Below are 104,434 nucleotides of genomic sequence, written 5' to 3'. Positions count from 1 at the left end.
CACTGCCAGCTGGCCCATGCCCGTAGCACGGCCACACACCGTCACAGGGCCTGGCCAGCCCCCACGCTCAGCCAACAGGGACCCATTTTCCCCATCTTCCTGCCCCCATCGGCTATTCAGGGCTTTCCAGCAGGGCTTTGCCGCCCAGCAACAGCGGGAGCCACGCGTGCTCCTGGCACGCTTGGCTTATGACAGAGCCAGCCAGAGCCAGCTGGGCTCTTTCGTCGCCACTAAATTCATCCCTGAAGACCCCTCCTCGGTCCAGTCAGTTCCCACCACTGGGCGATGCTTCACTCCCACCCCCGTGTTCCCCTCCCCCGTCCACCCACCTCCTCCACCAGGACAGGACATTCCCACGTGGTCGCGAGTGCCCCGGGCAGGCTGGGAGAGGCCGCGTTCACATGGGACGGTAGCGTGGCCGGACCCCCTGAGGATGCTCCAGCGTGGCCGCCCCCGGCCCCCCACCGCTAGGGAAGAGCCCACGGGATTCAGCCTGGCCCCACAGGAGGACCTTGCTGCGCCCACCGCAAGCCAGACCCATGCACCGCAGCAGCAGCAGCTCCTCTCCCCAGCTGGGCCGGGTGCCGCAGGGCACGTGCCGGCAGGCCGAGAAGTGGTTTGGCAGGTCTGCGCACTGCTCACACCAAGAATGTTTTCTGGGGACTGCCGGGGTGGGGGAAGCAGATGGGGGGGGACTGAGATGGGCAGGGGCGAGGGAAAGGATGGGGAGCAAGCTGCAGGGAGATCCTCCATCTCTGCCCGCCAGTGCATGCCAGCCAGGGCAGAGCCATGACCTTTTTGTCTTGCTGCTTTCTAATTATGTTTTCCACTGGCTCTTTTGGGAGATATGATAAGTCTGGTAAAACCAAACATGGGATAAGCCCTCCCTATGGGGATCCCAGCAGGGTCTTGGCATCACCCCACACTCTCCCTGTCCTGGGACCACAGCATTTTTGGTGTGCCAAGAAGGAGGCTGCAGTGACCATGACAAGTGCCATGGCGTAAGTCCATGTGCCAGACCCAGGACGACGCTGCGAGCTTAGGCCATATCACTCCCTCCCCACCGACGACAGCCAGGAGCATACAGACGATGAACAGATCCCAGTTCCCTTGCTGGATCCAGACCTAGAGAAGCCCATGAAGCTTGGACACTAATTTATCGAGCTTCTGAGGCCACATAAAAAGCTTATTCCTGTGTGGCTGCACTAACTGAAATCAAAGATATTTCTGACCCTGCGTTTGTCCAGAGAATGTAGTCCCAAGACCTTGAAATCCCGCCCGGCGCAACGTCAACAGGATGCAACGCTCAGAGTTCATCGTACTGGAAAGCACAACTCGTGCTCAGGAGAAAAACGCTCGTTGTGAAAGAGTGACCCCAACCGTTGTGCTGGAAGGAAACCTCCTCTGCATCTCAGCCAGTGCGACGCCAGACGGCGAGAGCCAACATCTCCAGGGCAAAGCGTAAAACCACTGCGGGGAGACACAAGACAAGAACAAAAGTTATGGAGTATTGCAGGTGACGTAGCCCTGTGTCCTTCTCCAGCAGGAGTCTGCTGCAGGGCAGGGCTGAAGGAGACTGGTAAGGAGAAGAACCTGGTTTTGCATTAAAACATTTAAAAATATAGTCCAGCCCCCAAAATTTCAGGTGCTAGCAGGTGGGATTTAAATGCATCGATCTCGCCCTTTCCACCGACAGCAGCAGTGAGACATGCTGCTGTTCCTGCTGTCATCTTCTGGGACCAGGAGCCCTCCTGGTTCACGCTTGCCATCTGTGCCCCTACGAGGCCAAGGGAAGGTCACGCAGGAGTTAACACAAACCCCATAAAATGGAAGAAAATACAGTCACTAGTGGGAATGCAGGGGACAGAGGATCAAGGGTGGGACAAAAGACCAGGTAATGGACGTGGAGACCAGTGACACTGATAGAGGCTGCCTGGAGCTGGGGCTGGAGAAATACCGAGCAGACTGGAAGCGCTGCAAAATAATAAGTCCACCCAGCACCTGGAAATCCACCTCACGCCTACCGGGCACGGTCCCGCACGGAGGACACGCAGCTCACAACAAAGCTGGCCAGGGGCCCAGACATGGCGGAGCCTGACGGTGCGGCACGTGAGAGCGCACCGCCATCCCACGGCTACGCCCGCCCGTGGCTGACGGAGAGGTACAACCACAGCTTCGGGCCAGACAGTTACTATTTTTCCACCAACATCAAAAGAAATTCCTACAGAAAAACTCGGTCTGCATTTTGCCTTTGCTTCACTGCCCTGTGCTGTTCCCTCTAGCTTCCAAGCAATCCCACGCTCCTGTCCCAAATAAACCACCCTTACTGCATGCATCCAGCCCTGCTGTGAGAGAAGTGAGCTGGAAACGCACCGAGGAAAACAGCCAGGAGGCGGTGGCTGAGCTGAATATTCCCTAAAAAACCACAGTGCCATGGGGCAAAGCGTTCCCGACAAGGCTGTGCTCAGGGACAAGGACAGGGCACTGCTGTGCCCATGTTCCTGCGGCTCTTGGAGCAAGGCGACAGCCCCAGCAAGACCTGGGAGAGCTTTGGGGGATGTGGAACTCCAAAACATGGCATTTTTCAATCAATTGAAAGGAGAACTTCACAAAATAGTTTTTAAAATGCTTTTTAAAAATTCTGGCAGAGTCAAAAGTGGCACTTTAATATTTCGCGAGTATTTGGTGCTTAGTGCTCAGAAGAGAGTCCTCACTTAATAAAAAGGAGGAAAATATTAAAAGGCACATGAGAGACATTTCAGCTAGTCCATAAAAACCTGCCCCTTTGCCCGGTGTCACGCAGTGACCAATCCCAGCTCAGACGGGGTACGGCTGGTGGGTGCAACAGCGGAACAGGGCGAAGAGGGGTGCTGGGCACCCACGCTTTGGTGAGGGGCACGTGGGGTGCGATCCCAGGAACACGTGCACGGGACGCGTACATGCACGATGCTGGCCCATGAGGGGCTGCGTGCCTGCGTTGGTGGCGCGTGCACCCCGTGCACCCCAGCTCCTTGCGTCATTTCGCGCTTCCTCGCCCGGCGGAGCAGAGGCAGCACGCCGGGGTGCTGCTCTTGGCTCCTGCGGCGGTTCAGCCTCCTGTCCTCAGGCCGGTTCCCATGACCCGCTGCACTTCCTGCAGCTGGCGGAACGTGGTGGCGGAAGCGCTGCGATCCGGGTGGAAGGAGAGGCCAAGAGCTGGCCCCAGCCTGGGAACGGCCTCCACACAGTGTTCCCCAAAGCCATGACACGCGGGGTGGGAGCTGCTCACAGCCAGGAATTGGTCTGCCTGCTACCCAGCTGGCCTGCGGATGCCACAGGAGAGCAGGTCTCTGGAAATTTGGTCTCGGGTGATTTCTCCTTGATGTCCAGAGCAAGGCTGAGCCCCCAGAAGAGCTGTTATATGACATTTTGAAAAATGCCCAGGGCTGGCTCCAGCCCAAAACCACTTCCTCTTGCTCACGAAGGGCCAGCTGAAGGGGGCACTCTGGGAGGCCAGTGCCAGTGCTGCTGGTCTCGCAGCGGTTCCCACCCCTTCTCCCAGAGATGCGCAGGACGAGGCAGGGAGCAAGGATGCTTCCCTGCTCGGGCTCAGCCTTTGCACACCAGGCACCAGAGCTGCTAGTGGCATCTATCTTCGGTACGCTGCTGAACGCCCATCACACACACGGCGAGGCAGAGCTCTCCAAAAAACTGAAATCCAAAGGATCAGGGCACCAGCTGCCCTTTGAGAGGCTTCATGAGTCCCTTCCACAGGACAGCATGCGCTCCTACCAGCTCATGTTGTCTGCAGTGAGGCTGTTCTGCCACTTCCAATGAGCGTAGTAATACCTTTATCCATACCCTCAACCTGTGGGTGAGCTCTAGCATTACGTATATGCTCAGCTTTTGTTATTACATTTGGGAACATCCTCCATGCAGATAGCTCATGAAGCTTTTTATCAGCGTTTCAAAGGACTACAGATGACCTGCTCATGAATCCCTTACTCGGCTGTTCGATTGGCATTTCTCGAGTTCCTTCTTGCAAAACATTTAGACCTTCCCTGAGCTTGGGCTCGCTTGGCGGCTGGAACTGGAGCCCAAGGACTGCAGGCTGCCCCTGCACACAAAGCCACCAGCATCACAGCCCAGCCGTGCACCTGGTTCGGGTCTCCCAAAGGAGAGAAGTCTCTGGAAATATTTTTAGCTGTGGGCTCTTGAAGAAAAAGGCATTTGGTTTCTCAGGGATGCCTCTTGGTGGCCTGTGCCCCAGGATGAATCCAGCCAGAGTCACCTGCAACACAAAGGTGGTTCTGTCCCAAATCTCAAGAAAAGCTGTGCAGAGCCCAGGGAGGCCCTTTTCCTGTCTCCCCCTCGTTTCTTTCCTCTCTCCATTCTTCATGCAAAGCTGTGTTCAAATAACACTTCCCTGGAACAAGGACAACTGCAAAGTAATTGGTATGAAAAGGTCTGGCATCTGGACATGTTTCGAGCTGACAAACCCTCACCCCATTTTCCACTGCTATTATAACAAAGCTGGAAAACAATACGCAGCACACACCCCTGCAGCGAACCCACCAGGGAGAGCGCTCACACGAGACAGGGCAGGCACTGCCTGTCAGGCAGACGCAGGCAGGGGAGCCACGAACATCACTTCAGGCACCCACAAACACTCGCGGGGGCTCTGCCCACAAAATAAAAGCTCTTGAGATCCTCCTCTCCCACCTTGTGGGTGCACGAAACCTTCCCAGCTGTGTCCCCAGCTCCCACGCGGGAGTGCATCCCACCCGGCTTGCTACAGACATGTGGTGACAACCCCCAAAAGCGTCTGCAGTCGTTGTTGAAAGAAAAAACCCGAGCCATTCATCATCTATCTTAAAAGGAAATTGCATGAGAAACCCAGATTTTACTTCCTTTCTACTAGTTTTCTATCAGAGTTACAGGCGATCTAACTTTTGAGTTTTTGAGTATGAAGACAAAAGTATGAAGACTGGTCGAAAACAAGCTCACAGCATTTTTCTCATTCTTATCACAAACCGCCCTCCATCCGCTAAGTTGAACTTTCAACTCCTCCAGAATCAAAGACATTTCTCCCTCTCTGCGTGCCTAAGCATAGGGCACCCAAGTGATTTCTGAGGTTGATTCGAATAAAGAGTGTAATTTTGTAACAGTAAAGTAAATCACACCTAAAAAAAACAGAAAACAGCAACTTTGAAACAGTAGGCAAAGGTGTATTTGGCGGGTTTGAAACAGCCAATAGAAAGGAAAGGACTGCAAGTTTATATTGTATGAAGCATTTTAGCTATCCACCTTGTGAATAAATAATTGACCTGCATCATTTGAAAAAATTTCCATTAGACCACAAAGCACAAAATTCTAGGAGACAAGCACCTACATATACATACATTCATATCAAAACTATCCAGACAACAGTTTTAACAGTATTTGGAAAATATAAAGGAGCTCATCTCCAGAAAATCAGCAACTTGAGGGTTAGCAGCACCCTGGCTTGCAGTTAACACGCTGCGGCTGCAGAGAGGAGCCAGAAACCATGCTTCGGCTCCCCGGCCGTCAGCAAGGCAGGGAGCTTTGCAGAAAAATTTTCTTCCATCAGCTCTTTGCCTCCGTTCGCAAACAATCTAGAGGGCTAACACCTGGCCAGCCTCAGCAGGGAGCCCTCAGCAATTTCACTGAGCCTGCAAATTCCTGCGGGGCTGTGAAAACATGAGCTTTATGAATCCAACGGCACAGGAACGGAAACGGACCGAGCAGCAGCCTCACACGCGCAGAGAGCCACGAACGAGACGAACCCAAGCACGCAGGCTGGGGTTTTTGCAGGGAGCACATCCCCAAGCCCAGGCAGCGAAGTCCATGTTCACAGAAGTGACATGGGAAGAGAGGAATGACATTACCTTTTTACAGAGGATGGGACAGAGACAGGATCAGGTTCTAGAAATATCTGGATACCAGACCTCAACTGAAGCCTCTGAGTGATCCAGTGCACTAAAACAGGCCCAGACACATTATTATGGGGGTGTAGAATTGAGAAAAACAAAATTATTAAAGCAAATGGAGGAGGTGTTTTGCCTGGACAGGTCCTCGAGCTTCTCGGCTCCTTGTTTCTAACACCTTCGCCGCCAGCTGCAGAGGTGTCAGCAAACAGGCGCTCTGCAGCGTGGGCACATCCTCAGCCCTGAAGCACCTGCGCTGCCCTGTGGGGACGGACAGGCCAAGACATCTGGCGCCGCTGTGCAGCATCCCCGAAACCTGTCCCCAAACACCAACACACAGGTCCTGCTGGAGGATGGGACCAAAACCCGGGTGTCTGACCCGCGGGACCCACTCCTAGGCTCAGTCTGCTTAAATCTGTGCTGCTGACACGGTGGGAGAGCAAGGTTTACCGTGCTGCCAGTGTTACCTCACTGCGCACCTTCTGCTTAGGGAGTTTTGGGATGGCGCTTCACGGATTTCAGATCTGCAGGAACTCCAGATGTCCCTTCCGAGATTTCTTAATTTACGGTATAACCATAGATTAAGACAAATGATACAAAACAAGCTCTCCCAAGACATAGTTCTGACTTCTTGTTGTGTGACATTTCTAAGAAGCCTCGCTCAGCTACTGAGAAACACCATCAGCAGATCCAAGGCTTTAGTTTTTAGATTGTCCTTGCAATGGGCAGTCAGCTTGTGGTCTGAAAAACGCAACTGCAAGATCTTTTGGATCTTTGGCTGGACTAGCAGTGGGTTCCATCATCATCGCACCTTTTCACACCAACCCACCGCTCAGACATCCTTTTCTACAACCCCGTTTCCGTTCACAGGAACATATCCCAAACCACTACCACCACACAGGAAAGTAACATCGGCTTCTGAGCAAGCCCGTTGCACAGAGGTAGTACACAAGCCTGATTTTGACTAAGCTCAGTCAACTTGATTAGAAACACCTCCAGCTCCATTCATCTCGTCTTCACACAGCGTCTAAAAGGAGCCAAGACAAGCCACCCTGAAGGTAACTGTTTTTCTCCAGGGACAACAAGTGGAGTTGCCTGTTCCTAGTTCACATGCAGATGACTAAGAAGGTGAAACTGAGCCTGCCATGCCTGTATGAAATGAACAAGGGAGCAGAGATGTGCCAGAAAAGATGAGCTCATTGTAAAAATAATTGAAAGAGCTTTTACAAAAATCAATACAAAGACCGAGGTAGATTCAGACGTGCAACATGCCAGCAGGAAGACACCTCCTCACTCTCTGCGTGCTTTCCTGTGTGTTCTTTTTTACTAATTTGTCTTCAGATTTTCCTTTCTGTGTCTTGGTACCACCCACTAGACCCTGCACTGAGAGGCTTTGGCCACGTCCTGGAGCATGACCGACTCCCTGAGCAGCCAAGAAAAAGAACTTTGGCCACAGAGGAGCAGAGTTGCCACAGAGAAGAAGCTACGGGCAGGCTTCCTTCAGGGGAAACAGAAGCAGGGAAACACAGGAGCCTTTACTTTGGCCAAGAAAGAAGTGACCTCCCAAGACAACCGCTGCTGGGAGAGCGCTACTCCCACAGGTACATGTTGCTGCCAGCTCTCGGCTGACGCAGTCTCAAGCTGGGAGCCGCACGCCAGAACCTCGCACCTACATGTTCCCATCTCTGCTGTAGGCTTTGTACTTCACGGTTTACTTTTTCCATCACACCCCATTCCCAGGTTCTGTTATGCCAGGAGATCATGGGTGGATGGACGAGGGTTTTTTTCCAGTGTTTGCCGGTAAAACCCCTACTTATCTCTCCAGGGCAAACCCTCTTGACACTCTGTGCTTGGAGGAACAGCAGGTTTGTTAGGGACTCACTCTGGCATGTCTTCTGCAGTAGCATCTCACCCCATGCCCATCCCATCATCCCAGCAGAGCCCTCTCTAGCATCTCCAAAGGTGTTGGGGCCAGCCCAGAGCATCGCCCTGGAGCGCAGGGCTCGTCAGTGACACACAAGTCCCTGACAGACCCACCTCGTGGTGGGCCACCATGTCATATTGCCAGTTCTCATCCCACTGACACCATCCAGCTCCTCAACCCACTCCAACATGCCCCAGATTTGCACTGCATGGGAACACCTTCACTTGGTGCCGATGCACATCCCGCTGGCATGAAGAGGGACGATGCCTCTTCAGAGCACAGCAGAGGGAAGTCACCCCTCGCCGTGACTTCCACATTCTTTCTTCTGCCCATACACTGGTTCAAGGCCTTGGACGTGCCAGTTATCACCCAAGCTAAGCTTGACACTCAGCGAGCTCTGAAACAAGACATTCCTTGACCTGCTTTTCTCTCATCACTAATTCACACCTAGCAGATTTTCAACTCAGCTCATGCATGAACTCTGCGCTGGCACTGCTTAATGGCTAAATAACAAATTCTGACAAAGCCCATTAAAAAGAAAGCCACTGATGTCAGCAATGTGCCTTAAATCTGAGCCTCAGCTTCAGGCAGGTCTGCCAAGGAGTCAACTCATCCCGTCGGAAATATAAAGCACAGCAGAAAATCATATCAGCATGGCTTGGAAGGAGCCTCTTGTTTTTGTTAGAGATGTGAAGCAGACAGGCCACGCGGGTTAGTGACACTAACTAATTCAACAGTTTAAACAACTAAAATCCACCTCTGAGGTGGACACTGGTATGAAAACCTCAAGACACAATTCCAGCCGCACAGCCAGATGGACTGGCTTTAGGGGATTTATCCACAGCTCACCTAGAAACACTCCTGGTGCTGCTATGGCTGTAACACAATATAGACATGTCGGCACAGGAAGACGAAACTGCCAGCTGGGCTGAGAGGACCGAGGTACAAAAACAAAATTCCCTGTCAGTGTTCATTTTTATTTTTCCCCTAGCAAAACAAGATCCTCACATTAAAGAAAAGAAAAAAAAAGAGCAATCACAGAACGGGGGATGAAAAGGCAGCTGTCGAAAACATGATTACATTCCCGGACAGGCGTACAGCCCTAGAAAGTTCTGAATAACACATTTCTAAAGATGTTTTTTAATAACTACAGGGTATTAATTACATATAAAGCTACCAACCCTTTTCAAAACCTGTTTGGAAGTGTTTCCCACTAGCAACACCTTTCGAACACAGCCCGCAATGCAGCGACGCTGTAGGTACCGAGGAACTGTGTCTGGGGCTCTGGCTGGATGTGGTATCCACCACGCACCCCAACGCTGGCTGCACTTCGCTGCGATGGGGAGGGCTCAGCCAGGGGACAGACGTGTGGGGGAACGGGCACAGGGAAGGGCTACGGCCCTCCGCTTCCCTGCTACAACCACTTCTGCAACAGCGTCGTTTTCCTGATCTGAGCGGCTGCATCACCGCGAGGTCAGCACAAGACCCTATGACCACATTGCCATGGCGCTGGTCGAGCGGGTGAACTCACTTCTGGCCGTTTCTCACACAAAGGCAAAGACAGCACAGCCAGGACTGCAGCCAAGGCAGAGAATGGAGCAAATGTTTGAGAGACGGCCCGTCCCACAGGAACGCTGCTTTCCTCCATGGCCCTGAACATCTGGCCAGCATCTCTGCTGTCAGTCCCATGCGCAAGAAGGCTGTGACCCAGTGGTTGTCCTCCCGTCGTCCTGTCCTTGCCTGTCTCCATCTAGCGTCTTCCAAATTGGCATCAGGCGGCTCTGAGAGGCTGGGGCTACCTGTCGGCCCAGCCCCAGCCGGCCAGTGGTCACCAGCTCCAGGCGCAGATGAGCTCTGGGTCTCCATTCCCCAGCTGGGGGGAAATGTATCACTTCTCTCTGTCGTTCATCCTGATGGAAAGCATTGTTTAAGAGCTACGTAGTCCACAATTAATCCAAATAATTAATGAGAATAATTAAGGAGAGGCCCAACTAATGTTTGCAAGCCTCTAAAATAGAAAGGTTGCAGATGTCATCTGTTCTGCATCCAGAATTTGGGATAATCAACCCCAACACCCAGCGCGACAGACAGCAAACCAGTTCAGAGGTGCCCGTCCTACTACTGGCTGCAGCACAAAAAACCCCGTGCAAAAACGTGGCGCAAAAGCACTTCTCATTGCTGAAACACCGGTCAGGGCAATAAAACTGTTTCCAGGCCAGGAGAGGACACGGCAAAAATGGTTCTAGAGAGGAGCGACGCAGCGCTGGCAGAACTGGAGCATGGCAGACACAGCCAGTGCTCTGCTGGGCTGCCGCTCGGGTACCAGGCTAAAACCACATGTGGAGCTCTCGGAGCTGGGAAGCTGCCTGAAAAACAGATTTTCTCTGAGAAATAAAAATACAGGAGGGTGATCTTCAGCTGGGAGAAGGGTGGCAGCGCCTGGCAGAGCCTCACTGCTTATAGCGAGGGCAGCAAACAAGGGACAGAACGAAATGCCCTCCCGTGCACGGGAGAACGAATGCTTGGCAGGGCCTTGCAGAGCAGGGAAAGGGAAAGCCACAAGCGCTGCAGGCAGCGCTGCCAGGTGACGAGGGCCTAAGGAGAGGACAGGCAGGGTGTTCTCTCTGCCAGAACTGGAGTCCAAGCGGGGTGTTTCATCATTCTGTAAAATACCTTGCTGCCTGGGAGGCGTGTGGTGCCTCCTGGGTGCTTGTGGGGGGGCAGGGGGAGCGCGGAGCCGTGCCCACAGCCTGCCCAGAATATCCCACAGCAGCTCCCCATGCGGGGAACGGCCTTGCATGGCCAAGAAAGGCAAAGAAAGCACCCACCAGACTCCGCTGGCAGCAGCACCCCAACAAAGGTGACACTGCGACCCAGTCGTCACGCCCAGCTTCACACAGCATCTCTGTGCCACCCCAAAACTGCGGTGCAACAGCACTTCTCATTGCCGAAACCCCGGGCAGGGCAGTAACCATGAGCCCGTTTCTCTGAGCAGGATTATCGTTCTTCCTTCCTCTGCACGTGGGGGGCACCGAGGCACAGAGCAAGTGAGCAACACGACGGGTGCTCCCAGGGTTCAGTAACGAGACAGGGGATAACAGCAACACCCTCTTTGGCTTCAAGCCCCTTGGCTATCAGGACGTCTCTCAGCACGCACCACCCTCCCCAACAGGGACACGCAGGCAGAGACAACCAAACAGGGGCACCTTGGCAAAGCATTCGAGAGTCGCGAGCAGCTGCTGGAGACCTTGCACTTCGCAAACCTTCCTCGGCACAGATGGGGACACGGAGCAACAGGCAACAACAAAAAAAAAACCTTCCTGGGGGGATACAAAAATAATACTGAGTACATTCCAGCTTCCCCAACAACAATCGCCTGAGAAGCCGGCACTATGGGAAAGTCTCAGCTTGCTTTTCCTGGGCATTATAAATAGAATTACGGCTGCAAGCAGGGCTTTAAATGTGGAGGAAGGGGGAAGAGGCCATTTAATGGGCTCTGTTTGAACTTGGGCTCTGGCCGGCATCCAGCTCTCTACAGAACAGCTGGTCACTTCCTGCCGAGCGAAGGCCAGCATCGCCACGCTGAGAACCAGGAAGCCTCGGCCGTGGGCCGCCTCTCAGATCCCGGAGTTTGCGGGCTCACCGGGGGCATCGCGCCTTGCACTGCCATGCATGTCACTTGGGATCCTGCTCCACTCCCGCTTGGGGCCAGGCCTGTGTTCTCCCATGTGTTAAAATGCCAGCAGTTGGACATTGTGAGACTGAGCAAGAAGATGTGAGGCTTCCCCATGAGTCTGATTTGCAGGGCTCACAACCGAAGGGCCTCGAGAACTTCTCTTCCACTGAGCTGCTCAGTTTCTAAGCCCATGTGAAGGCTCAGTGTCCACCAAGCTCTGCGGGACTGAACCCCACAGCCTGCTCACACTGCTGGGTTCTCCAGCCTCGTCTTTGTCCAGGCGACTCTGCCACTGCCTGTCCCTTGTGGGTACGCTGCTCATCACAAACCCTGCAGAGCCTCGCCCTGGGCAGCCTGGCGTCCTGTTAACCGCTCCTCCTTACTCTAGCTCCCACTCACCCAGGTTATGAGCCCCCAGTTCCCCAGGCCACCTTCTAAGCACTAGCATCACGCTTTAAGCAGGACACATCAGAGCCAGTGGCTCGTTCTGTAGTGGTACCACCAGGGCCCAGCAGTTCATTACTGAGTCTCGCTGCTCCCTAGCCTCTTCTCCCACTGCTTCAACGGTAGCCAAAACACCTTCAGAAAGCCTTCAGCCTACGGGCTCTGACCTCTTCCACTGTAAGAAACAATGCAGACACACACCAGTATCCTGCCACAGCATCGCTGCCTCTCCTCTCTCCTCACAGCTGCAGGCCGTCCGCTCCCCGCCCCTGAACAGGCGCCTTTACCCCCAGCCCTCCGGCCTGGCGCTGCTCACGGCTGCCTCACAGCCTCCTCCCGGCCTCACAGGCCTCCCGCCTCACGGGTCCCAGCCTCCTCCTGGCCTCACAGCCTCCTCCTGAGGCACAGGCTCCCGCCTCACGGCCTCCCCCCGCCCCAAGGCTCCCGGCCCCGCGGGTGACACCTACATCCCCCCCACAGCCGCCCGCCCCCAACGGCCGCCGGACGCGCCCCGGGTGGGCGGGGCGGGCGGGAACGCCGCGCGCCGGCGCGCGGGGTGGGCGTGGCGCGGCCCGCGCCTTTGTTTGGGGCGGCGGTTTCCCAGGCTGCCCGGCGAGGGGCGGGGCCCGGCGGGCTCGCGGGGTCAGTCGGAGCGCGGCGGCGAGCGAGGGCGGCCGTGCAGAGCCTTGCGGAGCCAGCCCCAGCCCCAGCCGAGCCGGACCCGAGCCGAGGATGATAAACACCCAGGACAGGTGCGGGAGGGCGGGCGCCGCGCCGCGCCGCCCCGCCGGGCTCCCCCCCGCCCCGCCGGGCTCCCCCCCGCCCCGCCGGGCTCCCCCCCGCCCCGCCGGGCTCCCCCCCGCCCCGCCGGGCTCCCCCCCGCCCCGCCGGGCTCCCCCCCGCCCCGCCGGGCTCCCCCCCGCCCCGCCGGGCTCCCCCCCGCCCCGCCGGGCTCCCCCCCGCCCCGCCGGGCTCCCCCCCGCCCCGCCGGGCTCCCCCCCGCCGCGGTCTTCCCCTCAGAGCGGCGGCGGGCGGGCCTGGGGCGCGGGCGGGCGCCGAGGCGGGAGCGGGCCCTCGCCGTCCCCGAGGTGCCCCCGGGCGGGCGGCGGGGTGCGGGAAGGGGGCGCTTCCGCGGCAGCGGGGCTCCGGGCACCCTTCGGCTCGGGCGGTGCGTGGGTGCTTGTGTTTTCCCGGCTGGCCGGGTTATTTTCCGTGGCTGTCCCTTGCTTGGAGCCCGGAAGGCGTCGTTCCATGAGCCCCTGCGGCACCGCGCAGATGAGCACCCGGGGGACCGGCCTGGCTCCTGGGCCGCGTTGGGTGGGCCTGAGCTACGCCGCCTTCCCCACAGGGTCGTTTGCAAGTTGCCTCTCAAATCAGGTTCCTTAATACGTGACTTGCCATGGCTGGCAGCGTAGTATCTTATTATTATTATTATTATTATGTGCTGAGTGCAACTGTATCTTCAGAGCCTGTTTTGAAAAGGGGGGGAGTAAAGAAAACAAACGAAAAGACTTCGTTTCTGTAATGCCGAGGAAGCTGCGTGGATCCTTCTGTCAGACCCAAGTGTCCAGTGCAAATAAAAAAAAAAAAAAAACCAAGAAAATGTGCCGCTTTCTAGGCCCCAAGGTGCCGTTCGTTGTCGTGGACTGAAAGCAGCGCTGGCCTTGGGCTTCAGATGTGAGGGCTGTTGACAAGCAGCCGTGATGGGGTTCAAAAGTTGAGGAGCTGCCCTTTGCGCTTCCCAGGGACAGGGCACGGAGCTGAGATCGCTGGAAGCTTAGCGAGTTAAAATTATACCCGCTGGCTGACAGCATGCGATTGCTTCCAGCTCCCGTCTCAGGCAGGGCTTGCTCAAGAAGCTTTGGCTTGGGAAAGGCACTCAGTGATCTGAATGCATCGTAATCCAAACCGAACTGCGGGAAAGCAGCTTCTCGGAGGAGAAGGCAGGCTGGGAGGGAGCACAGGCTGAATCTTTAAGCTATAGGCAGGCCCCAGGGAGCAGATTTGGAGCAGGCCACTCGCACACGGATGCAGCGAGGGATAAGACTTTGTTGGGTGCTTGCATGTCCTTCTTCCCAGGGTCCTAAAGTGCATCTGGAGGAGGCAAACCCGCTTCTGCCTGATGGTGCTGCTCCTGGGACCTGGCTGGCTGCCACTGCAAAGTTTTTGGGAGAGGATAGCAGTGGTGTGGAGGTCTGGGCGAGGCGAAGCCCCAGCGCCGCAGGCAGGCTCGGCAGCTGAAGGGGTCTTGTGTTTTGACTTCTGCTTGTGCCAGAGGAAGCAAAACTGGGAAGTGTCTAGAACTGCTTTGCATGAAAACTACAGCCTCTCTTTTTATTTTTTTTTTTCCCACAACTACACTTCATTATCCAGCTTCTTGATGCCTTGGCCGCAAGTTGGAGCGAGCTATCAATAGTACATTGTTGACTGGGGGGTGAGGGAGGAGGGAAGGGAAGAACAAAGCTGCCAGCAGCTTTCTGGGGGTGGAGAGCTGCACAGCAAAGTGCTTTGTCATGTCTCTTGACATCCACTACTACTGAATACACACTGGTCCATTGATAGCCCCGGTCGTGCCGTGAGGAGGGACTGTATTAATGCGAAACGCCACTGAGCATGTGTGCGAAGGGGTCTGCCCCGAGACATCTTCGGTGCAACCACTTAATATCTTTTCCTCGTGTGTTTAGACAGCATTTTTTCTACGCAGTGTCTGCTGCAGGCCGTGGCACACGGGAATGCTGCTGAAGAGCTCAGTCTAGCAAACCTGGAGGAGGAGGAAGTATGTGGAGGGAGAATATTTGTGTGTTTCCTGTAGAAAGATTATTTTGGTATGAGATGGCAGGCCAAGTTATTCACAGATTCTGCCTGTGTCGTAACCATGTTGGCAAGTTAGTTTTTGGCATACAGACATGCCAGATTTCAGTAGCTTGTTCGCAGCCTGGTGTATGCTCCAGCATTCTGTGTGGGCAGTTCAGGTGATTCTGACAGTGCAGCTCAGTGCTTGGTCTTTGGACTCTTAAGCCTGTTCACCTGTGGAGAGGGATTAGAGTAGAAAAGCACTGTCTTGGGAGCAGCTTGAGTGAGAAGTGTTAGGACAGACAGTAAGTTGTTAATACACTTGCAGAGGCTGTCCCTTAGAGCTTCGTTCCTTGCTCCGTGTGTCCATCAAAAACTCCCAAATTCTCCTTTGTTTTGGTGGTGTTTACATAGCTTTGCACTGGTGTGTTTCATAATGGGAACACTGGGGAATGACTGGTTTCTCTGCATTGCTTTTGCAGGCTTTGTTAGAGGAATACCGCTGCTGTGCCGTGCCTCAGCAAAGAGCTTTTGTGGTACTGATAAAGGGAGCGGTGCTCCAGAAGTAAAATAATTTGCTTCCGTGAACTTCCTAAAAGCTAGGGCAGATATTGAAGCCTGCGTTCAAAGTGATCCTGAAAGACCGCATGTAGGACATCCAAACAAACTTAGAGGCTGCCAGGGGAACTTACTTTCTTGCTCCTAAAAGTAGATCTGTGGGGTGAACGTGTAGTTTTTAGCGTTTGGGTAAAGGATGCTTGTATGATGTTTTATTTGCGTGCGAAAATGTCGACTTGGACGTTGCAGAGCATGTTGAGTATGTGAAGAACCAGTCCTTTCACTCCTCCTGGTTTTGAAAATGTGAAACTTGAAGCCTCCTCCCTCTGTGTCCTGTTGATCTATTTGTAGATATTTGTCTATAGAAAATGTGTGCTCATCTGGTCATGCGTTTCCAGCCATCTGCTATTGGCAGTCTTCCAGGCGTCCCTTATTAGCATGAGGTTGCTCAGCACTCTCTGGGTTCTTGGCTGCAAAGCCCCTCCTCCATTGCTAACAAAACACCGCTGGCTTCTGATATGACTTGGGCAGTGAGTGTTTTTAATGTAGCTGTCCGGGCGCTAAAGCTGGAATTGCTGCCTCTGACGGGCTGTGGAGGAGCGGGGCTGTGAGTGGTTTGGGCTCATGAGAACCTGTAACATCCGAAATGTGATCCCTGCTAATGTAACCTGGTGTTCTCTCTCTTTTTCTTGCAGTAGTATTTTACCTTTGAGTAACTGTCCCCAGCTGCAGTGCTGCAGGCACATTGTTCCAGGGCCTCTGTGGTGCTCCTGATGCCCCTCACCCACTGTCGAAGATCCCCGGTGGGCGAGGGGGTAGCAGGGATCCTTCTATTTCAGCTCTGATCTATAAGGTGAGAAAGACCTGATGTCTAAATAATGACCTGTACCCGCGTTGCAACTGTGTTTGGTTCCTTTCGCAGTCTGATGGGAATAAATGCAACTAACTCCAAGGTAATAAGGAACAGTTAATTTTTCAGTGATCCTGTTGGCAGATCGCTAAGCTGCATGCAGCGCTCTGCTGCTTAAATATCACCTGCTGCTGAAGCAATGAGAAGCCTTTTCTCAAAGGTGTGCAGCAAATAATTCACTAGCCCCATTCCGAGAGGCCTGTCTCGGCTATTTTATACAGAGCCAGCACTATCAAAACGTGAAACAACTTCTTAAAAAGAGGAAGCAGAAAGGTGAAATGCAGAGAGGATGGTTGATAAGCTTCTTCCTGTGCCTTTGTCCAGAAGGTAACGCTGTCGGGGCCTGGGAGCTGCCTGAGCCGATGTACAGAGTCATTCCTGGCTTCACAAAACAGCGCGGTGGCCATCCACCTCAGAGGCGAATGTTTCTACAACACATGTGTAGGATGAGGTGAGGTCAGGAAGGCTTTGTGTCTGCAGACTTGCGTAGGAGCATGTGGATCTGCCTAGCTCTCATTTTTTGTCCCTCTTGATTTTGTAGTTTTCCTCCTCTCGAACAAGGAGACCAGGGTGTTCCTTGCTGTAGAGCAGCTGGCACTCGTGCAGCTGTGTGTGGGATTACAGTGGCACACATCTGTCTCTCTTCTGGGCCAGGGGCTGCTTTGCCACAAGCCAGGGAGCAAAGTGCTATCAGATGAGGTAGCTTAAATTTATGCTAAGCTTGCAAATTTGTCTGTTCAGTCAGGAGTGTTGTCATAGGTGTTAGACTTGTTTTTTAATTACCTCGTGGGAGGCACACAGACTTTGTATGACAAAGATACAGGCCCTTCTGGCTCACAGCTACCAGAGTCTCCTCTTGAAATTCGCGAGAGAATCACAGACCTCATGCCTGCTTTGAGAAGAGTTTTCTTTAATGCGGCCTTGGTGAATTTTTAGCATGTGCCTCACCCGCTTACCTTGTGAATAAATGCCAACCTCCGTAGCCTCTTAATAATAACGTGACATCAGCTTAATGCTATCAGGCTGAATTGTCACAGATGTTAGAAGGGTATGAAATCCAGAGAAGCGGCAGAGAGGTAGTGAAGAGCACAATGGGCTTCCTGTCAGATAAAGAAGATACATAAATAGCTTCAAGGGGGCTCAGGAAAAATAATGAATTCCCTCTGGGCAGGAGAGGATGAGAAATACAGGACCCTGCAATGTAAACTCCTGCAGGCCAGCTTTGCCGAGCCTTGCGTACACACCAGGCAAGGTCCAAAGGCAGAAAATGGGCTCAACGTGGAAGAGATGCTGGTGGAAAGAATGACCTTTGGAGGCTTTGAAGTGTTTGATTTCAGTATAGCCTCGAATTTACACAAAAGCTTTTGGCAGTGGCATGTAGGCAGGGGCTGCTGCCTGTGGGGACGTCATCTTGATAGCTGCATCCCAGAAATACGGGCATAATTCTTTCTGGGTTTACTGCTGAGAAAACCTGGCAGAATCTGTCAGAAAATCAGCCCTCTATGTAACGTAGCTCTTCCCAGAGCAGAGTGGGCTGTGTTGCCCAATGCTTTAAAGTCCAGCCACAGATGGGCATCACTGGGACTCTCTCTGCCCCTCTCAGCTGCCCGTTCAAGCTACCGGTGCTGTAGTTACAGCAGGCTGAGCTTTTCGGCGTGACCTGGAAAGGCATCTGGACCCAAAAGATTAAGTACTTTTTCCAGCTGTATCAGCTGTGCTAGTTCAAAGGTTGACTTTTCTGAATGAGCCTGCCTCCTTGGGAGCACGCAGCACAGGGCTTGTGTACACCACCACTATAAATTAAGCAGCTGGGCTCTCTATAGTTGCTGGTATTTTTGTGTTAAGAGACTTAATACTCAGCCCGTCATCACAGGAGCTTTACTTGAGCTGGGAATGCAGCAGCGATCGGCGCCGGTGCTGTGCAGCCAGGACAGGCTCTGGCTAGCAGACTGGGCAGGAGGCTGCCAGTGTCGCACATGCCAGCAGTGAGGCTGTGACATGGCCGAGTTTCTCGAGTTGCTTGGCTGTGGTAGATCGTAACATCCTTTCTTCTCACGCTGCCAGTGCGTAGGGGCCTCCTGCTGTCCTGCTCAGGACATCTGAGGAGCGTCGCTGGGTTGGAAAATCTTGTGCTCAGTGAATTGTAACCAAGTGGAAGCTGGTCCTTGTGGCTTTACTTCACTGAAATGGAGCCTAGGGCTGGATTGCTGGTGGCTTAGGCAGCTGTGTATAAAAGATAGCCTGGTGGGGTTTCTTTGCCCGCAATAGCGTGGCAGGGGGATTTTGCAGGGGTGAACTAAAACCAAACATTTGTTGCGTAAACAGGATTTTGCTTTGAGCAGCTTCCAAAGAATTCTGGGCTGCTGCTTCACAGGAACAGCTTCTCTCCCCAGCATCTCGCTGCCTCTCTTTTGATGCCTAGAAATAAAATATCAGCTGCCCAAGACAGGCTGTGTAAAGGTAATTCCCGCTGAACCAGGGGAATGAGTTCTGTTACTCCCTGTGGTTGTGCTGCCTTTGTTTAGTGGGCTGTCGCATTAGGAGGCTCTTCAGTGGAAAAACCTCGCTAGGTTTGGAGTGCAGGGTGTAACTTCTGGTGACGGAAAGGCTGAGCCAGAAGCCTTGGAAAGCTTTTCCCCTCCTACTGCAGGCTCCTGCCAGTCTTCCCGCACAAATGCATGCGTGTGCCTCCCCCTCTAATGTGTCAATCCCAGCCTGCTTTTCTTAACTTCCTCACCCAGTTTTTGTTTTCATGAAGTATATGAAAAGGAGCATCTGCGAGCTTTTCTTGAGAAGGATCTTTCTGCACAGTAACAACTGTAAAGTCACTGGCGAAGGATGTGCATATAATCCCCCTGGGTTTTTGTCGTTTGTTTGGGTTTTTTTAATACACCTCAGTGGTGCTGGTCTCCCATCTGACTCTTGCTGCTGGCTCTGCAGTGGCTTTATCTGCAGCAGTCTGACTTAACTTCAGCAGCTGTCAGTAGGTTTTTTTAGCTCACTTGACTTAAAACTAGTAAAACCCAGCAGCAGGCGCAGCCATGAAAACTGCTTTCAAACTTGATGAATAAACTTTATTTCCTGCAGGATATTTGTTCTGCTAAAATGTAAACTTGTTTTTCAGCTAAGCTTTGTGGGCTTTAAACAAATGGCAGCTTCCTCTGCTCTGGTCACCAAAGCCAGGCAGTTCTGGATTTGCATGCAGTGTTACTTTGACGCCAGTATTAACATACTCAATGGCTTCTTCCTTGTCACAACAGTCAAACCAAGAGGGATCTATTTTAATACACGTGGTAATAGGAATTGAAGCACTGGGACACAGGCTTGGGGAGCCTAGAGAGCTTCTCGGAGATGTTTTTGCTGAACCGCTGGTCTTTCAGTGATGCTTTTACCTTAATAGCTTAAGAAGATCTGCTTGAAAAGCAGCAATACTGAGGAGCCGTCCATCCTCTGACTGGCCACTGTTGGCTGCTGATGTGTTTGTGCTGCCCCATCTTGTAAATGCTCCTTTGCAGATCCAAACTGGATAGTTTTTGCTGTACTGGCTCTCTGTGTTACGGTCAGAGATGAGTATATCTCATTACAAAGCGTTTACTAAACCTTGTCTGGTCAGATGCTGTCTCTGCAGCGATGTCCCTGGTCTCGCTGTCAGTCCAGCTGATGGTCAGGGGATCAGAGCTCGTAATGAGCTGCTGAATTAATCGCCCTGTGAAAATAAAATGCCCAGAGACTGGATGATCACTCACCTAATGACCTGATGGAGTAAACCACCTCCCACCCCACCTGTTGGTGGTGTTGAGGAGAGGGGGACATGTGGCCTTCCCAGGCACTCCTGTGACTTGGGAACAGAGCAGACATGACTTGTATTATCTGGTTTATGTCTGCCCTTCAAAGCTGTGCAAGTGACTTTGTAAATGTGAGGGAACTGGGATGCATGAGCCTGTAACCAAGCAGGTGGGAACAGTTCAGCTTCTGCTGCAGCTGACAATATTAACTCGGGAACCTAATGAATTTCTTCATTGTTTCATTGGGGCTCTTTGTGGTGAAATGTGGAAATCATTATTGGGCAAGCCAGCTTCCCAGAAAAATTGTACGGAGAAGAAATGGAGTTTTAACCACAAAATTGTTTTCTAGGAACTGCTGAGGCGGTCTGCATGTTTGGCATTCTAGTTGGAGCAGTGCTGGAGAGGGACGTGTACATTTGTGGTCTCTGGAAAAGACCTCCTCGCAATCTTCAAATCTGTGTAGCTTCTGTATGTCTTGGGAGTCTCTCTGCACTATGGATTTTCCTCCCCTATACGAGGAGGCAAACCATTTGCCATACCAATTGGTTGTAAAATTGGAGGAAGCAATTTGTGGTCATCCCTTAAACAAAAAGACTGTGGGGATTGGGGAGACAAGGAAATTAGTCAGACCGCAGCAGCAGATGCTCTTCCAGCTTGTTGGTTCAAGTTGTGTTCTTTGAAGGGTAGTTCATGAACTGCCCTGCAAAGATGTGGCTGGAACCTGCGGTGAATGAATGGACTCTTGCTACCCAGAAATTTAGTGTAACGTAAGTATGCAGAACTGCATTCCCTTGAACAGGAAAACATGACTAGAAAATCACTCTGAGATCTGAGTGCTCTTCGTGGTGTGCCCTGAGCCAGTGAAAGGGGAAAAGTATAATGTTCGTATTAGTAAAACTGTAATACCATTTATTCTGCATTTGCTCTCCCTATTTGTGCTCCCCTGGCTATTTAATATGTGGGACTTTACATTTTTGTTCTTTATTCTTGTATTAGGTTAGAATAAAAGCGAGGCGTTACAGGTAGTTCAGAACAATAGCTCTTAACCCCTCAAATGCTCGTTTAGAGCACTGAGGCTTGGCCGTGAGGTTGCAGACGGCCGGGCGTACCTTTACGAGCTGTGGTGAGTCTTAGTGGTGGATTTTAGCGATAGGCTCTAACTCTGGACACGCACCGGTGTATAAAGGCTGGTCCTTTGTCAGAAGGGCGCTCCCATTGAAAACACAGTCCCTGTGCATGCTCATGTAGGCATGATCTCTTGCGTTTTTGGCCTACAATCTCATGGATGGTTTTCTCTAGCCCTATAAAGCATGTTTCATGGGCTCTGCTCCCTCCCCTGTGCAGGACGAGAAGATCACTGTTAACCAGGATGTCCCAGTGCATGAAGGGAAGCCTCATATTGTCCACTTCCAGTACAAGGTCACAGAGGTGAAGACCTCCTCCTGGGATGCAGTGCTCTCTAATCAGAGCCTCTTTGTGGAAATCCCTGACGGATTATTAGCTGATGGAAGCAAAGAAGGGTAAGTTCAGGGTCCCAGCGCTGCATCCGTGGCTCCCCAGGGAGCAGGGCTTTGCTTACATGGGTGATGCTGTGCGTGTGGGGAGAGGGGGCTGTATGTATGGCAGCTCCGTTCCTGGTTTGTGTGTCTGAAGTATGCCCTTACTCCCTTGTCTTCAGAGAACTGTTCTCCTGTTAGTCCTCCATATATATATATTCATTTTCCCCTGGTGATGATTTCAGATGGGTTACTGGGGTTTTTTTGAGTCCCTATGCTAATGAAAAATAAGCAATAAATGAGCAGAGTGATTCTTTGCATACTTTGGTATGGAGAAATCTACAAGCCTTTCTCTTTTTTTTTGTTTTTTCGTGCTGGCTACTTGGCAAGCTTATTTTGGCAGCCGTTTTCCCCTCTTTCATGGGGAAAAAATACTCCATTGTATTGATGTGCTCCTTCTCATCAGTAGGTGAATCTGCTCTCGGAGCACTGCCACGCAGGCGTTGGGCTCTGCCAGAATCTCCAATTTGTCTCTGTTGGCAGAATATGGTAGTGTTTTGTCCAGACAGCTCTGCTCTGGGAAGTTTGTGTAAACGCAGCTTCCAGAGCCGCTGCTTCCTGCCAAGTGCTTTGCCAGAGATCTCTGCTGGCGAGGAGCACTGTAGCGTAGATGTGGCTTCACTGGATTCCTCTGCGGTGTGCTGAGGTCCTCCCAAATCTCCAAGTGGGCTTCATCAGTAAATGACACAAGCTAATTAAGAAAAAAACCCCACCTCATTGGGCACCTTCAGTAAGTGCTGGTATTCGTGCTGTCTCACACTTGTCTCATTTGACTCCGAGTCCAGATAAACGTTTATGTAATTTCTTCAGATGGCCTGTAAATCTTTTAGCTGTTGAAGTGCCCGCTCTCTTGGGAGCAGGTTCTGCTGGGAGGGTATTTATACACCTGCGTCATCAGGACTTAAAGCGCGATTTTGTCAGATTAATTTTAGCTAGGTAAAACAGCCTGGTAGAGGCTATAATTAAAATAGTTCATTACCATATTAACAAAACCCTTGCAATTTAATCTCCCTTGCTGCACTCCAGTCTTGCTGACTGCTGTTTAATTAGATGTTGATTGAAGCCCTGTTTGTCACTGCTCTAGCAGCCTGCATCATAAGTGGTTGCAAGGCCAGCGGTGACATCGATGGCTCCGTTGTGCCGATCCCTGGGGCTCAGAGAGGGGTTAATGCAGCGCTGCTTCCAGCAAGAGGTGGCAGAAATAATTTAGCTGGAAAGCCAGGAAGCGTGGATTTGGGCTGTGTCAGCTGTGCCATCCAGCTGATGAGTTCAGGAGACAGCTTTGCCTGTGCACGTGCTCCTTCAGTGATGTTTTTCTCTTCTCTTCTGCCTGGCATGAGCTCTTCTCTTTTTTTTTTTTTTTTTTCCTTCTCTTGCACTTCCCATAAAGCGCAGAACTCACAGATCCCCCCGTGCGTGTTGCCAGCAGAGGGGATGTAGCCTGGCTCAGGAGGAGCTGCAATATTCGGCTTCCCACGTACGAAGGCTTCTGCACAAAACCCCTGGCTGGTGGGGATGGGTGCTGGCGCGCGCTGGCACGCCGATGCCAAGGACAGGGCCTCGTCGGGTGGCTTGGTGTGAGGATGGCTCTTAGTTCTGCAGGGCTGCAGAGCCAAGCAGGAAGCCTATTGTTTCAGCACCCATTGCTCACTGGAAGGGGTCTGTAAACACGGAATCCTTCTGCCTGAAAACATCCAAACAGTTGGAAACGCTCAGAGGCTTCCTCAGGACAGGACTTCCCATAGCTGATGTTCTTTTGTCTTCCTCCTCCTTGGCAGGTTATCAGCACTGTTGGAGTTTGCTGAAGAAAAAATGAAAGTAAACTACGTCTTTATTTGCTTCAGAAAAAGCAGAGAAGATAGAGGTGAGAACTTGCCCCTGCTGTCGCGTTTGCTCCCTAGATCTAGAATGGTGCTGCTGAAGCTGTACAAAATGTGGTCATCCCAAGGCAGGGCTCCACGGGACGCTTCCTATTGCTGTAATTGTTACATGCATGATTCTCGTGGCGTGCTTGCAGATCAGAAATAGTTTCTTTTGGAGGAAATAAGCCCTTTCTTGAGACTGTGGGAGCGGAAGGAGTGTTTTGGTTTCTCCAGCAGATATGCTTTGCTGTCCTGCTGTTAAAGTATCACTAGGACTGTCGTGCAGAAAGCTGCTTCTGAATTACTTGAAGTATTTTCTTGTCCAGAAATTGGTTAGTATTTCTCCTTTGGTAAGGAGTGTGATTTGGAAGGAGAAACCAGGGAGGAGTTGTTATATGGGTGTCCTGGTTTCAGCTGCGATAGATATATTAATATATTAAATGAACACTTCCAGCTTGTTGCTCTGATGTTCATCTGCTTTTTAAAGATGTCCTGGCACTTGTGCCCTTCCTCGCCTTACAGGTAATCCTGACCCTGGCTATAGACGCTTATGGCTTAAGGGGGCTGCATTAGATCTAAAGATAGACATGTTGGACAAGTGATTACAGCACGGAAGTTTGAGGAGATTTGTGGTGAGGTACCAAGCTATGGATGTGTCACTTTAAATCTTACTAGATGCAAGATAGTAACCTAGCAATTGCCATGGCAGGAGTAATTCAAACCTTAATTCTAATTTTACTCTGTTGCTTCACAAGCTGCACTGTCTTCTCTGAAACGAAGCGTGTTATTAGAGCTCAGCTGTGCTGAGCCCAGGAAGGTCTCGTTCCATGCTATGATGCCAAGAATAATTTTCAGATTAAGTTCTTGCTATAATGTCACCACCACTGCAGGCTGCATAGGTGACCTCCACAGTGGCTGGTTACAGGAGACATCTGATACTGGGGTTTGTTTATAAAAATGGGCAATGTGTTGCTCTTGGGCCTGGCTTACTTGTACGGGTTCTGGAGCGCTCCAGTTCCTGGGTGCTGGTCTATGCAGCTGAAGTTCAGTGCTGTCTTGCACATAGATAGGAGCTCCTCTGCATGACTGTTCAGTGGCTTCTTGAGGTCGATCATCAGAGGGTGCCCTAGAGATCAGATGCTGCACGGGGGTAACTTTCATGGGCCACGGGGAACTGATTGTTTTAGTAACAAGCGAGCGTGCATCCAGTCACCGTGTGACATAACCTTGTCTGATCGAGATGGGGTGTGGGGGGGCTTCTGGATTGACCCTGCTCTGAATCTCAGGGCGTAACCCTGGTGGCTTTCCTGGCAGACAGCACCGAGCTGTGCGGCGTTGAGTTTCCACTGAGCTCCTTGCAGAGACAGCACATTTCTGACTGGGCCCTGATAAGCAGACTCCTGTTTGCTGCTGTCTGACCCACTTTCGGGGCTCAAAGGGTGCTGGGACCCAGCTAAGTACAGAATAAACACTCTGATGTGCTGCGGGATGGCCACCTGCATCCTGGGAAGGCAGGTCTATGCAGCGGGTGCAGGTAGATGACCAACCATTGCCGTTCCTCGGAGGGGACGGAACAGACATAGGATAAACATGGAGGAACCTGCTCTGCTGCACAATTAAAACCCCCTTCACGCTTAGGAGCAGCTGTGATGGATGCAGAAAGAGATGAGGCCTCCGGGAGGGCTGTCACGCTAAAATGGCTCCTTTCTGCGCAGGAAGCTCTAGATGCGCTCACCGAGGGTGCTCGGTGCGCTTTGATACCCGTGGCTTCTAGGGTGACGCAGGTAAAGAGGATTATTTGTGGTGGTAACAGATTTCCTTCTCTTTGGTAGCTCCACTCCTGAAGACATTCAGCTTCTTGGGCTTTGAAATCGTGAGGCCTGATCACCCCTCTGTCCCGTCGCGGCCAGACGTGATGTTCATGGTGTACCCCCTGGATCGGAACTCTTCCTCTGATGAAGAATAGCTGCAGCAGGTGACTCCAGTGTGACCTGAAAATGCTGTTGAGGGGAGAGAGGGTTACATCTCCTTCCTTGAGGAAAGGGAAAACAAGTTTCTGTTGGACTGAAACTGCATTTCTCATTGTTAGATTGGCCTGTGTATCCTCAGAGTTGACTATCTCGTTGAAATGTGTTGCCTAGAGAACTATATATACACACATGTAATCACCAAATAGTAAATGGAAGATGTTTATGAACTGGCATAGGAGCTCTTTCCGTGCAGCTGTGTGGTGTTAGCCGGAGCCCAGGCCCTGCATGGGGGAGCACAGCGGTAGATGCAGTATCGACTCCTGGACTGCTGTGAACCCGCGTTGGTCCTCTCCCAGTCATGTGACGCGTGCTCATATGACAGACTACCTTCTTGTTTTTCACTCAGACTCTTAAGCAGACAGCATGTTGTGAGTGTTAGGCACAGGGAGGAGACGTGAGCAGTTTAACCTTTAACACTACATTAAACCCCCGTGCGTCTCCCCTTTGGGGTGACCGATGCTGTTTTAACTGGTCTAACCTCTTTTTTTTTTTTTTTTTTCTCCCCAACTTCTTGCTCTTCCAGCTTTTGTTTTAAGCAGTCTTAACTCTGTTCACTGTTACCACTGCACTGTCACAGCGTTCAATAAAAGGGGCATTTAGATGAACTTCACACAGCTGGGGCTACTTACTTGAAGGGAACAGAGAGCCTCTGGTGGGCCTCGGGTAGTGCTGCCATGGTTTCAGGGCGGCAAGCAAGTGTTTGGAGCAATGGGGGAGTATTTCCTTACCTGCCTGCGGTGTGATGGTTGTGATGGTCCAAAGAGCCCACAAAGCCTGCGCCTTCAGCCCCAGGACAGGCGCAGAGCAGGCCTGCAGCTGCACCTGTTCCTCTTCCTCCCCTTTCCAAAGAGATGATCTCACACAGTGGCTGTATTCAAACCAAAGGGGGTTGGCCGTGGAGGCAGGCGTGGGATGCCCACCCTGCCCTGGGGCTTTCCTGGGAGGGGGCTGTGATGCCAGCAGTAGCTCAGTGTCAGCCCTGCCCCTTCTCATGTGGGAGAATGAGGTTGTGCTCGTCTTGAGGTTGTGCTCGTCTTTGTGCTGGCTTTCTCTGGAGGCCACCAAGAAGGGTGTCTTTATAAGGTGGGCCCCGGAGGCGGGCTGTGAGCTCTCCTCCAGGCCTGGCTGCTTGCGTGTGGACTTGTCTTTGTGTGCTTTGTTGTGCTCTCGCCCTTCTGGGGAGGATTTTGTTAAAAGCTGAAGCCGAGCCATTCCATAAACATCATGGTCAGTGTTTTCTGTCTGGTGGAGAGAGGTGGGGCTGGGATACAAGTTTGTGTGAATAAATAATCTTAAAGTTTGTGTCTCTTTTTCCCTCCTTCCCCTCCAATGAAACGGAAGTGCTGGTGGCTCTGCTCCCTCTTCAATGGGGCATTAATCCTAAATCTGGTTTAAAATTAGAGGCTGGGCTGTGCTGCTGGGAGTATCTCTGCCCTGGCTTCTACCGTGGGGCCATCAGCCCCTCTAGTGCTGGCCACGGCTCTGCAACAGGCAGTGCCCCTCCTGTCCTCGCTCTAGGTCCAGTGTGGAGACAGAGGAGACCTTGCACATATTCCCTAGCTGAAAGAACACCAAATTCTTAGTTCTGGCGTTTGGAAGGCCAAGTTTTATCCCTTCTTGTAGCTGGAGGAGCTCCACTCTAGGGCTGTGCTGCCCCCCCCCCCCCATGGTGCTCCTCCACAGGTGCATCCCTGATGTGATGGGGTGGGAACCTCTTTGCTCCTTCCTTACTGATAAACTGCACAGTCCTGGTCACAGGAGCTGGGAGTGAAGGTGATCTCCTGAGCTTGTTAATGAGCTGCAGGTGTTAGGCTGTGTTTCTCTGACACGTACCAAATGCTGGCCTGCCCTGGCTCAAGCAAGTGTGGTCGAATGTAAAGGTTCTCAGACCACTGAGCGTCTTCAGAAATACCCTCTCAAAAGCCTACACCGTGCTTCTGACTTCTGTGGGTGCTGCACAGGTCACCTCCAGGGCCCAGCAGGGCTCCCTGGGGCAACGGAGAGGGGCTTGCCTGGTGCGGGGCAGGGCCCCGGCAGACCGCAGGGCAACTGCTCCTTGGTGGTGCTCAGGGAGTCAAGCCTGGGGAGTTCTGACCCCAACTGTCATGGCCGAGCTCGGCTGCAGAATCCCCAGGGTCTGCTTGAGCTCTCTCAGATGGGCCCCCCCCCCCCCCCCCCCCGCCCAAAGTCACTGGCCACGGCTTTTTGGGACAAAGGACCAGAAATCAGGGGAACAGGAAGAAAAAAGCCACCCTCACAGGTTTGTGATTGTCTCTTAAAAAGATTTATTCTCTCTCCTTGCCCAAATGTACAAAGGCAAGAAGAGTACAGTTTGTATATATATATATTTATATATATATATATAAAAAAACAAGGAACTTGGTAATAATGTACACTTTACAGAAGGGCAGAATCAGGAAGACTGAAATGAAACCCAACACAGCAACGCCAATGGAAATGAGCTATAAACACCAACGGTTTGACGCCCTGGCCGGTCGCTGCAGGGCCTGGTGGGCAGGGGGGGACCCCAGAGGCAGGGGAGCGGCACCGCCGTGGAGGGCTGGGGTGCCAGCCCCACAGGCGAGAACCAACCAGGAAAACCCAAAAAACATCAAACCTCAAACCTATTCTGCTTAAACTGTTGTTAAATCTTTTAACACCTAAACAGAGATTCAACTGGGACCCAACGGGCGAAGCCTGTGGCACCCCCCACCCCCCCCGACACCCCTCCGCCCTGGAGCTGCTGGTGGGCCGCGGCCGTGCCGGGAGCCGGGCTCTGCCGGACCGGCCGAGGCTGGAGGTAGGAGCAGCCCATGGGACGACGTGGGGCTGCCCCCATCACCTGTGCCCTCCGGTCCCCAGCCCGACGGCTGCGTGTGGCTCCCCGACAGGCATGGGGTGAGTCAAGACCCCATCCCCGAGGAGCGTGCTGGGCCGCGTGGCCCTGTCTCCTTGACAAGACAACGACGAGCGGAAGAAGAATGAGTGGAACAATGCGAGCAGGCTGGGGCCACCACGCTGCTGGCGCCCGGAGCAGGGCCGAGACCAGCGTGTGCCTCCTTTCCAACCGGGTAAAGTGGGACGGGGGGTTAACGGGGGAAAGAAAACAAAACCCAAACCAACAGCTTTCAAACAATTGCTTTTTACAGTATGTACAGAGCCTGGCGAGCAGAGCATCCCGGTACAGCGGCCCCTCGGCGCCAGGTGCGACACGGACACACACACACGACCGAGCCCGATGGCCCCCGCGCTCCCCCAGCCGGGCAGCAGGGACAAGAGCCCGAGCGGCCCGGCTGCTGCGGGGCCGAGGTAGAGCACCGGCCCACGAAGAGCCGCTCCGGGGCTGGGGGAGCAGAGGACCAGAAAGCCCCTGTCCTCGGGTGCGGGGAGCAGCTTCCCCCAGGGCCTGGCACCCCGAGCCCCGGCACAGCCCCGCTGCCTCCGGCAGAGCCCAAGCGTGCTTGCTCCTCGCTGGGCTCTGCCCCGCGGCCAGGGGAAGTCGCCTCAGAAGCAGAAGAAGGATGCGAAGGGGAGCCACAGCCCTCCCCCCCCCCACCACCAGCAGGACGTGGGGTTCGGGGAGCACTTGTCGGGGGTTGGGGGTGGGGGGTCAGAGGAAAGTCCAGGGGTTTGCAGAGTCACGGCTCAGAAACCAACTCGAAAGCCATGGACGCGAGCTTCGGGCAGGTCTGGGCCGTGCAAGGCACTGGGGAGGAGCCCCCAGCCCCGCTGAGGCTCAGCCACCCGGGGGGAGGCTGCTCCGCGGGAGCCAAGAGCAGCCCCGGCTCCCCGGCCCCACGCGCTGGCACAGGGCGGCTGGGGGCTGTGGGGTGCAGGCTCGGCCGTGGGACTGGGAGAGGGTGTACCTCGCGTCCCCGTGCCCCACGGCCGCTGCCAGCCAGGCTGACCCCCACCCCCCCAGCGCCCGCCTGGGCTCCACGCGAGCCAGCCCTTCCCTTCCTGAGATCGCGACTCCGCAGCGGGCTTGGCCCCACGTTTCGAGCCCCAGCGAGGCGCCGGCAGGACCCCTGCCCACCCCAGACCCTCGGCGCTAAGCCCCGGCATGAAGCAGCAGCTCGCAGAGACGCGGCGGGGTCCCAAGTCCATCGAGAAACCTCAGTGCTTCCGTTTCCTCTCCGTATGCACTGGGCGGGCGAGTCGCCTCCAGCCCGAGCGCCGGTGCCCAGTAGAATAAATATTTCCGCAGGTACCGGCTCGCCCCTCACCAAAGGGAAGGGTGTCGAGGGGGGGAGTCTGTGTGTGTGTCCGATGTGGGGGAGAAGAGAGTCTGCCTCGGATCGCGGCAGGAACGTCAAGCAGAACAATTAACACCATTCAACTGATGTCTAAAGGAGTCTCCAGCGCTTCCCCATGTGAGCCAGTCACATGTCTCGTGCAGCCCAGGCGTCCCGGCGCGTCACGTCCTGCCACGACCCAACACCAGGTCAGCTCCTGCCGCCGGCAGCCCCGCGAGCCCTGGGACGACGGGAAAAGCCCCCACCCCTCAGCCCGGCCCCCTCCGCCCCAGCCCGGCTGCCCACGGCGAGGCAGGGCGGCCATGCCAGCGTCGTGGGAGAAGAGCCTTACCGGTCTCACCTCCGGGGCGGTGGGTACAGGGAGGGCGCGGAGCCTTGCTGGCTGGCGACGATGGCTGTGGAGGAGAGACCTGCGGAGGAGACACGGCGTCAGGAGCCGGCAGCCCGGGACAGGCACCCAGCCGTGCCGCGGGAGCCGGGAAGCGCCGGATTTGGTCAAAGTGCAGCACAAGGGCTCACGCCGCCCAAAGGTGGTCACGGCTCCATCACAGAATCACAGAATCACGGAATGTTCGGGGTTGGAAGGGACCTCTGTGGGTCATCTAGTCCAACCCCCTGCCGAAGCAGGGTCACCCAGAACAGGCTGCACATCCTGGCTCCCCAACCCGTGCCCGTGGCCCCGACGCGGTGCCGGAGTGCGGTTCAGCACTCACCTGTTGCATAGGGCAGGTTGTACTGCGCCGGCAGCAGTGAGTACCCGAGGTGGTGGTGGTGGTGGTGTGTGGAGAGCAGGCGCTGGGACGGCGAGGTGCGGGGCCGGTCCGTGCTCCTCTCTCCCCCGCCAGCTCCTCCAACACTGCTACAGCTCCCGCCGCCTCCCACAACGCCGCAACCACTGCGGTCCCGCTCCTGAGCGGTCTTCTCACTTATCTGGAGAGGAGAAAGCAGACGCACACTGAGGGACGCTACGCGCTGCCCCAGGGCGCAGGGCTTCGGACCCACGCCGGGCACTGGAGGCTGCCCCGTCGCGACAATATTCCCCCTGCCTTTGCCTAAAGGCCGGCTCCCCACCACACTGCCGGGAGATGATGGGATGGCCAGCGACCAGCCCAAAAGCGGTGGGGAGGATGCAGGTTCTGTCGGAGGGCGGCTCTTTCCTCACTGTGTCAAAGCTCTGCTGAGGAGAAGCTCGTGACACCACAGTGTCGTAGGATGGAGACAGCCCCTGCCTCCCACCCACCAGCTCCAGGGCCAAAGACAAGTGACGCTGGGTTGCTTCAGGGCCTGGAGGAGCCCCGGTGCTTTGCTGGGCCAGCCCTGCCCACAGGTTTGGCTCATCCATCCCAAAGGGGTTGTGTTGTGGGTTACTCCACGCCCCCAGGTCTCCTACAGCAGCAGGAATGGCAACAACCCACAGCAGGCAGAGTTGCTCCAGGCTTGCTATCAGATGCAGGGACTGTCCCGAAGTTCATGCACGAAGCTGGACAAAGCCCGTGCCTCCCCGACCCTCACCGTGGGTGACTTGCTCTTGTAGTGGCTGGCGTGCTGCTGCAAGATGTCCAGGGCCTTGGACTCCGAGCTGGGTTTACAGCTCACGCTGGGGCTGGCTCGGGACTTGTCGCTGTCGTCGCTGCCGGACGCCTTGCTCCCGTACGGGGAGAAGGAGTAGCTGGAGGGTAGGTACGATCCTGGGGGGGAGGACATAGGACAGCGGTCAGGACAAGAGTCGTCTCGGGGCGGCACAGCAGGAGCACACAGCTCTGTACATGTGCCTCCAGGAGCGAGAGGACGTCCCACAGCCATTCCCTGCTCCAGGAGCAGGGGTGGCCTCGGAAGGGACGTCCCAGAGAAGACCCCAGCTCCCTACCTGGGTAATTCTGCATCATGACGGTGGGCATGGCCCGGTAGCTGGGGTGGCTGGGGTCGTACGACTGGCTGTAGGAGTAGCCGTGCATGTAAGGGATGTAGGACTGATGCTGCGTGAGGGGTGAAGACACGGGGACGTGGACGCTGGGTCTGGGGTCCTTCCCCACCATGCGAGCCTCCTCAGTGGGGGTCAGTTTGCACTCAGAGCTGGTGCTCTCCTTCCCGTCCTCCTTGGATGCGGCTTCTTTACTTCGGTTTCTTTCTTCCTTCAACTTTCGGTCCCTCTCCTCTTTCCACCGCTCGTCCTCCATCTTGATGTCCGAGTACTTCGCCGGGTACACATAGGTCCACATCCGGGGCTCAGCTTCCTGCAAGAACCAGCCAACCATCAGAGCAGCTGCCTCGTCCCAGCCCTACCTGCTCCAAAACCAGGCTGGATTTGAAGGAGACCAGTGAACCCAGTTCCCCTTCCCCAGGTTCGCCCCGGCCCATCTGCGGCCTCCCAGCCCCATCCTTTTGCTGGTCCCAAGGGAACCTCATGGAGTCCCATCACGAGCAGAGGACAACACGTGTTCACTGCTCTGATGGCCCTGGCAAACCCCTAATGCGAAGCCACGGTGAGGGGCTTCCTCCAAGAGAAAGCCCTCCGGCAGCGGGCGGGCATTACCTGTCTGTACCAGAGCACGGGGTCCACCTCTGCTTGCCGGCCACACTCGGACCCAGCCTTCGTCTCAGCAGTCTCCTTCCCAGGGTGGCTGGCCTCGCTCAGCTTCACCTTGAGCCCCTCGGTGACCTGGCTGCCAGACAGTTTGGATGAGTCCTCCAGCTTGGGGATGATGACGGATTTGGCCATGTCAGGACCTCCCTGCTCCTTGGCCTTGCTCAGCCCTGACTTCACGAGATCCGTGAGGCTCGGGGCCTTGGTGAGCGTTGGGGGCATGGGGGGCTTTTGCTTCCACTCCTCTTTGAGCGCTGCCTCCCTCTCCTTCAAGCCCAGCTCCGCTTTCTTCTCCAGCCCTCGCTGCTGCTGTTGCTCCAGGCTCTGCCGCTGCTTCTGCTGCTCCTCGTACTGCTGGCGGTAGGCAGGATTGGTGCTCAGCAGGTGAGCGTGGTAGCCCTGCTCGTTGTAGCCGTAGGGGGGGACGTAGGCGTACTGGTTGTAGTAGAGGGATTGCATGTACATGTTGGGACGCTGCTGGATGACTGAGGGCTGCTGGCTGGAGCTGCCGAGCTCTGCCTTCTTCTCCTCACAGCCCTCACTCTTCACCTTTACCTCCAGGTTCTCCTGCTCCTCATCTTTCTTCAGCTTCAAGGCCTGCGTCTCGGCCGCGGCCTGGCTGCCGGGGTTGAGGGGCCCCGGGCTTGCCTGAGGGTAGCCAGGGGAATAGTAGGTTTCAAAGCCTTGGTAATAGGGAGACTCCTTGCTCTGAGGTTGGGGGGGGAAAAGAGCTTTTTTGGCGCCTTCCTTGACCATCTGGTCTGGATCCTTCGCCTTCACGCTCTCCAGCTTGCCCTCTCCGTCCTCCCCAGCGTCAGAGATGTCTGAGTAGGCCGGGCTGTTGGTCTTTACCGAGCTCGCCTCTGCCCCATTCTGGGTGACAACATGCAATGGGGTCATGGGCTGGGCTGGGTTGGTGTTCTCCAGCCTGCTGGCACCACCAATGGAAGGGCTCGGGGCGTTGTCGGTGAAACTGTAGATTTTATCTGCCTCGGCCTTGATGCTAGCGAGCCGGCTCTGGTGGGGGTCAGACGAGCCGTTCAACAGCCCCTCGCCTTTCGTCCCCAGGTCACCGGATTCTCCCCGGAAAGGGCTCTTGCCTTCCTCCGCTCTGCAGGCTTTGCCGGGAGTCAAAGGGTTTTCTGCCTCCTTGGGCTCCTTCTTCTTCTTTTCCTTCTTCTTCTTCTCCTTGGAAGGGGTGAGGGCAGGGTTGACCGCAAAGGGCTCTCCCATCACTGTAGGCTTGGGCTGGATGGGTTTGAGCTGAGGGCTGTTGGGCATGGTCTGGACCACTGTGGTGGCAAGGCCCGTGGAGGAACCGGGGGTGGCTGTGGTGAGGGTGGCCGTCTGGAAGGTGTAAATCGGCTGCGGGGGGATGGCTGGCGCAATGGGTCTGGCGGACTTCAAGCTTTTGGAAGGGATCTTCTCCGGCTTAGCACCAGGTGCCTTCTTTGACTTGTCCTTATCAATGCACCGTTTCTCCAGCGAGTCAAAGCCGTCATTACTCGTCTCATCCGCCACCGAGGGACCATCCTCAGAGCCATCGTTGGACAGGGCACCTGGGTCGGTGTCTCCTTCCCCACCCACCTTCTTCTTGCAGGAGACCTTGGCACTGAACTTGCTGGACGGCGAGGGACTGTGGGGCTCTATCAAGCGCACCTTGGGGGTGGCTGAGCGAGCCGGGGAGAGCGAGCCTTTCTGGGAGACGGCAGCACCATTGCAGCTCCCAACATCTGCATGCAGGGAGGGCTCTTCGCCGTACTCGCTGTCCACATCCGCCTCTAGCTTGCTGTCATCATCTGTGTGCGCATGGGCCTGGTGGTACTTCAGCCCGTTGATGTGCTTGTACTTCTTGTTACAGTTTGGGTGGGGACAGTCAATGAGGATGGGAGAAGGGCAGTTTCGGTCGAGGACAGCCGGCTCTAGCTTGACCGTGGCAGGCGGCACAGCTGCCGAGCCCATCGAGTTCGTGCGGATGCGTTTGCTGCCCTTGGAGTCCTCAGAGCTGGAGTTCAGCTCCATGTCGGAGAGAGGTTTGCTCTTTCGCTTGGTGACAGACGAGGGACTGGCCTTCACGTCCTCTGTCGTGCTGCCAGGCGGCGTGCGGTGGTCCGAGGAGTTCTGGCTTCCCCGGCGCCCTTTGCTGTTGGCTCCCGCCCGGGTCTTGCTGCTGTTGCTGGTCCCTTTGCTGTCGGAGGCGGCGGCGGTCTCATTGACAGGCGTGTTGCTGTTGGGGCGCACGCGTTTGCCCCTGCCCCGGCCATTGCGCATCTCCAGGTCGCTGGTGGGGGAGTCGCAAAACCTGCAGGGAGAGGGACAAGGAGGTCTGAATGGAGAGACAGCTGTGCCGGGCTACACCATCCCCACCACACCATACAGTGGGGACGCCCTTCCGCCCCTTGCTGTCAGCCCCACAGGCTTGTCCCCAGCACCGCCCCAGCACCGAGGAATCAGCAGGAGAGGTCCATCAGCAAATCCTCGACCACCACCGGTCCCCAGGACGAGGGAGCCTGTAAGCAGGTGGACAAACCAGCTCAGCTGGCCAAGGAGGAGACACCAAGCCCCACGGGCAGCCCCGTGGGCACAGGGCAGAGTGTGCCGGGTGCCATGGGGGCCAAAAGAGGCTGGGCGAAAGGGGCTGAGAGACAGTGCTGCCAGAGCCCACTGTGTGCTTACCGGGGAGGTGCCCAGTCGTGCTGCGTGCAGTCGAGCAGTGTCCCCACGTATGTCTTGTTCCTCCAGGTGACGTTGACCACCAGCATACCTGTAAGGCGAGGGGACAGGGTCAGACGGGGCCAGGCGCGACCCCATGGTGTCTTGCCCTTCCCTGGGCATCGGGGCAAAGGGGGATCTACCCCTCGAGACAGCTCAGCTCGAGGGCTGAAGGAAGGTAGACAAGGGGTCTCGGGTTCTTGGGAGAGCTGAGACCCCAGGCTCTGGGCTGGAGGGGCACCAAGATGGGAACTGGAGACCCCAGGCTCATCCCCTCTCTCAGCGCAGCTATGGCCAGCGTCCAGCCACTCTCTCCTCCTTGAGCTGCTCAGCGCTCTTCCCTGTTTTCACAGGGATGCTAAAACCAGCGATCCCCAAAGAGCTGCAGGATTTGGGAAGGCCTGAAGATCCACGCTGGCTCCGCGTGCACTCAGGTAGGACAGGGAAGGCGATCTCTGGGGAGTCAGGGCTGGGAACCCCCCCCGGGGGAGACGCAGACTGCCCTGAGCAAGGCTGTGGACCCCAACACAGAGCTGCGGACCCCCCCAGCAGTGCTATGACCACCCCCGTACGTGGCTGTGAACCCCACAGCTCTCCGGAAAAGGCTGCTGTTCCCACTAGATGGCAAGCTGAGCCCAGCATCCCCACGCAGGCGACCACCGCCGGCAGGAAAACCCAACCTGGGAGGAACAACCCTCATCCTGCCGCTTCGCTTTGCTTCTGCACCCCCCCCAGCTCCGGGACACCCATCAGCCCTGTATCTCTGCCTGGAGAACCATCCTCGGGGCCGCATCTCCTCCCATCACGGAGCAAAGGCATCGAGCACTCAGAAAACCTGGTGGTTCCAGGTTTTTCATGCCCATTCAAGAAGAGAAGCAGCCCAGCTCACACCCACACTGCGGACGCAGACCCTCGGCGTCTCTTCCTGGAGGTGGGGGGTCTTCCGCAGCATCACTCAGTTTTGTGGCCATTTCCTCCCTGCCACGGAGCGCTCCAATTACCGCAGAACTAATCTGACCAGGAGCGGAGTCCGTTGCGCCGAGCACATTTATCTGAGCACGGTAAAACTCGGGAGATAGGAAACTCGTTTGCAAGGGTTGATAAGTGCGGCGAGATATACAGCCGTGCAGCCCCGGGAGATGGATGGAGCCAAGGGAGCCCAGAGCAGCTGTGCCTGAAGCACGGTTATAAATCTCAGCCCGTATGCCCCGCTGCGCCGTGCCAGCAGCCAGCTGCAGGCTTCAGGGGGTATAATATACAGAGCCGAGGCCCAACACGTGGGTCTCCTTCGGAAAGAGAAAGGAAATGCAGGTCTTCTCTTTTCCCTTCTCCTTCTGGAAAATATGTTGGGTACTCTGGTGGGAGAAGGTCGTGGGAAGACACGGTGCCTACAGCTGGCTCATCCCGGTGAGCCGGAGATGCTGGGTCCTGCCTTTGGAGCAAGGTGCTGGGGCCCTGCCTTAACGCGGATGCAGCCAGGACGTGACACCGGAAACAAGGTGGGGTAGAAACAAGTGGCAAAACCAACTGCTGGGAGCCCACAGCCCCAGCTGATCCCAGGCATCCCAAGGTGGGTGCACAGAGGGTGGTTTTCACCCTCCATGCCTCCTAACATGGCTTTTTGTGGCACGCAGGAGCCTGTCCCCCACCTCCTTAAAACCCAGGGAAGCTGCCGGCCACACGCTGCACCCCAGCCCAAGCCCACCGTCCCCAGCATGCTGTTGTGGGGTGCTCCCAGGAGCGGCGGAAGGACCAAGCGGTACCTGAGGGACCAACAGACCCGAACCAGACCCCATCCCGGGGACCAGCTCATCCTTCCCAGCCCCGGGGTTCAGAGGAGCAGCTCCCTCTGCCCTCCCCACCGTGCAGCCATTCAAGCCCTCTGTGAAGCCAGCACAGACCACGTGCTGCTGGAAGGTCGCTGCAGACAAGCCACCAGAGGCTCTTGCACATCCCAGGGCCAGTATGGTATTAGAAAGGACGTGCTGGCATTTTTTTTTTCCCTGCTGCCGTGATCACAGGAGAGAGATGAAAGACGAAGGGGCGAAGCGAGCCGGCGCACAGCTGTCCTTTTCCCTCCCCTGCCGGAGCATCACCCCTCCAACACACACCAGCCGATATTTAACCCACTGCAACCAATCACACCAAATCCCCTCCTAATCCTCCAACAATAACCCAGGACAATTTAAACCCCGGGGATGGATCCTAAGTGGCTTTTTTCACCCGCCACGTCCCCCTCCCACCGCAGGATGATGAGCAGGCACGGGCAGGGCAAGGGCGGGCAGCAAGGAGGCAATGCCCTCGCACTCCCCGAGGCTGGAGATGCTCAAAGAGCTGGCAGCGATGCTCCTGCAGAGGAGGAATCCCTCTCCAGCCCCACCTGGTTTCACGGGAAGGTGACACCTTGGATGCTCATGGGATGGACAAGGATAACACACCTCTCGGTTAGACCAGACTAAGTCTTTCCGGTGGATAATCCCTGCTGGGAGGCAGCTCTTCCATGTTAAAATGGAGGTGGTGGTGTCTGCTTGCACACCAGGGCTGTGGGCAGTAGGAGCCATCGCACCGGGGGGGGGAAAACGTGCCCTAGGTCCCCCCAAGCACCCTAGGGCATGTTTCCCCCCTTCGCAATGATGAAGTCCCTCAGCCCAACCAAGAACATCTCCAAACCCTGCTGATAAACCAGCACGCTGGCACCCACGGTAAGCAGGGATACTCTGCAACCCACGCGTGGCCAGTTCATCACATGTCTCAACGTCATCCAGCCATGCTGCTGCTGAGCTGTCTCCAGCCTCCAGCATCGTGGGGACTGCTAGGGTGCTAGGAGGAGCGTCCCCTGCCTTGCGGGGAGCAAAGAGACGCTGCCTTCGTTTTCCGCTAATTTTGGGGTGCAGGGGACTTCTGCAAGGCAATGGGACAAGAGCCAGTGACATTTTCCACCTCGAGATCACTTGCCTGCAGGTCCATGAACCAGTCCAGACCCAGGGTGTGTGCAGCCCCACATCCCATCTGCACTGGTGAGCAGGAGTCCATCCTGCATGGATCCTGCTCTGGTGCACCACCAAACCTCCAGCACCTGGAGGCGTTCAAGGCCTGTCTTCCATGAATTCCTCCTCCAGCTGCATCGCCTTTGGGATGCTCCTTCTTCCATGAATTTCTCCTCCAGTTACATCACCTTTGGGATGCTCTGGCTTTAGGATGCCCCTTCTTCAGCTCACTTCCCCTCCAGCTGCAGCACTTTTGGGATGCTCCAGCTTTGCCTTAAGCCCTGCTCGCGTGCAGGGAGCCTGGCCCGACCCACAGCGCCCAGTCTTTAGGACATAGCACCCAAAGCTGTTGCACGGCTGTCATGCAAGAGGTCCGCTGCTGCTGCCAGGAGAGCAGAGGACAGCACAGGGCAGGGGATGGCCGGCACAGGGCTCATTCAGCAATTACAGCCACTGGCAAAGCAGACTCAACTGGGGAAGTTAATTTAATTTATTGCCAATCAAATCGGCATAGGATAATGAGAAATAAAGACCAAATTGTAAAACACCTTTGCCCCACCTCTCCCTTCTTCCCAGGCTTGACTTCACTCCCAACTTCTCCACCTCCTCCTCCCAAGTGGCGCCGGGAGCACAGGGAATGGGGGTTGTGGTCAGTCCATCACATGCTGTCTCTGCTGCTCCTTCCTCCTTGCTCTCTTCCTCTGCTCCAGCATGGGAGACAGTCGTCCACCAACTGCCCCAGCATGGGTCCCTTCCACAGGGTGCAGTCCTTCAGGAACAGGCTGCTCCAGCGTGGGTCCCCCGCAGGGTCACAAGTCCTGCCAGCAAACCTGCTCCGGCGCAGGCTTCCTACGGCCGGGCATCCCCCTGCTCCGGCGTGGGGTCCTCCCTGGGCTGTGGGTGGGGATCTGCTCCACCGTGGACCTCCAGGGGCACAAGCCTGCCTCTCCATGGTCTGCTCCACTGGCTGCAGCAGTATCTCTGCTCCGCGCCAGGAGCACCTCCTCTTCTGCTTCTGCACTGACCTTGGCAGCTGCAGAGTTGTTTCTCTCGCATCTCACTCCTATCTCCGGCTGCTGCACAGCATTTTTTTACCCTTTCACAATTACGTTATCACAGAGGCGCTAACCCTTGCCGCTGACGCGCTTGGCCTCGGCCAGCAGCAGTTCCATCTGGGAGCTGGCTGGAGCTGGCTGTCATGGACACGGGGGAAGCTTCTGCCACCTTCTCACAAAGGCCACCCCTGCAGCCCCCCAGTATCAAAACCTTGCCACACAAACCCAATGCAGTCTCCCAGGCAGGGTCAGAGGGAGACAGGATCTTTCCATCAAACCATGCAGGGATGGATGCTCGGATGGTGGATTACTGTCACTGGCCCTCTAACACCCTGCTTTCCAAGGGACACGAGGGCTACACGAGGGGCCTTGGGTGCTGGAGAATGGAAAAAGCAGGAGGAAAACCTTCAGCGTGGGTCACACCAAGGGACAAGGAGCCAGCAAGGGTGTGTTTGTGGGTCCCGGTGACCGAAGTGACTGTGAGAAGTTGCACCACTTGTCACTGATTCCATGGAATGGGCATTTGGCTCACCAGGACCTGCTGAACACGCACGACACCCACTGCCACGCTCCTGCCCAAACCCTGCAATAAGCATCCACCTTTGGCAATAGCGATGATGTGACTATGAGCGAGGTCCCAACATCGTCCTGTGAGAGGGCGGCCCACCCCACTGTGACCCACACTGCCCAGCACATGCATCGGATTGGGGGCTGCAGCTCCCCCTCCATGGCCTGAAGCTCATCCGGAAGATGCCTCCAGGATTTTGGGACCTCGGTGCCTCTCAAAGCTTGGCAGGGGGGGCAGAGCACAGCCGCGGCACCAAGTCCCCAGGGCCACCTGCAAGCAGCCCAGACCTCCATCCTCATACTCCCGGGGAAGGGAGGCAGAGGAACTGAAACCAATTCAGCTCCCAGGAAAGCGTGGCGGAGCAGCTTGCAGCTCGAGAGCTTCCTTGTAAACAAGCCCTTTAATCCAGCACTCGGCAGCTACAGCGGGAGCCCCAGCTGGTATTACCTGGGGCAGCTACAGACATGCCTCAGGGAGACGGGCACCAGCAATAGTCCTGTCTGGAGCAGAATACTGCTCACCTGTTGATAAAACAGTCTCCCTACAAAGCCGACAGATGCTTCGAGAGCGATAAGCGGTGCATCAGCTCTCCTCTGGCTCCCCGCACTGTCAAGCCAGCAGATATTCGGCACGAAGCGGCGGCGCCGGGGGAGCACCAGGGAATGATGCACAACAAAGCTCTGCTTCTCTCCGCCGACACGAGCCAGCGGCCACCGCGCTCCGGGGGTTTGCAGCCTCCCCGTTTGCCGGTGAAATGGGAGGAGGGGGTGAGGCAGCAGCCCGGAGCACCAGCAACCCTCGCAGCGCCGGAGAGGAGATGCCCCGTCACCGAGCAGCACCGGGTGATGCTCCCACCCGGAGCCAGCTGCCAGATCGCTGATCTGAAGATAAGAGCAGTCACAGCTTTAGAAGGCTTCGGAGGAACGCGTTGAGCCTGCGTGTTGGCTCAGCAACCTTGCAGAGGATTTACAACCACTCGCTACTTTGGGAAATGCCATTAAAGCAAACGAGAAATCCATATTCCCTCTTCTCATCTTGCTGCATCAGCCTTAAAAACTCACCTCCTGTTTCTGGGTTCAAGTACACACTGCTATGGAGACCGGAGCAGGTATGTAAGGGATGGTGTAGCCCCCACTGAAGCCCCAAAGCCCAGCCATAAGGGATGCAATCTTGGCACATCGCCCTTTTAAAACATCCCCAGGAGCAAAGAGCAGCTGAAGGCACAACTGAAGGCCGAGGGTATCGGCGAGGCAGCACGTTCAACGTGCAAAGCCATCAAATTTGGGGTCAGGCTTCCTCACAGTTACAAGAAAACCTTCCAATCTTTGCCCTCGCCCTCCACCCCTTCCCCATCCTCTCCGAACCCAATGCATCTCTCTCTCTCCTGCTCTGAGTGAGGATGTGCCCACATTGGCATCGGTGCACCCCGAGGATGCGCACACACCACCATACCCCCAAGAGATGTTTGCAAAAGTGCAATCCAAAACCCCTGGAGCGCACAAAGCTTGGCCACGGATGCCGCTGCCACCCCAGCACGGAGCTGGAAGAAGGGACGCAGAGAGAGTCTGCAGCGGTGCTGTGGTGCCGCACTCCTCAGTGCTCGGAGGGTTTGCGTGTCAGACGCCGGCCTGGTTTGGCTGTAAACAGCACCAGTGTGGTGCCAGGACGCAGCCCGCGCACTGCGAGCACAGGCAAGGAGCTGATGTGCCCCAAGCCAGGTGCCACCAGCTCTGCCGAGGGGTGGGAGGAGGGAGGGACCTCCGAGGTCCTCCGAGGGAGGAGACCCAGCAGCTAACGAAGCAGTAAATGGAGCAATGCTCTCCTGTATAATTAGATGAGTTAATAGCTCTTGCAGATAGAAATCACACCTAACAGAATTAGGGGATCTGCCGAGACAGCTGCTCCCACCAAAGGCGTCTCAGTAAAACATGTTCCCTGCACAGGACGGGCTCAGCGAAGAGACGGCGTCACTGGGGCAACCACGGGAGAGCGCGCACGACCAGAGCCCACTGCTGGCAAGACCAGACCTCATCCTGACACCACCCCCGAGCAGTGGTGGAGCAGACAGACCACGAGCCTGGCACCAGATGTTTGGCAGTGGGAGCCCACCAGGATGCCTTTGGTGGCCATCATGGTCTCACAGCAGGTTTTCTAGAGGTGGGAGAGGATGAAACTGGTGCTCAAGGCAGGAGGGATGTCGTGGGACTCCTCAGAGCTTCATGCTCCCATCTCAGATGGGGCAGCCTCAGCTTGTCCTTCCAAGGTCACTCCAGCATTGGCTCTGGCTTTAGGAGCCCTTCTCCACGATTTCAAGGCCCCAGGGACAACCCAAAAGCTGTTTTCTACAAAAAGGGAGCTCTGGTTGAAGAGCCACGTTGCCTTCCTCTACCCAGCCCCACAGGAGATGAAGTTTTGCAACCCCCCCGAGCCCAAACATGCTTCTGCCAGCGTGTGCAGAGCAACGCAGATCCCCTCGTCTTGAGGCAGACGCCGTTAACATGCAGCTGGCAGAAGAGCAGCTCGCAAAAAAAGTCCACACCAGAGCAATTACCAACGGGAGTCTAGAGGGCACGTCTGACACAAATCCAACCTTCGAGGAGGCATCGCACCGCCGAGAAGAGATGCCCATCTCCCGAGAGGCCGGGATGTAAGTGGGAGTAACCGTAAATCTGTGCCTCCCCGTGCCAGTCGCTCCAGGGGATTCAGGGATGTCACCCCTGGGGAGAAAGTGGCGGCTGCAGTTGCGCTAGGAAGCTCCTCTCCACCAGCGGAGAGGATGCTTGATGCAAGCCAAGCACTGCGAGAAAAGACTTTCCGAACCAACCGCTTCGTCAAATCTCTTGTATTTAAGCACTGCTCTCCTTAACCTGGTGAGAGCAGGTGGGACCCGCACATCGGGATCCATCAGCCCTGCAGGGTAAGGATCCATCCCACTGCTCCTGCTACCCTGAGGTGCTCTCGAGCGGTCCAGCGAGGCTGCAGCATCACAAGGAGCAGAGGGTGAGATGGATCCCTCTGGGTGAGGGTGCTGAGGTCCCTCTGGAGATCTTGGGGATGGTCTGCAGGCACACCGGTGTGCTCACATGTGCTGAAAGCACCTTGTTTGGCTTTGTAGACATGCCCTTGCTGTAGCTTTCTCCCCTGCATCCTCTGGGCAAGGGAAGATGCTCACTGCATCCCTGCACATTTCACAAGCTCCAGCTTTGGACAGCCAGGTCCAGCATCTCCTCCAGCACTGCCCTTGACCCCCCCCATTAACAATGGGAAGGCAGAAGAGAGACGCCAGGTAGGAACTAGGGATGGTTTCACTCTGACTTTTCACTCAAGAATAAGAGATGCCGCTATGACAGGAGCCAACGTGCACAGGAGACCAGAAGCTACCAAAGGCAACAGCAGGGCTTGTCTTCTGCAGGGCTGGCCGTAAAAGTCATCGTTCCCGATGGTGGCAATGAAGCAGCAGCCAGCGGAGAAGGATCTTTGCGTGAGTTCATCGAATTACCACAGACTAAAAATAGCCAGGCTGTGGGAAATTGCAGGGCGCCTCCGAGGCACGCTCCGAAACGACGGCTGCGGAAGCGAGGGGTAATGCGGATGGACAGGCAGACGGGCCGCAGAGCTTCGCGGCGGGGTGAGGAGCAGGAGAAAAGAAAACACTCCCATCTCACCAGGATTTTGGGGGGAGGATGTTTTTGCGCTCTCTGCCTTGGAGATGCTCTGATTGTCCCTCCTGGCATGGCACCTTGGGCTCCTCTGCCCACCACCAGCCTCTCCTCGTGATTTCCACCCAAGAAAACACTCCCCTACAAGGTCCAAGCTCTCATCAGCTTTGCCACCGCCCGTAGGGGTCTCCAGCAGTCCTGGGACTTTCAGCGAACTCTGCAGCTCCGGGGCTTTTGGGTTGAGGGAAATCACACTAGAATGGCACACTGGTGGGGATGATGAGGTGGTGGGGGGCTCAGCATGCAGCCCCAGAGGTGGGGGGTGCCGACGCTCCTCTGCACTGCTGCACGTCCCAACACGCGGCCTGGTTGTGCCTCAGTTTCCCTAGCTGAAGGTATTGCATCTTGTAAAGCGATCAGGCTCTTTGCAGGCACGGAGCAAGCAGTGCCAGCGCGCTGGCAGCTCAGTAGAAGACCTCCTGCAGTTTTCCTCTGAGCAGATGCCCCAGCCCTGGGGTGTGCAGAGCCAGGCTCCTGAACACTCCTGCTTTGTGTTTCCTTGTCCCCTTCAGCAAGCCTAGCCTGAAGAAGGGGATCCTTGGGCCCGATATTATGACGTGTGGTGCCCTTCTGCCTTGGAGCAGCAGAAAAGACGCACTTACAGCTCCCAGCTGCCTCAATCCAGATGGATTTTCCCATACAGAACAGAGAGTGCAGCAGAAAAAGCAGAGGAGTGCAAGGTCCCCATCCCAAAGCTAGCACATCCCAGTCTCCTCCAGCATGGTCCATGGAATCTTCTCTCCCCAAATGGCTCAGGTCACAACTCTTTTCCCCAAAGGAACAATTTTAGTGGTCACCACCTCCACATCAGGGGCCATCGCAGCCCTCTGTCCTGTGCCAGCCACAGTTTCAAAACCAGGGAGAGAGGAAAGGCAAACTGGGCCCATCCCCATCTTCCCAAAGCATGGGGTAAGAATGGAACCTCCTGGTAGCAGCTCAGGGGATCACAGGTTCCAGTTCAGCTTCCATCAGAGATAACGAAGACAGCTGCAGTGAAGAGCAGCCAGGGGGTTAAGACCAACAGCTTCATTCCCTGCATGCAACGGCAATGGAAGAGCAGAAGCAGACGGCGAAAAGGAGCTCTTGGTTACCTGGCTGAGGTGAACCACGCTGCTCTTTCTCACCTCAGAGCTTCTGGGCTCTGTTTCTGCTTCCAGACCCCAGGTGAAGCCAGGCACAAATATGAGGAGCTCACCCTGAGCGTCCCGAAGGAGAAACCTCCAGCAACCCAACAAGGCGGAAGGAAGGGAGGGAAGGCCAGGTTCCGGTGCTCGCCATGGTCCACTGAGCCACCTATTCATCCCTGCGTTACTTGGCAGAGCCCCAGCAGCAATGAAAACCCATCAAAGGACCTGGGAAAGCAAACCAAGCTGTGCGCGGATGAGACAAGCTCCAGTGGAAAAAAAAAAAAGATTCGATTGGCTTGGCAAGAGAGACGAGAGCCTGATCTCCTGCCGAGTCAATTTTGAAAGCTCCGCTGGGGTTTTTTAATCCAGCAGGAGATTTCTACTGCCTCCCAGGGTTTGAGTGTTTTTGTGACAGACCTGCGGGTTGCCAAGCAGAAACGAAGTCAACTCCGTCGAGTTCCCGTACAGGCTGGCACGGCCTTTCCTCTGGCACCTCCAGAACAAGTCAGCTCTTGCAGAAAGGCAGAGAAATGGCAGCTTAAGATTTCTGCCTGCTGTCTGGGCAAAGGGATAACGCAACGTGTTGGGCTGACACATGTTTGGCCCGTTACTCCCTTTGCTGGACAGATTAAGGGCTGCTTCCACATAGGTCCTCTATCCTGACCACCCAGATGGTGGGGGGAAAGCCCACGAAAGGCCAACAAGCAACACAGCAGGGACGTGGGAAGGAAGGGCTTGCCGTAACTCCAAAATGACATTGTAGGAGAGCAAAATGCTCTCTGGTGACACTTACCATCCTCCGTCTCTTGCCAGACGATGCCCTCCAGGTTCACGCTGGTCCCAGGCTCACAGGGGCCCAGGCACTCGGGCTCGGTGGCCAGGGCCACGTCACAGGTGTTCACCCCCACCGAGCGGGTGCGTACCATGATCTGCTCGCAAGGCGACGAGATGTCGTTGTTGACGACGGGGACAAGAAGGTGCAAGGGCAACACCGCAGGCGTAGAGACTGGAGACTCCATCTGCAGGGAAAGAGAAACACACTGGTCACCGCTAGGAATATGGGAAGGAGAGCAAGTATCAACAGGCATCTGCATTCCTGGAGAACCTCAAGCCCAGGGCTGCCATCTTCTCAATGCCTGTGCCAGCAGGCAGTTCAAGTCCCACACCCCATCAGAGGACAAGGATCTCGCAGGTCTCTCCCATCCTGGCATGCCCGTACCCATGCAACCTTGAAGAGCCGGCACTTTACAGTCATATAGATCATACCCAAAAGTCCCTCCGCAGGAGGTATCTGCTCTCCTGCTTGAAAGAGTTTGTGCCAAGTCCCTTCCCTGTCGGCTTTTACCGGTGAGGATGCCTTTTGGCTATTGTTCAGATGTTAATGCAGTCAATGACCTGGACCTGATGGCTTATTAGAAGAAAAAAAATTACAGGCTTCTGCTCAACTGGCAGGACAGGACAAACAAGTAGCAGTCTGCCTTCAGCACCCAAGAAAACCAACATCCTCCTCCTCCCAAAACTACCCTGTGACCACCTGAAGACGCAGGCATTCAGATCACAGTCCTCTTCTCCGTGCAAGCATCCGCTCCAGAGCCTGCTCTGGCCAACAGCCGAGCCAACTGTGACAGCCATCGTACTTTCCTTGTGCATGGAAACCACTTCTCACGGCCAGAGCCGGGCTTGGAAAGCCACCAAGCCAACACGCCAAGCGAAACCATGGCCAAGTCACCCTGCCACTGACAAGCCAAGGTCCTTGGCCGCTCTGTCATGCTAGCAGATTACAGCAGTGTTAGGAGAAGGATGGCTGACGGGCTGATTTTGCTGCTGGTCAAGGGAAGGGTAGGGTGGAGACCTTCCTGTCCTTCAGGGTTCATCAGCCAAGCCAGCCACAGTCAGTCATCCCCTTGCCTTGGCTCGTGAGCATTTGCAGCAGTTTTGGGGCTAGCTGCTCACGCTCTGCTCAGATCTCCTCTCTTTATGGTTTATGAACTTGGTAAGATACTGAGCAACCTCAAAGAGAAGCAGTATGATTCCTCATACTGGTTTCCACCAGTCAAATCATCAGCGAGCGCTGACATGGGTTTTGGTTTCAAGCAGGGGACGATCGCTCTAGAGTATCCAGGACTACACCGAGAGATGTCCTCCTAAGCCTCTGCTGAGGAGAGATGATTACACCCATGGAGAAGCCTGCTGGTCACTAAGAGTGGGCATGACACCAGCCCATGACCACTTCCAACTTTGCTGTTGGCTCTCCTTGGCCAATGCTGCCGACAACCACCAAACAGTCAGACTCCCACCCTGAACTGGCATCCTGGTCCTGACCAGCCACCAAAACTATCCACTCCCTCTCTCGCTCATGCGCCTCCATCCTTTAAGCAAGATAAGTAACTCCAGCAGAAGCTTGCATGTCCAATCTCACCTGCCCCACCAATATGGTGCCCACAACCGGAGCATCCCACCTCCCCATCAGCTCGTGACCCCACAAAGCCTCTCCGCATCCTCAGTCACACAAACACCCTTTGCGAGCAGAGAAGGTGCAAGAGGCAAATCTCTAGGCAGAGAGGAGGACATTGCATCGGCCCAGCAGCTTCTGCCTGCTCCCACAGGGGTGGCTGCAGGCAGAGACATGAACGTGATCCCGCAGAGAACTCGGAGATCTTCTGGCTCTGTCAGGGGAAGCGGTTTTGTCTTCCATCAGGAAAACACAAAGCACCTTCTGCCTGTGTGCCCGCAGCCTTCTCCTTGTCCTATTGCATCCGTCCTCTCCCCGGACAGCTCGTCAGAGCACATCCACCCCACTGAGCGTTAAAAATGGCCTGGAGGTCTCGAGCAGCAGCGGCTGGACCACAAGGTCCCCTCCACCAGCAGCACAGCTCTCTTCCCCACGTATCACTTCCGACCTCCCATGGGCAGGACCAGTTCTCCCCGCAGAGCCCATCCCCAGCTTGCCACCGCCACACGCCTCCGAGGCTGCACCACAGCCAGTGCTCCAGTTGCATCCCGTCGGATTTGAGAAGGGTTTTTTTGGCATAAAACAACCCGTCAGGAGCCTGCCAGAGGGGAGGGCAGCACCCCCACAGACAAATCACACCCCCCCAGAATACAGCAACTCCATTCTGCGCATCTGGGCAGATCCAGAAAGATGCTTAAAGCAACCACGAGGCTCCTTCGACGGGGCGCAAGAAAGCAAACTACTGGTGACCGCCACGTTTGGCAAGCCAAATGCCAGTCCCACGTTTCGCAAGCCAAATGGTAAGCGGACAGCTGGAGAGGGACCGGCAGGGCTGCCCGATCCTGGCGGGCAGGAGCAGAACCCCGGGCGGTGATGGGGAGCGCTCGCCCCCAGCACCCCGGGAGCAGCAGCCGCGTGTGTGCGCTTCAGGGTTTGGAACCGTTCCGCTTCCTTCCACTTTGCAACGGAAACCACAACGCAGCACAGGAGCGTTTAATTACAGTTCCAGCTCTGCTAATTATCGCCCGGTCACATTCATAATCTGCATTACGCCACGGTGCATAATAAGCAGCTCGCTGAGATCTCTCTAATAAGTGAGGCAGCTTGATGGGATTTCATATTTCACCCTGCACTGGAACAAACAGAGCCTCGTTTAGCGGCTGTGGGGAGACGAGGCGGCTCTCCTGCGCCCTTGCCTGAAGCTCAAGAGCAAAATAAAAAGGCCCAGGGCGGCTCTCCAAGGGCGAGGGCAGGAACAGAGCCGCCTCGCCGGGGCACATCCAAAAAAAGCCAAAAGCTGTGCCGGTGGAAGACACAGACGGATCAACCCCTGAATTTCTCCCCCTCTGCGTGTGTCTTATCTCCCGGTGCCACAGCTTTCCATCCTCCCGCTTCACCGAGCAAGGTCAGAAGACTGACTCGCCGGGGGGAGCCGGGGGGGCTCTGCCGGCCGCTCTCACCATCGGCATGGCACGCACCCCACTCCCTCCGCCAGGCCAAGGGCGATGCTGGCATCAGGGCACGGGGCAGCACTCGTACCCTCGAGCAGGGGCTTTCGCATCTCCTCCGTCTAGCGATGATGGAGCAAGAGGACATCTCCCACTGCCCACAGCAAGCCCCGCATCCTCCTGCTTCCAGTTCCAATGCATGCCACCCCCCAGGCAAACCACTGAACGCTTCTGGGCCCGAGATCCCCTCTGCAGATGGAAAATGTACTTCTCCTTCCTTGCCGGGTAGGCTCTAAGGATTAAATGCCAGCAAGCGAAACGCAGCCGCTACGTGCTCGCTGCTGGAGGGAGCTGGTGTGTCTCCAGCAACCCCTCTGCAGGAGTTACGTGGGGTGAAGCCTCCCCGTACCAGCACTGGCTGTCCGCGTCTGTCCGCCGGTGCCTCCCCTAATGAAAGCCCTTTGTGTTTCTGGCGGAGGCTTTCCCATCACGAGGAGCGTGCTTTCACTACTGCCGAGGACAGAAGTGGAACGGAGCCAAGCCCAGGCAGCGGCCAGCACAAGCGCTGCTCGATGGGGGGAAAAAAAGCAAATCCACTGAGAACTCAGGGCGATGCTGACGGCTCCACATGATGCTGGTCCTGGTGAAAGGGCTCTGGCTGGGTAATTAAAACCTACTCCTCGTCCTAGCCCTTGCTTGAAGGTGGGACAGGATCGCACGTGCAGGGAAGGGAAGCGTGGCGGTGGGTGCCGGCACGCAGAGATGCACACAAAGCAGCTCCTGCCATCTTAGAGCTGTGCCAGCGTGGCTTCATTACCATCAGTCACTGTTAAGGGGACGTCACAGCTTCATGGCAGCCCTTAGCTAACAGGAGAAAGAGAATGAGGCACAACAAAAATAAAAACATACTGATTTTGATGCCAACCCCTAAACTACCCAGACCACCCACCAATATTTATGAGCATTTTGGGTTGCTCTCAATAATCAAAGGCAACCAGGCAAGAAAACTGCATTTTTGAGCAATGAAAGCCGTCGGGGAGACCAAAACCCCACAGAAGATTAACCAGAAGATACATTTGTGGTGCATCTACACCACCTGGTGTAGGGCACCTGCAGAGGTGCTCCCTCTTTGTCAGCGAGGACCTTGCAGTGGTCAGCGTGAGACCACAGATGCATCCGAGACAGTGCTAGGCTTCCAGTGTATTCCCACATTAACGAGCTACACTGCGCCATGGCCCATGTTTCTCATCTAGAAGGGTCCTTCAACTCCTGCAAACGCAGCCAGAAAATGAAAGCCAAGGGGGAGCCTCATCACTGGTCACAAATGCTTAGCTGCCATGTGCCAGGAGACAAAACATGGACCAAAACTTCTCCATCACAGGAGCACCGCTCGAGACTGCAGCCAACGCATCCCACATCACTGCATGGCTCAGCCCACCGTTTGGGAGCAAACACTCTGGTCCTGCTCAGCCACCACATCCTCAACAGTTTTGCTTTTTCAGAGTAGGACCTGGGAACATGAGCTTCCAACTCCTTGAAGAGAGATAACCAGGGAGCAGATCCATCCAGTTGATGAGCATCTTCGGTGGGCATCTCCAAACCTCAAAACCACAGCACCCAAGGTGCCTCTCCCCCACCACCGGTGACCTCAGCAAGGATTTCAAAGAGAAACCGAAGTCTTCTCCAACCTGAACCCCCAAAGCTGGGTATGGAGAGCCAGAAGACAAATTTCTTTGTTGGCACCCGTGCTCACCATGCCTACGATTCAGTCTTCAGTCTACTTGCAAGCATTGCTCAATAAGCTCCGGTCACATCCCCCAGCAACAACATCCTGGCACACTGGAGGCACAGAACCCCAGGCAGCGTGGAGGAGGCTCCAGAAGACCTCCTCCCCGAATAGCACAGATGTTAATGAACCCTGACTGTTTGCTGGACAGATTTTTCTGCACCTCAGCAAGACAGTAGCCAACAAGAGCTTCCAACAAAACCCTGCATGCAGGGAAATAATGGTGGCAGAAGTGCTAGGTCCAACGATAAGAGTCAGGAGTGTGGTCTGAGGCACCAGTCCCAACGCTGTTGCCTGTTGCTATTCCCTCTTGCTAGCTGGAGGTTGAGGTTGCTGACATCAAGATGTAAAAAAAGAAATCTGTTTTAGAATAAAGTTTCCCTTCCCTGGACAGATGCCAGCTTAAATAAATGAATCCAGTTATTTCTATGGACCGCAGGAACACGCTCAGGGAGGACACCGAGTTTCTTAGATGGCAAATCTGAGCCCACTGGACTTCAAGGCAGCTGGTCCAAGAAAAAAGGAGTATCGTCGTTTCCGACAGCCCCCTCTAGCAAGAAGCAGTAAATGCCACAGCGAGGAAGGATTTATGCTTCCACACGCCGCAGAGCAGAGCAAGCTCAGCATTGCACTCCCCAAATTCGCTCTGCAGAGAAGAAAAGCGAGCGTGGGACCTCATGGCCAGTGCCACCACCAGAAGTGCCAGGCAATCTGGATGGGAACTAAGGACTTTTAAGGAGCAGCGGTCCCCATTTCCCTCCTCGGATGATGTAGCTTGTCCTTGGGAGCTGGCAGGTAAAGCGAGCCCCAGGCTGCATGGCAGGCTGGAAGGAGATAGCAAGTTCACACCCAGATGGTCCGGACTGGTTCTGCCACCCAGGACTCTCACCATCTCCTCGAAACCACACCAGGGGAGGCCAGTTCCCATTGATGCTCCTTGGCAGCTTGTCCCCGGTGCTCCTCACCATCTGCTCTCACCCTTCCAGACACCCGCTTGAGATTTGCAGCATTTCCCAGTCACAAGGCCATTGACGGCACAGTGTGACAGGAAGGCTCTGCCTACTGAAGGTTGCTTGCGCATCCTCTCCCAGCCATGCCAAGCACCCGTGTCCCAGGTCCAAGGTCCAGCTGTCCCCTGCATGGAGGGACTTTGCCTCCACCCGTGCAAACCCCTTGCCTGGCCGGCAAGTCCCTGCAGAATGGCAGGAGAAGATGGTGGCCAAACGGCCAGCACGACGCGGCATGCCGGCTGGGGTCGGCAGGAACTTTTCAAACCCAGACTCATCCTTATCTGGGCATCCTGGGGAGGCAGCTGTGGAAATCTGCCCTGGCCGCACATGAGCACGTCACAAAAGCCAAAGCCTGGATGAGAACCTCTGCAGGAAGCTCATGGCCCTGCCGCCAGCACTGCTGAAAGCAGACCCAGCTGCGGTAACGGGTATAGCGGGGTGCAACAGCCCATTCGGGAAGGCTGCAGGTACAACCTGCCACCAAATCAGCCATGAGGGACTGAACCAAACGCTGCTCCCGGGTGATCCAGACAGTCGTATGCATATCAACCCCAGCCATACTGCTGGAGAAATTCAAATATTACCCAGCATGACCTCCAACGAGTCGCTTTCTCTCCCCGGGCCACCGCTCTCCGGCAGAGAGGGGAATAAAATCCATGCTTGAACACAACGAGTCTTATCTCAGCGCTTGCAGCGTTTCGAGATCAAGAGGAGGCAGACGCCGCAAAGGCACAGTCTTGCATATTACCACGTCTTCAATAAAGCCAGGAATAGTATTCAAGACAGACGTGCTGGCACCAAGTCACCTGCTCCAACCGCTTACAAGACTATCAGATCTGCTCTAGGAAGCGGGAAAAAAAAGCTGTCTCCGGTAGGAGAGAGGTAGCAAAGAGCAGCGATGAAAGGGGACAGTTGACGTGAGCGAGAGACATGGCAAAGCAGAAATCCAAGCTGGGATCTCTGTGCATCGGTTCCACCAGTTGACTGAGGACGTGTTGTTGGGGTCTCGGTTCACCTACTGCCAACAAGCGATGCCCCACAAAGTGGCTGCACCAGGCTCACCTGCTCTATTGAATTAAAACATGAAGTGGCTCAGTCGGTGGTGAAAAGGGGAAAGATCCCGTGTGGGTAAGTACTAGAGATGGGTCCAGGTCAAGGAAGACCAGAGATGGTTGGTAACATGGAGCACGACCATAGATGTCTGCAAGCATCCTTCGCATTGACCAACCCAGCCTTTCGTCCTTTCTTCAGCACTGCTGCTGCTGTGCAGAGGCTGCTCCTGGTCACCGGAGTCATCCTCTCCTCTGGCAGTGCTGTCCAAGCAGGAAAGCTCTGACAACAACAGCTGGCTTCCCACTGCAACCCAGATCTCACATTAAGCACCCCCCAAGCCATGCTCATCTTCCTGTCAACATGGCCAACATTGCTGATGCGTGGTTGGCTTCTTACATTGCTGCTCTAGCTCCAGAATCCCCTGCAACGCCAACACCACCCACGTGTCCTTCAAGCCAAGATGCCAAGTGGAAGAACCACCATGGGGCCAAGTCTTGCTTTTATTTATTTTCTTTCCCCCAAACCCAACAAAATAACCAGGCAACTCTACTGAAGCAGAAAAAGGATCCTTTCCCGCCACGGGAGACACAGCAGGCCCCTTTCCTGGGGACCTTCTCAACCATCGGTGCAGCTCAGCTCTCCAGTGCCCCCCTTCAGAGACGTGCATGTGATCTTTTTGCTTTCTGGGCTGGAGGCCATCAACTCTTCCCCAGTACATGGCTTCCCAGCAAGGTCCCAGCCCTGCACTCAACCTTCTTGCAGAAGGCAGCTCGTCAAGGCCCTGAAACCCCCTCAGCTCACGATGTCTATCTACACCAGGCTCCTCCAGCTGCCAGTCCCCAGCCGCTCTCAACCAACTACCCCCACATTCATTTTCTGGTCTGCTCCCACTAAAAGAAATTCACGTAGGAAGACCAGAAGCAAGAGGACCAAAGCCACAATGACAGCAAGGCAGACACATTTTCCTCCTTCGACCAAGTGAAATTCACACCCAAATCCGAGCAGTGCACAAATGGCCACCGCTAATAGTAGCACTCCTTGACCAGCACATTAGAGCAGGCAAAGAAGCGTCATAAAAGGTTTCACAAGCACCTCGGTCCATCAATCTCCTAGAAAGAGCATATAAATCCAGGAGGCCTTTCACAAACCGCTTGCTGTGGTGTGATGCAGCTCAGGCGCCGTTAAAAGCTCGCTGATAACCACGGGCTACATAAAATCCAGCCGAAGGACATGGAGGTTGCAAACAGCCAAGCTACAGACAACCCTAAAGCCCAAATCCACAAAGCAGTCAAGGGAAATCACATCAAAAAGTAGCATCTTCATGGCAAGATGCCTTAACTTTGCCGACTCCTTGGCAAGCAAGAAGACCTACGGGATGCGTCTCGCGCCACGCAGCACCCTGGCCGAGATCCTGAGCACCAGGGCCACAGGTTCACAGAATCACAGAATCACAGAATAGTAGGGGTTGGAAGGGACCGCCGTGGGTCATCTAGTCCAACCCCCCTGCCGAAGCAGGGTCACCTACAGCAGGCTGCACAGGATCTTGTCCAGGCGGGTCTGGAATATCTCCAGAGAAGGAGACTCCACAACCTCCCTGGGCAGCCTGTTCCAGTGCTCCGTCACCTTCAGAGGGAAGAAGTTCTTCCTCATGTTCAGACGGAACTTCCTGCGCCCCAGTTTGTGCCCATTGCCCCTTGTCCTGTCACTGGGCACCACTGAAAAGAGCTTGGCCCCATCCTCCTGACACCCACCCTTCAGATATTTGTAGGCATTTATAAGGTCCCCTCGCAGCCTTCTCTTCTTCAGGCTGAACAAGCCCAGTTCCCTCAACCTCTCCTCGTAGGGGAGATGCTCCAGTCCCCTCATCATCCTTGTAGCCCTCCGCTGGACTCTCTCCAGTAGCTCTTCATCTTTCTTGAACTGGGGAGCCCAGAACTGGACACAGTACTCCAGATGAGGCCTCACCAGGGCAGTGTAGAGGGGAAGGAGAACCTCCCTCGTCCTGCTGGCCACACTCTTCTTGATGCACCCCAGGATCCCATTGGCTTTCTTGGCAGCCAGGGCACACTGCTGGCTCATGGTTAACCTGTCGTCCACCAGGACACCCAGGTCCCTCTCCGCAGAGCTGCTCTCCAGCAGGTCCACCCCAAGCCTGTACTGGTGCATGAGGTTGTTCCTCCCCAGGTGCAGGACCCTGCACTTGCCCTTGTTGAACCTCATCAGGTTCCTCTCTGCCCAGGTTCACCCAGGAATGACCCACCACCCAAGCAGCTCTAGGGACAACGAACATTTAACAGAGCTTGGCATCTCCAGTTAGGCAGACCAACAGCCAGCCAGTAAGTATGGGTAATCCTGTGACTCCCAGGGTGCTATAAAGAAAGCAGTTTATCTCTGTTTTTAAGGAGAAGAATATTATGCTTGAACTGAAGTTCCTACTGCAAGCATCGCCATGCCAAGTACCCACCAGCACAAGCCCCAGACAGCAGGTTCCCACCGCAGTATAGAGGTCCCCACGCAAACACTCTGGGCCAGGTCCTTCTCAGAGGATACCTGACTCCACCACCACCTTCAAAGAGGTCAGAAAACCATGGTACTCCCGATTTGCTGTGCACTATAAAACAGGCTGAAAACAGGCCCTCTGGAGATGATAACCCAAAAGTTACCAATAAACCTTGATCAGGGTCAGCAACCAAGGACCACAAGCCAAACAAGACACTTGGGTCAGGGCAGAGCACAAGAAGCTGGCACAGCAGCTCAGCTGTCGGTTAGGAAATCGCACAGCTCCACCTGCCTGGCTCACCCTTTTCTTCATTTTTTCCTCCCAATTTTTCTCCACCTCAGTCTTGCAAGTCTGAACCTCCAGTCCCTGGACACCATGGCTGCTGGGCCCCCAGCAATTCGCACCAGGGCACGGCCACGCAAGCACACACACCAGCATGCACACTTGGAGCATTAATAATTAAGTGCTTTGATTAATTAATGATGCCCGTCCAGGCACAATGTCTTGCGCAAACTTCTTATCTTTAGAAAGCTGCAGTACATATAAAGTCAACCAGAAGTGACACAGCTCAGGATTTACTAATAATTTCCATATAAAACTGAACTGTCGTGAACTTAGAGGAGAGGAAGACGGATCCCAGACTTGCATCAAAAATGAGCCAGGCTCTGACCTGCCTCATCTAGGATGGGTTTCTGCTGCTGAACATGGTCTAGTGACCACCTTTCTCCCCATCAATCTCAGTATGCAGAGCACTGCTAGCACCCATTCCCAGGTGAGAAGGGACAAAGCCCAGCCCACAAGCCACCGCAACCACTTTGCTGTTGCTGTCAAGCCAAAGGACCCATGATGGACAACGCAACCACGTGCACAGATGCTGTTTTACCACACCGCTAAGAAACCAATTTTTACTTCTGGTAAAACAAGAGACATGATATGAAAAAAGGCCACTGTTTTCAGAGAAGAGCCTAGAAAGAACAGATGGAGTGTAGGGTCAAAGATGGGCTTGACTTGCAGGTGTTTTCACCAACCAAGCGGTAAACGTGGCATGGGGATAGCTCTACCTTCCACAACAGTCAGATGCAGCACTGGGCTGCATCTCCCAACATCCAAGCACTGCAAATGGGTCCAAAAGCAAGTGTCTGTCACACCTGGAGTCATCGTGCAAGAAAAGCAGCGGGGATACGGAGTTACAGACGCACATAAATCAGTGAAGCATTACCCCAAGGTGGTCCTTCCAATGATCTTGAAGGCTATCATCTCCAAGATGCCATCTTAGCGTCACTGAACGATTTGGGTTGGAATGGACCTTCAAAGACCATCTAGTCCAACCCACCTGTCATGAGCAGGGACATCTTTCACCAGAACAGATTGCTCAAAGCCCCATCCAACCTGACCTAGAACACTTCCAGGGAGGGGGCATCTACAACTTCTCTGGGCAACCTCTTCCAGTGTCTCACCACCTCTTTGTAAAAAATTTTTTATGTTGAATCTAAACCTACCCTCTTGATCTTTGTTCACGCAACATGGCCGAGGGATTCTTCTAAACACAGAGATGGCACAGAGGTGCAAAGCGGTGTCACCAAGCTGGCTTGGCTACGCTTGTCCTATCTTGAATACCCACTGGGAAACTAAAGCGGTGAGGCCAGCTTGCAAGCAAGACCCAGAAGCAGAGTGAGAAGTAGCACGCAGTACTTCGCTCAGCCATGTCGACACCAAACCGTCCTTGCCTCTCCCTCAACCCCAATTCAGTGGGGACACAGTATCGCAGAAGGGGAAATTTAACAGTTTTGCCCTGATGGCTCTTCTCAAGAGTGCAGCAATTGAGCTCCACTCTGGACATCTCCTGATCAAAAAGGACATAGACAAACTGGAGGAAGTTCAGAGAAGAGGAACAAAAATAACAAGGAGGCTGAAGGGATTGGTTTGGAAGATGAGATTAAAAGAGCTAAATATGGATAACCTGGTTCAGCGACAGCCATGTGGGGACACAGCTGTAATCTACAAATGCACAGGGGATGAAAACATCAAAGAGGGAGAAGAATTACGCAGCGTGACGCAGAGGGTGACAGTAAGGAGGAATGGAATAACTTGATGATGGGAACTTTAAGCAAGATGTTGGCCACAGCTTCCTGGCAGGGAAATTTTTCCTAAGCACACCAGTATTTTCCAGGTGGAAAAATCCTTCACCCTTCGCCTGCTCTCCTCCTTCCCATCTCCCTGCATCCCTCTGTCATCCCACCCGCATCTCTCCCCACAGCAGCCCTTCAGCACCCAAGTGCTGCTAACACCCCAGATACCCCTACACTGGGCTCCGAATCGCCATCAACCACATTCACAGCACTCCCGAGACATGGCAGCAGTCCTCGTGCTTTCAGAGAGAGCCAACATGCAGCAGGTTCAGACTTGCCCAAGTTCAGACAAGGCACCAGCAAATCTCAAGCTGGCCAAATCTTGCCAGGGTTATCTTCTGAAGTTCGTCCACGTTGCAACCACAATACCAAGCATTGCTGTGATGAGGGCACAGAAGTCCACCTCTGTGGCTGGACCAGAAGGTCCACGGACAAGCAGATAAGAAAAAAAGTCCTTCTCTCATCACTTTTGTCTATCTACAAATGGCAGTCAGTGAGCTGGAGTATTTTCTAAGCGGTTCTTCTGTGCAAGAAACCCAATAGCCTGCAGAAACAAACAACGTTTGGTCTTTGAAGGTCTTGTGGACTCTTGCCTCCTAGGCATGAGAAGCCAAGCTGTGCGCTCAGTGCTCTTACCTAGAAAATTTGCTTGGGGAAGGGGCAGTGGGGAAGGAGACAACATGAGGTCTCCATGAGGCAGGGTGTATCTCCTGAGCCACCTGCACAGCTCCTGGAGGAGATCGAGCACCGGGGGACCGCAGACTTGGTGGCACACTGAGAAGTGGCACGTCTCGCACCCCCTCCGGACCACGGGCTGGACACAGCTATGGATCTGGGGGAAGAAGAGCAAACCCATTTGCTGGGTGCTGCATCCAGAGACTTGCCAGCACGCTGCACACATGCCACCGAAGCAGGAGAATTTTACGTGCACTTTGTAGCCGGTTATTCGCAGCTCCTGGAGAGGCTCAATTCCATGGCGAGACACACGTAATTCACATGCGATAAGCAGCAAAGTCTAAGGAGGAGTTTCAGATCTATTTATCCCTCAGGCAAGAGGAGACATCTTTCTTCCATCTATTTAATATTAAAGACCTGTTCTGGTATGATTTTCACGTCCCAGCCCTTGCAGGCTGTGCGTTTAGGAAGCTGCCCGCTCGGCGCTCAGCTCCTCTTCTTTGTAGGTTTTGCTCCAGTTGCCAGGAGAGAGCCTGGTGGTTTCCAGACACAAAGCCGGCTCTGTCCGACAGCCTGATGGGGAGATCACAGGAGGGGAGCGAGCAAGAAATAAGCCCAGTCACATGATACACGAGGATGTGGGTGAGCAAGGGGAGGGAGTCACCGCGCGTGTCCCATCCGAGGCGGCCGCAGAGCAGGGACGAGCGCAGTGCTGCCCTTTGGGGACTCCCATCTGGAGGAGCAGCTCCCAGTGTTGCTTGTGGAGTGCATGCCTCTGTCGCCCCGGCACACAAGATGGAAACTTCACGCTAAGGTGGGGGATGACAAACATCTTCACTTTTTGTGCTGTGTCTTCCCCTGCTCCATAAATCCCAGCTTTCCAGCAATTTTTTTCAAATACGCTATTTTTGAAGCGGCACAAGCCAATACTCCTATTCTGGCTGATACATGCTGTGCTCTCCCCCATCCCTGGAGCAATGGCTTGCACCCGTGTCCATCAGCTCCTGCTGGGAACATGCAGCCATCAGTGCCTGCAGGACGCAGCAATTTCGATAGAAAGTTTTTCAAGCCGGTTCCTGAGGTTTTATTAAGCACTGAAATCAAGGCACTGTCTAATCCCTGAATAGAACAGTGCCCAGTCGCACCCAGTGATCCCAAAGCAGCACAGCACTTGCTCGTATTGCCATGAAATCTCTCCCGATGAGTCGCAAGAGGAGGAGGAACGAGCTTTGCACGTGAACCCATGGGCTCCCATCACCTACCATCACTCTGGATTTTAATTCCAGCCTTGGAGATGAAAAGCAGCTCTCTCTTCTTCAGCTCAGGTGCCTTTAGTCTGATCAAAAGCATTTGCCAGGAGGAGGATGAGCTGAGCTAGGTTCTTCCCCAGGAGCGTGCCGGGGGGAACATCCCAGGCTGAGCCAGGCTTTGCCAGTGAATCCTCCTGCAGTACGAGTCTGGTTTGCACCCACCGGGATCAACAACCACAGCTTGGCCCAGAGCTGCGGCATTCAGCACTGCCCATTTTTAACACCCTGAGCACGACTGTGTCGAGCGAGGCACCGACCTCCCCGTGCAGCACGAGTCAAGCCCTGCACACTCCTCCAGGGTCCGGTTTCTCCTCTGCTGCCCTTGCCAAAAAAACACACTTGCATCAACCGTGGTGCCTGGCAAATCCCACGCCGCCAGCGCTGCCACGAGCCGGTGCCCGGGGTGCTGGACACAGCTGGGCTGCGAGGCCCGAAGGTCTCGCCGGGCGGGTTCTGTGCTGACAACCAACCGCCGCCGGCAGCCGAGCAGCACGACTGCAGAGGATCGACCGCTCACAGGCGAGCTGCGCAGCCGGGGAGAAGAAGAGACGAGCTAGAGCCGAGCCAGACCGTAACTCATCACCTGCAGGCTACCTACCAGACAGGGAGCAGCGGAGCCAGGCCGGGGGCTTTCAGCACGTCTAAGGGAGCGGAGCTTTGTGATTTGCATCACAGGACTATGCCGCCCACAGCCACGCTCCTCCTAGAGAGCACTTGATGTAAAAATAGAAAAATAGCTTCAAGTGGCTGCTTCGTCGGCTCCTCCAGACTGTAGCGAGGGGAAAAGCTGCATCTGAAATCCAAATAAGCCTCCGCCAAAGGGGTATGCCGACACCACCTACGGCTGAAGCTTTCTTCCAGCCCAATTAAGCTCCAGGAAGGTTTTTAGCCCCTAACCTCACGTTTCTCAGGCTGCACGCAGCGATACCCACGGGTCACCGAATTCCAGCTAACGAGAAGTCGCTCCCCTTCGCCACGAAACAAAGCCCAATGCTTGTTTTGAAATGAGACGGAAAACAGTCACCACCGAAAAAGCACCATGCAACGCCAGCAGCCGCTGTGCCTCTTTCCACCCAGCAGCACCTTCTGCACATACGTGGGCAAAACTGAGACGCCGGGGCTGGCAGGCACAGGGGTCAGGGCAGCAGCGGGGCTGAAAGCCAGCCAAGGTCATGCACAACCAACATGCCGGATTTTTAGCCAGCATCCCTAAAACAAAGCAAAGAGCCTGCTAGAGACAGAGCCACCGTAAGCAAGCCCAGATCTTCACCGATTTTATTCCCCGCCCCACTGAAATTTCATTGATTCTTCAAATAAACAGCTAGCTAAGGCAGAGCAATCCTACTATCATGAAAAAAAGCAGAATAATAATAAAAACGGGCATTCTAGCACCAAGGACGCCACGCATGAGGCACTCTGCTGCGTATCAGGCTTTGCTGGCCACCACGGCCCCAAGCTCGGACACCCTTCACTAAAATTCAACTGTTCCCCTGGGGCCGAGAGGGATCACGGTGCTCTCAGCCAAAACAGGCAACCCATGGAGGAGAATACACGTCCTGTTCGGAAAGATGCAACGGAGTCGTAAGCCAGAACCTGGAGGGTTTTTATGCCCAGCACAGGGGGCATACATAGAGCAAGGGCTTGGCAGGAACGGGGAGTGCTGACACTGTGCCCCAAGCACCCCCACAGCTGGCCCACGAAAGCAGCTGTGGGCTCAGCAAGCGAAGCCCACCACAGCTGGTGAGCACCCCACTGCCCGCACGTGGAGGCTCCCAGCTGCGGAGAGCTCTTTCAAGGCAAAGAAAGTCAACAAGGAGCAAGCGCTGCTGTTAATTACCTGCTGGCTGCATGTTTCCATCTCTTCCAATCTCCCCTCCTGCCTTGATGAGAGGTGGGAAGGGATCAGGCAGCCCCTATCTGCTCCCAAGGGCTTTCCGTGCCCAACAGCTGGCTTCAAGAGATGATTAAAAAGTCATCTTGCCCAAGAACTGCTGCGGGTGCAGAGCCGGCCTGGAGGCCATGGGCAAGCATCATGTGCTGTTCAAGTCATCCTTCTGGTCGCTTCCATAAAAAGGATGCCCTTATCACACAGGGACCCCGCTACCCTACAGCTCCACATTCACACGCTCCTTGGGAAGCCAGTCCCACAGCGTTTCTTGGATTTGACTCCTAATCAGGGATTTTTTTTCAAGTGCAGGTTCTCCGGGAGGGGAAGACAAAAAAAATACGAAACCAAGGCAAGTGGGACTAGGCAGGACACCAGAGTCTCTCCCAAGAACGTCACTGTCACATGCCTGTCCTGGATTGGTGTCGTGACCCAATCGCACCCCACAATACAGGATTCCCCATTACCAATGGGACAGTCTTCCAGAGCCGACACTGGAAGCTACAGGACTACCGCAATGGTTGGCCAACAGCTTTAGATACCTCTACTTCAGCTTCAAGAAGCAGAAATGCATTTCTGCCTGGAATAAACCCATCTGACCTTCAATCACACCACCTCTCTCGAAAACACAGAGGTGGCTGTCTGTACACACTCATCTACTCTTGCCTTGTACCTGATGGAAGCTGATATCAATTTTTATTGAGACACCATTTGGACTGAGGAAGAAGGTCCCCAGCGTGACAACTAGCAGCTCCAGGATGCCAAGGCATGCTAAAGGGCTGCTTGTCCACAGACGGGAGGGCTGCCCCATGTTGGGGCTATGAAGCACGGCACCAGCCAGGGAGCAGCAGGGCTTTGCACAACTACAGGACACCCTGGGAATGGGCAGGAAGGTGCACATGAAGGCAAGAGATGGATGGATGGAGATCTGTTTGCGGCAACCACTGTGCTCAGAGTGGTGTGGGCAGCAAAAGCCCTCCTTGGTCCCACTGCCCATCACTTTGGGTCCCTGCACCCATCTGCACCTGATGTTAGCTTTCATGAAGCAGAGGCAGAAGGTGACACCCCGGTGCCTTTTGAACATTACCAAGCTCTTGTCTACAGCAGATACCGTGGTCACATCCCCCAGACATCACCACATAGTTCACACAGGGACAACCAAGGAGCACCCCAAGGGCATCCAACACGATGCAGTCCCATGGCACAACCCAAGGACACAATCCTTGACCAACCCAACCCACTCCCACCACAGAAGTAGAAGTACAGGGGCAAAAAAAGAATTAGGAAGCAAAGCACAGCGCTTTGGAGATGCCATGCTGCCCCAGACCCACAGCGGGGGAGGCGTCTGCTCAGGGGATCAAATGTGCACGGCAGCAGAGGCTGCCAGGAGAGGGGCACAGTTGACATGTCAGATCCAAGAGATCCTTCTTGGCCACAGAGACTAAAGACAAACGCTGGCGTCTGAAGGGCACTGCCTCAGAAAAGCAAGTTGACTGCTGCAGGGATGAAAGCCTTAGCAAAGCTGCATGGGACGAGGAAACAACCAGGGGCTGGGACAGATTCAACAGGATTAGTGAGTTAAAACTTGGTAAAAAGCAAAGAAATTACTCCCTTCACGTGGAGGAACACCACCACGGACATGACAGAGAAGGGGATCTGAAGAACGCCACTGAATAAGAACTCAGAGCAACACAAAGAAGGATGCAAACAGCCAAAGCGACACACACCAAAGCCAATGGGCAGTGCAGCAGGAAGGAGCACCGCTGACTTCCAGAAGCAGCAAGTGAAGAGACCTGAAGACACACAAGGTTTCAGAGACAGAGAGGAGGACGCCCAGCCGGAGCCACGCCAGGGGACACTGCCTTGGGCAGAGCTACACAAGCAGGGAGAGATGTGGGATGCAGACTAGCAGGGGGGGAAAAAAAAAAAAAAAAAAAAAAGCACCTTTCTCCATTATATTAGCAACCTCCTTTCCCACCTAGAGCAGAGCAAATGTCTTCTGTGCCCTCTCTGTCCCCCACGCCAGCAGCCTCTGCAGCTGCCATCCTCAGAGATTACTGAGCTGGGGTCCCGTTCCTGTAGCCAAGCATCTCCCATGGTCCACGGCTGTCACTCTTCTTCCCTTGAAAGCCAAGAGACCGCGACTCATCCGTCATCCAGCTTTAGCTGCTGCACATATGATCCCCAGCCCCGCAAGATGTCCTGCCCATCAGTCATCAGCACCTCAGGCTGGCAGCTATGGGACAGCCCAGAGCGGAGGCACGAGGACAAGCGTGGCCAGCCCTGGCTCTGCTGGCGAGGCACTGCCCCACGCAAACCTCACGCAGGCATACGGAAAGCCGCTCCGGCGCTGGAAACACAAGATGCGGAGAAGCCCCCATTTCTGCTGCCCTGGGAGCATTCACACCTCCTTCTCGGTGCATCCAGTGCTACATGCTTTCCAGCCTGGACACGGCCATGTGGGGACAACCGGTGCCATCACTCTTCCTGGGGTCCAGGCCCAGCTCAGGGTTTCAGCTCCAGCGTTTCCTGACCATACAAAGCCCACCAGAGCATGTGCACCGCAGCTGGAGAGCGGGAGGACGCTCTTGAGCATGGGGAGCACCTAAAAAACCGAAAACGATGGGCTCCCCGCCTCCTGCTGCCCCTGCATCTGCCTTCCCCAACCTTGGTGGCTTTGCCCAGCACTTCACCAGGCTGATGCACGTACAGCATCACACCAAACCCAAACCCCGGTCCCTAAGCAAAAGAAAATACAGGTTTTCCATCAGATATGAGCTGCAAGAAGCCACCCACCCTCTGCTCCAGTTTGTTCATGTCCTCAGGAGCGGCCAGAGTCACACAGCCACCTTCTCGGGCCAGGAGAGACATCCCTGCTCCAGCCCCTGCTCCAGCCCAAGGCTGCGGGCAGGAGCCGGCCAAGGCGGGGACCTGAGCTGCCTTCCCGCGGCAGCAGCTCCCACCTCCTCGCACGCAGACAGAGGAAGACCCTGCAGGAGGGAGGCGAGAGCAGAGACTGCAGACACAGCTTGTTTTAATTGCATCAGCAATCGCTAAGCAATTAATGGCAGGGAGGAGGAGGGGGAACAGGGCACTGGGAGAGAGAAAGGGACACAGCAAGCAAGGGGAAACAATTTGCTCTTTCCCTAAGGAGAGGGGCACTATTTACAGCCGCAGCTGCAGCTGCGGTGGCCTCACCCGCTGCATCCCGCTCGCAAAGAATCTCCTCAGCTGTACCCAGACCACTAACACAGCTTTCTTCATGCTTTAAGCCCCAAAGCCCTTTTCCTGAAGTCATCTTTTAGCCTCAAATGGAGGTCTCTGACCCTTCCACATGCGCAAGCCCTCCCGCATGCTTCCCAAGAGCCACGAGCCATCCCCGGCCAGGCAAACACCACTGCCAAGGGCAAGCAGAGGCTGGAGGTGAAGCCTCCTGCCACCGTGCTGGGGCTCTGCTGCTCAAAGGCACCGCAGCTCCCACCTAAAGCACTGCCCAGCCTCCACTGTCACCCCCCACCCATCCCACCGACTGCACCAAGCCAGAAAGCGAAGCTCATCCCTGGGAGACGTCATCCTTCAAAGCTTCTGTGGCTCGATCCCAGAGATCGCAGCTCCCCAAATGCAGCCTGGAAAGCGGAGATGCCGGGATGCCAGAAAAGCATCGTCGCCAAAAAGCAGTAAAACAAGTGCCAGGATCCATGACCGGCTTTGGTGCCGTCTTTAGCCACAATGAGCCGATGCTTAAGGAGAAGCCTGAACACAGCAGCACCGACAGCTGGAGCAAAAATCTTCAAGGAAGGGGAAATCAAGCAGGAGCTGCTGGTCTGATCTGGGGAAAGCTGGAAAAGCCGGCCCTGAAAGGAAGGCAGACAAACGAGGAAAGCATCCATGGGAATCGTCCACCAACCGGTTTGCAGCCTTCTCACCTAACCCTCCTCTTCATCATGTCTGGCAAGTCAGCCCAGTGATGTTGCCGGCTCCAGGATGGCAGAGCCAGGCAGCGGCGATCTCCCCGTGCTCAACCGAGCGCAGGCAGGCTGGCAGCTCCACTCACCTCTGCTCCTGCTGCTGGAATAAAGCACTACGGCAATTTTTTGCTCTGTTTAGCGAGTGCCAGGGACTGCCAGCACTTGCAAAGCTCAGGGCCTGACCATGCCCCCGCCGAGCGATTCTCACTGCAGTTCACCCAGCGATGGAAAATGGCTTTTGGCTCATTAACAAGCCTGTGCCGAGACCGGGGGATTCACCCCGCCCCTGCTCCCTACAATAGACAGGGCTGCCCGAGACACCCCAAACTCAGCTCCAGTAACCCAGCAAGCACGCAGCCAAGCGGAATCCTTGGCCAGATCCCAAGCCCTCCTCCTGCTTGATAGCAATCGTGCTGGTGACTTCAAAAAAAAAGAAAAAAAAAGAAAAGAGAAAAAAAAAATTCCTCGAGCTGGGCTCTGAATTCAGGTATACTTGGAAGAAAGGCACAAGGCGCTCCGTGCTAGAGAGCTTCCGGCTCGAGCGAAGAGCTGGCAGGAAAGGCTCAGCTGGCAGCAGAGGCTTCTCTCCAAGGATACCCGCGGGAACAGCCCACCTGGCACCCCCAAAGGAGAGACACGACATGTCGTTGCATTGATTTCACCATTTTCTAGAAAAAGGATCCGAGGCGCAGAGCCCAGCGGCAGCGCGTGGCTGCTCCCAGGATGACTTGTGACCAGTCGTGGCAGATCAGTGGAGAGCCAGAGAAATCCAAACACTACAAGCTGGAAACCTGATGCACCCCAAGGCTGAACACCGGGCAACTGCTCAAAATACAACCTTTGCTACAGCAATACAACATGAAACCATCCTTCACCCACCGATCTTTGCCTTTTAAAGATTAAGGCTGTTGGATGGAGTTGGGTGGCAGTCCTGGTGTCTGTAAGGAGACATCTCCACGTCGCAAGGAGCACAGGCAGAGGGGCGAGCCATGTCACCAGCCTGCAGCTTATCAGAGTTACTTTCTCTGCTCATCCCTTGAGAAACCACATTAAAGGAGGCGAAGGGACCAGAACAGGTGCCTCCTCGCCCCGGGCGGACTCCCATGGCCAGCAGCACGCTCGCCCAGCGGCAAGGAGCCACCAGCAGCTTCGCAGCGGATGTTGAATTTGCCAAGGAGCAGGAGAGAGGCGCGAAGCACCGGCAGCAGCAAGCAGTGATTTATAAAGCTGACGTGCCATTCCAGGTCATATATCGACAGGAGCCTCGCCTCCTACGCAGGCGGGGAGCCAGGCCGATTATCTGTCATATGCTGCAAGACACGGTGCCAAACCGAGATCACCCAGCTTGTTTGCTAAAACAAAAAAATAAAAAAAAAATGAAAAGCACCACACAGATGCAGGCAACCGGCTTTTGTTCAAGCTGGTGCTTGCCGGTGGTAGGTGAGCAAACGCATCAGCCTGCGTGAAAGCATGTAACGCCTGGAGGCTGATCCTCCCTTGAGCTCCTGGAAAGAGTGGTGGCAACCAGCAGGCAGGAGCATCGCTCGCAGGAGCAGCGCCGCAGCTGCCCGACACCCGCCCGTGGGTGTTCTCCCACCTTGACTCACCCCAAATTAGGCCCCAGGGTTCTCACAGCATTACAGGCTTCGGAGGCAGAGCTGGCTGCTCCGTGAATCCCACAGCCAGCGCGGTGCTGCCAGGACACGGAGCTAAGCGGTCCCTTCTCCTGCGCTGCCAGGCGAGGAGCAGGCAGCAAAACAGCCTGGGCAAAAAAAAAGGTGTTCACAGGTCCACTCGCACAAGCCACGTGGCTTTCGCAACTAGCTCACGTTAAAAAAATAAAACACAACAGTGCACTTGTTAAGAAATCAATTTTAAGAAACCAATTTTTCAGAAATTCAGATTTAAGATGACATTTCCTCCAAATTCTGTTTCCTCTGCCAGACCGAACGGATTAGCTGAGCACCACCTGCACCCGAGTCAGCCAAGAGTCACCAAGCTGAACCGCCGCAGCCTGAAGGACGCAAGCTTCTGGAGCTGCCAATGCCGTGTTAACCTTTTTTTCCTCCCTTCTGTTTCACTGAGTAATCCCCAGACGCAGCCACTCCGCGGCACGACACCATTCAATATTCCTTAGGGAGCCTCATATTCCTTAGGGAGCCTCGGAGCCTTTCCTCCCCCGGGATCAAGAGTGGTAAAAGGTTTGTGGTGCTTGTTTGACAGCCCTGCAGAGCAAGCGCAACGCAAACCCCACCACTTCCAAAGCGTATTTCATCCAGAGTTTTAAGAGAGAAACCAAATTACATGGGAGAGAAAGTCAAGACACTCAGGTCAAGAGTTTGAGAAGCGCTCGCTGATTTTTTTGTTCCCCAGGTTTTGCCAAGTGCCTTAGAGGATGCAGATTTTCTGAGGAGGGGATATTCAGAGGTCCTCCAAAACAAGGCATGCAACAACAGAAGGACCTAACCTAACCACTGATGAGAACATCATCCAAAACAACAATACAATGTTGTGTTTTGAAGGAGGAAACAAACCTGGAAGAGCCAAGCTGTCAATGCGCCATCATCATCGCTCAGAGTGAAACAGCTACACGAAGATTTGAGGGTTTGGGCATAGAGAGGCGAGCATGACTACGGAAGAAGCCTTGTTCCAGTCTTCTAGCCCGTTTTGGTCACCTCCAGCTGCATGTCCAGCTCACGCAGACCAGAAGCAAGGCCAACACATGCAGCCCCGTGGGACAGGAGGCTCCTCGGAGAGGTGAGACCTCAGCCGCGTTGACTCTAAGCAACAAACCTTCACCCGCGACTTCAAACAACGTGACACGCTGGGAACCTGTCATTAGGTAATTAAGAACCTGAATATTTTTACACCTAGGATATGTCACTGCAGGCCATGCACAAGCAAGCCACCCGTCGCTCCACAGCGATGGTGGGGGGAGCCTCCAGCGCCAGGCAAAAACAGGACCAGGAGGTGACCGTCTGGGAACAAAAACAAAACCTTGGAGGTGACCATCTGGGAACAAAAACAAAACCTTGGGGTTGTGAGCCAGGCTCTGTCCCAGCCAAGCTTGCGTGCTAGCAGTTTCAGCAGGGGGTTGTTTGCTGACAGCTTAAAGGATTTAAGGGAAGGATCAGCCATGGCTTTGCTGATAAGGGAACCAGTGGCAAACTCAGAGCAATCCCATGAGCATGGGGAGAAGCTTGAAGAGGACAGGGAACGCAGGGGCGAGCCTACAACAGCAATAACAGGGACAGTTTGATTTGCGTAAGGAAGTCGGTCAGCAGCTGCTCTTCCAGGCATTAACAACCCTCATTTGCTGTCCACCAAATATGGAGAACAGCTCTGGAGTCCCACCTTCATGAGAGCGCACTGGATCATTTGGGGAACCAAAGGCTGTACAAGAGAGAACATCACAGCCCTCAGTCGTGAGTAAAGGTGCCCAAAAAGCAGAGAGCGCAGGAAGTCTAGAGGAAAAGGATGTGGTGGTGGGAGTCCTGGTCTGGAGGTGGGGTAGGAGGGAAACCCTACTACACAGCAGCAGGCAGCAAGAAACTGCAGATGGGCAGCACTGGCTGATCCAGGAAAGCTTCACATTTGTTGCCTAAGAGCTCCACAGAGTGTTTACAGACAAATCAGGCTTATGTCCAGGTGTACGCAACAGATAAAAAGCAGGAGGAGGCAGATCTGCTCCAGATCAGCAGGGGAACACTCAACCGGAGGGGTTCATTCCAGCAAGCACGGGATGCTGGTCACCAGGAACATACGTAGACAGATCGATGGACTTGTCTGGCAGGCTGGAGCCCAGCAACAAGGGCATGCTCCAGCTGGGAGCAGTGAATCCACTCACTCAACCCTCTCCAGCTGCTCAGCAAACAAGCACAGTCCCCTTAAGAGAAAGCACAATCAGCACAGATTTAGCTGCAAGAGGGTGGGGATATCGCTGAGCTCCAAGCCATGGTCTGAACCTTATCTGCTGCTTTAATACCTATCAGTGTTGATACAGATTAAAGGATTAGTCAGGATTACTGAAGGCAACCCCCCTCACCCCAGGCAGCCAGGATGGGCATGGGTTTGGTGCAGCTCCGGCATTCCCCTCTTGCACCCTTGGAAGAGAAAGAGCCTATGGAAAGCGTGGAGAGGAGGCTCCCCATGAGCAATGGCATCCTTGAAAAGTCAGCCCATTCACAATGGAGAGAGACTGGGCTCTCCAGGAAGAAAACTAAGCCTTGACAGCCAGGATCCCAGCAGGATTCAGGTTTGTTGTCCCTACAGTTGCCTACCAACACAGGCCACGTTCAGCAAGTCTTTGTGGACTGGTACCACCACCAGAAGAAACCATCCCACCACGCTCCATCCACGGCTGCCCATTCCCACCCTGGCCCAAAGCCCTCTTTTACCAACACGAGCATTTGTGCAGCGTTGGGAAACCGTCTGGTTAAATCCTGCTTTTGATGTTGCTCAGCACAGCTTTTAATTGGATCATTTCCCTGACCCAGTTCCCCACATGGTTGCACAAACCCTTGAGCATCAGTGTGGGAAGAGGTGGCCAGGAGCAGACAGGACACCTCCCTGGCATAGCGGCGAAGCCCCAATGATCACGCAAACAGGCAGGAAAGTTCCTGTGCCCTAAGCTCAGGCTGAACATGAACTTTGTGAGAATTCCCATCTTCCAACAGATCAAACACCTGCTGTGTCTCCTGAAACCTGGCTGGGCTGAAAGCAGTTCAGGACAACAGGAAAGACTGGAGATCCCAAAGCAGAGCAATACCCCAGCACTGCCTCCTGCCCCCACATACCCTGCTCCCTTCCCCAGGCAAGAGCCATCAGATAGGAAGACCATGGCTGTGGTCTTCCCCTGGGCAGCAGGACCTCATATCTCAGCCAGTCATCATCCAGGACAACCCGACTCTGAAGTATAAAGGCAAAAAGAGTAACGGCAAGCCCCTGAGCAACGGGCGAGCTGTGTGTAGGCATTCGGGGGATGCCGGCAAGGAGAGCAGGCTACAACACAGCAGAAGAGGTGGGACTTCTGATGTTCAGACAGATCTATGGAGGAGCGAAGAAAACGCAGACTTGCATTTTGGGACAATCCAGCTGGTCAGCACAGCTGCGGTCTCTAGTCTTCACACTCCACGTATGAGAATGTAACATCCCAAGATGCAGGTGTGCTTCAGCACGTGCCCGCATGCTGACACTGCCGCTTCCATGTGCAAGCTGGCTTTGGTAGGACACCCTGGCAGTAAGGAACCACTGGGGCATGCATGAGGGAGTGTTTTACATGGCTGGCCTGCCTCCTTTACCAGCAAATCCCAGTCCAGCACCTCTGGGCACAACATTCATGTTGAACATCACCTCAAGCATGGGAGGCTCTCATAGAGCACCACAAGTCCAAGAGGTTTGCAAGTCAGATACTGCTGAGACCAAAGGTGGAACCAAACCTGGCTCCTCCTGTTCCCTTGCTTCCCTTACAAGGACAACGGGTGGGAATGGCAGAGGTGCTGAAGCAGTCAGAGATAGGACGACAGGCTTAGAAGTCGGGGGAAAGACCTGCAGAGCAAGACACCACCATTCTGAAACAATCATCTTCCAGAGCCAAGTCCAGCTTCCCTGGGTAGTGCACTCACTTCCATGTGCCAGCACCCCACGTCCTGCTGCGATTCAAGCAGGTCATCCTTCAGACCAAGCTGCAAACCCAAGGCAGTCCCCCTGTCCCCTCCAAAGCAGCAGCTCCTCTGCAAGGTGAAGCCCAGGCAGCTCTGCTCCAGCACCTAGCTCCTTCCCAGCAAAATACAACCAGGCTGCAAACAGCCCAGAAAGGCAGGCAAAGCCCAGGCCCCACACTGCTAACGTGCTCGTGAAAAATATATGCAGATAAAAGATTCCCTCCCCTCATGCAGAGAAGGTCCGAGTAAGACGAAGGACCAGAATCTTCACCAAATCAATCACGCTTCACTCAAAAATGCACACTACACGATCGCCTCTCTATAAGAAACAAGATGAAGCGCCAAGACCTGCAGTACTGGACTTCCAATAAAGCCTAATGAGCAACCCTACACTGGGATTTCAGTCCAGAAAAAACAAGTGACGTTTGCCCCACCGGGAACACACAAGCTGCAGAAGTCGCACCAGGCACGCGGGTGATGGCCTGCCAGCAGCAATAAATCTGACACTGGAACGGCGTTCCAGCCCGGTGCCAGGACAGGTCAATTAAGCCCCTACAAATTCTTGGCGCAGGTGGAGCAGCGGCTGCTTTCAGCCCCAGTGGGTTACAAGCCAGCTGGAGTCCTCCAGTGAGTCTCTGGAGCCAGGCTCCACATCCTGTCCCACTCTCCCGGCATGTCTCCTGCCCGGCGCGGATGTGTTCAGCCGTCCACGGGCTTCGAGGAGCTCTGCCGGCAGAGCCACCGAGCCTGACAGTGCTTTCCAGAGTTCATTTCAGAGCCAAGAGAAGCTCCTAAAGAGGAGCATGCTGTCCCACCAATACGACCTTCGCCAAGTTAATATCAAAACTGTTTATGGAGTCAAGGCTATCAGTCATGACTAATTCTCTGCTCACCGGCAGCAGCGTCATCCCCTGGCTGCACTCACCCTTCGCTCCTGCTCCCTCCAAAGCCACTGGTTGTTTTCAATGAACTCAAGCAGCGGCACGCTCAAGGCCTAGCTTTGCATATTACTCAACAGCACACGACAGTCACCGACAGTCACCGATGTTCTCGCCAGGAAAGTACCACCTACAAAACATGAACCCTCAGGCTTGACAGGATATGCAAGCCACCAGCCAAGAGGTTCAGAAGAAAGTCCTCTTACAAGCACCATCTTCTTAATAGCACCTAAACAGTTGTCTGTATTCAGTTAATTGTGAATTGACCAAGCTGACCCAATACAGACAATCCCAGGTCCTTCAGGAGAGGCACAGCACAGTACAAAGCCAGGGGAGCACATGAAGCTTCCTCCAGCGGATCTCACTCTGCCCCCTACAAAGCAGATGGCATCAAAAACATATTTTGCTTCATGGCCATGCAACTTTGGAGAACACATGCCGCGTGTACCTACACGTCTCATCAAGGAAGAAGCGTAGCTCCCTTTCACTGCACAAGTTGTCAAACAAAGTCACAGCATACGGACGTGTGATTTTTAGTGAAAACACTGCCAGAAGGAGCATGACGAAGAGGGCAGAGTGAAGGCTGCTGCACTCAGCTTAGCTCTGCACTCCCCAGATGCCGAGAGCCAAACGCTCAACTCTGATGCTGCACCCACCTACTTTTCAGCTGGCTCTTCACACAGTACCCTAAAGCTCATCCACATCACGTTGTCACCATTGCGTCCTCAACACCTAAAGCTACACCAGCTATCAGGCTTGTTACGTCAGCTTGTGCAGGATCAGGTGTCATTCTGCAGGCGCAAAAGCAATTCAGTACGGGAGGCAAGGAAGACGGATGTGTGGATCAGCAGGTTCCGGACTCTTCCCATCAACCCGGCCATGTGCTTGCAAATCCCTCCTCTCAAGGATTCGGTCACCTCAACCACAGCTTCCTGCAACTTCCCCGACCACTATCAGATCATCTCACACAGCACGTGACAAACTCAAACACTCTCGTAGAGAATTTATAGTCCTATAACTCCCAGCAGTAACGACCAGTTGGAGCATCTGGGGGCTTCCTAGGGTTGTTCACTGTGCTCACCCAAAGTGTTTTACAGGAGAAAGTCCCAAGGGCGGTACGTAGTCTCAAACAAAGATTATCTTTGGCAGCTTTATCAGAACAGTTCTCACTCCCTTAACCTCTTCTTGGATGAAAGCACATTTAGAAAAACAGTCCAGATGTTCAAATATCAATAACACAAAAAGCAACAGTACAACGCAGTCTTGAAGAACCCTTTACAAATAAATACAACTTTGGGGGGTTTCTACTCAGCAGCGCCAGGCCCACACTCATAAACCAAAACTACATGCTTACCTCGCCTGGAATGGGAAAATAAAACCTGGTTTGGGTTACCCATCTGCAGGACATGCACACAAGAACGGCTCCTGCAAGCTCTCCTTCCCCTCAATGGTCAAGCGACTCGTACCACTCAATGGATTTTTAATCAAATTTTCCAAAATAACAATTTACAGAAGGAGTTACAACTGAGCCAAACCCCAGAACAAGAAACTTGAGAAGTCGTTGCTGCCCAGGGAGGTTGTGGAGTCTCCTTCTCTGGAGATATTCAAGACCCACCTGGACAAGGTCCTGTGCAGCTTGCTGTAGGTGACCCTGCTTCGGCAGGAGGGTTGGACTAGATGACCCACAGAGGTCCCTTCCAACCCCTACTATTCTGTGATTCTGTGAAACTTGCCATCAGCTCTAAGCGAGGGTCTAGATAGCTGAGATTAAACTCCCATCACAGCAACAGGTTTGTCCGAACTAGGAGATACCCCTCACGCACACCTCAGTTTCAACCTGGACATCACGCATGACGGCTTTGAACCTTACAGCAGCATTTCCCACTCCCAACAGCATTTACCATTACCATCAACAGCTCAGCACCTTAGAACCATAGAATGGTTTGGGTTGGAAGGGACCTTCAAAGATCATCTACTCCAACCCCCCTGCCATGGGCAGGGACATCTTCCACTAGACCATGCTGCTCAAAGCCCCATCCAACCTTGTCTTGAACACATAAACACATGTCCTCCTCATGCCCAGTCTAAACCCACCCTCTTTCAGTTTAATCTGTTGCCCTTTGCCCTGTCACTACAGAGCTCAGCAATAAGGCTCCATCTTTCCTACAAGCCTCCTTTATGTGTTCAATAGCCACAAGAAGGTCTCCCCAGACCCTCTACAACTCAACCACCCCAACTCCCTCCTGCTCTCTCCACACCAGAGGTGTGCCAGCCCTCTGACCATTTTCACGGCCCTCCTCTGAACTTGCTACAACAACTGCCATGTCTTTCTTGCCCTGGGGACCTCTGAGCTGGACGCAGCGCTCCAGGTGACGTCTCACCAGCACGGAGCAGAGGGGGAACATCACCTCCCTCCGCCTGCCACACACGCTGCTCTGGGTGCAGCCCAGCACACGCTACCTTTCTGGGCTGCCAGCTCACAGCCACTTTGTCACCCACCAGGATCCCCAAGGCCTCCTCCACACAGCTGCTCTCAACCTATTCTCCCCCCAGTCCGTACTAGTGCTGCAGGTTGCCTCAATCCAGCTGCAGGACCTTGCCCTTGGCCTGGCTGAACCTCATGAGGTTCACGCAGGCCCGCTCCTCAAGCCTGTCAGTGTGAACTTCTTGAAGAAATCTAACCGTATTGCACTACTGCCCCAATCTACAAGGCCACTATTACTATAAATTAAGCAATCTTCTCCTCCCAAGACGTGCTGGCCATCTCCAGCTGGTCTGGGATGACTTTCACCAACTGCTCCCAGAGGACTCTGCCTCATTTTCTGCTGACAGCAAGTCTCCAGCATGTTGAAGGCGGCTTGTTTTCTCCCTCCTCTCACCCAGCCCAGGGTGGGGGGGCAGGAACGCTAATGGAATCCCATTAAACTGGCCAGAAGAAACCCAACCCACTCGAGCCACGGCCCCGTCTCTGCCCTTTCCATTCATCAGCAATCTCAGCATGAAGCGCAGTTGTCAGAAGATTTCTTGGGTTTCCATAAGTTCTTCTGCCAAGTTCTGATTAAAATCCTCTCCTAAGTGGTTTTCTCTTTATTCAATTTCCTAGAACTGAGAAGTAAAGCGGACCTGAGAGTGGCACAGAGTGCCGGAGCTCACAGCCACTGATACAGCCAGGCCACCCGAGTCTCCCACGCCGGCTCATTAGGACCAATGGGAAATTGAAAACTATTCTCTTCCCATCTCCTGTTATCAGACCATCAGCTCCCAGAGGAGACCGGGTTTTAATGGCCCCACTTGCTGGCAGGAGGCTGGATTTGCTTGGTTGGTGTGGGCTGCCAAGACCCCTCTCGCCAGGTGCTGTTTAGTGCCACATTTGAAACACGTTGATGAATGAGGATGGCTCCAAAAAGCTTTCAGGCAATGCACAACAGCGGAGCAGTGGGTAAGGAGCAAAGCACAGCACCGTAACACAGATCTCCACGCCCAGAAATGTCCATTTTAACAAAACCCTGGTCCCCAACCCCAACTCCACATGCTCTACTTCATTACAGTGGCTTCGAAAGAGCAGCCAACCTCTCATCACAGGCTCCTTGCGCTACCGGCTTGGGATCTTTGCCAAATTGGATCCCCTCCTTGCCCAGAAAATCTGGCTGCTTCTGTGGCCTGGAGCATGAAGCCATTGGTTTCTTGCCCAGAAACAACAGGCACCTGCAAGTCTGGTCACTCTCGCTCCTGCGGTCAAAGGCTCAAAGGAGACGATCAGGATGCCACAAAGATGTGGTGCATCTCACTCATCCTCTTCTCCTGCCCAAGAGCAGCCGAGGAGAACCCCTTCCCTGCGGGAAGGTGAATGCATTTGACCCCAGGGCTCAAGCACGCTGGGACTGTTGGGTAGGGAGGCGATGCAACAGGAACCCCAAAACAGCCTCCATTCACACAACAAGAAAAAACAGAACCGGATCTGCTGCTGCCCTTTCCACCACATCTTCCACCTTTGAAGAGTCCCACAGAGGGAGGTGCTCCTGCCAGGAGCCAAGGCACTACTCTTAAGTACACAGCCTGGAAATCCCAAAATTTCCATTTTTTTTAATGCCATGTACCTCCTCACGCCCTTGGGGAGACAGGTGAATGCTGAACTCAGTTACAAAGACCACGTGGACAGACACAAGCTGATCCAAGCTCCCATTAGCTACTGTTGAGTTATGCATTGTGAGGAATGCCACAGAATCATAGGGGTTGGAAAGGACCTCTGGGGATCATCTGGACCAACCCCCTGCCAAAGCAGGGTCACTCAGAGCAGGCTGCACAGGACCGCGTCCAGGCAGGTCTTGAATATCTTCAGAGAAGGAGACTCCACAACCTCCCTGGGCAGCCTGTGCCAGGGCTCCATCACCCTCAGAGTGAAGAAGTTCTTCCTTGTGTTCAGCTGGAACTTCCTCTGCTTCAGTTTGTGCCCAGTTTCTTGGTCTGTAGGATGGAGCAGAACGGAGCACAGGCTGTGAGCCCCTCAAAAGCAAAGCCATGGCACATTCGGTCACCCTTACGCCGATGGTGGTTTCATGTGCAGCCTTTGCTTTTTTGATGCAAGATCCAGTCCCTGCAGAGCACAGCCCACAAGCTCAACCACCCGCTCTCCCCCCCCAGCTAGCAAGGGGCTTTAACTCTTCCCCCAGTTCAGGGCAGCTAAGAAATGTTCTGCTCGTAGCCGCAGGATTTGTCCCAAAAGGCTGGTTTCCTTCAAAGGGACATTCAAAGCTCAGCCCCTCCAGTTTCCATCACCCTGTACACAAAGCGGAGTATTAACAGTCAGTCTGGAAGACCATAAAACACTCAATACCTAAAGAGTTCCTGTACCTTGAAATGTTAATGCTAAGCAAAAAAAGAAACCTTCCTGTTAGCAAACTGCTCTGCCCTGTGATATATACACTGCTGCCTTCCTCCCCTCCAAGCCACAGAACAGCAAACAGCACCCAAAGCCCTAAAACACCGCTCTGCTTACAAGGCATCCTATAGACCTGCTCGTCTCCCCGACGCCAGCACATGCCAGCTCTTCTTGATGGCTTAGTTACCACCTCAAAGAGCCGCTGGCACCCAGCCATCCTCCCCTCACAGGATCCTTTTCAGCCTTCCAAAGCCATCTCCCTGGTTCCCCAAGCACACACTGCCCAGCCCTGGCTCCTGCTTCTTCCAAGCCTCCCTTCCCCACTCAGCTCCAGCGCTGATGTCCCCTGGTCTCTCCCACGGCTTTGCTACCCTGTCCTTGCGAAGGGCCTCTGCCGCCTACACAGGGTCAGGGGGACACGGGAACACTGGCAGAGGAGCTGGAGCAGAGACCTGGGGTTGCACGTCCCGTCGGGACCCCAAGCTGGCAGGGTGGCACCAGCTGGAAATGCTCGCTTGGGGCTGGTATCATCACGTTAGCCGCGGCTCTCAGCACGCGCCGTGCTGGGCGTGGGACCACCAGGACATCGCAGCCCCTTTGCTGCAGCGTGACGGCGATGCAGCATCCCAGCATCGACGCCAGCTTCAGCAGCACCGATTATTTTTGGGATGCTCTCCCCAAGGAACAAGCCCCTTTCGGACAACATACCCCACGCCTCCTCTCGCTGCCATCCACGGATGCGCTGCCGGGCAGACGCAGCTCTCCCTCCTCCACACTGGCCGGCGATGGCCTTGAACCCAGGACCGAGCTCTGGCTGCGGGGTCCTCTTCCGAGGCCGTGCAGCACGCGGCTCACCGCACAACGTGCCGCGTCCATCCATCGCGCAGACGAACGGGGCCGATCCCAGCGCAGGAGGCAGGGTGCCCACATCCCAACAACCGCAGGGAGAGAGTGACGGGGGGGGCGAGCAGGGGGAGTCAGGAACAGCACTCGTTTGCATAGCATCTGGGGGAAAATAAACAATCACAACATTGCATTTGCATAGCTAATTGGGGGGGTAGCTTCCTGGAGTGAAATTACCTTCTGGCTTGGGGGGGGGGGGGGGGGGGGGGAACCACAAAAAACAACACAACCACAGGATTTGTAGCCATCATGGTGCCTTCTCCACCCAGAGCACCCTGGGTGCTCTCCCTGACAAGCCCATGCTCGCGCCTCACAGAGGAGCATCCCATCTGGGCGGAGGACTGGGGAAACCGAGGCACGAGCATTTGCATCGAGGAAGGACAGCCTAAAGCCCCAATGGCTCCTCTCGCTCCCTTGGTGCCGGGCAAAACGCGCTTTTGAGTTGCATCACATCCCACCCCCTTGACAGGACGGTAAAACGTGGCGACCTTGATGGCGTCACCAGAATCAAAGCTGAAGCCTGCAAAGCAGGCTTGCTCTCCACATTACACAACGCAGCACGCTTCAAGAGACCCCGAGTGAACAAGGGCCAGACAATATTTTAAAATAAATCTAGACACGTACTGAGTTTTAAACCAATTTCAGTGTCAAGCACAGGGGAAACATCAGCAGATAGGAGCACGCGCCATTACCACGCCGTAGAAAAGCACTGTGGTCCACATCTTCCTGCACAGGGATTTGTCCTGTCCGCAGCGTGCTGGGACAGAGCCCGCACCGCTCGCCAGCCGCAGGCAAGGCTGGGGGCAAGAGAGGGTGAGGGACGGACAGCACGGGCACCACACGGGTCAAAGGGTGCTGGCCAAAGCCACCGCGATGTCTGCAAGAGGCCGGTGGCCGGGCCGAGTCCCCAGCCCCTCACAGCACGGCATTGCCCCAGCAAAGGCCCCGTCTTCAGACCCAGGCAGCACCACGCTGCCCACCATCCTGTCCATCCCCATGCCAGCCTGCAACCCGAGCTCACCCTAGAAAACCCTGAGCGCGTTTATTTACATCAGATCAGTTCCCTGGGCAGGAATGAGTAACAAGGACAGGAATATCTCCAGCAGATGTTGTCACCAAATACAACATATCGTCAGGCTGCTGGTAGCTTGAAATCATTTCGGAGCCCAGCGATGTCTCTCCAGCCCTGGGCTGTGTCTTCCCAGCCCTTCGACTCCAGCTCCTGGCTCAGCATCTACAAGACCTGGGATGGCTTTTCTCCTGCAGCCGGATGAGGACTCCAGCTCCAGGCATTGATCACCACCAGGTGGGAACGTCACAAGAAGTCACCCCAAAAAGTCCATTGCAAACACCAAGGTGCCTTTTATCCTGCAGAGGGGTGCTGCCTGACATCAGCTCTGAGTATCTGGTTGCCCTCTCGCCCAGCACGTCTCTGATGCTGCCTGCATGCGAGGACTCGCAGGGAAGATGGATTTCACAGCTCCAGCCTGAAGCATCCTCAAGAGCACTGTCAGAGGAACACAGCACTGTGTTTTCATGGCAAACACTGGGAAGACAGTGGCACGGAGGACGCTGTGCCTGCAGGAAACGGGGAAAAGGTGGCGAATCCCCAATGAGCCACCGCTTACAAGCAGATGAAGGGAAAAGCGCTTTGCTCCGCAGCCCTTTCCTTTTCCCGGCTGCCGGGTGGAGGAGCAGCTTTGCTCATTAGCGGGTTATTCCTGGCACACTCCCCCTGCATCAGCTCCCCGGCAGGGCTGCGGGAGCAGCTCGTTGGGTTTTGAAGCTTTCGGGATCACACGGCACTCGAAACGCGCGAATCTTCCTGTAAAGAAATCTCACTCAGGCAGATAAATGGTGTTTTGTAACTGGGGTCATTAGGCTAATCAGCAGCCACCGCCAGCCTGGAAGCAAAGCAATAAACAAGAGAGAGTCTACCCGAGCCGGTTAGCCTCCAAATCTGACCCATCTCAAGCAGTTACCGTCTCCATCGGAGGAGAAACCAGGTCCCTGAGTCAGTAGGATCAATCACCTGCCGGCCTTTTCATCCCAATCTCTCATCAATGCACTGGGGGAGCGGATTTGCAGATCGCCTGTGCCGAGGGAGCAGTGTACGGACCCCGTCGAGAAAGAACGGTACCCCTCTCCGTCAGCCTCCTTGTTTGCGCGTTGTCATTCCACTCTCGTGCTTCGGGAACAGGTAGACGTTTTCTCCGCTTTCTCAGCGTGGCTCCGTCTCCTACAGCCACGTCCGTGACGGGGAGCGACAGGTCCTGCTTCCCGCTCTGGCAGCATTTCAGCACAACGACCTATTAAACGGGATACGGCAACGCCAGCGGGTCGGGCATCCGAACTACCTCACCCCTTAACTAGTCCTTCCTAACGCTGCCAGCCAGCAAAGCAAATGGGGAGGAGATGCAATTTTTCCTTTATAAAACCTTCAGAAGTGGGATCAGCTGAAACTCCCAGCCCTCTACATCTAGCAGTTATATAAAAAAAAAAAAAGCCCACATATAAATAACCTCTCAGCAGGAGCCAAAACTCAAAGACTAACCCCGTGGTTTGAAGTGAACGAGGCCAACTTCCTCCTTTGTAGCTCCTGACACACGCTGGCTGCGTGCCCCCTTCTTGCCGTGTTCCCGCAGCAGCAGGCTCCGGGCGGCAGGTCTGGGACGGCAAGGCAACGAGCGGTGTCATTCCGAGGGCTCCCAGCACAGCCCTGTCAGCAGCTCTGGAGGCGGCCGATTCCGGCGTGGCTGGAGAAAGGAAACCATGGCGAGAGGAGCAGGCAAGAGCCGGCAGCTGCCTGCACCCCCTGCCACTTCCCTGAGCTGCCAGCGCCGCTTTGGCTGCCGCTCCCCGGGAAGAGCCCAGCCCTGCAGAGCGAGGGCTGGGAAACGGCGCTGAGACGGCAGGGAAACAGCATGCGCCCGAGGTTTTCACGACCAGCAGGTCCCTACCCCAAATGCTTGGCTTCCCGCAGGCCCTAAAAATCCCAGGGAAAAAGGAATTACAGGGTTAATGCCAGCCCTGAAGGGAGGGATGGAGCAAGCTTTGGACGGGCTGTAAAGCAAAAATTGTTTTCACCAAAACGCCTCCCATTGGGAGTTTCTCCTCCCAAACTCTGGCCCCACAACAAGCAAACCCGTGACGGGTGCTTCCCATCACGCCTGGGTCAAAATCGCAAGCGCGTCTTTGAAGCAGGAGGCGCGTGCAACGCCCCAGCCCGGCTTTGCCCCACATCAGGCGACTCGGCTTCCCAACCCACCAGCCAGAAAGCAGAGGAGCTCTTCATCCTCAGCTCAGCGGAGACCCCGGATCAGGGTAGCTCGGGTTTTGCCAAAGCCTCGCATCAAACGCCTTGACATCTGCGGTGAGAAGAGCTGTTTTGGTGTGTTGGGTTTTTCCACGAGCACAGAAAGCGCTCGGCATGCAGAGGGCTCAAGCCTCCGGCACAGCGGCTGCCTGCTCCCACGCCGTTCCTTGGGGAGCTCAGTGGTCAAACCACATCTGAACCGCTTTATAGGGGAGCAAGACACAAAGAGCCGCCAGCGGAGGGTAAGATCAAGTCCTCAAAGGAGGCACAGAGAGCAGAGCTGGAAGCTCTGAGCAACGTGGATCGGCGGCGCTGCGGCACCGGTGCCACCATCAGCTAGCGAAGGAGAAGAGGGCAAGCGCTACGGACAGCAAGAAGCTGGCGAAGGCTGGGATACTGCAACCGAAGTGGCCACGGCAGAGCTGGAGATGTTCATATCCACCGGCAGGACGATGCAACGCAGCAGCACAGGATTAGTGACTACATCTCTACGGCATGGGGTAAGGAGCTGCCTCCACGATCGGGTTTGGGCCAAGCCCACAGCAGTCACCAGGCTCCACACAGAGCATCTCCCTCTCTTTGAGACACAAAGCTGGAAGCAGATGCAATATCCAACAAACAGAAACGTCCCTAAGAGAGTCTACGGCGGTCTCCTGTTGCGCTTGGACTTAGCAGAGCTACTGCCTTCTAGCAAGATCTCACCTCTTCAAGCTGGAGTCATCCAACCACCCCTTTACCCTACGCGTTGCCGCTCTGTCCACCACCGAACCTCATCCCTCCCACCAAATATGGCTAAAAAAAGAAAAGGCAACCATGGTTTGCTTCCAGGTAAAGAATTCACAGGTGGGGGATACCCAGCACCTGGGGGTTCATCCCACGTCCCAGTCAAGCTGGGACGGTCACAACTGTAGGAACAGCGCTGAAGATACTCTGCAGATCTGCCTCTACGGGTTCAGGGGAAGAAGGCCTGCTCAGATGACATGAAAGCCACACTGCACACTGCCAGACATGACAGTGGCAGCAGGGAGAGTCCAGGGACACGTTTTTTGGGAGTGTTTCTTTCTTGGCAGCTGCCACCCCACTTCCCCCACCCCCATCTGACCTCCCAGCCACCGCTTGAGCACCACCTCCAATGCCACACTGTCCTCCCACAGAACCAGAAACGTATTTCCATACCAGCTTCAGGGCCTGCCCACGGCGGTGTCCCCCACCTTACAATGTCCCCTCACTACCCGTAGCAGGGGACCATGCGTAGGGCATAACCACACTGTGTTTGGGGGGAAAACTCAGGGCAAAAAACGCACCGGTGGTTTCTACCCCCTCTCCTGCAGAGGGATACAACCGAATCCACCCTCCTCTTTGCCCAAAGCCACAGCACACGTGATCCGGAGAGGCTTTTCAGCAGAGCGGAGTCTCCAGCGGCTTCTGTTTGCCTTTCCCTTGTCTGCAGCAGCATCGCATCTGGACTCTCCTCAGGAGGGGAAAGAAAAAAAAAAGAAAGAGAAAAGAAAAAATCCCCCCTCCCTCCTCCTGCTGAACAACCTCTCAATCAAAACAAAGCCGGAGCGGCAGCCAAGAGCTGGGAGGCTCTTTTGTTCAATGCTTCACGTCCCCGGCCAGGCCGGCTTGCCCCAGCGCGGCGAGGAGCGGGGTGCCAGTGCAATGGCGCGGGCAGCAGCAAGCAAGCGCCCGCCGCCCCGGTGAACGGACCCCGGGGCCAACTCGGCCACAGGAAGGCAGCCGGTGGGGCAGGCGATGAGCGCGGGCCTCCCGAGCCCGGCCGGCGCTGCCGCTCCGTGTACGGCCATTTTGCCGAGCGCGGCTGCTCACCGCGAGCAGCCGCTCCCTCCCGAACACCGGCGTGCCCAAACCAGACCTCGGCTCGGCCATCCCCAGCGACCCGCTGTCCGCCGAGGAGGGGACGGACCCGGCTGCTGGTCCATGTGCTCTGGACGTGGGTGATCAGTGCAGACTCACCTCTCTCGCTGCTGCAAGAAGTACTGAGCTCCCACTCCCGCCCTCCCCGAAACTCCGCTGGGTCTCCAGCAGCCTGGGCTGGTGCAAGGAGCTGCCCAGGCGCCAAACCACAGCCCAAGGCAAACCTGCGCTCGGTGCCAGTCCCAGCCCAGAGACCCTGGAAGGTTTCGGCAGGGTCACTGCCAGCGGGTTTCATTGTGATCAGCCCCATCCCCGGCAAAGTTATCACTGGTGTCCCGACACTCCGATGGCATCAGGTCTGAGGAGGGTACGTATCAAGCCAGGGCACGCCACAACAGGAGGCTGGATAAAGCCAAGACACGCACCTAGAAAAAGGGTATTTGGTTCCCAACGCTTCACCCCAAAAAGCAGCGACCACAAGAGCCACAGGGCCACACCAGCAAAACATCTCCCATCGAGCCCACGGACCATGCCCACAGGCTCCATCGCTGCGATGGCAAACACAGGAGCAAGGGCGATCTCGCCCGTGGACACCACGCCAGCTCAAGCACCAGCAGACACGAAAGCGTGCCTGAAACAAGCCAAAGCAAAGCTCTTTCCTACACCCAGCAAGGATGGCAGGGCTGCAAAACCCTACGGTAAGATATTTCAAGATCACAAAAGCAGAAGGAGGGGCAAACAGCAAGCTGACTGTGGCACCAAAGCACCTCATCAAGGAAAAAATGCTGGCTGCTGAAGTGCTCTTCAATCCAGCCAAGGAGATACAACAAAACCTGCTGGCTGGAGGCTGACTGCTCAGCGTGCACTGGGAGGTCACCTACCCCGAGCTGAAGCTGGCAGAGGGAGAGACGGTCTCTCTTTCTCCGTCCCCAGCTGGAGACCAGCCTCCCAGCGCGAGACGGAAGCGGGAGCCGCGCGGGGTTAAGCAGAGGACAAGCTGCCGGAGACCAAAGGTTGGGCTGAGTCACGTTGTGGCCGTTCTGTTTCGCTCTGAGCAAGTTTCTCGCTTCCCAGGCCTGCAGGAACCTGTCCCTTTCGTCCCCCCGACGCACTCCCTGGAGGAGATGCCCTCCCACAGCCAGCATGTACCTCCACTCTTTGCTTCTCCTTCAAACTCCACATGCTGGTTTTGGGTCATTTCTGCAGTTTTCAGGAAGCGTCCCATGCCACTGCTCACCTCCATCTCATCCCCCCCATCCTGCACCCTGCCCCAGCCATCAGCCCATCCTCAGGCTCTTCCTCGAGAAACAAAACCACTTTCCCACCCCTCTCCACGCTGACACCTTTTTTCTCCTCGCCCACAGCTCTCCCAACCCGAAGGAACCCATCTAGCTGGCCCCAGGAGGCTGACGAACCACAGTCGATGTTTTCTCTCGAGCCCAAACCTGACACGTTTTCCCGCAGATCCAGACCTTAAACCACTTCTCAAAACTGGGCTCAACCCATGAGCATGAGCCCCCACCGACATGACTGTACCTGCATCGGGACAAGTGGAAAGGCAGAACTGTCCCCACAGGGTATCTGTACGGAGATCGCAGGCTGACAGAATGGGCTGGGTTGGAAGGGACCTTCAAAGATCACTTAAGTCCAGCCCCCCCGCCATGGGCAGGGACATCATCCACCAGACCACGCTGCTCAAAGTCCCGTCCAATCTGGCCTTGAACACATCCAGTGATGGCATAGCCTCTTCCAGTGTCTCACCACCCTCATCACAAACACATGTCCTCCTCATGCCCAGTCTAAACCCACCCTCTTTCAGTTTAATCTGTTGCCCTTTGCCCTGTCACTACAGAGCTCAGCAATAAGGCTCCATCTTTCCTACAAGCCTCCTTTATGTGTTCAATAGCCACAAGAAGGTCTCCCCAGACCCTCTACAACTCAATCACCCCAACTCCCTCCTGCTCTCTCCACACCAGAGGTGTGCCAGCCCTCTGACCATTTTCACGGCCCTCCTCTGGACTTGCTACAACAACTGCCATGTCTTTCTTGCCCTGGGGACCTCTGAGCTGGACGCAGCGCTCCAGGTGACGTCTCACCAGCACGGAGCAGAGGGGGAACATCACCTCCCTCCGCCTGCCACACACGCTGCTCTGGGTGCAGCCCAGCACACGCTACCTTTCTGGGCTGCCAGCTCACAGCCACTTTGTCACCCACCAGGATCCCCAAGGCCTCCTCCACACAGCTGCTCTCAACCTATTCTCCCCCCAGTCCTTACTAGTGCTGTAGGTTGCCTCAATCCAGCTGCAGGACCTTGCCCTTGGCCTGGTTGAACCTCATGAGGTTCACGCAGGCCCGCTCCTCAAGCCTGTCAAGGTCACAGAAACACAGAATGTTCAGGGTTGGAAGGGACCTCTGTGGGTCATCTAGTCCAACCCTCCTGTCGAAGCAGGGTCATCTACAGCAGGCTGCACAGGACTGCGTCCACGACGCTTGGTCTCTGTCTTCATAACCCCCACCTTGCTTTGGCATTTCTACCTGCAGAGGGTTTCTGCAAATGCATCAGTGAAAGAAATCAATTTTACTAGTGGCTTTTCCTGTATTTTCACGTGGGGTACGACCAAAGGTCCAGCCAGTTCCAGTGCTGGCTCCTGGCCCTGACAGCAGCCAGCAGCAGATGGTTATGAAGGAACTTGACAGCCAAGCACATCAGGATACTTCCCAAACTACTTCCCAAGCTCCAGCCCTCCTCGGGCTTTTCCCAAGCCGAAAGACATTGCCCTGTACACCCCACCAACGGGTTCCTCCTCCACAAATCCACCCGCGTGCCCCAGAGCATCGCTGAACTTTCAGCACCCACAACTTTTTGTAGCAGCATTCAAGTCCATCATGCAAAAGAGCATCTGCTCCTCTTCCCGGTTTCACTCACTCTGGTTCTGCTGCTGGGAAGGACAAGGAAACACCACATTGTCTCCACACCACTCCTTCATTTTACCGGCGTCAGCCGCCTGCCCCAGGAGTCTTCCTCTTGAGCAGAGGAAGCACCGACCTACTTAGCAGCTCCTCTCCCAGTGCCATCTCGTGACCGACCACCCCCACCACATTCCTCTGCACATACAATCTTTCGGCGGATGGAAAAATCTCCCCAACATCTCGCTGGTCTCAGCAACTCTCCCAAACCCCCGAGCGCTCCTCACACAACCCCTCCCTGGGCAGCTCCACGTCTTGACGGCGCCAGGGCTGAGCCACCCCGAACGCACGCGCTCGCAAGGCTCGCCCCATGCACGGCAGGCGCGTGGCTTCACGGGCACGGACCGGGGACACCACGCACGGAGGAGCTTCCGCTCCAAGTGTGAAGAACTCAAAAGTCCTCCCCCAGCCGCCCGCAGAAATCACATCAGCCGCTGCGACTGCCACGAAACCAGCTGACCGAGGAATGGCTGCACAGCCACCAGGGCCAGGCGCCGCTCGGACGGACGGACGGCCACATGCCGCCGGCGGTGCTTTCTGCACCCCCAGCAACCTGGAAGAGCAGCTTCACCGGCTCCACGTCGCTACTGCATGTCAGCGGAGGAGCAGCATGTAAAGAAATCACCCACAGCAACCCGCCAGCCCAAGGCTGATTGTCACCACAAGTGGGACAAAGCCCACGTACCGACGGCAGACCAAGAAATGAGGTGGTAACTCCTGTCAGCCCTGCGCTTGCCTGCGCACCCACGCAGATCCCACATTTACTCACACGTTAAGGTCTCCTTCTCTGCAAATGATGCAACCAGAGAGAAATCGGCTCGTCCGGGAGCTGCAGAGAGCTTTGACGTGCAAGGTGAAGCCGCCGGGAAGCAGAGCTCGGCAGGCAGCAGACGCTGCCCTGTCCCGTGGGGAGCCAGAGCGGGCATAGGACAGGGACATGGCCTTCACTGCCAGCCCTTCACCAAGGAGAGCCTTGGACCCGCTTGGCACAGCTGCAGCGCCGACAAATCCAAGGGAACGGCAGGACAGTACCCTGACCGGTGCCTTCCCACCGCCGCGTCCAGACCCCTGCGCGTCACACAGCCAAACCACCTTCCCACCAGGGCCAGTAGGCACCAGCCACACACCAGCGCCGGCCCCACTGGTACCAGACACGCAGTCCCGCTGTGAGCTCCACTCCCTCGGGACCCGCAGCGGCACGTCCTGACGCGGGAGCAATCGCCGGAGCTGAGCGGCATCGCCACCTCCACCCGCACCCCAACACCTTTCTTACCTTCTCCGATTTCACCTTTTTCAGCTGCCGGCACTCACTTTCCCCATCCTCCAGCTCCGACTTCACACCTAAGGGGTTGAGCGCCGCTCCCGTGTCAGTAGCTATACTCCCAAGCTGCTCGGCAGCAGCAGGCTCCGTCCCCTGGCCCCCGTCGTACTGTCCCACCCTCACTGCCAGGGCCAGGGGCTGCAGCACGCCGGGCTCCTTCTCTGCCACAGCCCCCGCACCCTCACTCCTTTCCTTCTTGCTTTTGGACGAGCCGCCCTCCTTCTCTTTCTTGGAGCCAGCCACGCTGCGAGACGCCTTGGCCGACTTCTCCGAGCCCTTCGGGGCGACGGCAGGCACCAAGCCGCCCGAGTTCACGCCGTCCCCAGAGCGTCCTTGAGCCTCCTTCTTGCCACCAGCCCCCTCGCCGGGAGTAAATAAGGAGGTCCCCGGGGTTGGCTTGCCACTGTCCTTGCCACTCTTGCTCCTTTTCGACTTGGATTTGCCCTCCTTGCCCTGCGGGCCCGGCACCGGGCTCACAAACTTGATGTTATCCGGTAGAGTTGCCACCGCGTTGGGTGCCGGGAGCCCCACCTCTTTGGAGCCCGACATTTCCAATTTCTGCTGATCCTTCTCCAAATCAGCGTCCAGGTCAATGATGAGATTCCCTACGCCAATGTCCCACTCATCCCCGCTGTCGTACGTCTCAACTGGGTTCGCATCGATTCCTTTCCCTCCGGAAGCTCCGCTGCTCAAGGACATCTTAGAGTTAACGGCCCCTCACAGTTCAAGGCTCTTCCCTGCCTCCACGCCCTGGGGGTCACCTACGTCCTCGGGGGGCTGGCAGCAGTCGGGGTCTGCCCAGGTGACGGCATCGCTCCTGGAAGGGAAAGCAAAGAGCACAGGGTTACACACGGAGAGCCCCGGGGCAGGCAGATCGGCCTTCATCGGCAGCCACAGGTGCAGGTGGGAGAGGTCCTGGGCAGGGGGGAAGCTCCCAGCCTCCCAGACCCCCCACCGGACAGCACGAGGCGGCATCCTCCCACCACCCCCGGGGCGGGGGCCGCTGCTCGGCCATCCCCGCAGCAGCAGCCATCTGGCACCGGTCCCTCGATCAATGCCGGCCCCGGCAGGTCACAGCTCTCAGCTCCAACAAGACATTACTCACACGTCTCCCCACTCGCCATTTCCCTCTGAATTATCGAGCGCAGCCCCTGGGAGGGAGGACTGATTCCTCTCCTGCGGATGCCACCCAAGGGGAGGGCTCCTCTCCGCGACCGCCTCTCTGCGAGGGACAAGAGCCGCTCGCCGGGGAAGTCAAGTGCCTCAGCAGGAGATAAATTCCAAGCTTCAGAGAGCCTGCAACACTCGGGATGCATCAGAGCGGTCGCCAAAGGCCAAACGGCAGCGGGAAGCGCCGGGTTTCCAGCCCACACCTCCAGGCAGCACAACAAGGCACCCAGCCTTCAGATGTTGGGCCATCGTCACCTCCACCACGGCAAGCCGCTCAGCAGGCTCCGAAGGACGGGAGACCGAGACACAGCTGCACGGGTACCCAGTCCTAACCGGGAAGAGAGGGACCGGTCATGGCTGCCCGCGCCGTGGCCAAGCCCGGCTAGCCCAAAATTTCTCCTCCCAGCTTCCCAGCCCCTCACCCTCCCTGCTCCCAGGCAGCACTGGGGGGGAAGGACACCAAAAAAAGACACCCACACGCAACCTCAAAAAGCTGGCTGAGATTAGCTGGTGGCAATTACACTGACGAGACATAATTAACACATGAAGCAGCTTCTTCCCAGCAGCCACCCGGCCAGCTACTCGGCCCCAGCCGCCCTCTCTCCAGGTCTCAGGAAATCCTTGGCCGCCCATTTGGATGCAGCTCCCCTCCAGCAGCACTGTCCTCCCCTTCCCCAACGAGCTCCGGGCCTGCCAGCTCCTGGTACTATTTATGACCAACACTTCAAAAACAGGTGACTTCAAGAGAAATGAGAAGGGAGAAAAAGAAAGAAAGAAAAAAAAAACACAAACCACCACACACGCACAAATATCTCCAAACCCCAACAGGCAGGAGCCTGGAAAGCAGCTTCATGGTGCGCTTCCAGAGATGCAAACACTGTAAAAATGCCAGGGATTCTTTCATCAGACAGGCTGCTGCAGCCAGACCATTTTCCATCTGCTCCCCGCAGCATCCTCGGCTCTGCACAGCGAATAATCCGCTCTTTGACAGGTCATTACAGAGATTTTTAACCCCAGGAGCCGGGGGCTAGCACGCAAGCTGGAAATCAAAAGCACTGACCTCTCATTTCAGCGGCAGAGAAAGTGCCGAATCAGGAGATCACTTGGGGCACTGGAGTCACTAACAGCTTCCCAAAGCTGCACCGCGTGTTACTCTTGCCTCCTCTTCCTCCTCCCCCTACCCCAGCACTCGCTCCCCAGCCCCGAGCCGGAGCTGCCTCTCTGGAGCCGCTCTCCGAACCAGCGACGGGGCCAGCAACGGGCAGCGGCCACCCACCTCTGCGTGGCACAGACCTCCCCGGCCGGCACGCGGCTGCAGCCAGCTCCCTTCGTGCCACCGATCCGCAGCCGTTCCCTTGTCCGGATGGGCACAGCCGGGACCAAGGTGGAGGAACCAGATTTTTAGCTCATGACAGCCACTTCCCAGCCCAAAGACGAGGCCTGGCGGCCAGCCACAGCCCCGCCGGACAGGGCTCGGGGACACGGCGCCACTGACACCAGCTCACGCCGGGAGAGGACGAGGCTCAGCCTCCAACTCCACAAGCCGCGCACCCACGGTTGGAGCACGCAAAGGGCCAGGGTCGGCTTTGATCAGAGGGACGAACGGACCAGGATCCAGCCTCGCAGTCACGGGCAGACGATGGACAATCCGCAGGGCCGCGTTGTGACAGGCACAGAATCGCCCACTCCGTGCCGTGCCTCCACGATGCCGGTTTGGCTGGCTCTCAGCTCACACCGGGGAGCTCGCCTTGCTGTTTTAAGTCTGCACATATACATATGTGCACACATCCATATAAATATTATTTATATATATGAAATAAGGAGAGCAGATGAGCAAGACTTTGGTCTGAAACTATGCAAACAGCAGCAGCGTTTGCCAATTCCTACCACAACAAAAGGAAGCAGGAGCCCAGAAGTCCGCTGAGTCCCCGGCAATTAGAGAGCCAGGAGCAATCAAAGGGTTAGAAAACAAGAGGAGGAAAAACATTCGCCCTACGGAGGAGGCATCGAGGGAGCCCGAGCTCTGCTAATGCAGAGGGAAGGGAACCGCAAACAGGACAGACAAGAAGAGGCTGGATCTGCAAGGGCGGAGGAAAGGCACGTCGTGCCGGGAGCGGGGCAGGGAGCCGAAGACATGCCACCGCGGGAAGAGGGACCGGGGCAGGGATGGGTCCTTTCCAGCCTGGGGCTGGAGGCTGGGACCCCGGTATGTGATCCGGGGGGCATCCCCTGCAAGTCACCCATTGCACGCGGTGGTTCTACAGCGTTTCCCGCAGCTCCAACACCCCCTCCCCAAAATTCCCACCCCAATTCCCCAGGTCTCATCTTCAAGGAGCCACTCTCGCAGGCTCAACCTCTGCAGCCGGAGCTGTGTTTCACGCCCCTCTCCCGAGTGAGACCCTCACGGCCCCCTGACCTACCAGGCTGCTCTTTTGGGTGGGCGGGCACCCCTGGCTGCTGCAGCCCACGGTCCAGAGAAGGAGGTCCCTCTCCCACCGCCCGGTTTGCCTAAGCTGGAAAAGCACTGGGTGCTATCCAGACCCTCGCGGCTCTCCCGCCGGGTGAAGTAACGCTGCCACAAATCACGGTATCGCAGAAAACAGACGGAGGAGATTGATTCAGCTATAAACGTGTCCTTCCCCTTACCTCCTGCCATCGCAGGATTGATCCCCGCGCAACATGAAAAGCGTGTGCTCACTTGTTGGCCTGGAGACCTGCCAACAAAGCATTTTAAGAGCAGTCCTGGAGCGTAGATCCTACGAGGAGACAGCTTTCTGCTTGGGAATGCTGCACACATGCAGCACCAGACATGAATAATTCAGCTCCATTAGGTGCGGAGACCTCTACAATCCACATCTACAGGCTGGGAGGGAGCCAACCATATTAAAAGACAAACCTGAAAGTTCACTTTCGGAGCTGCAGACACCTAGAGCAAGCTGCTCAAACAGCACAGCTCACCTTCAGAGAGGGAGCGAGGAGACCGCAGGAGCCCCCAGCTCTCCGTGCTCACACATGCGCAGGATGCTCGGCAGCAAACCCGCCGAGCCCACGCTGCTCCGGCTTTCTCCACCGGTTACCAGAGGCCCAGAAACCAAAGCGGGGAAGGGTCAAAGGCCCAAGGGTGGCGAGATGCAGGAGAAAGCTCTTCTCCCGGCAACGACCGGCCCACATGTAGGGAGACTGTCTCATACCCACGTGCTCCAGCCTGCAGCGCTCCAGGACCAGCCTCTGGTGGCTTCCAGACCCGACTGACTGCAATTTTCACCCTGATTAACTTTCAGGAATGCCCGCAAGAAGGAGCGGCGAAGATGACGGGGAGGGAAAAACAAACCAAAAATCTCCAGGACGCGGCGTTTCCTCTGGCAGGGAGCGAGCGGAAGGTTTCGGCGAGACGCTTGCCCCGGCCGGGAGCGACCCTGGAGAGCAAACAGACCCCTCCACTCCTCCCCGGAGGGAGGGAGACGCAAGGCGAGCACCCATGGAGAGACGCCGGCCCCCCCAGCTTGCTGAGACCCCGCTGGGCTCCCCGCAAGCCCCCAGCCCCGCTCCGGCATGAGGGGCCGTGGTGGCGAGGCCCTTCCTCCCACCTCTGGTGGCCAGCCTGCAGCCCTCCCCACACGCTGCCTCCGCACAAGATCCCTTTTTGTTTCCTTTTACGACTAAAGAAACTCGGGGCGGCGGTGGGGGGAAACGCGCCGGCCTCTCCCGAGCCACCGCGCTCAGCCCCCGCTCGGCTCCGACCACCACGTTTGTCATCCCCCAGCTGGGCTTGTTTGGGTTGGATGTTTTGTGAAGTAGCTCCCATGCCTTTTCTGCAGATTTCTTGTTAAGATGTTCCCGTCTCTCCCCGCCCCCTCTCCCCAGAGATGGGGGAGGGGGGAAAATATAAAAAAAGAGAGAGAAAAAAAGAGAAATGTTGAAGGCGAGCCAGCTGGCACGCACAAGAGGAGCCGGCGAAATCTGCACAAAGGAGCTTCCTCACTCACTTGCTGCGCTCAGCTGAAGAAATCGGGCAGGGGAGGAGGGCTTGCTCTCCCCTGTACACCAGCCAAGCCATAGCAGACAAAGGAGATTTACCACGACCCCCTCCCGATCTGCCACCCAGCCCGGGCAGGACCCCTCCACCACCTTCACCTGGCAGGAGCCCAAGCTGTCGCCAGAGACGCCGAAGCGCAGGGCTTCAAAACGAGCTGTTCAATGTGGCATCCGGCACGGCTTTGAATGGAGCAGCCGCGCTCCCGCCTCCTCGCTCGCACAAGGCACGGGGAGAACTTCGGTGGGTCTCTGGGCCGGCGAGCTGCCAGGAGGGAGAAGGCTGAACCCAATTTGAATAAAATGGAGCCACCCTTCTTTTTTTTAATATGGAGGTGCACCCCGCCAAGACTACATCTTCCAGCATGCACTGCAGCTGGAGCGCCCGGCCAGCTGTCAAGAAACTTCTGCCAGGACTCCAAGTTTCTGTAGGCTGAGCCTTGACACTGGAGATGAACCTGACACAGGGCAGCGCTTGAGTCATGAGTCATTTGTCAGCGTTCTGGAGAAAAGCCCGAAATATTTGAGTCCAGGCATTACAAAAGCAGGATGGACGAGGTCACTGGAAGAAGCTGGAGACGGAGGAAGTCGGCAGAGGCGAGCAAAGACCTCTTGGGCGTAGCGGTGGCCAGGCAATCACTCCACCCGGAGCAAAGCTCAGGAGATTCATCCGTCACAACGCCCACCTGCTACCAGACACACGCTCAAGTGTCAACTTCACAGTCATTGTGGGTCAAAAGATGCAGCTCGGATCAAAACTCCACCTTGTGCCCACCCCATCTGCTCACGACCTTTACGGTAATGATCAACGTGACTACGGCACACAAAGCGGCCCAGCGAAACTGCAGATACAAGACAACGGCATGAGGTGCCAGATCTCAGCCTGGCTGAGAAAACACTTCATCAGATTAGCCAGAACTCAGCGTTTGCTTCTTATTGACACTTCTTCAACTCTGACGCCAAATAGGCATCGAGGAAACACTTGATCAAGCGCTGAAAAACCCAGTGCTCTTGAACACGGCTCTACAGCAAAGCCACCCTGGGCAGACCCCCCTCCTCCCCTCAGCTCCCAGCAAGCCAAACACGTCACCAATACACCAGGCACACAAACAGGAGGCAAACAAAACAGGAGAAATGTTTCAGGCCTTCCTTTGTATTGCTAAACGGGGAAAACTGGAACAAGTTCCTCTTTAATCCTCCCATCACTCTTGGAAATGTCACCACCAAAGTCCCAATTTTTTGATTGTTCATCCCTCGAGAGCCCGCAGTTCTTCAGATTTACAATTATTTGATTTTGATGTCTCTCAATCCTGGCATTTTTTTCAAGCTACCTACTTCTGTACTGAACAAAACATGACTCAGATTTCCTCCGCCAACACACAGCAAAGTCCAGAGCTTCCTACTTCAAGAAAACTAATGGCAAGAGAAACATCATTCAAGCACGTGGTCCTCAGCTCAAGCAGGAGGCACACCAATACGTACAGACCCACACATAGACACAAAACGTTGCTTCATTTTGTTCCTGTGAAGGACAAGCAGTCAAACATCACCTTCTTGGTACTCCCACTTGCTCTCCACTGAACCGTGCCGCTGGAGTCACTTCTCTGGTGGGAAGCTGAGCAAGCACCATCGCTACACACAAGCGGGAACGTAGTATGCATCAACACAACCCATATCATAGAACTGTAGAGCAGACCAAGGTGGAAAGGACCTTGAAAGGTCACCTGGTCCAACCTTCCATGGGAAAGAGAGCCCAGACGAGATTATCTACCACCCCATCCAGCTGCATCTTGAAAACCTCCAGCGATGTGGACTCTACCATGTCCCCGAGAAGGTTTTTTCAGTCAATGATTGTTCTCCCTGCAAAATATTTGTTTTCTTATGTCAAGGTGAAACCTCTCCTGGTGCAACTTCAATCCGTTGCCCCTCGAGTTCTCCACGTGGCTCCTTGGAGAGCCTCTATCCTCTTTGTAGCTGCCCTTGAAGTCCAGGGACTCGCCTGCCTGCACAGCCCTCCCATGCAGAGCTGACGGACCTCCTCCCGGGCAGGAGCCAGGTTTGCAGGAGGGGTCACAGCAGCGGGATGAAGCAGCAGCACGGACTAGAGGAGCATCAAGCACACCTAGGGTAGACAACAGCCATGCCAGTCCTTCGTAACAACTCTCACGGCACCGTCCCGTGTGAGGCACGTCCCCTCCCCGAGCCTCTGCCTCCGGCGTGGGGATGAGCAGCTAGCAGCAAGGCGCAGGCTTGGCTCTTCCTCTGGACACTGCCTGGCCACAGCCTGCTCGTCCAAAAATGCTGGGCTAGGCTTCTTCCAGCAAGCACGACCTGGCAGACTCCAAAATCTCTGACAGCTGAAAACAGCCAAGAGCTTTCTCAGCAACCCCAGAGCTCAGACCCACATCCATAAACATAAACTGGCGCTCAGTGCTCTTAGCATTCGGCTGTACTGGGGAAGAAGAGCAGAAAAACCCAGATGCGTGGGAGATAAAGTGCTTGGTGGGTAAAAAAGCAGAGCCAGCTTCCTTCCTGCAAGCTCAGCTCTCAGATCTCTCCTGAATTAGCGACACCGAACAGGGATTCACCCCTCACCATCGTGTCTGCACGCTGGAGGACACCACCGTGTAATCGCCGTGCCCAGGCCCACATGCGATGGTTTAACAGCAACCAGCATGATAGCCCACCTTCACCCACGACCAGCACCCCCTCCTCGCCCTGCAGCCCCCGGGCGTCACAGCGTCACCGGCAGCGCCGCGGGAGCAGGGTTTCGCTGTCGAAGGCTGACACAGAGACCGCTGGCAGCTACCCAGTGGCAGAAGCAAAAAGCAACCCTATGAGCAATAACTGGCCAGGATTAACTGGGAAGCACTTCAGGTGAGTCTAAGCGAGACAAACCGGCGTGCTACGGCTCATCAGAGGCGCTGCTGGCAGCACCAGACACGGCCCCGGTGCTCTCCTACCTCCGCAAAGCCCATTCTTGTTGAACCCAGCCAGCCGTGCCGCCGCTGGCTGGTGCCAAAAATAACATTAAACACTCAAAACAGGACATCTGAGCAAATTTGTTTGGCACCGAGCTCCGCATTGCGATGCTTCCCATAGGGACATACGGGATGAACCCGGGGGCTGAGTCTCCTTCGAGCAGAGCGCTGGTCTCCACCGGGAAAGCGGAGCAGCCACGCGGATTTAAAACCGGTCCGGTTACACCATCGATAACTCCAGCACAGAAGCGAACTGATTTACGCGAGGCTTAAAGAGATCTGAATCAGTGGCCTGTCCTCACACGCAACCTAGAAGGGGGTAGAGAGCACACGAAAATAACCACCAAGGCTTACAAACTTCAGATAAAGTTCCGTGCAGGCTGGAAGACCGCCAGCAGCCCGAGAAAGTTGGCAGCGAGAGGAAGCAGCAAGACGGATGTGACCAGGAAAGATCCCCGAAGCATCAGTCACGGAGATGGGAAGAAAGAAGAGCAGGCAAAGACCAAGAGACAACCAACAGGCATAAATAACTGCTGGAGCAGGCGCCGGAAAAAAGGAGCTCGCCCTCCTCTCCTCGCTCGCCCAGCGCCATCAGCAGGGTTGCAGGAAGGCACCCACGGGTTTGGCAGCAGCCAAACGTGCTGCTGGGAGCAGAGCGGGCGCCTCCGAACCAGCCATTTGTACCCTTCCCTTACAGGCTTTGGAGGCGGCGAGGCCACCCTGGCATCCCCGTGGCGGTCCCCGTCCCGAGCTGGGGCTCCCACGGCTGCAGCCACCCGGGTTCGCAACGAGGATCGCCCTCCACGGAGGTACAGCAGGAAAGGGAGACCACTGACTGCACTGGCAGAGGCAGGGAGGGCTCCGTGCCGCAGCCAACTCCTCGTTTCTGTCTTTCCCACCCGAAGAAAGAGCGCCGGAGTGATCCCAGCTGAGCGGTGGGATGCCACAGCCCCGCCTCAATGGGAGACGGGCGCGCAGTGGCGTGGTTTGGAGAGGACGGACAGACAGTCGCTCGCTCGCTCCCAGAGAAGGGAGAGCTTCTGGGCTTTATTTTTTCTTCTAGAAGAGCATGCAGGCGGCCTTGGCCTTTTCCCAGGCTTCAGAAGAGGACGAACATCTCCCCGCCGCTCCAAAACTGAAGCAGCCACCACTTCACCTTCTGATGCCTTTAATACCCTTCATCCAGTAACCAGCGAGGACACCTTGGCTACACGAGCTAAGGCTTCACTGGCAGCAGAGGCCCGTGAGCGCGGCTGCGATCTCTCTTGCTGTCAAGCCATCAGCCTGGGAACGCTTTGGGAAAAACCAACCAGGCTGTGAAGTCAAGGAGGAGGGAAGGCGCATGCAGACAGGGACTAACGCAGGCAGAGCAAGCGCCACGCCAAGAAATCCCCACCACCACCCTTCCCCCCCCCCCCCGAGAGGGATAATAAATAGGTGTATTTCACAGATTAATAAAGCACATTTGCAAAGCTACGATATACATCAGAAAGTTCCTAATTCACGCTAATGACCCATCGCAAATTGCCGAATTTTGTGAATTAGCCAGCATGTAAAGGAATACAATAAAAACCAGCAAGAACCATGCATCAAAGCGTACTTGGCTTATTTTGGTAGTCGTAGCTCACTTTTAATTACTTGTGGCGATAGGTACAGAGGGGAGGTACAGATCAGACATGAAACCCCCCCCAAAAAAAACCAGGAGACCTTCAGGACAAGAAATCTCACCGTGTGGCATCAGCTCCTGAATCCCTGGGGAAGGAGCAGTAATTCCCCCAGAGATTAGCAAGACTCTACCTCTCCAATTGAATCCATGGCGGTTAACGTTAGCTAAGTCATTACACACCTCATTTTCACTCCTTTAAAAGCTGCAAAGCAGACTCCTCCGGAGCCACCCCTTCTCCCCTCGGAGAAGCACCGGGATAACTCCGAGCCAAATCCGTAGACTCGCTGAAGCCATAAAAGCTCCGTTCCTTCAGACGGGCTCAGCAAACTTATTAACACCGTTCTGAAAACTGCCTTGTTTGGTTATCAATAAATCAGCGCAGCCATGCAACGAGACAAGAAGTCACACATGATGCAGCACTGCACGAAAGTCTCACCCTTCCGCTGTCCGAAGAGCGGCCGAGTGGGCCCAGGAACGGCTTGGAAGGAAAATCCGATGCCGCAGAACCTTTCTGTGCCCATGATGTGCTTGGGGAAGGAGCGGCATAGAGGGACAACGTTACCTTTCCTTTTCCTTACTCCACAAACAAGCAAATGAATTGTAGAAGTCAAGCATTTAATGTTTAAATACAAAGTACCAAGACTCTCCTGAAATCACCCTTATTCAGCTTAGCCAGCAGCGTGCCCTGGCTGCCAAGAAGGCCAATGGGATCCTGGGGTGCATCAAGAGGAGTGTGGCCAGCAGGTCGAGGGAGGTTCTCCTTCCCCTCTGCTCTGCCCTGGTGAGGCCCCATCTGCAGTACTGCATCCAGTTCTGGGATCCCCAGTTCAAGAGAGATGAGGAGCTACTGGAGAGAGTCCAGCGGAGGGTTACGAGGATGGTGAGGGGACTGGAGCATCTCTCCTACGAGGAGAGGCTGAGGGAGCTGGGCTTGTTCAGCCTGGAGAAGAGAAGGCTGAGAGGGGACCTTAGAAACGCCTACAAATATCTGCAGGGTGGGTGTCAGGAGGATGGGGCCAGACTCTTTCCAGTGGTGCCCAGTAACAGGACAAGGGGCAACGGGCACAAACTGAAGCAGAGGAAGTTCCACCTGAACATGAGGCGCAACTTCTTCACTCTGAGGGTGACAGAGCACTGGCACAGGCTGCCCAGGAAGGTTGTGGAGTCTCCTTCTCTGGAGATATTCAAGCCCCGCCTGGACAAGGTCCTGTGCAGCCCGCTCTGGGTGACCCTGCTTCGGCAGGGGGTTGGACTGGGTGACCCGCAGAGGTCCCTTCCAACCCCGACCATTCTGTGATTCTGAGACTCACTCAGAAAAATGCACTTGCATCCTTTTATACCCTCTCTCTACACACCCTCTCCTCTCGCACAACATCTGAGCTGACGCTTAGGCAGCTACGTCAAAAATTTCTGTGCACGTGAAGGACGCCGAGCTGCAAAAGCAAAACAACCTCTTGGTTTCATCTTGAAAATTCATTTTTCACCACAACCCAGGAGTGAAATAGGTGGTTCCTTTAAAGAAATTCTATAAATTAAAAAAAAAAAAAAAAAAGAAAGAAATTACACAAGCAACTAGAGCCCCAGCGCAAGCTTCCCAGACAGGCAGCCGTCCCCTATTTTCTTTACTACAGGACCGTCAGAGCAAAACCTTATTCCTTCCTCTGAAACCACGTCACACCACAAGGCACTGACCCTCGTTAGCAGGAAAGCGCAGTTTCAATACAATTGTGTGGCAAGAGCAGCCATGTCCCAGCGGGATCTTTTTTCCTTCCCTTCCCCGAAACCAAGCAGCACCCCTTCCTCAGCAGAGCCGACCTGGCAGGGGGACGTGGAGCAGGCCAGTGGCTGCTGGGGTGGCCAACGCTCCGGTTCAGCAGCTACATGTGGCCACCGATGAGCTTCCGGGGCAGCCGCGTGCCCTGAGCCAGCTCATCTACCCACCCTTGATCTCACAAAAAACTCTTTGCACCCAGATGGGCTCCTCAACACACGCCTACGTCCCCAAAGCCCTGCGGGAGTCAGGCATCCCCATGCAACATCCCCCTCCAGCCACTGCCACCACAGCTCGTGCATCCCAACTAAGACTTTCCCACATAAGCAGGCAAGCTGCATGGGGCAGGGACCATCTCTCCCCATACCTGGGGAGCCCACACGCACATGACCCGTGACCATGAAGCATCAGAAGAGGCGTCACGGGAGAACTGCAGACAGCCCAGGCCATCTCTAGGTGTTTGGGGGAATTTGGGAGCTCAAAAAAACCCTTCTACAAACCATCAGCTGCGAGGAAACACAGGGCAGGTTTGGGAACGAACCCGTGACTCTCACAGCCCCGAGGCCGGGGAAACAGTGGTCCACATTCTGCAGCAAGACGAACACGGAGCTCACCTTGAACTGGGTGGGAAACCACCCCATCCCCCGTGCACGACCGCTCGCCGCGGTCACTGCCTACAAGCAACCAGGCACAGTTAAATGGCCACCAGCCCTTGGCAAGGTCGCCTGCGGCCTCACCTTCTTTCGGCAGGGTGCCAGCGCGTGACGTGCTCCCCGCGAGCATCTCCCTGTCCCCAGCCGGGGAAGCTGGCCAGCAGCAGCAGCGTCAACGCTCAAAGGGCATAGCTGCACGCGCACGCCGTCACACATCCCCGGGACAGCGTACCTGGAACCATAAATACCATCTTATTTACATAATACTCCGGATAAAGGGGACAAAGAGGCTTATCGCATTACATCTGGGACTAGTGTTGCATCAGCGGCCAGCGGCCCTAATCCGAATCAGAGCCCCGCAGCGAGCTGCATCCCCGCTCCCAGCCCATCCAAGGTCGAGGGCAACACGACACAGCCCAGTTCTTCCTCTTCCCTCTGCCAGCAAGCAGAGAAAGATCCCTCTTCAGGCAGCGCACACCCGGGAAACGCCGAGCAAGGCACAGCGTCGGGCATGACACGCAGCTCTGGTCCCCAGCCGCCCTCCTCTCGTGGCTGAGCCCCAGGAGGGCGATCCCAGCGCCGATGTGACTCACGGACATCGACTTGGCTTTGGCAGGGACACTGGCGTGGAAGTGCCAGAAAGACGAGGCAGCTTCTGGTTTTCTTTAATTTCTGGTTGCCTTGAATTCACAGAGTTAAAAAGATCCTGTAAATATGATCTGGAGGCAAATTTTGATTCAACACGGGCCGGCTCTCAAAGAGAATAAACCAGAAGGAGCAAACTCTGGCCATTCCTTCTTGCTCATACATAATAAAGATATGCAAGCTGTCAGGTAGCTCCAACACAGCGTGAGAAGCCCTCGACCGCCTTTAGACTTCGCCAGCCCTTTCTTCCCGAAAAACGCACGTTTTTAGCCAGCCTAACGCATTAAAGGGAAAAAGCTTCAGAGGCGGCAGCAGCAGACACTGTGCCTGCTGATGGCCAACAAGCTGGGCGCAGCGAGCGCGAGGGGACTTAGCAACCTTGCAACGCCGAGAGGGAGAGAGCTCGTCTGTGGTCGCCGCCCAGCCAGCGGCACAGGGCTGCGGACGGACGGACGTCCCTTATTCACAGCGGCTTCTCCCCCCCTGAAAAAATCACCCCATTTTCGGCCCGCGCAGAGGGGTAACGCGTGTGTTGAGAGGCACCTACGTGCGCGCGCGCCCCAGCCTCACGGCGACCCTCGGAACACATAGACCCTCCGCGGGAAACCGAGTCCAAGCGCCCAGCTTGGGAAAAAAGGAAAAGGAAAACACCACCCCACCCCCACATCCCAGCCGTAGTCCATTACAGATCATTACAGATTGCTTGATAATTGATTTCCTCTGGTGGCTCTGACGGGCTCGGAGGCCTCGTCCCGAGCGCGTGGTCGGTTTAGGTGGAACGTGAAATCCTTCTCCTTCCGCCCCACCGCGACGGCCGCGCTCCCGGCGCTGCGCACATCTCCCTTCCCCGGCGAGCTCTGCCCCGCAGGGAGAGGAGAAAACACTGCGGGGTGAACGAGGGCACAAAAAGGGCACGGGTGTTTTGTTTCGAGACCGAAACGGCTTCAGAACGATAAACGATAAATTATTCCCGGTCGGGAGATAATCAATAAGCCGAACGGGCCGGGTTTTCCAAGCAGCAAGCGGCCGCGTACTGCCAACAAAGAGCCAGAAACGTGCCGCACGATCCGACGCTGGAGTCACCGCACAAAGCGTGGAAATCGGCTTTCCTGAGGATGTCCAGGCGAGGAAGGCTGCGAGCACCCGCGCCGCGGCCCCGCCGCCGGCACCCTCCACTCTTACGAAGCAGGGGGACAGGGTGCCCGCGAGCTCCTGGGTGCGGGCGTGCGTCCAGCACCTCCTCCCGGGGCCGGGGCCTCCCAGCTCAGGGCACAGGGGAGCAGAGACCTAGAGCGGGTGCTGGGGCGGAGGGAGCCAGGCGTCGCCGGGCGGACTCGAACCCGCGACCTTCCCGCACCACCACCCCACCCCCCCCCCCACGCAGGGTCACCGTCACGCGTGGGACCCGCGGGCGCTCCCGCAGCGCTGCGGAGGGGGGAGGGTGCTGGAGCCCGGCCCCCTGCCCCCCAACTCCGGCTCCACAAACGTCCTCGGGAAAATTAAACCTTCCACTATCTCGGCCCAAAACCCGCCCGAGGGGTGCGCGGCCCGTCCCGCACCCCCCCGCACCCCGAAAGGGCCGGGGTGCGGCGTCCCAGGGGAAACCCCCGCCGTCCCCTGCCACCACCCCGGACCCACCGCCCCCCCCAGCCCCGGTTGTGACCCCGCACATGGGGGTCCCCCTCCGCCCCCCCCCGCACACATCGCGGAGCCCGGCGGGGGGCACAGCTCGTCCCGGCGGCCTCAGGCCACGGGAGGGGGCCCGCACCGGGCGGGGAGGGGGGTCCCGGCGCCAACGGCCGCGGGGGAGGGCCCCAACGGCCACCGGGCGGGGGACCAGGGCCACAACGGCCGCGGGGGGGAGGACCGAGCCGGGCCCAATGGCCGCTGGGGATCCCCAGGCGCCGCCACCCCGCCGGGCCCACACTCACCCGGCTCCACTCCCGTCGCCGGGCGGCCCTAGGTCTCCTCCATGGGGCCGCCTCTCCGCGCCGCTCCGCCGGCAGCTAGGGGCCGGCCGCCGGGACCGCCATGCCGCCAGCGCCTCTGGGCCGCGCAGGCCGCGCCGCTTTCCGCCGGGCGGGGCGGGGCGGGCCGGGGAGGGGCGGGGCGCGGCGGGCGCTCGGCTCCGCTCGGCTCCCCTCGGTTCCGCTCGGCCGCGGGGGAGGCGGGGCGCAGGCGGCCGCCCGGAGCCGGAACCCGCCCGGCAGCCGGAGCCGGAGCCGGGTGGCGCGGGCGCGACGCAAGACCCGGAAGGTGGAGCGCGGCGCGGGAGGGAGGAGAGCACCGCCCCCGGCCGGGAGGAAAACCCGGCGCGACGCGGGGCGGGGCGGCCCGCACAAAGGGGGCGCCGGGGCTGGAAAACGCGGAGACCGGACCCGCAGCGGGGCGCAGGGGCGGCAGGCAAAGCCCGGAGCGGAGTCGGAAGCGGCACGGAACAGCCCGGGCTGGTTTGCGGGCAGGGTACCGCCCGGGAGGGTGTCACCACCCTGGGGACCCGCACCCACCCCAAAAACCCGCGACGCCGTGCCCCACGCGGTCATTTTCCCTCCCCGAACAGGTCTCCGGCGCCGGACGGAGGTTTCCGGAGGAGGCGGAAGCAGACGCTGGTTTCTCCCGCCGCTTCTTGCCCCCAGAGCCCCGGCGCAGGAGGCGGGGGGGCAGCGAGGGGCTGGGGTTGGGGTGCCGCCACCCGGTTTCTCCGGCTTTGGGGTTGGGGCAGGCGGGAGGGACCGGAGGAGAGAGAGGGATGAGAAGAGCGGCCATTTAGCCCAACAGAGGGGAAGAGGAGAAATCCTTCCTCGTGGTGATGAAGAGGAGAAACTGTCCCCGCGTGACACGCCCGACGCCGGCGGGCCCAGGACCACCTCTATGAACAGACTCAGGTCAGTTTTTACCCACATTTTTTAAGGGGTTGGGTAAAAGGTGTTCTGGGCTTTTGCTGCTGATTTTCAGGACGTTCAGAGCAAGAACGATGCTCCTGAGGGTGGGGAAACCAGCTTCTGCCGGGAACACGGAACAAAGCAGGGACGGGCTGGTGCCCCAGCCTGCTCCTTCCCCGGCAAAACTTTAATGATTAAAAATTAAATGATGTAATTAACACAGGAGGAAAATAAAACCGCTGCGGGACAACACGGCTTTGTTGGAAACGACCTCCACATCGCTCCGATGGCGCTTTTTGCCAGCACCGTGAGCGGTGCCCATGACCCAGCCCGCCCGGGGCTGTTGCCCCCCGGCAGCCCGTGGTTCTCACCAACGACCAGTGAGATCCCTGGGGACAAAGCCTTCAGGCGCTGCGCTGCCGTCAGCCGCACACACCGGGGAGGACAGGAAGGTGACAAGGAGCAGCTGCTGCTCTCGCGGTGGTGGGCACCGGAGATGGATCTGGTTTGACACGAAGCCAAATCCCGGGCTCGTGTTGAAAGCCTGGCTTAGGTACGAGGTGGGGGACCTGTCCTGGGAAGCAGCGCCCCGAGACGGGGATTTGGACAGGCATTAGGTGTGACGGCCATGACGTGAGCCTCCCTGTCCCCTCATCCTATGGGGGTGGCACAAGATCCCCCTCTGTCACGGCCATTTCTCCCTCCTGGGATAAGGAGCAGGAGCTGGAAACGCCAGGACTGCGGCATGTGGAGCCCAGCCTGGGTGCAAGCGCTGGGTGCTGAGCACGTCCTCACTGGGTGCTTCTCCAAGCCCAGGCCGTGCCGGTGAGGCGCAGGGCAGGGCAGCAGAGACATCAGTGATGTTCTGTGAACGGCACTGTCCGCCCCGTAACCATGTGCTCCTCCTCCATGCGCCTGCCTTCTGCCTGGAAGAGCATCTCCTCTACCTTGGTCCCACAAGCGCTGCTCAAGAGTTGACCCCTTCCACCTCCAGGAGATGCTCCAGGGAGCTGCAGGCAGCTCAGGCAAAGCAACCTCAATGTCCTGCCTCTCCCACCTGGCCACCAAGACCAAGTCCTCTCCTGCCTCCTTCTCCCCATGGCACCAGGACCTCGGGATGCCACCACCCGTCCCTCTCCAGCTCAGGTTCTGCGGGCACCGCAGACATTTCCCTCACTCTTGAGGCACACCCACCCAAGAGAGAAGGACCTCCATGACACATGAAGAGAAACATGCAGGCAAGTCACCAGGAGTCTGACTGGGACCATAGTGGTAGGACACAAGGGACAGGGACCGGCTGGTGGATGGGGGGACACAGCCAGAGGAGGAAGGAAACAGCAGAAGCCCATCCCCCTCTGCCACGCCAAACAGCAGCTCCCATACCATAACCTTCAGGCCAAGCCTGGGCAACTCGGAGCTGGAATGCCCGCAAGCGTTTTCCACAGGAGGAGCGACATGGGTGGACGTTGAATCCAGACCCACCATCCCCAGCATCTCTGAGATCCCACAGGCAGCACGAGGAGCCAGCAGACAACTCCCAGGGCAAACAGCAGCGCTCGTGGGATGATCTCCGGTGCCACAGCATCCAGCTGCCCAGGTTCAGAGGGCGCAGGCAGCTGGCACGAAGGCTTCACACCCTCCTCCTCCTCTCTGATGGGGTAGTGACAGGAACCGAGGCAGAGGGCTGGGACAACCTACAAGCAGTGACCACGCCAAGCAGCGGAGCCAGCAGCCCTGCTCTGCTCCCCCCACATCCTCAGGGAACAGGAGGGATGCCAGCAGTGCTCGGGGGTCGCTCTGTCCCCTCAGGAGCAGGGTGGGCTCTGGGGAAGGAGGACCACTTAGGCCACGGCGAGGCAGAGCCTGCAGCAACGCGGCACGGAAGGCTCACAGCCCAGCGAATGCGTAATGAGCACAGACGCGGCAGTGGGGGGAGATGCTGAATATGAAAGATTAAAGAGAAAGGAGAAATTAATCTTATTCACAACGCAGAGCAGGTTTTTAGCTCGTACACGCAGCTGCTGGCGGGGAGTCAGCTTTTGCAGGGTGGCTGCTGCTTTGATACAAACCAGGAGAGAGA

General features: G+C 55.8%; 2 protein-coding genes across 6 annotated transcripts; one reads left to right on the top strand and one right to left on the bottom strand.

Annotated features, from left to right (window-relative positions):
- The first annotated feature begins 12,564 nt into the window (after positions 1–12,564).
- OAZ2 (ornithine decarboxylase antizyme 2) lies at positions 12,565–26,765 on the top strand. The gene is given in 6 exon segments (XM_075431805.1): positions 12,565–12,723; positions 16,018–16,093; positions 16,095–16,175; positions 21,362–21,537; positions 23,352–23,437; positions 25,268–26,765. Coding segments are annotated over 6 exon segments (573 nt in total). The 5' UTR covers positions 12,565–12,703; the 3' UTR covers positions 25,402–26,765.
- Positions 26,766–27,742: 977 nt separating this feature from the next.
- ZNF609 (zinc finger protein 609) lies at positions 27,743–101,552 on the bottom strand. 5 transcript variants are annotated; one of them, XM_075431737.1, is made up of 10 exons: positions 101,404–101,552; positions 86,507–87,371; positions 45,267–45,492; positions 34,982–35,069; positions 32,255–34,607; positions 31,589–31,955; positions 31,234–31,409; positions 30,435–30,651; positions 30,053–30,131; positions 27,743–29,941 (listed from the first exon to the last, which is right to left on the bottom strand). In XM_075431737.1, the coding sequence occupies exons 2-9, from the start codon at positions 87,251–87,253 to the stop codon at positions 30,058–30,060; spliced, it is 4,248 nt and encodes a 1,415-aa protein (XP_075287852.1). In that variant the 5' UTR covers positions 87,254–87,371; positions 101,404–101,552; the 3' UTR covers positions 27,743–29,941; positions 30,053–30,057. The 5 variants fall into 5 exon arrangements, with proteins under 5 accessions (XP_075287852.1, XP_075287851.1, XP_075287849.1 ...); XM_075431736.1 differs by having other exon boundaries at positions 27,743–29,889; XM_075431734.1 differs by having other exon boundaries at positions 30,062–30,131.
- Positions 101,553–104,434: the final 2,882 nt, after the last annotated feature.

This window comes from Opisthocomus hoazin, chromosome 10, assembly GCF_030867145.1.
Source record: "Opisthocomus hoazin isolate bOpiHoa1 chromosome 10, bOpiHoa1.hap1, whole genome shotgun sequence".
NCBI lineage: Eukaryota > Metazoa > Chordata > Aves > Opisthocomiformes > Opisthocomidae > Opisthocomus > Opisthocomus hoazin.
The sequence above is the reverse complement of the archived record's forward strand: the minus strand, read 5'-3'. Positions and strand labels throughout refer to the sequence as shown.

Excerpts from the sequence above, each read along its gene's own strand:
- ZNF609 (XM_075431734.1), bottom strand. The coding sequence starts at position 87,253 with ATGTCCTTGAGCAGCGGAGCTTCCGGAGGGAAAGGAATCGATGCGAAC. Across the intron at positions 31,410-31,588 it reads CATGATGCAGAATTACCCAG|GATCGTACCTACCCTCCAGC; the intron begins GTAGGGAGCTGG and ends CCTCCCCCCCAG. Across the intron at positions 30,652-31,233 it reads ACAAGAGCAAGTCACCCACG|ATAAGTGAGAAGACCGCTCA; the intron begins GTGAGGGTCGGG and ends TCTCCTCTCCAG.